The 134754-nt window shown below is 65.3% G+C and overlaps 4 protein-coding genes, 3 long non-coding RNA genes and 1 pseudogene across 24 annotated transcripts in view; 4 read left to right on the forward strand and 4 right to left on the reverse strand.

Moving 5' to 3' along the window:
- Positions 1-17802: 17802 nt before the first annotated feature.
- Positions 17803-20371, forward strand: LOC311619598 (large ribosomal subunit protein eL42-like; annotated as a pseudogene). Its single transcript has one exon. The product of its transcript is annotated as a large ribosomal subunit protein eL42-like (transcript).
- An 8486-nt stretch (positions 20372-28857) lies between these two features.
- LOC311619612 lies at positions 28858-31468 on the reverse strand. Its single transcript, XR_014794548.1, has 2 exons — positions 29534-31468; positions 28858-29502 (listed from the first exon to the last, which is right to left on the reverse strand). It is a non-coding gene; the product is annotated as an uncharacterized lncRNA (long non-coding RNA).
- Positions 31469-37142: 5674 nt separating this feature from the next.
- LOC311619604 lies at positions 37143-48683 on the forward strand. Its single transcript, XR_014794540.1, has 3 exons — positions 37143-37400; positions 47867-47947; positions 48412-48683. It is a non-coding gene; the product is annotated as an uncharacterized lncRNA (long non-coding RNA).
- Positions 48684-71457: 22774 nt separating this feature from the next.
- Positions 71458-109825, forward strand: PPARA (peroxisome proliferator activated receptor alpha). Of its 6 annotated transcripts, none has more exons than XM_084878132.1 (8): positions 71484-71513; positions 72031-72147; positions 95703-95957; positions 96070-96230; positions 98556-98694; positions 100388-100590; positions 101396-101843; positions 108784-109825. In XM_084878132.1, exons 3-8 carry the CDS (start codon positions 95750-95752, stop codon positions 108810-108812), a joined length of 1188 nt encoding a protein of 395 aa, XP_084734258.1. In that variant the 5' UTR covers positions 71484-71513; positions 72031-72147; positions 95703-95749; the 3' UTR covers positions 108813-109825. The 6 variants fall into 6 exon arrangements, with proteins under 6 accessions (XP_084734254.1, XP_084734258.1, XP_084734259.1 ...); XM_084878133.1 differs by lacking the exon at positions 108784-109825 and adding an exon at positions 104504-104892; XM_084878128.1 differs by lacking the exon at positions 108784-109825 and adding an exon at positions 104504-104892 and having other exon boundaries at positions 71458-72147.
- A 229-nt stretch (positions 109826-110054) lies between these two features.
- On the reverse strand, positions 110055-114816 carry CDPF1 (cysteine rich DPF motif domain containing 1). 10 transcript variants are annotated; one of them, XR_014794537.1, is made up of 5 exons: positions 114774-114816; positions 112276-112388; positions 111880-111976; positions 110225-110929; positions 110055-110094 (listed from the first exon to the last, which is right to left on the reverse strand). XR_014794537.1 is itself a non-coding variant. In XM_084878197.1 (4 exons), exons 2-4 carry the CDS (start codon positions 112386-112388, stop codon positions 110768-110770), a joined length of 387 nt encoding a protein of 128 aa, XP_084734323.1. In that variant the 5' UTR covers positions 114774-114816; the 3' UTR covers positions 110061-110767. The 10 variants fall into 10 exon arrangements, 7 of the variants coding, with proteins under 7 accessions (XP_084734323.1, XP_084734319.1, XP_084734320.1 ...); XR_014794538.1 differs by having other exon boundaries at positions 111865-111976; XR_014794539.1 differs by lacking the exon at positions 114774-114816 and having other exon boundaries at positions 111861-111976; positions 112276-113516.
- Positions 114817-116065: 1249 nt separating this feature from the next.
- On the reverse strand, positions 116066-124405 carry PKDREJ (polycystin family receptor for egg jelly). The gene has a single exon (XM_084879283.1). The coding sequence runs from the start codon at positions 124184-124186 to the stop codon at positions 117815-117817; it is 6372 nt and encodes a 2123-aa protein (XP_084735409.1). The 5' UTR covers positions 124187-124405; the 3' UTR covers positions 116066-117814.
- Positions 124406-127145: 2740 nt separating this feature from the next.
- Positions 127146-134754, forward strand: part of TTC38 (tetratricopeptide repeat domain 38) — an 18603-nt gene continuing 10994 nt past the window's right edge. For 2 of the 3 annotated variants that reach the window (XM_084878157.1, XM_084878158.1), the window contains exons 1-6: positions 127146-127252; positions 127944-128021; positions 129461-129542; positions 130511-130682; positions 132303-132476; positions 133800-133875. In XM_084878157.1, the coding sequence (XP_084734283.1) occupies positions 127220-127252; positions 127944-128021; positions 129461-129542; positions 130511-130682; positions 132303-132476; positions 133800-133875 (615 nt within the window). In that variant the 5' untranslated portion in view covers positions 127146-127219. The remainder of the gene's footprint in view (positions 127253-127943; positions 128022-129460; positions 129543-130510; positions 130683-132302; positions 132477-133799; positions 133876-134754) is intronic. The other variant, XM_084878159.1, reaches the window with a different exon arrangement.
- The window catches only part of LOC311619611, a 114007-nt gene continuing 107360 nt past the window's right edge, over positions 128108-134754 (reverse strand). The window contains exon 2 of the long non-coding RNA XR_014794547.1: positions 128108-129094. This is a non-coding gene — a long non-coding RNA (uncharacterized lncRNA). The remainder of the gene's footprint in view (positions 129095-134754) is intronic.

Below are 134754 nucleotides of genomic sequence, written 5' to 3' on the forward strand. Positions count from 1 at the left end.
CGGGGACAGTGGGCCCTGCTGTGCCAGGCCTCCTGCCGGTGGAGCCAGACTCCTCCGTGTAAAGGCCACACGTGTCACACGCCCGTGCTGCGGGGCTGAGTGATGGAGCCCTCTGGGAGGCCGGCTGGTCATGGCGGCCAGCGCCGTCAGAAAGCAAGCGCTCGGCCTCGCAGCCCCTCCCAGGCGCCCAGGGATGACTAGATGGCGGGTGCTCACAGCCGCGCGTTGGCGCCCTGGAAGCCAGGAGAAGTGCGGGGAGCGGCGTCACAAAGGGAGTAGCTGGGCCAGGGTTCTGCCATTATCCAGGCAGCCTGGCCGCTGGGCTCACAGCGCCTCAGCCTGTGTCTCGGGTTTGATTCCGGTCAAGGGCACACGCCTCAGTTGCAGGTTCCCTGGCCCTGGTCAGGGTGTGTGCAAGGGGTAACCCTTGGATGTATCTCTCCCACATTGATGTTTCTCTCCGTCTCTCCCTCTCTCTTCTCCTCTCACCAAAAATTAACAGAAAAATATCCTCAGGTAAGGATATTCAGAAACATATTCAGAGGCAGGGTGAGCTGTTGGTTGCATGTTGGTGAGAATGCAGTGACGGCAGGCGGAGGCCACAGGTTTAAGGAAGTGTTACACAGAAGGAAGGCGGGACCAATCTGTCCCGCATGGCAACGAAGAGCTGGATCCTCTGTGTGTCCTCCTGGGTGCCTTTCTGTGTCTGCACCATTATTAACAGTGAGCGTGTGTTGTGTTTGCAATTAAGAAGAAGAGAGTCAAGTGTTGGTGTGTGCGTGCGCGTGTGTGTATGTGTGTGTACGTGTGTGTGTGCTCGTGTGTGTGTGCGTGCGCGTGTGTGTACGTGTGTGTACGTGTGTGTGCTCGTACGTGTGTATGTGTGTGTGTGCGTGCACGCGCCTGTGTGTGTGTATGTGTGTGTGTGTGTGCTCGTGTGTGTGTGTGTGTGTGTGTGTGTGCACGCGCCTGAGTGTGTGTGTGTGTGTGCGCGCCTGTGTGTGTCTATGGCCCAGGAAGAAAAGACCGAGTTCAGATAAAAGACCCATAGAGACTCCCTGCTTCCTCCAAGCGGAATTATTACGGAAAATAAGATCTAGCCCAGCCCCCGCTTTCCAAGCAGACTCCGCTGGGAAGGGGCCTTGACCGCCGGGGCAGGGTCAACACCCTCCCCTCTCCCCTTCCAGCTGGCTACACGTGCAGGCCTTGTCCCACCCAGGCATTTTGGGAAAAGGCATCTCAGAGATCTTCCCCCCACAGAAATGTCTTTTTGTGAGAGTGGCAAAATGTACATAACATGAAATTCACCATTTCAGCAGCACTGAATACATTTAAATACATTCTCATATTTATCACCAATATCCCCCCAACGTTCCCATCATCTCAGACGGAGCTCTGTACCCATTCAACACTAGCTCCCATCCCCCGCCCTCCCGCCCCTGACAACCACATCCACTTTCCGTCTCTATGAATGTGAATTAAACTGATCTGGGTCCTTCATGTAAGTGGGATCATGTGACATCCATCCTTTTGTGTCTGGCTCATTTCACTGAGCATAATGTTCCCAGGATTCATCCGTGTTGTAGCATGTACCAGAATTTCATTCCTATTATTCAAAAGACTGAATAATACCCCATTTTATGTATAAACCACGTTTTGTTGATCTCCTCACCTGTTGATGGACATTTGAGCTGTTCCCACCGTTTGTCTATTGTGAATAATTCTGCTACGAACATAGATGCATAACCTAGCTGTTAAAGTTCCTGCCTTAACTGGGTTGGCTCAGTGGATAGAGCGTCGGCTTGGGGACTGAAGGGTCCCGGGTTCAATTCCAGTCAAGGGCACATGCCTGGCGTGCAGGCTCCATCCCCAGTGTGTGTGTGGGGGGGGCATGCAGGAGGCAGCCGATCCATGATTCTCTCTCATCATGGATGTTTCTCTCTCTCCCTCTCCCTTCCTCTCTGAAATCAACAACAATGTATTTAAGAGAAAAGGTTCCTGCTTCCATTGCTTTTGGATACACAGCATGGAGTGAAATTGTTGAGTCATGCGATAATTCTATGTTTAATTTTCAGGGAACTGCCATGATGTCTCTCTCCACAGCAGCTGCACCCTTTCCCATGCCCATGAGCAATGCATGAGGGTTCCGATTCCTTTACATGCTCACCACTGCATCTTATTTTGTTTATTAAGTCTTCTTAATAGGTGTGTGATAGATCCTCCCTTCCTCCAGTTGATGGACAGACGTAAACCCCACCTGCGACCAGACATACCTGAGCACCGAACCACCAATCAGCACCTGCCAAATACCCTAAGCCCCCCCCCCCCCCATTCCTAAGTCCCTAGGTCCCTAATCACCCATCATCGTGTGCTGAGTGCCCTGAGCCCCGTCCCCTATCCTCCCCTTAAAGGTGCTTCTACCCTGCACCTCTCTCCCTTCAGCCCCTCTCCCTGGAAGCAGCCTGCAGGGGTACCCTTCCCTCCCCCTCCAATAAAGCCTGTGTCCTGCCATCCCGGTCTCGGGCTACCCTCCTTATTTCATCTTTAGTGTGAAGTGGTATTGCATGTTGGTTTTGATTTGCATTTCCGTAGTGATTAATGTTGCTGAGCATTTTTTCAGGTGCTTTTTGGCTAGTTGTATACCCTCTTTGGAGCAATGTCTATTGCCCACTTTTTAACTGGGTTTGTTACGTTGTAGGAATCCTTTATATATTTTGCATATGAGAGATACTTTAAAAAAAACATGTATAGTATTCTTGGGTCATATCACTTGTTAAGACATTTGTTACTTTTTAAATTTGGAAAACATAAAAAAGGGGACAAGAAGCATCCGTGATTATAGTCTTTGACCCAGCAATTCCACGCCTACAGATGCATAAGGAGTGTTCACGAACACGGACAGGGATTTAGCTACCAGAATATTCGTCATAAAAGAAGGATGGACGAGGTGGAAGCGGTGAACCTCAATGAACAATCACAGCCAATATGTGGAATAAAACATGGACCAACCAGCGCAGGGCTGTGTGACAGCAAATGGCGTTGGGTGGGCACCGGTGACGTGGGAGCACGTAGAGCACAGCCGTGCACGAAAGGAGGATGCTGTGTAACAGCATGCACACACCAGGCCGTTTCTGTTCCAAAGATCTGTAGAACCGTGTGAAAAAGGGGAAAAACAAACTACAGAGTTACCAAGAAAAAAGACTCCAGGCCAGAGCCATGCTGAGCTGCCGGCCTGCACTTGCTGTGAGATCCTGAAAGATTTCTCATTTCTATTCGTCCCTTCCTAGGTTCTCCAAATGGCCTCCTGTCTGGCTAGCTGGTTGGGAAGGAGGAAGAAATAAAACGATCAAACCTTAAAGCACGACCGTTTAGTGAACATTTGCACCAGATTACATTTAGCTCAAATACCTCCGGTTCGCAAGCAAAGGGCGGGAGGCCGGGAGGGCGGGAGCGGGAGCCCCGAGGCCCCGCCCCGACACCCCGCGGGACCCGCTCCCGGCGCCGCCGCCGTGGCGCCTTCCAGAGGCTTCGGAGCCACCTGCGCGCGGAGGCCCCGCCCCCTGCACTGCGCCACTACGTCCGCACGGCCCGCCGCCCTGGCGATTGGACACGGCCGCCATAGGTCCCGCCCCCAGCGCGCGGAGACCACGCCCCTAAATGCGCCGCCTTGTTCTACTCGCCCACCCATAGGCTTCCGGAGCGGGCATCCCAGAGGCCCCGCCCCTGGGCACGTAAGGCCCCGCAGGCTCCGCCCCCCGTCGCCACGCAGCGTCCGCGCGGCCCGGCTTCCGGAGCGGGACGGAAGGGCGGGCGGCCTGCAAGGTCAAGGCTGCCGAGTGCTGCCGCGGAAGGGCGCGGCCACCGCGGGGTCCTGCGCGCACTTCCCCGGGTCCCCTGGTTTCCGTCCCGCCCGCCCCCAGGTGCGCGGGCCGCGAGGCCGCAGTGGAGACCTCACCGTCGGGGCAGAGATCAAAGGGGGCCCCCCCCCCGCCCCCGGCCCGCCAGCCCCGGGGGCGGATCAAAGCGCGCCTGCGGGACGGCCTCCCCCGCGGCTGCCCGGACGCGGCGCCCTTGGGCAGGACGCGAGGCTCGGCTTTGAGCCTCCTGTCTGTCTGCTGTCACCCACTCGGCAGGGAGGAGGCTGGGCCCGGGGGGCTCCTCTGCCCCAGGCTCCGCGCCCATTGCTGCTGGCTGGGCCTGGGGCCTGGAGTCAGCCCCGTTTCACAGAAGCTTGAACTCCCAGAAATCATAACGGCAGCTGCCGTTTATTGAAAACCAGTGCCAGGCAGGCCTGGGACGCATGCCCTGTGCCATCTCATTACTCAGAGCAGCTCTGTCCCCTCCTTTCACAGGGGAGGGGCTGAGATCACAACCAGCTCGTCCAACGCCATCTAGGAGAAGGGGCGCAGCCTGCACTTGGACCCACACCCCCGGGTCTGTGTCTCGGCTTGCACGCTCAGCGCTAGCCTGGCTGCGTGGTAATGGTTTCCTCTCAGTGGGCACAGCTGGCCGCCAGCCTGTGCCCTTCCCTCATGCTTCCTCCTCCGCAGGGCTGAACCCCTCTTCCCACTGAGGGTGCCAGCGCCAGGAGCTCTACCCCCAGAGCCTGGAGATCTGTGCCCGGTTAGCACCCGCCTGCGTGTGCACAGGGTCCCTTGGCCGCAGCGATGGAAAGGTGCCCTCTGCGTCCCCGACAGGAGGGAGTGTGGTCATTCCCGGAGGGCCAGGGGGCGAGCTGACCACGTCGGCCAGGCCAGGGACGCCAGCCAGGAAGTGAGCCCCCAGGATACACACAGGCTCAGTGTTGAGGAACCCAAGGCTCCCCGCCTGCCAACCACACCCACTCCCTCCCTAGGAGGCACCGAGGGGGCATGGCTGCCGTCCACGTGGCTCGAGGTTGGGGTAGGGAGGCCGGGGATACTGGGTGTGGGCGGCAGGCAGGGCTGGGCCCCGGCCAGCTCGAGGCCCTGTGCGGTGTGCCCACCACAGCCCACATTTTCCAGCCTCCACAGGGCCCGGGGAGGAAGCTGTTCGCGGGCTTTTTTCTTGGCTCCATATAAAAGAACAAAGCGCGGGCTGGGAGGCCCTCCGCAAACAGAAAACACATGTTCCTGCGAGAGGGGCTCTTCCTCCCGCTCCTTCTCCCGCGGACAAAGGCCGCCTGGCTTCGAGAGGGAGGCCTCCGACCGGGGCTGGGCGTGATTCTTCCAGCTCAGACCCGGAGGGGGGGGGGGGGGTACCGCCTTCTCAAATGGAGGAACGAGGGACTGCTAGGCCCGCTCAGCAGTGGGTGGGCCTGGGGACGGTCCCAGGAAGGAGGCCCTCAGGGACCTGGCAGGGTTTGGGCGGGAGGGAGGTCGGGACTGCTTTTGTCTTCCAAGCACTTGAGTTCTCGCTGAGCTAGCCTCCTCGGGGCCTGCTGGCCACCCAGGGGGCAGAGACCTCTAACTGGGAGGAGAGGCTGGGCCGGACCCTGCAAAGAGCAGGCACGCTGAGACTGAGCGAGTGCCCGCTGCTGTGTGACCTCAGGAAGTTTCCTAACCTCTCTGAGCCTTCGGTGTCTCGCCTGTGAAAACGGGAACCCCGATGGTTGCTGGTGGAGGATTAATAAGGTGACGGGCGTGGGCCTGTCGGGCACACAGGAGCCGGTTACTTGGCTCGGTTTCCCTGCTGAGCTGTGTCTGCAGCCCGGGGGGGCTTCTTGGATTCAGGCCCCCAGAATCCAAGCAGCACCCCGGCTCCCAGGTCAGCCACCCCGAGGGTCAGCCACCCCTTTGAGAGCAGCTGTCTCGGGACAGGCCATCTTGTGTGTCACCCAGCAGCCTGGTCTTTGTCCTTGAGGGGAGACTGGGTTTGGGGAGATAAGACGTCCTTCGGGCCAAACCTGCAGAGTCAGTGTGTGAAAGCCAAGCCGCCCTCCCGTGCCCCCCTCACCCCCCAACTCCAGCCACACCTAGGCTCCCTGCCTCTCCTCTCCACCAAACTGTGGTAGGCGTGCGAGGTCCCCCACCCCACCCCTGGCTCCTGGCTCAGCGCCGAGGGGCGTTTGGAGGGCAGCCGTGGCCGGACGGTCAGGACTGGCCTTGGCCTGCGGCGGTGGTGTGCGAGCCAGGGCGCTGTGCGTGTGCGGAGCCAGGCGGTGGGCGAACAGAGGCAGCCAGGCTCAGGAGCACGAGGCTGCCTTCCTGCTGGCGGCCACAGCGGATTCCTTAACGGAGGCCTTTGTGGGGGAAGCCCAGCGGCTCTGACAGGCGGGCTGGGGAGAGGCGGGAAGCGGGCCTGGGAGAGGGACGGAGAGGGGGCGGCTCCTCAGGGCCTGAGCCTCGGTGCCCCGTCTGAACGGGGTGGCAGTGCCGCTCCCTAGCAGGGAGGGGTGTGAGTTCCCGAACAGCCTCCCCCGAGGGGAAGCGCCTTAGGGACACGGACGCCTCCGCTCTGGGCCCCTCAGGAAGCGCCCGGCCACGCAGAGCAGCGCAGGCAGCCCGAGCGGTGGCCTCTGTCACAGCGGAACCTGGAGACGGCGTGGCCCACCGGCGTGGCCCGTTTCACCAGGCCCCCAGGAGCCTGCTCACAGCTCCCGGCTGCTCCCAGGAAACACACAGGCCGTGCCCATGGCTGGCTGCCCCCACCTTGGCCAGTGACATCGCTGGTTAAATATATATTTTTAAATTAGCTTCCACAAACCTCTGCGCACAAGGGCCAACACCAGAAACCATCCAGTCGTCTGCCAACAGACGAGCAAGCAGACCGGGATGGGCACGCCAGGTCCTCCCACGGAGCCACTCGAAGGGACCCGTGGGTGACGCGGCCACGGGGACCAGTGCCACCGCCCCGGCAGGCGTTCGTGTCCGGACCCCGTGTGGAGGGCCTGAACCCGAGGCGGAGCGGGAGGGGGAGGCCCCGCTGCTGAGCCGCCCGGCCTGGGCGGGCGCTGCCTGCAGCCCCGGGGGCTGTGGGGAGCCGGATGTTCTTTCCTGAGTGGAGTGGTTCATCCGTCAGAACTCACCGAACGGCAGTGCAAGGAGGGATCTCACTGCGTGGAAATGATTCCTCAATAAAGCTGATTATAAAAATTCATTAGTATTTAAATTCTATTTTTCAAACCCTACGGAGAGTAATATTTAATGACATAAAATTCTCCCAGCATATTAAACAGAAAGATTCTGAAATAACCTAGAGAACGATCACACACACACACACACACACATGCACACGCACATGCAGTACCTACACCCACGAGGTGTGGAAATTATACCAGAAGGACTTTCAACAAAATGGATCCAGTAATTATCTCCCGGGCGGCTGTTTCTCGGGCAGCTCTCCTGCGCTCCCAATGTTTGTAACAAACGCTTCTCCTTCATAAACAAGGACAAGCATCGCTCTTCCCTCCTCCGGCCGGCCAGCGGCGGCGGCTGCGCTCCCGGACACCGGCCCCACGAGAGCCGGCCGCCCCGGAGGGCCGTGGGTGCGCGGGGTGGGCTCCCGCCCTCCCGCCCTGGCCCCTGGGCCTGTGCTTTCTGTGCAGAGTGAGTCTCAAGGGCCACTGTGCCCACTGGGCCCAGGAGCCACCCCGGGGCCAGCTCAGGTGGCCCCTTGTGGAGTGCTGGGACCTGGTGTGCCAGTCTCCGTGCCGCCCCGGACCAGGGCCGGGTGGGGATCCCTCCCTACCGGAGGAGGCCTCTTCCTCGGCGGGGAGACCAGCAGGCCCTGGCCGGGCGGACAGACCTGGGCCACGGCTGAGCTGTCCTGCATCCCCCACCCGCCGTGGTCCCGGGAGGGGCACCACTGTTGCCACCGCCACGCTGTCCACATGCGGGGGGGGGGGGGGGCTGAGAGGAGTGCCTTGCTCAGCCACGCGGCTGGGAGCCGGGGCAGCAGACTCCACTCCAGGCCTGGATCCTCCTCTGAGCTTCGGTCCCTGGCTTCGGGGCCCACACAGCGCATTGGTACAGCGGGAGGACGGGGGTCCTGGTGCGATGTTCCCACTGGCCGCGGGCTCCGCGGGGAGAGTGCGGGGCCTCTGAGAGCAGGGCCTGGCCTGTGCTCGGAGCTGCGGCCCCACCAGCGGCCCTCCCGCCGGGGCTGGCCTGGACAGGGGCCCGCAGGAGACCTGAGGGGCTTGCTTTCCCCTCCCGGCTGAGCAGATTCTGCCTCAGAATCCGGGCATTAAGACAGGAGCTCCAAACGGTTAGAATCTATTTCGTAAATCGAGACACAAACGGGAAGACGGGCGGCGGCAGTGATGGAGAGCTGGCGTCACGGGCGCTTCGTGGTGATCACAGCCGTCACCTTACGGTCCTGTGAACTGGCCGTGACGGCGCCGCACGTGACTGCCTGCCACGGCGGTCCTGGGAGTCAGCCCCACCCGGGGCCCAGCCCTCAGAGGCTCCGGCGGGCCTCCCCGGGTTTCCATTTCCAAACACGCCGACGAGCCCAGCCAGTGCGGCTCCGGGCTGAGCATCTGCCCAGGAACCCGGAGGTCACGGTTCCATTCCCAGTCAGGGCACAGGCCCTGGTTGTGGGCTCCATCCCCAGGGTGGGGCGCGCAGGAGGCAGCCGATCGACGATTTTTCTCTCATCATTGATGATTCTCTCACTCTCTCCCTCTCCTTTCCTCTCTGAAGTCAATAAAAATATCAAAAAATAGGGTTAAAATAAGCCAATGATGTAAAAGAAAAGTTTTAAAACGTGTTTGCAGGCCCATTTCTCTGGCTGTAGAAACACTGGCGCCGGCCTCGGAGGGCAGGGAGAGGGAAACGCTTGCTCCCTCCTCCCTCGCGATGCGCGAACGGGCGTGGCGGTGTGTATGGCTTCCACCACGAGAAGAACCACGGCCACTGACACTGAGAGCGGTCCCCTGCTCCGAGCCTCCCCCTCCACCATCACCGTGGCAGTCACGGCGCTTCCTACTGAGCCCCTGGGTGAGCCAGACCTGCCAACTGCCCACCAGCCGCTCCTCCGAGGACCCCAGGCGGGAGCTGCGCCTGCCCTGGGGGCCCAGGCCCTAAGCCGGCCCGTGGCGTCCACGTGGCAGAGCTGGGGACGGAGCCTGGGGGTTCCGACTCAGAACTGTGCTATTTCCATAACAACGTCCCACCTCTTCAAGGGGAACACTTCCTAGAAGTGGCCATCTTTGATTAAAAGGCGTTTATCTTATTTACATGGAACCTGGGTTGTGACCTCGTTAACCAATGGCCAAAGTCAGGTTCAGGTTCAGGACTTAATAACTCCCTGGCTCGGTAAGGGAAGGTAGATGTTTTAAGCCAAGACCAGGAGGGCCCCCCGGCTGGGGGTGGTGGGGGGGCGGGCAGCTGCCCAGGCCGGACAGGGTCTTGTGATTTTAAAAATATATATATTTTATTGATTTTTTAGAGAGAGGAAGAGAGAGGGATAGAGAGTTAGAAACATCGATGAGAGAGGATTATCGACCAGCTGCCTCCTGCACACCCCCTACCGGGATGTGCCCGCCACCAAGGTACATGCCCTTGACCGGAATCCAACCTGGAACCTTTCAGTCCACAGGCCGACGCTCTATCCACTGAGCCACACCGGTTTTGGCTCTTGTGATTTTTGATCGAGTGAGGGTGACACCCACTCTGGGACCAACTGAGCACCGGTGATCAGGGACCAGAAAGCACCCGGGTTCGAGCTGTGGGAGGAGGTGCAGTGTACTTTCCAGCCCTGGCAGCGGTGGCGGCTCAGGAGGGGAGCCAGGGAGAATGCGCTGGGGAGCCGACAGCCTCCTTCCGGGAAAGGCCAGGCCCAGGGGACGAGCTCCCGGGACCTGAGGGACACAGCCCAGGCCCCGGGGGAAGGAGCTACACCAGGCCTTCTCCTGCGGAAGCTCCCGCAGCCACAGCCACGCCCCGGGACCGCATGGGGCCGCGGCCGCAGCTGGGCCCCGCCAGGTGTGTCCACTGGCCCCGGGCGCTGCCGGCCGTGCACGTGGTAAGCTGACCGGTATCTGAGGCCCACAAACCAGCTCCACAGGCCGCGCCAGCCAGCCCGTCTCCACGCCCTCAGCCCCAGGCCACGTTCCAGAAGTTTCCAGGCTGATGAGCGGGCCTGGCCCCGGAAGGGGTCCCATTCGGGAAGCCATTTGCAGAGAACATTCGTTTCCCTTCAGCCACTCTTTTGGGACAAGAAGCGACATGTCCCCACCCAGCCCCCACCCGGCCTCCCAGCCCAGCTGCTCATTTTTCTCCTCCCGTCTGAAACAGCCCGAGGCAGGCCTGGCTCCCGTGTTCTCTACGTGAACGTATGGTGCCGGGAAGGACGGACAGACAGAGGGACACACAGGCCCAAGGCCACGGGGCGCCCTGTGCCCTCAGCTCGGGGTCTGGAGCCCCCAGGGTCCTCAGAGTCAGTCCTGAGCTGGGCTGTCCCCCGAGACGTGTCCCCGGGAATGTGCCCCGGGGGCTTGGGACCGGGGCAGACACGGAGGACAGCAGCCGGGGAGCGTCCAGGCCCGGCCAGGCTGCGAGCCCTCCTGCCTCGGCCATGGCCATCCCCGGGCCCGCAGGGGGCAGCAGGGTCCCGGGCGCACCGCCCATGCGGCTGGGACAGGTGGGCCTGGCCGAGGACCCAGGAGGGACCCAGGGGTCCCACTGCCCCTCCCTGCCCTCGGACAGGAACACTGGGCAGCCAGTCCTTCCTCTAAATGCGACCGAGCCCTTGTGTGCAGCGGGGACGGAGGGGGCGGCCTGGGCCCGCTGCCACCCTGCATGCCAGCCACCTCTATGGGCGCATCCTGTGCCCCCCCCCCAGTACTGCCCCAGGCATGCGTGGGCCGGGCGGCCCGGCGGGCAGAGCGGGTGGCTGTTCCTCCCTAAACGCCAGCCGCCCGGCTCGGGTGGAATTTCCAGTTGGGGGCCACCGGGCGCCCGGCCGGCTGTCTCCCCCACTCCTGCTCCTCTTTGTTGCCAAAAGCTCAGCCGGCGCCGCCGACACGCGCCCCGCGCCCCGGCCGCCCCACGGGGCCGAAGCCGAAGCCGGGCCGCGGCCGGACGGCCGTGACCTTGACCCTCGGGAGGACCGGTAAGGCTCTCCACCTCGCCGGGCCGCGGGCGGGCGGGCTCCGCCGGGAGGGGGCGCCCGGGCCGCGGCCGCGTGGAGGCGCTGAGCCCGCCCCGCCGCGAACAAAGACCGGGAAGTCGGAGGAGTCGCCCGCGCTTTCCCGCCGGCGGCTGGGCGGCGGCACCGGCTCTTAAAGGGGCCGGAGCCTCTCTTCCTGCCTCTGCCTGGCGCCCCCTGGGCTGGAGGGAGGAGGGGCGCCCGTGCCAACGGGCTTTCCGGGCGTGGGCCTGGGGCGCTGGCGGGAGAGGGGACCCCCTGACCCCCACACACAGGGTCCTGGGCCTCCTGCTCCTGATCTGCCCACCTGCCCACCAGGCCTCCCGAGGCCGCCCTGGGTGACCCCATCACTGCCCGGGGCACAGCATGGCTGTGGTCAGGGCCTGGGCGGAGGGCCTTGTCCGGGGGAGCAGTCCGGGGGACGTGGGTGCTGCTCTGTCCCCTGGGAGTGTCTCTGCCTCACCCCCCTCTGCCCGAGACAAGGCCTCTGCCCCGTGTGTGGCCTGACCCCAGGGGACACCCCACCAGCTGGGGGCAGAGCCCGGAGCTCTAAGAGGAGGCCGCCCTGGGCCGGGGCCGGGGCATCTGGGTGTAACTGGGTGTAACCGCCCCAGCCTCGCCATGGCCACGCCTAACCCTCGTGCCCAGAGGCCTCCGCGGCCCGGGCTGGGGGCAGGGTGCAGGCCCCCGCGGAGGGGGAAGCCTGGGCCAGGGGCTGGGCAGGGCACCACCTCTGTCCCTGCCACTCCGGCAGGGCCTTGCGGGCAGCCTTGGGCCGCGTGGAGAGGGCGGCCTGCGGGACAGAGCGCCAGGCCCTGATGGCGGCTGCCCTCCAGCTGTGCCAGCCGCTGCCAGCAGGTGAGGGCCTGGGTCCCAGAGCTCGGCTCCAGAGGAAAGTCCGGGTGTGTGTCCGATGTCCCAAAACCCGCAGCCACTGGGGAGACACATCCCGGGGTGGACCCAGCCCGTGGCCGCCGGTTACACCCAGTACACGGGTCAGTGTGGGGAGAGAGGTTTCGGGGTGACCCTGCTCCAGCTCTGAGAAGGAAGCCCGGTGGATGGGGGGGGGGGTCACAGGGAGCAGGCAGAGCTCACCCTCTGCCCCCACATTGGGGGGGGGGGTGTGGTGGGAGCCAGCCAGCCTCTCAGATCGGACCCATTAATTAAGCTGATTGGGAGCTAGAGCTCCCTGAGTGAGGGGTCTGATGCTCCGTCTCAAACTCCCGGGAGCCCACATGCGGGGAGTGGGCTGAACCCGGGCTCCCTCCCCTCCAGGAAGCAGAGTGCCTGGTCATGAACTGTGTCTGAAGGCCACTCTGCAGGGAGCCAGCCCCGTGCCCACGCCCACGCCCTCCTGCCGCGGGGCCCTGGGTGAGTCCTCCTCTGCCGCACTCACCGAACAGCTGAGGGACAGCTCTGCCTCAGGCCATGATGTGGGACCTGTGTGAGCCCTCGTGTGGCACTGGCACCCAGTAGGCGCTCAGTGTGGCACTGGCACCCAGAAGGCGCTCAGTCAGTGTGGCACTGGCACCCAGTGGGCGCTCAGTCAGTGTGGCACTGGCACCCAGTAGGCGCTCAGTCAGTGTGGCACTGGCACCCAGTGGGCGCTCAGTCAGTGTGGCACTGGCACCCAGTAGGCGCTCAGTCAGTGTGGCACTGGCACCCAGTGGGCGCTCAGTCAGTGTGGCACTGGCACCCAGTGGGCGCTCAGTCAGTGTGGTACTGGCACCCAGTGGGCGCTCAGTCAGTGTGGCACTGGCACCCAGTGGGCGCTCAGTCAGTGTGGCACTGGCACCCAGTAGGCACTCAGTCAGTGTGGCACTGGCACCCAGTGGGCGCTCAGTGCGGAAGCCGAAGAGGACGCCCCCGGGTGTGCCCCGGTCTCACGGGTGGGCCCAGAGGTGGGACACACGGGTCCACACTGGGTCTGAAGCACCTGGTTCTCCCCAGGCACCGCACACCTGGTCAGAGGGTCCAGGAACCGGGCGAGGCCGGTGTCAGAGGGCCAAAGGACTGGGCAAGGGCCAGTGTCAGAGGGCCCAAGGACTGGGCAGGGGCCGGTGTCAGAGGGCCCAAGGACCGGGCAGAGGCCAGTGTCAGAGGGCCCAAGGACCGGGCAAGGCCAGTGTCAAAGGGCCCAAGGACCGGGCAGAGGCCGGTGTCAGAGGGCCCAGGAACCGGGCGAGGCCGGTGTCAGAGGGCCCAAGGACCGGGCGAGGCCAGTGTCAGAGGGTCCAAAGACTGGGCAGGGGCCGGTGTCAGAGGGCCCAAGGACCGGGCAGAGGCCGGTGTCAGAGGGCCCAGGAACCGGGCGAGGCCGGTGTCAGAGGGCCCAAGGACTGGGCAGGGGCCGGTGTCAGAGGGCCCAAGGACCGGGCAGAGGCCAGTGTCAGAGGGCCCAAGGACCGGGCAAGGCCAGTGTCAAAGGGTCCAAGGTCTGGGCAGAGGCCAGTGTCAGAGGGCCCAAGGACTGGGCAGGGGCCGGTGTCAGAGGGCTCAAGGACGGGGCAGGGGCCGGTGTCAGAGGGTCCAAGGACTGGGCAGGGGCCGGTGTCAGAGGGCCCAAGGACTGGGCAGGGGCCGGTGTCAGAGGGCCCAAGGACTGGGCAGGGGCCGGTGTCAGAGGGTCCAGGAACCAGGCGAGGCCGGTGTCAGAGGGTCCAGGAACCGGGTGAGGCCGGTGTCCGAGGGCCCAAGGTCTGGGCAGAGGCCAGTGTCAGAGGGCCCAAGGACGGGGCAGGGGCCGGTGTCTGAGGGCCCAAGGACCGGGCAGGGGCCGGTGTCAGAGGGCCCAAGGACTGGGCAGGGGCCGGTGTCAGAGGGCCCAGGAACCAGGCGAGGCCGGTGTCAGAGGGCCCAAGGACCGGGCAGAGGCCGGTGTCAGAGGGCCCAGGAACCGGGCGAGGCCGGTGTCAGAGGGCCCAGGAACCGGGCGAGGCCGGTGTCAGAGGGCCCAAGGACCGGGCGAGGCCAGTGTCAGAGGGTCCAAAGACTGGACAGGGGCCGGTGTCAGAGGGCCCAAGGACCGGGCAGAGGCCAGTGTCAGAGGGCCCAAGGACCGGGCAGGGGCCGGTGTCAGAGGGCCCAAGGACTGGGCAGGGGCCGGTGTCAGAGGGCCCAGGAACCGGGCGAGGCCGGTGTCAGAGGGCCCAAGGACGGGGCAGGGGCCGGTGTCTGAGGGCCCAAGGACGGGGCGAGGGCCGGTGGCCGGAGCGTGTTCCCACAGAGCAGCCCACGCAGCCCGGGGAAGCGCAGGGGTCAGAATGGAGGTGAAGCACTCCAACGGCTGGCGGTGCCCGCAGGGAGCTGGGAGGCAAGGCCATGGCGCACAGAGCCCAGCTCTGGCTGGACCAGCTACGTAAGCTCTTCGGTTCTTGGCCGGAAATGATCAGGAATTTCAGACGGTCACAGCGAAGTGGGCGCCCGGTCGGGTGCCGGGAGGCAGGGCCGTCTGGTGCGGACGGTGGCTGGCGGGTACGGAGCCGTCGGCGGCCCTGCCCCCGCACACGTTCCTGCCCGTGCGGCCGGGCACCCCCCCCCCCCACATCACTGATGTCACATGCTCATTCTAGAACATTCCCGATCCTCATAACAGAGGGGAAAGTTTCCCATCACCGGGGTGGCCTCGGCGATCGCTGCTGCCAGCCTTTCCCTCGGCTTCCAGGAAGAGCAGAGTTTGAAACCAGATGAGCATCTTAGCGTCTTCTTATACGCACCCTTCTGTCTCCTGCTGGTCCCACTAGGTGCCTTCCTACCACCCACTCCCGGAGGCGGAGACTGTCCGGGGCGTCCATTTGTAATGACTCTTCAGTGTCCCATCGCACGGACGTCCCTAACTCTCCCCTGCTGTGGGGCCGGGGCACCCCCAGCCGGTTCTCCCGTCACAAACCGTGCTGGGAAGAACACGTGCACACCTTTCTGCTTCTTCCTCGGGGAGGGAAGGCCGTCAGGGGGACCTGTGGGTTCCAGAAGCTTCCTGGTTGGTTCTGAATTCCACCTGGGCCAGCAGCTCAGCCCAGCCCCCTGCAGCCGCGGTGCTGAGCGAATCCCGCGCCTGGCCTCCTCTGCTTTAGAGGAAACCACCCTCCCCGATGGCCGAGCCGGGGAGTAGCCAGTCCTCACCACGTGCGCGCCCCCCGCCGCCGCCCACCGCCATGGGGGTCTCCCCCTCACACACCAGGAGACCCGCCCCGGGCCCCGCCCGCCTGCTCTGGGAAGGACACACTCGTGCCAGACGGCGGCCCTGCGGCCCCCAAACGGGGGGCAGGGTTTGGGGCCCGGCCGCCTCGCCCAGCCAGGCTGGGGACGGGATGAGATCGTGGGGACCGCAGTGGTGGCGGCGAACAGGAGGGGGAGGAAAAGGGATAGCCGGGGGAGGTTAGGACCGGCCCCCATGGGAGAGGAGGGTGTGGCAGGGCGTCTGGCCACCTGGTCGCAGGCTCCCGGCTGGCAGGGACCAGGGCTGCTGCCCCCAGCTCAGTGCCACCCACGGCGGATGCACAAGCAGGGTGTGTGGGGCCAAGCGGTGGCAGGCCGAGTCCCACTGTCACCCTCAGAGACCTCCAGCACACTGGGGCAAGGGCTGGGGCTGGGCTGGGGCTGGGGCTGGGCTGGGACAGGGCTGGGGCTGAGCTGGGGCTGGGGCTGGGCTGGGGCTGGGGCTGGGGCTGGGACAGGGCTGGGGCTGGGGCTGGGGTCTTGGGCTGGGGAGGTGGAGTGCTGGTCTGCAGCTGCTGCCATAACAAAGCCGCTGATTTAGAGCCTCAAAGGTGCGAGTTTCCGAGCGTGCGTTCGGAGGTTGTGCACCTGAAGCGTCTGTGGCTGAAACGAGGTGTTGGCCGATTCCCTCTGGAGGCTCCGGGGCAGGATCCGCTTCCGGCCTTTTCCGTGGCCAGAGGCGCCCACATTCCTTGGCTCGCGGCCCCCTCCTCCATCCTCGGAGGGTTCTGTGTCTCCGCCTCCGACCACAGCTGGGAGAGGTCTCCTCTTTAAAGATTCAAGTGATGCGATCGGGCCCACCTGCAAACCCGGTGCTCGCACAGCTCCAGGCCCGCAGCTCCATCTGCCTGCAAAGGGAGGAGGCTGTTCTGAGGAACCTCCTGCCCCCCTCCTCTTAAGGCCCGAGGCGAACCTTAGGCAGGCCCTCTGCTCACCCCGGAGCCGCTCTCCTCACCTCAGCCCCAGGGGGTAGGCACGGCAGGCGCCGTTATCCCCATTCCACAGGTGGGCAAACTGAGGCCCAGAAGGCCGGGTCCTTTGCTGAAGGCCACCCAGCTGGCAAGGGGCAGGGCTGAGCCTTGGCGATGGCTGGACCCCAAACCCAGGGCTCCCCGCGCCCCGGGGCAGGGCCTGCCTGCAGCCTGCACACGGGGTGTGTGGAAGGACGGCTGCGAGCCCCAGTCTGTGCCCGCCGGGGCGGCAGCGGCTCTCCCCGGCCCGGCCTGGCACCCTCGGGCCTGTGAGTAAGAAACAAGGCTGCCAGAGTGCTTGGGGCAGCGTGTGAAGCTGGGGTGGCCCTCGATACACGAAAGCGGGTGAGGGTGTGCACCCCGAGGCTGGGGCAGGGCGAGGGCTCACCCCGAGCTGCCCACGCAGCCGCTCCCGCCGGCCGGCAGGGGAAGAGTTAAGCTGGCGGGCACCTTGGCACAGGCGCCGCCCGGCACATCCGCTCCCGCCCCCACCGCCTTCCTTTCCGCCGCTTCCCTCCTTAATTAATCACCGCGCGGCCGTGGAAACGTGGATGTGCGCGGCCGGGACACGCCGTCCCCGCCGGGGGCCGCGGGCGCGGGGCGGGGGCGCCCTGGCACCGGCCGTGCTCCGTGTGTGAAACCCTGTGCACAAAGGCGGCCGCTCACGAGTGTGCGAACCGAATAAACACAGGGCTTTGTTGGGGCTGGGCACCGCACAGGGCCGTTCTCACACACCGCCCGCCGTGCTGTCTGTCTCCCGGGGCTCGGAGACGGGGGAGGCCCCGTGGGCCGGCCGGGCATCGGGGCCTCTCCCTCCCCTGGCACCGCCGCACCCCTCCCTCCTGCCCGGGCTGGGCTCCCAGGCGGCTGGCAGGGTGCCAGGCTCGCCGCGCGGGCAGCAGGGTGGGGCAAGCGGCGGCAGCGAAGGACGTGGCCGGGCGCCCTGGGCTTGAGCAGCACCCCAGCCGGGAGGCCGGGGCCCAGAAGGTGAGGGCACCCGGTGGGCACCCGGGTGGGCACAGGGTGGGCGCCGGGCCGGCGGCAGGCGGCGAGGCGGGCTGGGCAGGCCTGCCAGGGGAGAGCGCCGGGAGAGCCGGGCACAAAGCAGGTCAGTGCCAGGCCCGGCTGCTGCCTCCCGGCCGGCCTCCCTCCCGCCCCCCCTGGGCCCCCCGGGTCCGAGGGGAGGCCGGCGGGCGTGCATGGGGCCCAGGCAGGAGGCCCGGAGCTGTGGCCGTGGGCAGAGGAAGGCCTGGCGAGGCGGGGCCCCGGGCTGTCAAGGAGAAAAACATCCCAAGGCCTGCAAATTGCTGCTCTCAGCTTTTTTTTTTTTTTTTTTTTTTTTTAAACTCCTCCTGCTTGGGAGGGAAAAAAAACAGCGCTTCCTCTGGAGGCGGATGCAAAAAGGATGCCGAATGTTAACCATCTCCTGCACGGGGCTTCCCCTGCGCGGGCCTGGGCCTGGCCTGTGGCACACAGTGGGCCCGGCCGAGGCCTTTCTCCGGGGCTGAGGCCTTGCTCTGGGGCCCGAGGCCTGCAGAGCCGAGCTCACCGCTGCCCTGTCCAGAGGCAGGCCGGCTGCAGGGGGTGAGGGCCGGGTCGGGAGCCCAGGCCCGCACAGAGCTGGCATGTGGTGGGCCCGGCGTGTCACCTTCAGGCGTGCCTGACAGTTGGGTCTCTCGGTGTTGACGGTGGTGCGGGGCGTCCGGTGGGCACCCAGCGCTGTGCCTGGGGGGTCCCAGTGCGCTGACTGGGGCCTCGGCCATGCTGGGACCCTGGGCCTTTCCCGTGACGCGCTTGGTGTCTCAGCAATCGTGTGGGCGGTGGTGCGGGGCCGGCAGAGGCTCCGTGCTATGTCCTCGGGGCAGGGCTCTCAGGGTGAGCTCCAGGCAGAGGGAGGCCACCGGGTCACCGGAGGGAAGATGGACGAACCCCAAATACAGGGGGGCCGGGCCTCCCTGGGTCAGGGTGCAGGCAGGCGGGGGTGCGGGCCGGCAGGACGGTCCAGGGAGGCACAGCGCCCGGGGCTCACAAATACGCTTCCATTTCAATGTCTCTTCACGTCAGAAGGAGACACGGACTGTAACCATAACGAGCACACAATGGTGAATTCTGCCGGGATCACCCCCGCCTGTGTGGCAGCGTGGCCGTGGATGTTAATACAGCGGAGGGAGGGCCCGGACGGGCAAATGCTGAGTCTGCGAAAGTCCCGATGGGGCCCCGGGCGGGTCCGGTCGGTCCCGGGACCAGGGGTCAGATCTGGGGCCCCAGCATGTGGCCTCTCCGAAGGCCGGCCAGGCCAGGTGGACACAGGGCCCTCTCCTGTGCGTGTTTCTGTGCACACGTGTGTTTTCCAAAGCTCCCCCGACACATGTGTGCGAGACCCGTTTCCCGAGAGGAGGCTGTGGGCTGCCCGGCTGGCTGCTTTGGCCCAGGACGCCTGGTGCAGGGTGAGGGCCGGCACCGAGTGGGGAGACAGGGTGACAGCTTCCAGCCCGGTCCCCCGGGGGACAGCAGGCGGCGGGCCGTCCCCACCCCCGCACCCTCCCCTCTAATGGCCGCAACGTGAGCCGCGAGCACAGCCGCCCAACTCCATGTGCCAGATGCTGCCTTTTAAAAAAGTGAAAATAGGTGAAACGCACGGTCCTAATGCCATTTATTTAGCCTCATGCACGTCCCAAATAGCGTGTTTCAGTGTGTAATTAATACCAAATTGTCGGTGAGGCGGTTGACTTTTTTTTTCATGTCACGGCTTTGAAAGCCGGGGTGCATTTACACCCACACCCGGGTCCAGCCGCCTCTCACCGCATTTCTGAGCGGCCGCCTGGGCCGCGGAGGGGGCTGGCCCCGGGCTGAGCGGGTGCAGCCGGTCCCCACGGCCCCCGAGCTGGGGGCTCTTGTACTTGTTTTTATTTTATTTATTTTTGCTGGCGGCCTTCGGGGCCAGGTAAAGGCTGCCTCCCGGGCTGTGCGCCGGCCCCCGCAGTGAACGGGTGGGTGTCGGCTGCCGCAGAGGGCTCTGTGCGGGGCTCCCAGCGCCAGGACGGGCACAAAGGGCCGGCTCCAGGGCACAATAGCGGGCGGTTAGTCACAGTGCGGCCGCGGCCGGCAGACAGAGCTCCCTGTGTCTGCACCCGGCCAGCTGGGCCTGCGCGCTTCCCCAGCAGCGCTTCTCCTCCTGGCCGGCCTTTTGTCTGCACCCTCCCCGCTGGCCGTTAACCCCCTGCTGCCCACCGCCTACCTGGCCCTCCCTGGGGCTGGGGCACCCTCCGGGGCGGCCGCCCTGGGCAGGCAGGCCGGCCGGGAGAGGCAGGCTCCTGGGCCTGCGGGGGCCGGCACCCCGGGGAGGCCGGCTCTGGGGCAGGTCGCCCCGCGATGTCGGGGCGGCTCCGGGAAGGGATTTCGGGGGAGCGGGGGCTCCGCACCCTCTCCGGCGCCTGCACCCGCGTTCGCCATGCGCGGGCCCAGCGCTCTGCAAACAATGAGAAGCCGAACCCAGCGGCAGGAGGGGCGAGGGTGCCGCCGGCACTGTGAAGCGAACAGACAGACATAAACATCTGACCCCCGTGCCGGTGCACGGGGGAGAGAAGACGGATTAGTGCCGTCCCCGGCCGGCCCTGCCCGGACGGGGGAGCAGGGTTTGCCGAGATTGCTAGTTAGCTGCTGCAATTAAAATCTCCTCCGGCCTGCCGCCTTCCTTTCCCTGCTGACAGCGCTCGCAAACATGGGGAACGTTCCTGAAACCCGCCGAACTTTCTGTGAGAAGTGTGGCAAGCACCAACCCCACACAGTAACACAGCACAAGAAAGGCAGGACCCTCTGAGTGCCAGGGAGAGCGGCGTTAGGACGGGAAGCAGAGTGGCTGTGGTGGGCAGACTGAGCCTGTTTTCCGAAAAAAGGCTAAAACTACAAAGAAGATTGTGCTGAGGCTTGAATCCGCGTTGAGCCTAACTGCAGATCTAAGAGAATGCTGGCTATTAAGAGATGCAAGCATTTTGAACTGGGAGGAGATAAGAGAAAGGGTCAAGTGATCCAGTTCTAGAGCGTCATATTTTGTTTTATTATATGACAATAAAATCGTGATATATTAACTTCAAAAAAAATAAATAAAATAAGTAAAGAATAAATCCTCCGGCCCAGGTCTCGGGACGGAATCAGCTGTTGGTTGTGATGTGACAGTTAAATTATTAACACGTGGGGAAGTCAACTGCCCCCGAAAGGTATAAAACACGGCGTGCAGCCTGCCCCCTTAATTTAAAGATTGTCTGTGCCGGGACTCTGCGCCCGGCCTGCCTCTGCGGAGCGGTGACATGTGTTTTTATTTTAGCGCAGGGGCGGCTGGCGGTGCCCTGTGAGGAGGGCAGGGAGAACAGAAGTGGTTCTTCTTTCTGTCTCTCTTTCTCTTTAATGTGACCATCTCCTTAACGACTCAGAAACTCCAGGTGCCAGGCGTTTTCCTGGGAGGAAATTCACGTCTCCTCTTTCCCCGTCTTACCTGCTGATTACACTTTATCATCCCCCGTTTATAATCTAATCCCGGATTAAAGCCGGGATGTCTCTGGAATCTGAAAAGCGCGGTCTGTGTGCTCCGGGGACCTCGGTGCCTCCCCGCCCCGGATCCGGCCTGCGCCGTCCGGCCGTCCCCTCCCGCCCGCGCGGCGTGGGTCTGTCTGCAGACGCGCGTGACGGGAGGCATCTGCTGAGCGCACTGCTTTGCTCTGGTTTGTTTGCGCCAGCGGAGACGGTTTCAGCACAGAGAGGGGTGCCCCTGGCTGGCGTTCTGTGAGCCCCGGTGTTCTCGAAAGGGGGGGGGGGATTCTTTTTTTCTCTTCTTCCTGAAACCCAGATTTAGAAATTGCCTTTTAGAGTAGAAGGCCGCCTGGTAACTCACTTTAGAAGAAAGAGGCCTGGGATCGAATGCACGTGATTTGTAGATCTCTCCCCATCTGCTGTTCTCCGGGGCGGTAAACAGCCGCTTAAAAAAGAAAAATAAGATAAGGCAAACATGTTCGCTCGGGGCCACGCGGTCCTGCTGGGGACGTGCGCCCGAGCCCGCATGGTGAGTCACGGCCCCTGCATGCCTGGCATTCGGCTCTCCTGTGGGCTGGAAAACAGACAGGCCCTGCCCGGGGCAGAGGTACCCGCACCCTCACCGGCCGCCGCCCAGGCCGCCGAACCAACTCGGGGGATTCTTCCCCGTGTGTGACGGGCGGCACAGAGAGCACTGGTTTAAAGCAAACCCCACAAAACCCCCGCTAATTGCAATTCCACCCCGGCTGCAGGCACCACCTCCAGCGCTGGGGAAAGAAAACAAGCCTGGAATGCAGGAAGCACACTCGCCCCCGGGGAGGGTGTCTGCCCTGCAGGAAGGTGCCTGGACGGCCGTCTGGGGCTGCCACGGGGACACAAAGCCTCCGTGAGGTCTGGGGCTCGGAACCAAACTCCCCGATTCCGGGGAGGAGAGCGGCGGTCGGCGCCGCAGGAATAGCAGGCAGAGCGGCCGGGTTCCCTTTTCCGTCTGAAAAGTGTGTCTCTGAAGAGGGGGACGCGCTGGAGACATGCGGACCCCCGTAATCATCTTTACAACTTCCCTGGCAGCCCGGGGTTGTAATTATTTATGTAAACTCATTAACAGCAATCCGCTTTATTCTCTGAATGGGCTGCATCTCTCTGACGTGTAAGAAACACAGTTGTATCAGCGGTACAATTGTTTCCTAATTACAAAGGCAGCGCGGCTCCTGGGAGGACATTCGGACAGGCAGGAAGGGCCCGGGAGGGGAGACTTCTCTTCTCGGAGCGTTCTGGTGCGGCCCCCCTCTGCCCCAGAGCCCCGGCCTCTGGTTTCCGATGCCTCTGCGGTGCTTTCTGCGCGGTGCCCCCTGCCCGCCTGTGCTCCGTGCTCCCCTGCCAGCGGCTCCTCTCGGCCCTCCGCCGCCCCAGGCCCCGGTGTGCGGGGCACCCAGACCGGCCGCAGCGTGGCCCCGAGGCGGACGGCCCGCGCGCTGAGCGGGGCGTGTGGACGGACGGGCGCTGCACACGCCAGGCGCCGGGGCTCGGCGTGGAGGTGGGGGAGGCACGGCGGGCGTCTCCCCGCAGGACAGGGCGGGGGGGAGGACAGAGGGGGAGCCCGGCCTGAGATTTTCCGTGTCAGCAAAGAAAGAGGCCTGGACTGAATCAAGAGTACCGCTTTGCAGGCGAGCAAATCTCACCCGCACCACGGAGAGAACTTCTGTTTCCGAGGCGCTGGGCCCCAGGCCCCGACCCAAACCCACCCAGCCGGGCCGGTGCCAAGCGGCTGGGAGGCCGAGGACGGCCGGCACCGATTCCCAGATGTGCACAGCCATCAGGTCCCACAAATCTGTCAGGAGAAAGTTCCCGGCCTCCGGGGGGGTCCGGGGGGGAAGAGAGCTGATTTCCATACGGCTTCCTGGACCGAGTGCGATCCGAAGGGAATTCTAGAATTTCCAAGTTCGTCCGTGGTCGGATCAGTGGGGCCTACGGGGATCTGCCGTATCCCCTCAGAATAATGCAGCGGCTCCGATCCTAGCAACAGAGCGCCTCGGCCAGGGTTTACGGGCCAAACCGTGGTGGTCACGTTAGAAGCAGCGGTGGGGGAATATTTCCGAGAAATGGAGCCTGGAAGAATAGGGGAGCCTGTGCATTTCATGTAACAAAAGAATGGAATATTGTGTCGCTGTTAAAATGCTATTGACAAAGCATTTGTAGCAACATGGGGACACAACACGGCCAGGCTGTAAACGCAGGTGTGAATTAGGTAATTGAATGCCCAGATCAACTGCGGGGAAGGAGTTACAAAGGAATATTATTTCTGGATAACGGCCTGTGGGTGCATTTTTCTTTTTCCGTGTATTTTACGCTGGAATTATTTATATTTTACACTCACTGCTTAAACAGTCTCTGTCTTAAATATCCATCTTTATATTTTACTCCTAAATTACTTCTACTTGAGACTTAGCTATGCCTCCTCTAACACAGGGTGTTTTTATAAGGGGGGGGGGGCCTGCTTTGAAGGCCGGTGAGTAGAAACAGAGACAAATGGCATATTTTCCGTCAGAAGCTGCGGCTGGACGGGACTGAGCAGAGATATTTCTCGGGCCCACAATAGGTTATAGGAAGTAACTTCCCTACGTTCCCTGAAAAAGATCTGCATATAGCTGCTTGTTAATCCACACGGCAAGAATTCCCTAACCAAACACATGTGTGCACAGCCACAGCGTAAAAAACAGTCTCAAAACAATAGCATCGAGAAAGGGGGGAAAAGGAAGGAAGGAAGGAAGGAAAGAAGGAAGGAAGGAAGGAAGGAAGGAAGGAAGGAAGGAAGGAAACGGCTCTCTGCTCCTTAGTTTCTTGGTAGGACTTTGCTTGAATGTGAGTTTGCATCTTCCGTGCGGCTGCTCGGTTTTTAGGGGCGATTTAAACGTTCCCCGTCGGAGAAGTAGCTAGAACGTGACTTCATAACGCCAGATGATAAACTGGAGTCCGCGGGTGGAAATCCTAGTGGTTTACTTACATGGTCATCATTTGCTTTCTTAAAAAGAAGGAAGGAAGGAAGGAAGGAAGGAAGGAAGGAAGGAAGGAAGGAAGGAAGGAAGGAAAAGAAAGGAAAAACGGCTCTCTGCTCCTTGACTTCTTGGTGAGACTTTGCTTGAATGTGAGTTTGCATTTTCCATGCGGCTGCTCGGTTTTTAGGGGCGATTTAAAAGTCCCAGTCGGAGAAGAGCTAGGTGAGTTCGTAACGCCAGATGATAAACTGGAGTCCGCGGGTGGAAATTGTAGTGGTTTATTTATATGGTCATCATTTGCTTTCTTAAAAAAAAAAGGAAGGATGGATGGAAAGAAAGAGAGAAAGAGAAAGAGAAAGAGAAAGAGAGAAAGAGAACAAAAACAATTTTCCCCAGCGGCACTCCCTTCCCAGGACCTTTCTATCACAAAACACCATCCCGCACCTTACGTCGCTCGCTGACGCACAGCACAGGGCGCCTGGCGGTGCCAAGACGGAGGTGAGCATTTTTTAACCGTGACGCTAAGGGTTTTGTGATGGGAAAAATCTGTTTCCGTGTGCAATGTCAGCCTGCGAGCAAATGGCCTTGCTTCGCTGTCAGAGAAAGCCGGGGACCGGCACTCTTTTTAAAGAGTGGGATCTTTAAAAAACGGGGAGTCAGGAACTGCCATCGCGCCCTGCGGCTCCCGGGCCCGGCGCGGGGACGCTCCGAGCTGCGCGGCCGGTGAGCGGCGCCCGGCCGGGCCCCCAGCTCCCCCGCGGCCCGGGGTTCGGGGTCCCGGGTCTGCACCGCAGGGCAGGCGGCCGCCCGGGAGGCGCCGGGCTGGGAGGTCCCCGGGCCTCCAGGGCGCGACCCTCTAATCCGCTTTAGTCACCACGTTGTGCGCCTCGTTCGGCAAAGCAAACAACGCGGGACAAAGCGCGGGCGCGGCCCCGACTCCCTGACCCCGGGGCGCCCTTTGTCCGCCCTCAATGCGGCCGCCCGCCCGCGGCTAATGGGGCGCGTGCTGCTCCGGCCGGGCCGCCGGCGGGTCCCGGCTCCGACCCCGGCTCCGACCCCGGCTCCGACCCCCGCTCCGACCCCGGCTCCGACCCCCGGCTCCGACCCCCGGCTCCGACCCCCGGCACCGACCCCGGCTCCGACTCCGGCCCGAAGGCGGACCGCGGCGCTGCCCGGACGCGGATGCGGACACGGACTCGGACACGGACTCGGACACGGACACGGGCGCGGACGCTGACGCGGTCCCCAACCACGGCCGGCGGCTCAGTGCGGCCGCGGACTCGGAGGCGAACGCGGGCTCGCGGACTCGGACTCGGACGCGGACTCGGACGCGGACTCGGACGTGGACCCCAATCGCGGACGCGGGCTCGGACCCCGGCTCAGCCGGTGGCTCAGTGCGCCACGTGCGGACTCGGAGGCGAACGCGGAACGGACGGACAGCGGCTCCGCGGGCTCCGGGAAGCGGCCCGCCGCCCGGGTTCGGACGCGGACAGTCGGCCACGGACCCGAGCTCGGACCCCAAGCGCGGCCGGCGGCTAATGCGGCGCCGACACGGCCCGACCGCGGCTCCGCAGGAGAGGGACGCGGACCGGACCCCGACCCCAGGCTCGGACGCGGCCTTACCTCCAAACTCGCACGTGGGCCCAACCCTGGAATCGGATGCGGACCCCAACTGCGGGCTCGGACCCGGACCCAAGCCCGGGCTCGGCGGGGACTCCGCGCCCGGAACGCGGCTGATCGTAGCGCGAGCCCCGCCGCGGACGCGGCCTCGGACCCCGGCGGCGGCCCGCCCGCTGCTCCGCCGGACGCAGCGCGGAGTCCGACCGGCCCCCGCCCCGGCCCCGCGCTCAGACCCGGAAGCTCGGGGTGCGACCAATCGCAGCGCCGCCGCTGCGGACGCGGACGCGGACTCAGACTGAAGCTCCGCCCGGACACGGGCCCGGACACGGGCCCGGACCCGCAGAACCGAACCTGGACTCGGACGCGGACCGAACCGCAGACGCGGCCCCCAGCGCCGCCTGCGGGGACCGTGGTGCGCAGGCGCGCGCCCCGCCCCGCGGACCTGGACTCGGAGACGGAGACAGACAGCCGCTCCGCCCAGGCGCTGCCGGGACCGGACGTGGACCGGATACAAACCCAACCCGGCCTCGCACGGACCCGGACCACGGACCCGCCCGCGGGCAGGGACTCGGACTCGAACTGCGGGCGATCGCAGCGCGCGCCCCCGCCGCTGCCCCCGCCGCCGCCCCCGCCGCCGCCGCCCGGGGTCCGGGTCCGGGCAGCGGCTCTGACCGCGGCTCCGCGGGGGCCTGGAACGTGGACGTGGACACAGACCCCAGTCCGGCCGCGGCCGCGGACACGCGCCTGGCGGAGCGGGACCCGGGCCGGCCGCGCTCCCGGGCTCGGCGCAGACGGACGGACGGACGCGCTCGCGGCGGCACGTCCGCGGCGCCGGTACAATCGGCGGCCCGGACCGCCCCGCCGCCCGGACCGCGGCCGCGGACGTGGACGCCGAGTCGGCGTGGATCCCAGGCCCCGGGCCGCCCCGGACACGGATATGGAATCGAACGGGGACTGACCCGGGCCGCCACCCGGACCGCGATCCCAGCTTTGGCTCCGGGACAGCTCCGACCCCGAGACCCGGCTCCGACCGCGGCTCCTCGGAGCGCGTGCCGCGGCCCCACCGCCGCCGCGGACCCGGACCCCGCCGCCTCGGGCGGACCGCGAGCCGGGACCGGCCGATCGGGGGCGCGCCGCCGCCGTCCTGGTTCGGGACCCGGCTCTCCCCTGGCGGACCTGTGGCCGCGTCAGGCCGTGGCTGATGGGCGCGTGCCGCGGCCGCCACCGCCTGGGAGGACGCGGACTCCCGCACGGCCCGCGCTCGGACCTGGCTCTGCGCTCGGAACACGGACTGGGATGCCCCTCCAGACGCGGACTCGCCCGGACCCTGGCCCCGGGCTCGGCTCGGGATTCGAACTCGGGTCCTGGAGGGGAACTCCGATCTCTGCCCGGCCTCCGACCCTCTGCCTCTGCGTGCCCGGCCCTCCCGGCTGCGCACCCCGACTCCCGGGCAGCCTGGGCCCGGCCGCCCCCTGCCGCGGGGCCCGGCTCTGCCCGGGCTCGGACCCGGACCCGGACCCGGACCCCCAGCCCGGACCCCGGCTCTACCTCGGATTCGGACAGCGATGCGGCCGGGGCCGCGGACCGGGCCGCGGAGCTGCGCCTCCGCCTCCTCCCCGCGGAGAGCCTGGCGCGGCGCGGACCCGCCGGACCGCCGCGGGCTCGCCTGGGATCGCTTTGGACTCGGCCCGGCGCGGCGGACACGGACACAGACACCGCGCCGGCGCGGTTCCACGTGGTCCGGCCACGCGCTCGCGCCCAGGCCACGCCCCCAGCCCCGCCCCGGCCGCCGCCCCGGCCGCCCCGCTCCGCCTCCGCGCCCGCGGGCTCGCCCGCCGCCCCGCGAGCCCGGCTGCCCGGAGGCCGCCGCAGAGCCCGAGCGAACCCGGCGCCCGCGGCCGGCGGCGGCGCAGGGACCGGGCTGCAGGGCCGCGCGGCTCTGTCTCGGGAAATAAAGTTCTTTATTTAAACGCGGGAACCTGCAGACGGCAAAGGGAGCGGACCCAGCTCCGGGACTCCACAGGCCCCGTTAGGACACCGGGGCCCCCAGGCTCTGCAGGGCTCTCGCCCCACACCCCGCTCTTGACCGAACCACATCTTCCCAGAATCCCCGGCGCCCTGGCGCCCAGGTGTGCGGGGTGGGGGTGGGGGGCAGGGAGCCCCAAATTCCGGCCGGGCCACTCCAGGCCTGTGCTCTGCGCCTTAGCCTCAGACGCCGGACAAAGTTATGCTTTTTATCCCAAGAAGCTTTTGAGACTTAGCTTGTGTAACTTTTAATTTACTTGAAAGGTTTTGTCTGTTTTTTAGAAAGCTTTTGAGACTTAGCTTTTGTAACTTTTTTTTTAATTCTTAAAGGTTTTTGTCTTTTTTAGAAAGCTTTTGAGACTTAGCTTTTGTAACTTTTTTTTTTAATTTTAAAGGTTTTTGTCTGTTGTGTTTTTTTCTTCTTTCCCTTCCTTTCCCGAAAGCACTTTCCCATATAATTAGGCTCAAAGCGGAGCCAGAGAAAAGCGCCTGGGAGGCCGGCGTTGGCCGGGAACACAGCGGCCCCTCGTCCTTGGCCGCCGGCGGCCCCGCTCCGCGCCTCGCTTTTTTTCATAGTTTTGTTCCCCTCGCTTTTCCAGGGAGACTTTTCAGAATGTTAAGTTTGTTTCGGAGCCGTCCTTTGTGGCCTGGGATGTTCTGGCCGGGGAAGCGGGGCCAGGCGGGCGGTAATGAGGATGGGGCCGCGGGGGGGCCGGAGCGGGCGGAGGGGGCTGCGGTGGGGGCAGGGCTCGGCGGGGTGCAGGCCCGCTGCAGGGGAAGCTGGAGCCGGCTCTGCTGTGACCCCCTGCACAGAACAGTTCCCAAAGCACCGCGCGCCCTCTCCCCTCACGTCCTTCCTCTCATCCTTCCTCCCCTGGCAGCGGGCACCCGCCTCCCTCCCCTTTCCTGAGGATCAGTGACTCCATGTGATGGGCACACGGTTGCCCTGCAGAATGCTGGTGCCCAGGCTACCCTCCAGGCTGTGGTTTCCCAGGCCGTTTGGTGACCCTGGCCTTGGAGCTGAGAGCACGGGCAGGGGCCCCGGGGGTCCCCGAGCCCCCCGCCTGCTGGCCGGGCAGCCTGTACGGGTGCTGGCGGGAAGGGCGGCGGACGGGCAGTGACCCTCCGCTCAGGTGAGCGGCTTTGTGGGGAGGCCCGGCCCCCGGGGAGCTGTGTCTGCGGTTTCACACCGGAGGTCCGTTCTTCCCGGCGGGAGGGCGGTCAGGATGCACCTGGCAGGGAGGGTGGACGCCTCGGATGACCGAAGCCGGCTGTGGGGGAGGGAGGTCACGGGAGCCGGCGGCGCTGGCGGTGCTGGGGCCCAGATTTCAATGAGGCTCTGTTTTTCTTGGGAACGGCACTCACCTATAAAATACGCCTATGTGTGAGGGAGTGCGGCCAGGGGGATGGTGATGTTTTTCTTTAAAAAAAAAAAAAAAAGCAAATATAAAAAATAGCAGTGCTGTGTGCGCCCGTGGCGGCTGGAGGCCCCAGGTCTGGACAGCCTCGGCCAAGTCCCGCTCCCTCCATCGGCCTCCCCGGTCCTGAAGGAAGGCCCTTACTGGGGACCGGGCTGCCCCTCTTCCTCGCAGGCCATGGGGATCCAGGGGAGACGGGGGCTGGGGGAGAAGCCCTCTGCACACACAAGGTGCTCTCCTGATACCTAGCCCCCCCTCACCCCGGGCGGCTGTTTTCTGACTCAAACTCAGCAGTTCCCGGGGTACCTGGCACCTCCTGGCGTGCAGGGTGTTTCTGCTGAGCTGCACTATGTCACACTCCCCCACACCCCCTGAGCAGCTGTGAGGAGGGCGTGGGCCCTGCCTGGTGAGAAACTGAAGGTTCAGAGGCTCGGCCTTTGAGCGGGACCACAAGGTGGACTCCGTTTGGGGGACTGGGTTTGTGGGGTGCAGACCCTCGCCCTCCTCAGTTATGCTGCCCAGGTCGGAGGCCAGACTCCGTGCACAGCGGCCCCCCTGGCTTGGGGCAGGGTCTGTGGGGCCCAAACCCAAGCCCCCATCTCCCCAGGAGAGCCGGCGCTGTGGGCAGAGGGCTCAGCCCCTGGCCTCACCCCCGGCCTCACCCCCTGGCCTCACCCCCTGGCCTCACCCCTGGCCTCACCCCCTGGCCTCACCCCCTGGCCTCAGCCCCAGGCCAGCTTTTGTCCTGATGGTGGGGAAGGAGGCCAGCACGCTGGCCACGCAGCAAACACCATCTTTTTTGTCTTGCGGGAAAAGCTTTGCTCTATCTGAGATCGCATCTTGTTATCTCCAGCAGGTTACGTGTTTCTGGCTCTGGGTGTGCATGTGTGGGATGAAAAAGGGGGTGACCCGAGAGCACAGGTAAGGCCTGCCCTGCACCCAGCTTGGGGCTCCCCAGCACCTCACGTTGGCCCCACACCCAGAAGGGCGGCAAAAACTTTTATTTCTGCACACACAGGCACACATGTGTGCACACACAGCACATAACGTGCATGCACACACATGTGCGCACACACACACCCCGGGATGTTTCGGTGCCGCTAACGTTTACTGCTCTAACACTGAAGTTGGAGGCGCCAAGGGGCCGTCCTGAAAGGCCCATTCAGCCTGTCTCCCTCGGAGCCGTTTTATTTGTCTTCTTGTCACGCACGTCAAAGGGCCCTGTGTTCCTCGCAGACTGTCGGGTGGCGGGGTGTTTTGCTTTTTGGCTACAGCTGGTTAATTTTTCCGAGCCTGTGGATCCAGGTGTGCTCGGCGGCGTTTTTCCCAGCGCAGGGAGCTCCCCGTGAGGCTCAGCGGCCTCCCAGGAGTTGCCGGCGTCCTGCGTCCTGCGTGCGGGAGACGCTGGTCTCAGAGGAGCTATGAGTGTGCGGGACACAGGCCCCGGCTCTGGTCCAGGGCCTCCCCCGGGACGAGGGGGCTGGGCAGCGGCGGGAAGCCGGATATTTAGAAGGCAGAGTTGAAAAACTGGTTACCAGATAAGATATCAGCAAAAGCACCAGTTTAAAAAATTCCTGCCTGAGAGCTTCCTCCCAGCAAGCCCGGAGGGAAAGAGCTCAGGGTTTTGGGGAAAAAAAAAAAACATTTTAAAAAGACACGTTCTTCCCGAGTTTTTATTTTCTGCTCATTGGATGGTTTCTTACTTTCAAAATTAACGGCCCCCTTTGCCAGATTGTTTATATTATCCCCGTCTTTTGGTTAAAGAAAGAAAACAAAGCACAGAACTTGAAGTTTTTTGAAAACGAGGCGCTCCACCCAGAGCTGCCCCGTGCACAGCCAGGAACGAGGCAGAACAAAGCACTGCTTGCTTTTTTAGCATTTTTTTTTTTTGCAGCCATTAAACAGGATCCTGTCTCGCAGCCATAAATTCAGTTAAGACATTCTTCACTTTTTGTGGAAAGGGAATGTATGAAAACTCTGACCTTAACCTTGCCTTTTTGTTCGGGACCTAAAAGCCGGGCTGTTAGACCGCGTCTGGAAAATGAAACTCATTATGTAGAAAGCAAAGTGCTTACCTGTGCTGTCTGGAAATTGTATTAGATTAGAAAAAATAAAATGGGGGTATTTAAATAAATAAGACCCGTGTGGTCAAATTTCAAACAACTTATCCCCCGCGCCCCCATCCCTCATCCCGCCGGTCCCTTCTGCGCCGGAGGTTTGCTGCAATCATTCCCAAGAAGTGACCTGTGAAGCCCGGGTGTTTTTTTAAAAAAAGTTCTTGCTGTCCCTTGCAATTTAACAATGCGCCGTTTGAGCTCAGCGTCTGGGTTTATTTTCTTTCCTCGTCCCCCCCCTTTCCTTCCTCCTCAAGGGCTCAGACTTTACCTACATCGCCGCCGAAGAGCCGAGCAGCTAAGAAAGGACCCTGAAATTCTCATCCCATTTGTGGGGAAGAAGAAAAAAGAAAATGTAACTGCCGCTCACCAGCCTTTCAGCATTGTTTAAAAATTTTTTTAAATAAACATTCGACAGTTTTTAAAGTTTAAAATTGCTTTACGTTTTTAATGCGAAATTCTCCTTAGATGTGATTTAAAAAGCATATGTGGTCATTAAAATAACGACTCTTTCAGACCCCTATAAAGGATTAATAAGATCTAAAAATACTTCAAATAAATCAAGGCTTTCCACTGCGGGAGAGAGAAAGGCATTCCTGAGACACTGGGGGGGTGGAATTCCTCCCGCTCTCTGATGTCCTTTCACTTTTGTGGAAATCCGTACCTTCTCCCCACCACCAGCCCCGCACGCTAACTTATCTTTAATTGCTCATAAACACTGGCTCTAAGTGGCACAATGCATTCTTCAGAAGAATGTTAATTTCCCAATTTGCGATCGCTCCGTTTTAGAAATTGCAGGAGGGGAGAGACTAAAATAAATCCGGCGCCCACTTCTCTCTGAAAGGTAACTTTGAGTTTTCAAACGTACTTTCTGCTCTTTGTATTTGTGTTTCCCAGACAAGCCCGAGGCCCGGCTCGGCCCTCGGCGTGTTCTCACGAGGACATGGCCCGGCACCCTCGGTGCCTGCTTTCTGATCTGTGCGGTTACTGCTCTGGAATGCAAATATTAATTGCAATTCCTCATCCGAGCGGGAGGATTTTCGCACGAGCATCTGTGTTTCATCGGCGGCCTGTTCCCACATCCGTACATGTGTGTGATTGAACACACATTTATGGAGACTGCTCGTTGTTTTATGTTCTTTTATTTGAAAAATAATAATTAACTTCTCAGGAATGCTCCCAGGGCCGGTAGGCTTTTTTTAAATTTTTTTATACACACACGGAGGCAGCACATCGTGGAAGGCGAGCGTGGCCCTCCAAGGTGTGTGAGCTGCGGTAGAGCAGCTGCCTGCCCGAGGTTTCCAAACACAGGGGTGCGGGTGCGCGGCAGGCGCTGTCCGTCGTCGGTCAGTCGGGAGAGTACAGGACATGCCGCTGATCACTGTCAGCTTCGGGCCCGCAAAGTCTGTTATTTATATTTTTTTTAAAAAATGAAAGGACGTCCAGGAACGGCCTGCCTGTCTGGGTTTTATTGGGGCGTAGGAGGGAGAGTCCCCGCGGTGCTGTGCTCCCCACACAGGCTGGCTCCCCGGCCAGGGCCTCCGTTCTGTTGCTAGTTGTCACACCAAGTTTGACAAAAAACTGAGTGAGCGAAAGCAAAAGATTCTGAAAATTGCTTCATTATGCTCCGAAGGAGAGTCCCTTCCTACATCCCCTTCCTCGGCGGAGACCCCGCACCGGGCTGCGCCGCTCAGGTTTTGCTTCTAGCTAAACTAGCAGGCGCCCGTCCCGCCACCTCCCCGCCGGCGCCCCACGCACGGAACGCTGGCCCGGCTTGCGTGTAAATCACTGGGAGTCAAACTGAAGCGTCCACAGAGCGGGACGAGTTATTACAAAGCCGGCCGGTGGAGAGGAAGCCCAGGCCTGCAGACTCAGACACGGAAGGACAGAATTCCCCGGCCGGGCTTGCCTCTGCACCGCACCCCGGGCTCCGGAGCCGCCAGAGGACGCGGGGGTCACGGAGGAAGCGGCTCTGAGCCAGAGGCCAGCCTGGCGTGGATCGGGGCCGGCTGGAAAATCCGCATTTTCCCGGGGTGTGTGGGTTGCACGTCCAAAACCCAAGTGAAAAATGTAAGTTTCCACTCACGCCGCCTGGCTTAGATTAAATGCATCTGTCCGCCCGCTCCGGGAGAAGATGCCGGACACACAGCACCGGACGGAGGGAGCGGGTGGGCTCCCTGCGCCCTGGGAAAAGGGGACTGACTGAAGCGCCCGCACCTTCGGGGCTGCGGGGCTGAGCTGCCGGGGCTGCGCGGGGCGGCAGGAAGTGCCGCCACATTCCCCACAGACAGGTCGGGGAGAAATCGGGAAAAGTGACTGCGTGCGGCCAGTTCTGTAAACATCCCGGTCTGGTGGGAGCCGGTCACCGGCGTTCACATATCTGACCTCCGGGCTGCGCGGCCCGGGACGGCCGGCTCCCCTTAACGCAGAACACGCGTCGGCAAAGCTGCTCTGCGCCTTCTCCCGGCCGCCCAGCCCACGCTCCCAGCATTTACCCCAAATCCTGGGAACGATCGGGAGTTAGGAAAAGACTTTAAAAACCAGCCCAGATCGCCCCCGACAGAATCACCGAGTGCTGGCGTTTGAGACAGAATGGCCCGCGTGCTGGTGTTTGATTTCCGAATCTGCCACCGAGTTCTCCCTCAGTCCGTGCCAAGCTAGAGGGTTTTTTTGTTGTTGTTGTTTTTGTTTTAAAAAGGAGCCTGTGTTCCTGACCACGGCTCAGACTCACCCCGTTTGCTGTTTTATCAGACAATAATCGGGAGCAGAGAAATAGCATTAACTTAACGTACGGCTGTGTGAGTGTGAGGGGAAAAATGAGCTAATAAGAAGGTTAGCCAGGGCCCCATTATGCAGTGATTTCAGGTGGAAATTACCGCGCTGGTGCCCCGCACCTCGGCGCGGCCTTCGGTAATGACACAGCCGTCAAGTGTGTGTGCGTGTGTGCGCATGTGTGTGCCCACGGAGCCAAAGTTGCAAGTGGCATAATGGAGGATAATCTCTTTTTTTCTGTGTGGCTTTTTTAATTCAATGTTTTAATCCACCCATTTAATCACAAAACATATATCACATTAGTTATAATATTCCGGGCGCTTGGCAGAGTGATTACAAATAGATTGCAGTGCGGCGGTTGGATGCGGAGTGCGTGTGTGCGAGTGCTTTTCCAGGCTCTGCGTGTGGGGACGGCTTCGCGGGAGGACGGGAACCGTATATTTATCTGTAAAAGCCCCGTTCTCGGCTGTTAGCCGGCTGCCTCATTATTTCAGGAAAACAAGATTCGGTGTTAAAAGGCCTGGTATCTACGTTTCCACCTCTGTATCCAGTCCGCTCTTTAAAGCATTTTTTTTTTGTGGCTCTGCAGCCCCCAAAGTTGCTAAGCTACAAAATGTCTTTAATCTGTGTGTTTTGTTTTGTTTTTTAAGTAGTTGAACCATCCAGGAGAGAGAGGGCCGGTCGCACTGGCGGGCGGGTTGGGTTCTGCCTGGGTGTGGCCGGAGCCGGAGGGGACACGGGCCCGTGGCTTCGGAGCTGCCCGCAGCCTTTTCTCACGGGGCCGTGTTCCTTACTCCTCGCACCCTGTCCAGCGGGGTGAGGGAGGGAAGGCCATGATAAAGCACTGGGCCAGACACGGGAGCCGTGTGTCCCCGTGCTGCTAGAGCCTCTGAGTCTGGGCGGGAAAGCCGCCTTCCGGGGTTCTGGGAGGAAGGGGTGCAGAGCGCCTGCACTCCCAGCCCCGGCCCTGGCCCTCACGGGGCGTCAGGCCCTGCACCTGGTTGTCAGCGGCCTGGCAGCCGTCGAAAGTGAAAGTCGGACAGGACCTCCATGGAAAGACGGATAGAAAAACACTTCTGTCCTGTTCTCCTCAAGCTGCCTGTTCTCTCCGGAAAGAGAGAAAGCTCATCCCCAGAAAGAAGAGGCCTCGGCTGAGCCTCGCCCGGAAAGCCCTCTCCGAAGAGTCCTGGACGTGGCCTGGCGGCTCCCCTCTGCCCTTCCTCCCCGCAGCGTGTGAGCGGCACAGAGCGGGCAGCACAACTCAAGGCCAAGGCCATGGGGCTAGGGAGCCTCCGAGGTGGGCAGTGGGCAGCAGAGGTCCTTGGGGAGCCCCTTGGCCAGGGCGGCCTGTCCCCCTTTCCGGGGCAGTCTAGCCCGACCTGGACGGGGTTTCCTGGGAGGGGGGGCCCGCGAGGAACGTTTGAATTCACCAATAGCATAAAAAGTATATGTATTTATGACAGCAGGCAGGTTTCCATTGGTTCACAGAAATGGCGAGATGTGACGTAGGGGCCACTGGTGAGAATGCCAAGGCCGTGGGGCGGTGGGGGGGGGGGGGGCAGGGCCATTGGGATGGGGCCGGAGGCCTTCTCTCTGTGGGGCAGGCTTGGGTGCTCGAGGACAGCCAGGCCCATCTGGCTCTGAGGGGGGCTGCCCCGGCAGGAAGATGGGGTTACAAGCACAGTGACCCCGTGTCTGGACTCCTAGTGCCATAAGCTCAAGCTGACCCCTGGGGGGACACACTCAGGCGCCCCCGCAGAGCCGGCAACAAAAGCTGCTGTGGCCTCGCAGGCGGCCTGCCCTGCCTGGACCCTCTGCCCGGAGCCGGCCTGCAGGGCGCGGGAAGGAGCCCGCAGCCTGTCTCCTCCAGCTGGGAGCGCAGCTGCGGCCTGTACCTTCCCGCAGCCTGTGCGCCCGGGCGGAGCAGGAAGTGTTTCTGGGGGGAAGGAAGAGGGTGAGCTCGGGGCGGGCAGCGCCTCCCGGGCACTGCCGGGCACGGGGAGGATCCTCTCACTCTGCAGGGCGCACCGGACGCGGCTCCCTCCGCCGCCGGGCCCGCGGGCCCGCGAAGACCCCACGGAGCCCCCCTGGCACGCGCCCTGCCCCGGAGGACACCGTGTGCCGCCGGGGACCCTGGACTCCGTGCTGGAGCCTCGTCCGGAGCTCCGCGAGGACCCGCCCGGCCACCCTGCCGGCTGCCCGGGGCGCGCACAGGCCCGGCCGGACCGGAGACCGCGGGGCCGCGGGGTCCCCAAGCCGGGCCGAGCGCGCGCCCCGCCCGCAGTCATGGCAGCCGCCTCGCCGCGCCGCCGCGCGCGCCCCGGAGCCGCCTCCGTGCCAGGCGGCTCCCTCCCCTCCCCCCGGCGCGGCTCCGTCCCGCACGCGGTGCCCTGCCGGGCGCAGGCGGGGGCCCGGGCGGCGGGCCCGCGGGCCGGGGGCGCGCACGCGGGGCTGCGGGGAGGCGCGGGGCCGGGCGAATCCGCTGCTCGCGCCGCCGCCCGCCCGCGCGCCCGGCCCGGGAGGGGGTGCCTGGCGGAGGGGAGGCGGCTGGAGGGGCGCGCCCTGCCCGCGCCCGCGGTGGGCACGGCGGGGGCCCCGGGGCCTCGTTGGCATTCTGGGCACAGCCGGGCGCCGCGCTTGCGGGCACGGCCGCCGCCCCCGGGCAGCCTCTCGGGGCCGCGGGGCCCGGGCGCCTCGCTTTGCCCGTCCCCTCCCCCTCCTCCCCTCCCCCTACCCCTCCTCCCCTCCCCCTTCTCCCGGTCCCCCTCCCCCTCCCCCTTCTCCCGGTCCCCCTCTTCCCGGGCCCCCTCCCCCTCCTCCTCCGGGTCCCCTCCTCCCCCTCCTCCCGGTCCCCTCCCCCTCCTCCGGGGCCCCCTCCTCCTCCCGGGCCCCCTCCTCCCGGCCCCCTCCCCGCCCGGCGGTGAAGGGGTGGGCAGGGAACGCGCTCCGGGACAGGTGCCAACTCGGAGACAAAAGACATAAAACAGGCGCGGGCAGCGCGGCCGGCGCGCTCGGGCGGGGACGGAGGGCCCGGGCTCGGCCCCGGTGCCGGCGGCGAAGTTCGGGGAGCGGCGGCGGCGGCGGCGGCGGCGGGGAGCGGGCCTGGGCCGCGGGGCCGCTGAATAATTCATGGCGCGGCCATTAGCATGCCCGGCTCTGCCCGCGCCCACGCCGCCGCGCTCCGGCCGCCGCGCAGCCCGCCGTCCCCGCCCGCCCGCCGCCCATTGTGCCCGCGCCCGCCCGCCGCCCGCGCCGCCAGTTCGGGCCTCGGCGCCGCCCGGACGCCCGTGAACTTGGGGAAAGTCGCGGCGCGGCCGGAGCTCGCGGGGCGTGGGCACCCCCGGCCCGTGCGCTCGCTCCCGGCGGACAAAGGTCCCGGCGCGGGGCGCGGGCGCGGAGCCCTCGGCGGGGCGGGCTCCGGGGCGGGCGCGGGCGGAGGGAGCGCGGCCGCGGGCCGGAGTGCGGCCTGGCCGGTCCCCCGCGCCCTCGGCGCCCGCGGGGCCCTGGGGAGGCGCCGCCCGCTCCGGCGGGGGCAGGAGGGGGAGCGGGAGCCCGGGCTCCGCGGCGGCCCGGCCCCGGCAGCGCGGAGGGAGCGCGCGGGGCGCCCGGCGGGCCGGGCCGGGGCGAGGCTGAGCTGCGCCGCGGGCGCGGGCCGGGACGCCGAGGACGGTAAGTGCCTTCTCACGCGGGCCGGTGGCGGTGATTAAATATTAACGATTAAATATTCATGCGATCGCGGGAGAGCCGCTCCGGCCGGCCTGCCGCAGAGGCCGCGGGCGAGGTCCGCGCGCACCGGCGCCGCCGCGGAGGCTCTGCGCCCGGAACCCGAGGCTTCGCCCCGAGGAAGGTCCCGGAGGCGCCCAACGGCCCGGGGCGGCGGGAAGAGGAAGCTCCTGGCGGTTACTGTGCGGGAGGGGGAGCGGGAGCCGCCGCCCTTTCCCAAAACGGGCCCCGATGGGGAGCGGATCTGGGCCCTGGTCCGGCCCGGCCGCGGGAAAGGCCCTCGCGGGGACTGTTGTTTATGGCGCTTAAAAGGAAAAACACTCCTAACTTTGTGTGATGAACCCCCCTTTGTAGCGCGCACACTCAGCCTGCCCGCTCCGGCCAGTTTGGGGGGCAGAAAAGGGGTGAAGGAATGCAGGTCTGCGTGACCGGGGTTTAAGGTGGCGGAGGAATGCATTTCTGTAAAGTTAGATTTCCCAGGCGCAGGCCGCGCTGCCCTGGCTCCACTCCAGGGTCGCTGCCCTCGCCGCCTGGGGACTTAAAAATGCATGTCTGAAAAAACCCGCAGTGGGGACTTAAAAATGCATGTCTGAAAAAAACCAAAAACCGCAGTCCGAGGCAGTGAAAGCCGCACCTGCAGGGAGGACGCCACTCTGTGACGCTCACATCACAGGTGCCACCTCCTGCCCGGCCCAGCGCGAGGGCGCGGGTGACCTTCCTGGGGCGCGGACAGCAGCCTTCGGGGAGGGGCGCCTGCACCAGACGTGTGAGCTGGCACCGGAGGCCCCAGGAGCCGCCGGCCTCGTGCCTCCCTCTCGGGGGCTGCCTGGCTCCCCCGCCCCAGGAGGGACCCGGCGGCGAAGGAGAGCGAGGCCGGCCGCCGCGAGGTCTGCCCACCGGCCTCGGAGGCTGCGAGTTTGGCGGGAGCCGCAGGGAGACCTCTCCCCGCCCCTCCCCCACCGCTCGTTTTGGATTTTTATTTATGACCGGGTCCGAGGCAGCTAGCAGACACGAAGCCTGGGGTGGAACGTTGGGGAGTGGTCCCAGCGTGGGGTGCCGCTGCCGAAAGCTGTGCCCGGCTCAGAGCTGTGCCCGGCGGGCAATGCGGTGACGAGGTTGGTGATTACAGGAGGCTCAAGTTCGGGAGGGGGGGGGGGGCTCCCCTGAAAAACGGGGGCGGCTTTTCTCTGGTCACAGAGGACCTGTGACAGGGCGGGGGGGGGCATTGTGCAGAGCCAAACCCACACACAGGGCGCCCTCTGCTCCTCCGTGGGCAACACGAGGCACAGGGTCAGGTCTCCGCACCCCGGACGCACCCCCGGGCCGCTTTGGGGGGCTGCTCTCTGGGAAAGCCCCTGAGGCCGTCGGGCCCGGAGGGGTGGGACAGAGCGAGTCTGGGGAGACCGAGGGCTGCCTGCAGGCCCTGCCTTTGTCCTGCTCCCTCGGGCAGCTCCACACGGTGGCTGGTCCCCTGGGGCCGCCCTCGGTTTTATTTCTGATGACACGCACACAAAGGCAAGGTCCCGGAAACGAAACTATGCCGTCTTTTTTTTCCCCCTAATCACCTCTGGATTCAATAGCCGGTGCTGAGCCAGGGAGAGGTTCTCACGCTGGCGGCTGGCGGCTGCGGGGAAGACGGCCCGCAGTCTTGGTGTGTGTTTAAAAAAAACCCAGGGCGGCTCCGAGCCTGCACTGCGGCCCCGCCGTGCCCAGCCTCTGCCTCTCGCGGCCCCAGATGCCGGGTGAGGGGCCTCCCGGGTGCTCACAGGGGCAGGGGTGGGTGATGGGACTGGCCATGCTCGGCTGGAGCACGCCACGTGGACAGGCACACACGGCATTTGCTCTGCAGTAAGGTCACTGGGTCCGCGTGGTCCACCCCCGCCTCACGTGCTTCATCCTCAGACGGCCTGGCAGGCTCCCTGCCTCTGGGGAAACCTCTTGTAAGGTAGCAGCGTGAGCCCCCACCGAGGGCCAGAGTCCTGGGAGCTCAGAGGCCCCTCCTGGCCGGGCGGGAAGACATCTGGGAGCCGCCACGTTGGCCATTGTTGGGCTGGGGTGGGCTCACACCCTCAGGGAAAAGGGAGCACATTCTCTTGCAGAAGTCCCGGAGCCGGAGGGGGGCTGGGAGGGGGACTAGCTCACACCGGGGCAGCTCCAGCCTGACCCCTGGCTCAGCGTGTGACCCAAGACAAGTCCCATGGCCTCCCGGGCCGGGCCCTGAGCTGGAGTGCGGGACCAGGAATGCCGACCCCCGAGGGTCGTGCCGAGGGCTGGCAGCTCCCGCCGCACAAAGCGCAGGTCCTGGCACGTGGCAGGGCGCCGTAAACGGCTGCTGTGGTAATTGTCATCGCGGGGCGCGGTGATCGGCGCTTTTATGGCCAGTTATTATATTTCTGAGCTCCTGAGGCACGGGGAGCCCAGTGCTGGCTCCGCCAGAGGCATCTGGAGTGACCCCGTCCTCCCCAGCCCGCCCCACAGGTGGCAGGACGGGGAGCCTCAGCCGTGCTTTCAGGGGGGCCGCCCGCAGCTTCAGAGTCTGGGCTCCTCGTCCTGGGGAGCTGGCGGGGGACCCCAGGTGTGGCCACGTCCCCCGGGGGTCCCCGAGGTGCGGAGGGAGGGCTTCGGCCGCACGGACGCCGGCCAGGCGCCCCGCAGAGACGGCCCCTCCGCGGTCCTGCGGGAACGAGGACCGGCCCTAAGGCCCCGGCCGTGCTTTCTCATGTTCTGGGGCCAGAGAGGAGGAAAAAGCAACAATTGTCTCCGCGGAAGACAATGGACCTTTCATGGGAAATATTTATTTTCAGGGCCCAGGAGCGCAGTCAGGGACGAGATTTATAGAAAAGGGGGAGAGGAGTCCCTGGGCCAGGGTCGGGGGAGTTTCGGTGGGAACCCCTGGCTTCCTTTGTTTGGCCGAGTTTGAACTTTCACAAGTTTATTTTGCTTTCTTCTGCGGCTTCTCCCCTGAAAGGCCGCGGGGGCACGAGGCACCGGCAAGGTAGCCGGGGTGGGGGCCGCGGCCTGGAGGGGCCTTTGTCTGCTGGGGGTGGGGGTGCGGGGGGGGGGGTCGCCAGTGGACGTGAGGAAAACGGGGAGTGAGGAGAGAGGGTCAGTCCCTGGGTGGGGGAGAGCAGAGAGCGCGCGTGGGGCCGCATTTGTGGCTCTGGCACTCTCTCCTCCTCCCCCGAACCCTTCTCTGATGACCTTGGGAGCAGCCTGCAGGCTCCCGGAGAGTCTGGCCTGACCCTGCGAAGCCACACGCAGCCCCTCCGACCCGCGGCCCTGCCGCCGGAGTCAGCGCCGGCCGGCAGTTTGCCGCAGTCCCAGAGCGGGCAGGATCCCCTCCGCTCGGCCCCTGGGGAGGTGCCGAGGCACCGCCGGGTCCCTGCTAAGCCCAGAGCCTCCGCGCAGCCGGCGGGAAAGGCGCCCGGGGCAGGGGGGCTCAGGTTAGGGCTTCTGGCAGGAATTCATCCAGAGGGGGCTGGTAACGAGAGCAAGGTGTGAGCGGGGGAGGCCACAGTGGACAACGGGGCCAGACGATCCAGCTCAGAGTGCCCGATGGGACGGGGTCGGAGTCACCTCTCTGTAAGATTCTTTCTCCCCCCAAAATATTTTGTTGGCAAATGCTAGTATTTGTCTTCAAAACGAGGTTTTATTTAAAACAAACAAACAAACAAAAAAAAAACACCTCTGGTTGCATCGTTTAAAAAAAATCCTGGAGCCTCTAAGCTGCGTGTGTTCCACCTTCTGCACCCGCCCCCCCCCCAGCCCTCAGATGCTATGAAGTGAGTGTCTTTGTGGGGGACTGAGGAGCCCTAAAACATAAGCTTTTTATCCCCCCTTTTTTTGAGGGGGGGGGAGGTAGTTCAAAAGTAAAACTCAGAGTTTGGAGTGGAGACCTCTGTGAGCCGGGGCCAGGAGCCCGCCGAGAGGGCGGCTCAGAAACCGCGTGGACGGCCGGCGGCAGTTAATCCGCGGCCGGAGAGGCCGGGAGCCGGCCGGGCCCTCCTGTGCTCAGCGAGGCTGGCCGCTGTGGCGGGAACACGTGCGGAGCCGCTGAGGAAAGGGGCCGTTTCCCCCAGGAAGAGCAGAGTCCCCTTTAAGGTTAATCAGGAATGCGGCCCTGTGCGGGGCTGGGGGCTGGGATTTCAGAGGCGGGAGGGCGTCCGGGACCTTCCCCTGCGGCTCCGGGCTCTCTGTCTCCGGCCCCCCTTCGGAGCAGCCGGTGGTAATTAGTTTCCAGTGATAACAAACGGGCGCCCGGCTGCAGCCTGCACCGGACGGTAAGAGGAGCGGCCACTCGGAGCCGGGGCCGCACGTCCGTCCGTCACCCAGACCGCCTGGCTCCGAGCCCCCCGGCCATGCAGTGTGGGCCTGCGGGGACACGTGTGTCCTGTGTATGTTCGGGTCTGTGCACGGGACCGCCCTGCCCTGGCCTGCCAGGGGGAGCCGGGCGGGTGGAGGGGGACTCTGTCCCAGCACCGAGAGGCACACGTCTCACCGAGGGAGAGGGACCCGCGGCTGTGCCTGTCCTGAGCCCACGCCGGCTCTGCCTCTCCCGCCAGGGCCGGCCCGATGGCCGCCTGGTGTGCAGGGCCCGGCGGGAGCGGCGTTCCTGGCGGGGCGCGAGGCACGGGAGCCCTCCTGCTTTGTCTGCCATCAGCTGGCGAGCGGGTCACGTGGCTGCGCGTGAGGGCAGAGTCCTCCCTCACCCTCTCCCCGCCGCTGGCACTCCGGGCACGACCGGGCATAAGGCGCATTCACACCTTCCCCAGCGGCCTGGCCTGGCCTGGGCTGTCCTCTGTTTGTCACGGACAGGAAGGCCGTGGTCTGGGGAGGCAGCCACGGTCCCTCCACGCCACCCCTCTGCCCCGCACACTGCCCCCAGCGGCCCCGCCTCGGCTCCTGGCCACGGAAAGGCCAGAGGATGGGCCCTGAGGATGCCGTTCTGGTGCCCACGGCCGGTAAATCTCCAGCAGGAGTGCCCACACTGAAACCCCAGGTCACGGCCCACCGCGGTGGCCGGTGCTGGTCTGGGTGACACAGCGGTGGGTGTCTGAGAGGCTGTGGTGACCAGCCTGGGCCCCTCTGGGCGTGGGACCAGCTGGGGAGCCCCTGAAGGGACCCGCTGCCCCTCGGCACTCTGTGTGCATTGTTTGTGCTGCTATCACAGCGGCCAGGGCCGGAGCCCCCTCCCGGCCCTCACACAGCGGGGAAACTGAGGCGAGGAGAGGCGGGTGGCTCGCCCCGTTAGGTGGCCGATGGGACAGAAGCCAGAACCAAACTCGTGGTTGGTGGGCTCCCGTGGAGGCCGGGGGCTGTGGGGGCTGGGTGCACCCAGCGGCGGCCCCCGCTGCTCTGCAGGGCGCGTGGAACAATGCGGCCTCTGTGCCGGCCGCCGGCCGCCGGGGCTCCCGGGCAGCGGCCCCGAGGCCGCCCTAACATGGCGCGAGCCTGGCCATGGGGAGGGCCGGGCGGGCGGGCTCCCGGTGTCCTCCTCGGTGGCCGCTGAGTGGCCAGACGCTGCAGCTTTCTCCTCCTGCCCCCCCCGCCAGCCCCCCTTTCCCGCCTCGTTTGGGGGTCCGGCCCCCCCGCCTCTGCCACGTCTGCCTGTAACACCCATGAGCATCTTTCAAAATTCCCGGTGGGCGGGGCCGAGCGCAGCCTGGCGCCCTCCCCGCGGCAGCCGTGCCAGACGAGCCAGGAGCGAGGAGACAAAAGTAGCATTTTCTCCTCCGCTGCCAGCCGGCTCCCAGCGCCACGGCTCCTGGCAGTGCTGCCTCCGGCGGCGAGGCCCAGCCACGCCAGCCAGGACCGGGGCGGACAGAGCCGGTGGCCGGAGACCAGGACCCCGAGGGCCGTCTGGCCGGGGCTGGCACCGGGGCACGGCCTGGCCAGCGGGACCCGTGCTCGGCTGCCGCCGCCGTGGCGACGGGCACGGGTACGGGCACGGGCACGGCGGCTCGCCTCCTCACGCTGCAGAGAGCTCGTCCCCGCGCCTGGGTAAGTCCCTCTTCCTTCTCTTTCTGGAGCCGAGCCGAGCCTCTGCCATCTTGTGTTCGTGCCGTTAGGTTCTCTCCCTCTAATTGGTCCTCAGAATTCAAATTCTCCCCCAGGCCCCCCCACCCCCCGCTCCGGTGAAGTCAGAGACGCAGGGAAACGCAGAGGCCGAGCCGGCTCTCCAAGCCCCAAAGCCACGGCTCCGAGCTGACAATGAGGGGGGGCCGCCCGCCGCCGTGCTCAGTCATCTGAGCGGCTGTGCAGGAGGCATTCCAGGCACGGCCGCCTCCGCGCCCTCCCGAGTCCGCCTGGCCGCCAGCATTCTAATCTCCGCCGAGCGGCGGGGACAGACCCCGGCCCAGCCCCTCCCGCGGCCCCGCGGCCGGCACTCGGAGGTGGACGCGCTCGGAAACAGAGGCCCTTTATGTGCCCGGCATCCTCAGTGCGGCCGCAGCCGCAGTGCAGGGTCCCGTGCTCTCTCCCTTTTTTTGTTTTATTTTTTTTGGGGGAAAAAAAAAAAGAGAAAGAAAAGAAGGCTGTTCAGGGCTCTCTGCTCAGCGTGGGGAAATCTGTTAGGTTTGGGGGCTTTTCTCTCTGAAGCCCTCACTCCAGCACCGGCAGAGCGGGGCCGGCTCTCAGCCGCCTGCCCTCCGCCTGCATGTGGGGTTCACATGGGCTTTGCCACTGCACGGACCCTGGGGGGGCCCTTTGCAGTCCCGGTCTGTCCTGGTTCGGACCGCAGAGCCGTGGCGGGAATCCCTTAGGACCTGCCTGCCCCCTGGGGCCCCCGGGGCTCCTGGAGAGCTGGGGCCGGCTGCCTGAGCCTTTGTTGGTCCCTTTCCCTGAGAAGGTGGGCTCTGCAGTGCAGCCTCCGCTCCCTCCGCCCTCGGGCAGGCGTCCGGACTGGACTGCAGACTCAGCCGCTTCCCCGCGGCTCGGGGCAGCCAGGGTCTTGGCTTACGGGAAACAGAAAGCTAGGACCAGAAAGTTCCAGACTGCAGCTCACAGGCAAACCCTCCTGTGTGTGCGTCTTTGTTTTTTTTTTTTTTTCTGATTTGGAGCCGAGGGGGAGCAGCCGCCGAATATGAGAACGGAGCAGCAGCCCGCACGCACAAGGAGCAGGGCGGCTGCTTTGTTCTGAGGCCAGACGGCCGCCGGTGCAGGAGAAATTAAAACATCGCCGGGCGGTGACAGCCTGGCCGCTCAGGGCCGCAGCGGCAGGCGCGTGCCACCCAAATATTTAGCCAGCACCCCGTGCGGCACGGAGAGGATAAAGCCGCAGGAAGACACAGGGCAGTGCGTCTCAGAGGCAAGTGAGCGGGAACAGAGGGAGGCGTCTGGGGGGGGGGGGGGTGCTCACCGTGTTTAAAAGCACGTAGACCTTTCCTGGCTGCCCGCCACTCTGCTTTTTTAAAATTTTCCTCCGTGTAATTAACGCAGGTGAGAGATTTGTAACCCTGAGTCCGGCAGGGAACGGCAGTCCCATTTCCCGAGTGCTCGCCCGCCTTCCTTTCGGACCAGGTGGGGCACTAGCAGCACAAAATCAGTCAATTCTCGGGCAGGAGCGCTTTGGGGCTCGTCAGGATTTCCCTCGGAGGCTGGGCTCTCCTCCTGGTGTGAAGCCGCACGGAAGCCCCCCACCCGTGTCCGCCGCCATCGCAGCCTTTAACCTGGGTGAGATCAGCAAACTGCACCTCATCCCCCAAGCAGTAAAATCCCCAGACTTTTTTTTTTAATGTATCTTATTTTTGTAAATCAGGCAAAAATCTCACCCTTCCCCGTGGCACCCAGTGCTGCTCAGCAGGGTTTTTTGCTTTTGTGTGTGGGGTTTTGTGTGTGTGTGTTTTTTTTAAGAAAGCGGCATGCAGAGCAGCTTTCACGTCTCGCTTCTGTGTAAGCTCCGCTGGAGACGGAAGCTGCCCGTTCTCCCGTTGCAGAGGCCCGGCCACGCCGGTCTCCGCAGGCCGAGCGCCGGTTCTGCAGGACGGAGGTCAGAATAAACAAGTGGCCCGCGCGGAGCGGCAGCCTGACCCGGCGACCTCTCCCTCCCGAAAAATTCCGCAGGGGAACCCGATCCCCTTCCTTAAATTTTAATTTAAATTTCGGTCTTTATCCCGGCCTTCTGAGACAGCACATGACCCCGGTCAAAGGACCGTCCACGTTTTAATGAGTTACCAGCTTCTGTCTTGTTCTGCAGGGCGGGCAGCCCTCGCCCCAGATCCACACGCAGCGTCAGATTGTGCTGCGTGTGGGGTGGACGGTGGATGTCGGGGTGTCTCACCTACAGCCTCCCGTGAGGTTATTTTGAGACTCTTATGAAAAACCCAGCTGGTTAAATATTTGGCACGGTCTAAAGGTACTTTAACACCCAAACTAAAAAAAAAAAAATAAAATAACAAAAATTCAACAGGTAAACTACAAAGAGCAGCCATAAACTTAAAAAATTTTTATCTTGCCAAGATAAAGAGCGGCTTTAATGTCCCCGCTGCCAGCCGGGAGGGCAGAGCAGCGCGCTTTTACAGCCATCCTCATTTGCAAACGCCAGGGACTGTTTATTCTGTGAATTTGCTCACATTACGGTGCTGTAATCAGCGCCCAGGGTGCTTCCCCCCATCTCTAAGGGTTTGCTTCTGCATCTCTCAGTCCTGGATCCCTCCTGTCCCGTCCCCAGCCCCCCGCCCCCACCCCCCGGCCCCTTCGGAGGGGGAGGTGGCGGCGGGCAGCTGTCCGTGCCTCCAGCGGGCGGGAGGGCGCCTCCCGGCTGGGCCCTGCAGAGGAGCGGGCTGCCTGCAGAGGAGTGGGCTGCGGCTGCTTTGCGGCCGCTTTAAGAACTGTACCTGCTGGTGGGAAGTTGGGGAGTGAAAGGAAAAGCTGATGGCGTTTGCCAGCCCCGGCGGGGAGACAGCTTCCCGGGTTTTTTAAATCCCTTTGTCCTTTCCGACGGGGCCCTTCAGCTTGTGGCTGCCCCTGTCTCTGCATCTGAGTCGTATTTCTGATCGATGCCGGGACTCTCAGAGATTCAGGTCAGTCTCAGAGCCACAGGGGCCTCTCCCCCGGTCAGGGGCAAGCCTCGCCGAGCCTCTGCTTCCTCGTCCGTGCAATGGGACGGCACGTGTCCCTGCCTCACAGGGACACGTGGTCAGCACTTAGCACATGCGTGGTTCGCACAGGGCCCCTCGGGAACGCCTGGGCGCCAGGGCTGTCCTCGCCATGCTCCCGGGAGGCACCTCGCTCAGGCGAGGGCTGGCACGGGGTTGGAGCTCAGGCCTGCGTCCTCCAGAGCCCGTGTCCATTCTGTGTTCACTGAGCGTGCACACGGGTGTCCACGTGGCGCAGGATGTGGTGACATGCTCCCTCTGCACCGTGGCCCGTGTGTGGAGCGCGTGTGCGTGGACACAGGTGTCCGTCCTCGGGGCACGTGGGGGAACTTGGGTGCGAGAGAAACGGGGTGGGTTTGAGCCGTCATGGCTTCCAGAGGTGGACGGGCGCTCGGAGGCCACATGTCTGCCTGGGGCTGGCCGTGGGCCGCCCAGCAGCCCGTGGGTGGACAGCCGAGCTGCTGAGGGGGGAGGAAGGGCCCTCGCCCGCCCCCTGCGCTCTGGGCGCGGGCAGGCAGGGCCCCATCCCCTCGGGGCCAGGCGGTGCCGGGCCGGCCATTTGCAGACTTGAGCGAGGCTGGGGCCCGGGAGAGGAAATGGCGGCCGGGCGGGCGGTGGGAGCGGCCAGCGCCTGGGTGGGCAGGCCTTGTGCGTGTGTGCACGTGCGCCTACGTGCCGGGCCCCTGAGGAGGGGAGGGGGCGGGGGAGTGGGACGTGGTGGTGGGGGGAGGGCGATGAGCCCGCCGATTGCCCAGCGGCCTTGGACAGCAGGCTGATAAGAGCCACCCGCGTCACGTAGGCGCACGTCTGCATGACACGGGGGCGCCGCGGGGCCTTGGGAAGGGCCCCATGACCGGGAGCCTGCAGGGGCCTCTCTGCCTGCCCTCCCTGTGGCCTCTGTTGGGGAGAGGCCTGGCTGACCGTTGACCTGCCTGCCCATCCCCACCTGGGCCCCCCATCCAGGAGGGAGGCAGAGCTCGCAGCCACGGGTCCCAGGAATTCCATGTGGCCCCGATGGGCCGTGTGGGTGGGCTGGGAGAGGGACCTCGACCTCTGGCCTCTGGAATTCTGGCCTCTGTGAGCTGGGGGAGGGGTTGGAGGGGGTGGAGGGGTGGGGGAAGGGGATCTGGATGGGAGGTGGAGGCAGGGCTTGCAAACCCCCAGGGGGGTTGGGGGAGGGGCCACCTCTGGCCCAGTTTCCTGGGAGCCCAGCCCAGCCCCCAGATTCCTGCGATGGGTGTGCCCGGCTTCCGGTGGGGGCGTGGACGGGGAGGGCTCCAGGACTCAAAAGGCTCTTCCCGCCCTGCCCGCCGCCAGAGCCTGCTGCTGCGCCCCACGGTGAACTTCAACTCTCCACTCTCGGACCGACGGACTCCCTCCCGCCATGTGCGAGGCCAGGTGAGCGGCCGGGCCGGAGGCCGGGGTGGGGGGCGGCAGGGAGAGGTGTGCTCGGCTCCAGCCTTTTTTGTGCACAGATGCGAGTGGCCCGACGCCACCCCCTGCCCAGGCTCCCGCCTGGACGGACGGCCCCCACCTGGACGGACGGCCCCCGGCCGGGCCTGAGTCCCCGGGGCTCCAGCTCCGAGGCGAGCTCTGCCCCGGAGGGAGTCGCCCTCGGCTCCCGGCCCCGGGCCTCCGGGACCCACGGGGGGTGGCGGGTGGAAGCACACCCCGGGAAGGAGTGGCGTCCAGCGGCGGGGAGGGGAGCGGGCGGCGGGGGCCGGCCGAGGGCTGCCGTCCTTGTGGCTCTGAGTGCGGCGGCGGCGGCAGCAGAGGCGCGGCGGCGGGACCATGGACAGCGCACAGTGTGGCCGCAGGGCGGGAAGCAGGGAGGGGCTCACTGCTCTCTGTTCCCCTTGCAGGGCCCAGGCGGGAAGCTGGAGGCGGTGCCCAGCTGCTCTCGGACGCTCTGCAGAGGAACCCCAGAGGTGAGGACGGGACCCGGGACCCTCGGAGCCTGCAGTGGAAGGGCGGGGGGGGGGGGTTAGAAAGGAGACTTCAGATTCCTCCTGTGGTTTCTCCCGGGGCTCCTTGCAGAGGTCCGCCCTCCGCCCCTGGAGACGCTGACCTGGGGGAGGGCAGGGGTCTCAGAGTGAGGGGCTCCTTCAGAGGGGGCGAAGGAGGTGCTGGCGGCCACGGCTCCTGTCCTCGCTGAGACTCACAGGCTCAGTCCCGATCCCCAGTGCCCTGTGCCTGAGGCGCTCGGTCCCCCAGGTTCTCCGGGCCCCTCGGCCGGCCTGGCAGGAGCGGGAGGAGATCGCAGGGCGGGGCCGAGCAGGCCTGTGGGGCCAGGGCCGGGGCTGCAGCGCCCGAGGCGGGACGGCGGTCTGTCCACACTCAGGGCGGAGGGGCCCCCTCGGCAAACACGGGTCCTCAAGGAGGCCCGGGCCAAGATGGCGCCGGCCGGGCTGGGCCAGCACGTGGGGAGCAGACATGTAGCCCGGAGCAGTCCGGACCCGGGCGCTTCCTGGGGGGGGCCCTCCTGCATCCAGCCCCAGGCCTGCCACGTCCCAGCGAGGGCGGCCCCGCCCCTCCCCCACCCCACCCCACCCCACCCCCACGCCCGCCCCGCACAGGCCACATCTGCTGGCCTCGCCAGAGCTCTGCCTCTGGCCGTCCCCATGGAAACCAGGGGGCCCCCTGCTGCCGCGGCCGCGGACTGGCTTCCCTCGGAGCCAGCGGCTTTCCCTGAGCCCTGCCCCCGAGTTCGAGGCTCCCCCAGGGTCTGCAGCCTGAGCTCGCCCTCCCGGGCGGCCCTCCCCGCTCCGGGCTCCAGCTCAGAGGGCCTTTCCCGCCCGCCAGCAGCTGGACAGAGGCAAGCCGCTCCCTCCCTCCTGCCGGGCCCTGCGCTCAGGACCGGCCCAAGGCTCCGCGCTCCGCCTCAGTCTACCGACTGTAAGGCGAGAGGGGGAGAGGGGGGAGCCGGGGATGAGGAGCTCGGTCCTCAGTTCGGGGTCTTTGTGTGTTTGGGGTTTTGGTGAGGGAAGGAGTCCTAGAATTTGGCCAGAGAGGGTGGCTGGTGAGCTGAGTCGGTCAGAGTGTGCAGACCCACAGCTCGGCTGTGGGCAGCGGTGCCCACCAGGCTCTGCTGGGCGTCTGTCGGTGCCCAGTGACCCACGGGGCCCCGAAACTCCGGAGAACAGGACACCCCGCTGTAGGCCCCCCTCCCCCCACCGCCCGGGGCCTGGGTGGCCGCTGTCCATGCGGGCAGCAGCCCACCCCCCAGCCTGGCCCCACCCCTCGGCGAGGGCCTGGCCTTGGGGACTTAAGTCCCACCCGCCCAGGGGCCCTCGGCTCCTCCCCCTGCAAACTCAGCTCCCGCTGGCTGATTGCGAAACGGCCCAGATGCCACGGCGCCGCCCGCCCTGCTCCCGCTCAGACCGCCTCATGGCGCCGGGCGCGGCCCCACGTGGCCGGGCAGGCGGCTCTCCTCTGGGCCTCGGTCTCCTCATCGGAGAAGTGGGGTCGTCACCGGGTGTGTGGGGACTGGAGGGGCAGCCGTCCCCCCTCGGCCCCGCAGCCCCGCGGAGAGGTGAGGGCGCCTGCAGTTCCCTGTCCGGTCCGGGGGGGGGGGGCGGTGAGCCTTCACCTCCCGCGCCCACCACCCTGCACCCAGCCCCCCAGCTGGCAGGGAGCCGGGAGGAGTGGGCACGCGGCTGATGGAGACGTCGGGGAGCGGATAATGCAGGAAATGAAGGGATCTCCCAGGGGCAGGGAGAGGAGCTCCTGCCCGGATAATTACACCGGCGGTGATTTATGGCCGGCTCCTCCGCTCCGCCGCCCTGGCTCAGCCCCCAGCCCTGCCGCCCCGGCGGCCCTGCGGCTCCGAGGACGGTCCGGTCCGTGAGTGAAGGGAACGGCCCTCTGAGCTGAGTGAGGCTGCTTAGCAATGACAGGACCTTCTCTCCACAGAGCGCAGACCCGCCGCCAGACCAGCCGCCTGCGCCCCGAACCAGCCGTCCAGCCGGACCCAGGTGGGTGTGCAGACACGGGGCGGGGGGCGGGGGGCGGCCTGCTTTTAGGGGGCGAATCGGTAATGAGCCTGTGCTCCTCCTCTCTCTGGGTGTGAGTGGCTCCTTTTAAGAGACCAGACGGCCACGTGGCCTCGAAGGTTCTGGCAGCTCTGCTCGCGCCTGTCGCTGGGGACTTAGCTCGCCCTGACCACACGGCCCCCAGTCCCTGCTGGAGCCATTCGGGCCCAGACCACACGGCCTGGCTGTGGGTGTGGCCCCCCCAGCTCACCAGCCGGCGCCTGCCCTGGGCGCCTGAGGCCTCGGGGCCCGCATGGGGGCAGGGAGCCCGCATGGGCCAGCCGGCCCCGCCCCTGGCATTCCTCAGCGGTCAGCAGGCCCCTCTGCGGGCTGCGGGGCTGCGGGCGGTGGCGGGAAGGGTGTATCTCGACGCCATGTGACCTCGGAGGGGGCCACGTGGCATTCCAAGGACAAGTGCGGGCAGGTCGGGGCTTGGCGTTCCTGCCCGGCTCCGCCCCGAGGCGGCCGCCCTGGCCCCCGGCTGGCGGCAGGGAGGCTGGGCGGGGCCCCCATTCCCTGGCGAGAAGACTGAGGCCACGGGAGGGGGACTGTCCAGGGCCCTGGGGGCGGAGCTGAGGAGGGCGCGGGGGAGTGGGAGGGGCAGCCCCTCCCACCCGGGCTCCGGGGCCGCACGGGGAGGGGGCTGGGTCTGTCCCGGAGCCACGGCCGGACTCTGCCCTGTCCCCAGGGTGTGGTCTTGGGGCGACAGGCCCCTGGGGCCCTGCACCCCCAGCGCTGGAGCCTGAGGAGGAGGAGCCGCGACCACGGCCACGCTGCCTCTGAGGCTGAATTGCAGTTAATTTTTTTTTTTTCATGAGGATGCTGCTCTTTATTTATCTTTATTTTTTTGGAGTTAATTTTTAAATCCCTCCTTCGTGTTGGTACTGACTTGGCTCCGTAATGGAGTGCCTGGCTGGCCTGCCCCGAGGCCGTCCGTGTCTTTCCCCGACTCCATTGTCGGCCTGTCGGGCGGGAACACTGGCTCTTTATGGGCAGAAACCTAATCGGTGACAGCGGTGGGGCCCAGCTCCCGGTGGCCCCGAGCCAAGCCCGAGGTGCCTGTGGGTGACACCGTCTGTCTGCCTCCTCCCTCCAGACATCCGCCCGCCTCGGAGCACCACCTGCCCACCGAGCCCCGCACACCTGTCCCCGACCCGGGGGCTCCAGCCGGTGGAGCGGGCAGGTGGAGGCTCACACCATTTATTGATTTTCAGAGAGCGGAAGGGAGAAGGAGGAGCTTCCTGCACGCCCTGCCGGACGGAGCCAAAACCTGGCCACGACCCAGCACGGAGCCAGCACCTGCTGCACGCGCTGCCCACCCAGCCACCCGCACGCCTTCGCTCTGTCGGCCTCCCTGTGCTCAGGCCTGGGGCGCTGTGGCCGCTCGTCCTGATGGGGTGACCACGAGTCTCGAGTCTCCCGACCACCACCCTGCACTCTCCTCTCAGCCCACCCCTCCCCTCCTCTCCTCTCCTTTCCTCCCCCTCCCCCCCCTCTCTCTCTCTCTCCCCCCTTCCACCTCTCTCCTCCTCTTCTCCCTCCCCTCCTCCCTCTCCCCCTCCCCTTCTCCTCTCTCCTCCCCCCTCTCCTCCTCCCCCTCTCTCCCCTCCCCTCTCCCCTCCTCCCTCTCCCCTTCCCCTTCTCCTCTCTCCTCCCCCCTCCCCACTCCCCTCCCCCCTCCCCCCAGGAAGAAGCTCGCCTTGCTGAGACAGCGCCCTTTGGGGTGAGGTAGTAGGTTGTATAGTTTGGGGCTCGGCCCTGCTCTGGGATAACTATACAATCTACTGTCTTTCCCCAAGCGGTGGTGATGTCGCCGATGGACAGCGCCGGGAGGGGCCCTCGGGGGCGGGATGGGGGAGGCGGGCAGGAGAGAGGGGTCCTCCCCCACCTCGAGCGGGCTGCCCCGGGATGGGCCAGTGAGGCCCCACACCATTCTCCTGCCCCACACCGCCAGCCTTCTGCTCGGCCACGGCCACGGCCACGGCCGGCGGGGCTGGCGGGGGGCAGCGGCGGGCGGGCCGCAGCACGGGGAGCCGCGCGGTGAGGTAGTAGGTTGTGTGGTTTCAGGGCAGAGATGATGCCACTGTGAAGATAACTATACAACCTACTGCCTTCCCTGCGGAGCCCAGAGGCGGCGAGGGCCCGCCCCCACACACACCCTGGACTCAGCCGAGGGGCGGAGGGGGGATGGGAGGACTGCGCGGGGAGGACGGTGAGGGAGGCTGCCTGCGTGTACTCTTCTCAATAAAGACCGTCTGCTGAGAGTCTGGACTTGGCCCTTCCATTCTGAGCCCAGGCCGGGTGGTGGGGGCATGGGAGCGAGCTCGGGTGTCTTTGTGGGGGGTGTGCATGGCCGGAGCAGAAGCCGTGCCCAGCTGTGGGGTCACTGGGCTCGCCCATCAGTGCCCTGAGCCCCAGCCCGTTTGCCCCACTTGTGCCACCCCAGCGCAGTGGCCGAGCCCCAGCCCCCACCACCGGAGCCCGCCATGCCTGGCCAGGGCCGGAGAGCGCCCCAGGCACACACAGTCCCAGCGCCCGTGGCGCCTGGCACAGGCCCCGTAAGACACCCCCATGAGCCAGGAGGTCACGGTTCCATTCCTGGTCAGGACACATGCCCAAGTTGGGGGCTCCATCCCCAGGGTAGGGGGCGTGCCGGAGGCAGCGGATCCATGATTCTCGCCATTGATGTTTCCTTCTTTGAAAACAATAAAAATACATTTAAAAAAAAACACACACACACAGAACAAAACCCGTCCCCAGCAGGGCCAGCCCCCAGGTTGCCCCACCCCCTCCACGGAAGACACTGGACAGTCGGGCTGCTGCTTGCTGACCTTGTGGGTACAGAGCCGGACACACCACCTCCCAGGCTCCGCCCCACAGGAAGACAGACAGTCCTCAGATGTGGGAGGGACGTGGGGAGGGACCCAGGCAGAGGGACCCCCCGAGAGGCACCCCTGAGGTCGTGGCCCCTCCTCCCAGCTCCCCGGCCTCTCCCACCGCCACGGGGACGCCCCTGGGCCACCATCTTGGAGCGGCTGCGGGAAGGGGGGCTGCCCAGTCCCTGGGCCACCATCTTGGAGCGGCTGCGGGAAGGGGGGCTGCCCAGTCCCTGGGCCACCATCTTGGAGCGGCTGCGGGAAGGGGGGCTGCCCAGTCCCTGGGCCACCATCTTGGAGCGGCTGCGGGAAGGGGGGCTGCCCAGTCCCTGGGCCACCATCTTGGAGCGGCTGCGGGAAGGGGGGCTGCCCAGTCCCTGGGCCACCATCTTGGAGCGGCTGCGGGAAGGGGGGCTGCCCAGTCCCTGGGCCACCATCTTGGAGCGGCTGCGGGAAGGGGGGCTGCCCAGTCCCTGGGCCACCATCTTGGAGTGGCTGCGGGAACGGGGGCTGCCATCGGGCATCGAGCTGGGTCCTGGCGGTTGTGGAGGAGTTGGCAGCGGAGACAGGAGAGGCCTTCCCAGCGGGCCCCTCGTCCCCTCACCGCCCTCTGGGCTCGGGCGGGGGGGTGCGGACTGGGGCACTGTCCACCCCCCTTCGATCCCTCCGCATCGGGCAGTCCGGCCCCTTCACCCCTGAACCCCATCTGTCCCTCCCCTCTCCACCCTGGCCACCACCAGGCTCCGATCCTCTCCGAGCGGCCCCTCTGCCCTTCCTCTGGGCATCCCCAGCCCCCAGGCAGCCCTGCCCCCGGTGCCCCCCCTCATCCGGGCCTCATGCACAGGCCCTCCTCTTCCTGCTGTGGCTTGGCGCTGTCTCAGACCAGCATAGCTCCCCTCTGCCTGAGCCAGGCCAATGTCAGCCATGTCCGTGTCTGAGCTGTGCCCGTGTCTGAGCCGGGCCTGTGTCTGAGCTGTGCCCGTGTCTGAGCCAGGGCTGTGTCTGAGCCGTGCCCGTGTCTGAGCCGGGCCCGTGTCTGAGCCGTGCCCATGTCAGCTGTGCCCGTGTCTGAGATGGGCTTGTGTCTGAGCCGTGCCCATGTCTGAGCCATGCCCATGTCTAAGCCATGCCCATGTCTGAGCCGTGCCCATGTCTGAACCATGCCCGTGTCTGAGCCGCGCCCATGTCAGCGTGCCCTGTCAGCCATGTTCATGTCTGAGCCGGGCCTGTGCCTGCCCGTGAATTCCCCGAGGAGCCAGGCCAGCTTTCCCTCCTGGCACCTCTGTGGTGCCCGCCCCTCGGAGCTCATGGCCTGGCGGGACAGCAGGGACACAGCAGCCATGTGGTCTGAGCGTGGCGGGGACAGGCAGGGACTCGGTGCCTGGGCCGGCCCTGCAGTCAGGGGGGGCTTCCTGGAGGGGGTGACACCTGGCTCTCTGGTCCCTACTGTCCACCGCCCAGTCCCAGCCTCTCCACAGCCAACGCTGGTGCCTGGAGCTGGGGATGGGGGAGGGCTCCCCAGAGGTGGGCGGGCGGGCATGGGGGGCGGGGGCTCCCTGCCATCTGGCCGTCAGCAGTCTGGATGGAGCCCGCAGTGTGGCCAAGCAGCCGTTTTCGCCCCTCCCCTGCCCCGGGAGCCCGCAGGGAGCACCTGGCTTCTGGGCCAGAGGCCACGGGCAGCCGCTCCACCCCCGAGCCTCAGTTTCCCCACCTCCTCCGTGGTGCTGCGGGGATGCCAGGAGAGGCCGGTCAGAGCTTCTCGACTGGGGGGAGGGAGCAGGAAGAGGCAGAACCCAGGGCGGGCCGAGCCCTCTCCACCGCTGGAGGCCTGGCGCCACCTGCTGCCGGTTCGGGGAGTGGCTCCTGGGCTCAGAGGCTGTGGCCCTGCTCCTCCTGGGAGACCAGCAAGACTTCCGGGGTGTCCAGAGTGGGCTCCTGGGGTGTCCCGTGGGCCCTACGGTCGACAGGAGCCACCTCTGACCTCTGACCCCTCAGGAGCTGGCCAACGCCAGGCCTGCTGCCCCAGCTGAGCCAGGGCCACGCAGCACCACCAGCCCGGCTGTCCCCCGGCCGGGGCCAGGACGGGGGCCACGGCCAGCATCGCCGTGCCCTCCCTCTCGGGACCCACGGGGACCAGCCTGTCCGTCAGCACGTGGGCACGGAGCCAAGGCCACTCCGCGTCTGGGCCACGGCGCGTTTCCATCTAAATTCCTTTTAGAACCACGGGGAGCCCCAGCCAGGGCGGCCCACTGGCTGAGCGTCACCCGCCCGGACAGGGCCCGGTTCGAGGCCCGGTCGGCACAGGCCCCGTGCAGGGTCCACCCCGCCGATGCCTGCAGGAGGCGCCCGGCCGCTGTCTCTCACATCGCTGCTCCTCCCTCTGCCCGCCTCGCTCTCTGCAGTCACACACATGTAAACCCCTAACACACACGTAAACCCCAAAGGCGAAGGCTCGGCGTGACAGCGGACACACGTCGCCACGGCTCCACGGGAACAGACCGTAGGCAGTGAGTCCACGCATAACCGAGAGGGACCCCTGTGTCTTAGTAAGATTGGCTCCCTCTGGACTGTCCTCGCCTTTGTCCCGCCCGATCCCCAAATCCGTGTGGGGTGTTTTATGGAAGGAGGCCCGGCTGCCCCGCCCCCGGCCCCCAACCTGGTGGGTGCACGGCCAGCCCCGTCTCCCCCGGGCCCCCACTCTCCACCGGCGGGAGGGGGGCCGGGCCAGCCCCCGGCTTTCCGCCATTGGACGGCGCTTCCCCACAGCGACACCCGGTGGCGGCAGGCGGCGGCGGGCTGAGTGGCGAGCTGCCCAGGCCCGCAGAGCTGACGTGCGCTGGCCTGTCCCAGGGCCTTTGGCTGCCGCCTCCCCCGGCTGCCGGGGCGGGTGGAAGGGGGCGTGGGGCTGCAGAGGAGGAGGGCCAGGTGGAGTCTGGGGTCCCTTTCCTGTGGCCCACGGCCTCCTGGGTGCCCGAGCCGCCTGCTCTGCTCCGAGGGCCACCTCAGCCAGAGAGACACAGCCGCCCGCACACCACACGCCAGCCCTCCCCAGAAGGGACTGGCCTGGCTGGACTCAGAGGTGGGTCTGTCCCCGTGGCCTGGACCCCAAACCGCAGCCTCCTCCTGGGCATCAGAGCCGTGGGGTGGCACAGGGTGGTGGTGGGGGGGAAGGGTCAGGCCCAGGAGTGAGGAAACCCACACCCACAGAGGTCCCCGTGGGCCCACCCTCGTCCTGCAGGGGGCGCTGTGGCTCCGTGGGCTCGGGATGGAGGCCCCTGGCCTGGGTGGCACCTCAGGCTCCCAGGGGGGGTGTCCTCCCCAGTGGCTCCCTGGGGGGCAGCCGGAGCACAGGGTCCGAGGCGCCTGGTGGGGCGGCTCAGTAGATGGAGCGTCCGTCTGCGGATGGAAGGGTCCCGGGTTCGATTCTGGAAGAGCAAAGGCCCGGGCTGCAGGCTCGATCCCCAGTGTGGGGCGTGCAGGAGGCAGCGGTCAATGTTTCTCTCTCATCAGTGATGTTTCTCTCTCTCCTCTCCTTTCCTCTCTGAGATCAATAAAAACATATTAAAAAGGAGGAAGAAGGGAGACAGCCCCACGGAGGCGGAGAGCCGGAGGCAATGACCACGGAGTGGGCTGAAGTGGGTGGCCTGGTCACGGGGGAGCCAGGAGGGCAGTGCAGTGGCCGGGGAGAATATTGGGAGGTGACACTGGAGGGCCTGGGACTGGCCGGAGCAGGGGGCGTGGTGAGGGAGCCCAGGCCTCGCGGGGTGACTGGTGGACAGCCACTGAAGCAGGGGAGCCGGGGGCTGAATTTGGGGGTTCCCATGGCTTGGAGTCCAGGCCCTTGTCCCCAGAGGAACCACTGGGGCCTGCGGGGTCGGGAGCCAGCCCCAGCACCGTGTCCCCCTGCCTGCAGCCCTGCCTGTGGGACGTCCCGGCCACCCGGGCGGCCTGCCCCTCGGCCTGGTCCTCAGGGCCAGGAGTGCCGTGTGGCCCCGGGCCTGGCGCGGGAGCACTCGGCCCCTCGGTGCGAGGCCGGCTTCTGCGCGAGCCGGGCCTCGGGCAAGCGCGGCTCTGGTGGAACCTGGTCCCAGGGGCTCGGGTCAGGGAGCGGGCCATCCCCGCGGGGTCTCTGCGGCTCCGGGGCGGGTTTGGGGACAGCGCGCTGGGCTGGGTCCCCACGCGCCCTAAGCGGCCCGAGGATGGAGCGACGAGGGGGTCCCAATGGAGGGTGCCCCAGCTCTGTGCCGCCTCTGCGGCGAGGCTGGCCGTGGCCACCAGATGGCGCCTGGCGCTCGCTGAAAGGGAGCAGCAGGCTGGGCTGCAGCCCCTCCATCCCGCACAGCACCCCCGGGCGGGGACCGTGCTTTGGTGGCCCTGGGGGGGGGGCGGTGCCGGAGGACAGCCCGCCTTCCAGACACCCAGGAAGCCTGCCAGCCCTCGTCCCTCCCGCTGCCTGTCCGGTCATGTCTGTCCACGCCCTCACTGCGGCGTTTGGCCGTACTGCCCCTCCCTCCCTGAGCCTCTGTTCCTCCATCTGTACGTCAGGAGGTGCCCAGGGCCGGTGCCACCCTGACAGCTGACGAGAGCCGGTTGCCACAGGCGTGGGAGCCACAGACCTCCCAGTGAGGGACAGGCATCCGGCGGGTGAGAGTGCCCCACTGCGGCGGCTGCCAGCGGCTCCGAGGGGAGCAGTGGGTGCGTCTGCTCCAGGGCCCGGCGGGGCAGGGTGTCTGGGAGGCCTGGGCCTGCAGGGTCCCTGGGCCTGAGTGAGGCCACTGTCCTGCCAGCCCGGGCCCGGCCCAGTCTAGGTGCACTGCCCAGAGCACCCGGGCCAGCCCCCCTGGTCCCTCCCCCTGTTCACAGCCTGGACTTCCCCTCCCCAGCTCCGGGCTCCCCTGCAGCGAGGCTCACCCTCCTCCCCTCCAGCCACCGGAGGTCACCCCCCCCCCCCAGCACGTGGCACCCGCCTCTGCTGGGCCTCCTGCTGCCCCCCTCCCCGCCCCTCCCCCCAGGCCTGTCCCTGGCAGCACCCGCTCCTCTGAACCACTGTGTGGGCAGGTCATGCCCATGACCCTCCTGTGGGGTCACTTCATTGTCCCCAAATTAACGAGAAGAAACCCGCCCGGGCCCTCAGCCTGGAAGGAGCCGGCCGGGCGCCCGGGGCCAGGCACTTGGACAAACACGGCGCCCGGCCTCACCTCCTTCCGGCGTGGTCCTTCCTCTCACCCCTCACTGTCCTCCGCCTCCCCGAGTCCTGGCCTCGGGCACTTATGGCGTTGGCTGGTGTGGAGGGGGCAGCACACAGTCCTGAGCAGCCTCCCCTCCAGACCGGCCAGGACAGGACGGCCAGCATTGCGGGGTCAGACTCTTCCTCCCTCCACACGTCCCAGCGGGAGGCCGGGCCCGATGGGCAGTGACTGTGCCATCGGAGTGGGGCCGGCCGCCTGGGCTGGAGGCAGGGGTCAGGAGAGGGGCCCCGCCCACAGCAGGGTGGCCTGGGAGGAGTTCACGGAGAGCTTCAGAGGACAAGCCCGGAGTTGGGTTTTGTAGGATGAGTAGGAGTTTGCCAGCTACGGAGTGAGAAGAGGAACGAGGCGTGCCCACACCCCCACTCCGTGATGTCTGTGTGTGTTCGGGGGTGCTGGGGGGTTCTACATGGGGTGGGCGGGCAAGAGGCCTGTGCGGCCGCCAGGGACCGCTCCCGCCCACAAGGGCAGGCCGACCCCAGAGTCAGCCTCAGGGCAGACGGGGAAGCTGTGCAGGTGACAGACACCTCAGCCGCACCGCAAGGCCGGAGGAGTTCGCCGGCTTATGTAACAAAAACAAAAATTCCAGCACTGGGACCGTGCCAGGCCTGGCTGGATCAAAGGCGCCCTCTGGACTCTGCCCCATTTCTGCTGACTGCTCTCCTCCTGGCCCCCCGCCCTGCCCCCCTCAGGCTGGCTCCCCAGGGCCTCAGAGAGGACACATTCCCTCTCCGCCCCCACTGGTCCCCACGCTGAGCCTGGCTGGGGTGCAGGGACCAGCCCAGTGCGGGGGCTGGGACTGGCCAGCAGGACTGAGCTGCCCGGTGTGGCCTGGGCCCCCTCCTCAGCCCCTTCCGGGAAGGGGACACCTCCCCGCGCCCATCCCAGGGCCAAAGGGCGGCAGGATACCAGCTCCTCACGCCGTCCGTGTCGGGAACCAGGCGCCCCACCTCCCCCACCAGGCCGAGTGCCAGGCGGAGGCGGCCGGCCCAAACCGGGGGCCGGGGGCCGAGCACCCTGACTCTCACCCAGGCCAGGCGGGTCCCTGGCCTCAGCCTGCCCACCTCCCAGCGGGGTGCTCGCTGCTGCCCACTCCCCCCGCACAGCTCTGACCCCCGTCTGCAGGGGCTGAGTCAGGTGTGGGGCCCTGCCTCGCCCCACAGGCCAGAGGAAGTGCGGGCTCTGGGGTTCAGACACCCTGGCCACGCCCAGGAGAAAGGTCAGGCGGTGCCCAGCGCCGCCTCGGGCTCCCCGCCCTGCCCAGGCGCCCCGCCCGCCCCGCCCGCCCCGCCCCCACCCACACCTGCAGCCACAGCGTCCCAGCGCGGCCAGGAGGGCCGGGCAGCCCCGTGGCAGCTGCTGGGACCCGCCGGCAGGAGGAGGCCCACGGGGGCTCAGGAGGGCCCTGTGCTGTGCCCTGTGTCCAGCGCAGAGCTGGTGCTTGAGCCTCTGTCAGCCGGACAGTGAGGCCACCTTTGAGCTGGGCTTTGAAGGATGGATAGGAGTTCGTCCAGGGGAAGCAGAGAGGCACAATCCAAGTGGAGGACACGGCCTCCTGCAGATGCCTCAGTCAGGGGGACCGGTGGGCCCTGGCCAGTGTCCACCGCCCCCTGCCCCCCGCCTTGCAGGTACCCCGAGTCTTCCTCAGCCTCCAAACCTGCCCCCGTGTCCCCTCCTCTCCCAGCACGAGCCTCCCCTGGCCACCCCGCCCCCACCTGCCAGTCCATGTGACCCCACCGCAGCCAGACAGCACCCACTGGGCAGATGGGGACACTGCGGCCAGGGAGGGGGCCAGGGTGACCCAGAGTGACCTTGCACTGGGGTGGGTCCAGTCGGGGGTCCCCTGCCCCAAACCTGAGACCAATCCTGAGAACAAGACCCGAGGGGTTCAGGCGGGCGCTGCCCAGGGTCCCGGCTGGCGCCTGCCCCGTCCCCGGAGGAGCGGCCTCTGCTCCACACACTGTGCCGCCGGCTCCCTGCAGACATGCCTGGCCCAGCTCCCAGCAGCCCAGGCCCAGAGCCCACCGCCCGCCGGCCTGCCGGGCCGCGGAGGAGGGTCAGCTCAGGAAGCCGTGACCTTCTCCAGGGCGGCCAGCCAGGCGAGGCCGGAGGCACGTCCACTGTCCCCCGAGGGGCCCGCCCCTCGTCCCTGGGGCTGCACCTCGGACCAGCCTCCCGTCAGGGTGCCAGGCCCCTTGGGCGCTCGGGTGCCTGGGCCCCACCGGTAGGCAGAGGGTCATGGGCAGTGCCACCCCCTGGAGCCACCAGGCCAGAGGGCCACCCTCGGTGGCTGTGACGTGGCCCCGGAGTCTGAAAGCCAGGCCAAGGTCACACCGCGGTCGGGCCCGCCGGAGCCAGGCCCCTGCTCCGGGCCGAGCGCCTGCCCGCGGCAGCCACGCTGTCCCAGACGGTGGAGCGGCCGCCGGCCGCCACCAGCCTGGACGTGTGGATGGCTGGCTCCACCCAGCTCCCTGGTGGGCAGGTCGGGGGGGGGGGGTGACCAGACTGCGGGCCTGGGGGGCTCGGTGGGAGGCCGGGGTGTCTGAGCCTCCGGCCCCGGTGCGACTTCAGGCCGCCTCCAAGGCCTCCCGCCCCACAGCCCACGCGGCGGCCCCTCAGGCTGGCGTCCAGGCCATGGGTCTCCTGGGCCCCGAGGGCTGGTGCCCGCCCAGCCCAGGCCTGCTGCTGCGGGGCCCGGGGAGCTCACAGTGCGGCTCCTGCTCCCGCTCAGTTCCTCCTCCCCCCCCTCCCTTCTCCCCTCCCCCCCGCAGCCATGTCCTCCTCCAACCCCGCCCTGCACCCTGACCGGGTGGGCTGGTCCCCCATCCCACCCCGGCACCTCCCTCCCAAGGTAGGGCGGCAGGGCCCGGTCGCCTGGCCCCCAGACCAGAGCCCCAGGCTCCATCCCGCTCCACCGCCCGTGCTGCGGCCTCTGCCCAGGGTCCTCGCCATGGAGTGGCCGCTGGCAGCGGCGGCCAGCAGGGCGAGGAGCCGCTGCTTCTGAGCCAGCTCCCGGCTCCTCCGGCCGCCTGGGCCTTCGCTGGCGAGACTGCCTCTGCCTCCCGAGGCTTTGCGTGATACTGCCCCGCCCTACCCTGCCCCCCACGCCACGCCACGCCACGCCACGCCACGCCAGGCCCAGCTCCCCACGCTGTCCCACCGCCCACAGGCCCCAGCGTCTGCTCCTCTTGTCCCCACGCGCTCCCCCCTTCCACAGCGGGCCCTCCCTGGCCCCCAGCACCACCCCTGGCCTGGCTGTCCTCGGGGTCAGGGCCCAGGTCCGCCACCTCCCTCCTCCCAGACCAGAGACCTCCTCCTGCAGTGCGTGGGGGTCAGGGAGGCGGGGCGGGGTCGAGGAGGGAAGGTCAGAGGCGCCTTCAGAGGCGGGTGAGGGGCAGGGCCCAGCCACTTGGGAGCAGGTGGTGGCTCTGCTGTCCTCACAGCAGGAGGAGGCCTGGAGCCTGGGCTCCCGGAGGTGCTGGGTGTGGAGTGCGGCGGGGAGGGCATCAAGGTCACCCCTGTGCCCAGCGTGGACGGAGTGGCCGCAGGTGGCGCCGCTGCCAGGATGGCAGCTGAGGGTCTCGGGGCAGTGAGGGGTCCCGTGAGGCGGCGGCGGCACACGGACCGAGGCATCTCCTCCTGTGGGGGTCGTGGAGCCGGATGGGGGAGGGGACGCAGGAGCGGAGCACCCAGCAGAGCCGGGAGCACAGGGGGCAGTGCTGAAGGCCGGACAGAGGCCCCCACCCCCAGCGAGGAGGCCGAGGCCGAGGGCGGGCGAGGGCGGGCAAGGGTGTGTTCTGGTGAAGAGGAGAGGCCGCGGGCACAGTGAGGCACTGAGGGACAGGACAGACCCCCAGGCACCTCGGGGACAGCAGGAGCCATGCTGGCAGTGCTGACCGGCCCGCCCCCGGCTCCCCGGCCCAGCTCCCCGAGGCCACTTCCGCCCCGGCAGCCGGGCTGTGAGGGGCTGGGGGGGGACAGTTCTCGGTGCCATGCAGGCGGTGCCCGTTCTCACGAGCGGGTACAATCCTGCCTTTGTTCCCCGCGAAGCAAGTGACCCCGGAGCCCACGCCGCTCCCGCCGCAGCCGGGAGGGAGGGGTCTGGGCGGCAGCAGGACGGGGCCGTGTTGGCCTGGGCAGACCACACGGTCACCCTCGGGTGGGGATGCATCCGTGTGAGAGGAGCTCCCGCTGCCGGCGCTGCCGAGGGCTCTCAGGTCAGAGGTCAGGCTCCGCATCACCCGGTTGGAAACCAGCAGGGAAAGGGTTCGAGGCGCTGGCAGGCATCCAGGAAGCCCAGCCTGCTGACCTGGACCTCAAGGCGTGCAGGTCCCAGGGCCTGCGGCGTCGGAGCAGGCCTGGTGGGAGGAGACAGGTCCGGGTCCCAGTGCTCCCACTCTCCTGCTGCCTCATCCCCGTGGCCTCCGGGCTGCCGAGGACTCAACAAACCCACACGTGTGTGTGCACAGAAATGAGCACAGAGACAAACACACACGTACACACAGAGACGTGGGTCCACGCTCACACAGGCACACAGACATGTACGCACACACAAACACATGTACGCGTTCACATGCATTTATGAGCATGCATGTTTTTGTGCAGCTGTGCACACACGTGGGCATGCCTGCACACAATCACATGCATGCACACAGACATACCTGCTCGTGCACACGCATGCACAGCACACACACACACACCTGCCCTCCTCTCCTGTGCGATGGGCTGTTGGTGCTCGGGCCGCCTCCTGCCTCTGGGGAGGAAGCAGAGCAGGGGGGGGACCCAGCTGCTCTCGTGCGCTAAGGCCGGACTGCGGCGGGGGACCGGCTCTGGGGCGGTGCCTGGGGAGGGACGCAGGCTGAGCCCTGGCAGGGCTGCCCCCCACCCTGGCACTGGCTGTGCCACCCTCACCGTGGGCGGGACTCGCTCAAGGTCATGGCCTCTGAGACCAGCGTTCTCGCTGTTGTGAGAGGAATGCCACTCACAGTGTCCGTGGGCAGCGCGACGGAGAAGCGATTCTGTCTCTGCCGGCCATCGGTGACCGCTGTCCCACACGCGGCCCTCAGGCCCGCCACGCCCGGCCACGTGGGGGGCTCGGCGCGGAGGGAAAGCCTTTCTGTGAACGATGACACCAGAGAAGGCCTGTGTGGCCGGGGGCCCCGGTGTGCCGGGCATCCTCTGGGTGTGCGGGCACTCAGCGAGGGCGCCAGGCAGACGGCTGGGATCCAGCCACTGATCTCAGGGTCATCCCTCCCCAGCTCAGCCGGCCATGGCCAGGGGAGGTTCCAGAAGCATCGCCACTGCTCACAGCCCTCGGCCGTGGCCGGAAGGGGCTCCGGAGACCGCGGTGAGCCAGGAGGCGGGAGGGGAGCCGCTGGGCCCCGGGCTGGGGACTCCCCCCGGGGGGCTGTGTGCGTGCCGTCCCAGGAGGCTCCCGGACCTCGGGAAGCCCCCGCAGATCGGGGTGGGAGATGGTGGCTGGGCAGAGGGGGGGTGCACCACTCGGAGCAGCCGGGCTGGTAGCAGGAGGCCTCCATGACGAGAGACGGGCTGAAGGGGGCTGAGGGCCCTCTAAGGTGACTGTTAGCTCAGGGAGCACCGGCAGGAAAACATGTGCTCAAGGAGAAAGGGAGCAGCCAGCTGCTGAATTCAGGGGCCGTGACCCCAAACCTCTCTTTTTAAAAATATATAAATTTTATTGATTTTTTACAGAGAGGAAGGGAGAAGGATAGAGAGTTAGAAACATCCATGAGAGAGAAACATGCATCAGCTGCCTCCTGCACACCCCCTACTGGGGATGTGTCGGCAACCAAGGTACATGCCTTTGACCGGAATCGAATCCCTGACCCTTCAGTCCGCAGGCTGATGCTCTATCCACTGAGCCACACCGGCTAGGGCTGAAACCACTCTTGAACCTCCTCTCCCCCGACTCCGCTGGGAGGCTCCGTGGTCTCCATGGACACGGAGGAAAAGGATCCGCTCCAAACCTCCCAGGAAACCTGGCCTCGAGAGGTCACACACATGTTCCTCTGCACGCTACACGTACGCTCATACGTGTGACCTATGCCCACAGCTGTGGGCTGATGGGGCTGTTTCTGTGTGACAGGCTGTGAACGAACAAGTACTGACCCCGGCCACATGCACCGGAGCTTGGGGGCGGGGCGGGGCTGGGCGGGGCGCTCACGCTCCGATGCCGGCTCCGGGGTCCCCGTCGCAGGGCCTGTGCCTGCCCCGGGCTCAGAGCGGATCCCCGGGGCCTGCCATACAGGACCCGGGCCCAGAAAGTGCCAGTGGGACCTCAGGTCCTGCCGGGCTCAGCAGCGCCTAGGCCAGGAGGCCCCGTTCCGACGGGGAACGGGGGGCCCTCTCGGTGCGGGGGCAGCCGGCCCGGGCTCCGTGAATCCGTCTCCTCCGATGGCGGATCTGTCACCTCTGCCGGCTTCCAGGGAGGAGCCGGGTATTTTTAGACCAGAGCCGGGGGTGGGAAGGGCCGCTGGCGGAGCCGGCGGGAGCGTGGGAAGGCCGCTCGTCTCCTCCCCAGATGCCGAGCCATCTGCCGGCCGCGCGCTCGGAGCCCGAGGGTGACCTTCAGCTGACCCGGAGCGAGCGGTGCCCCGAGGCCTGAGCGGAGGCGATGCCAGCCCGCCGCCCTCGGCCCAGGAGCACCGGACGCCGAGCGCACCCCGGGAGCTCAGCCGGAGTCACGTGGCTGCGGGCCTGGCAGCGGCTCTGGGCTGTGTCACAGTCACACCCGCACAGCTCGGAGTGCGAGCTGGCAGGGGGCCGTCTGGGGCCGGCCAGCCGCTCTCGGCTTACAGTCAGAAAGGACACGGGCGGTCAGCGTGGCCCAAGGTCGCGGAGCCCGGGGGCGGGGGGCACCGGGAGGAAGGGTGGACGCCGGAGCCAGGCCGTCGGGCACCGGGCCCGGGCCTGTGGCTCCCGGTGTGTGGCCCGGCGCCACGGCCCAGCCTCCAGCCTCAGTTTCCACAGCCGGGAGCAGGGAGCGGTGCGGCTGCCCGCAGGCTACCCGGGGCTGGACAGTGCCCACACCGTGCCCGGGCACATGGACACGCCCCGCTGCCCTCAGGCACCACGCCCGCGGGGGCTCCGGGCACCAGCCCTCTGCCCGGAAGCAGGCAGGACTTCTTTCCTCTCCTTTTGCGGGGGGGGGTGCTCCAGAGTCCCTGGGCCGGGCTAGGGGGCCCTCCGAGTAGGAGCCGCTGAGCCGCTGAGCCGCTTCGCCTCTGCACCTGGGCGTCAGTCAGGGCGCAGAGAATGGCGGGACCCGAGCACGGAGGGCAGGCCCGGGGCTCCGCCCGGCAGTGCGGCTGGTCCTCGGACCGGCCGCTCCAAACAAGGGCGCTTTGGGGTTTGAAACCATCGTCACGATCATGTGCAGAGCCCCCGAGCCGCCATGTCGCGGGGACCTGTGGGCCCGGCTCCCAGGGAGGTGGCAGGAGCCTGTGTCTGCCCGGAGGCTCTCTGCCTTATCCAGGCCTTGGCCCTGGGGGTGGGGGGAGGGGAAGGCTTGGGAGGACAGAAGCCGAGGTCTGAGGTGTTTGCGGGGGGCTCTGCTGGAGGTGGGAACCAGGGGTGCAGAGGCCAGCACCTGCCTTGCCGTCCTGGGCGAGTCAGCGCTGGGCAGCCGGCTGGGCGGTGCACTGGGGGTCGAGCCTGGAAAACACCAGCTCAGTCAGTCCGTGGTATCGACGTAGCCATCACTTGATTGGAGGTGTTGTTTTTTTTTTGGGGGGGGTGCTTTAAAGTTAAACTCAGGCCTGGCCAGTGTGGCTCAGTGGTTGAGCATTAACCTTGAACCAGGAAGTCAGGGTTTAATTCTTGGTCAGGGCACATGCCTGGGCTGCGGGCTCAATCCCCAGTGAGGGGGGCAGGGGGCGGGGCATGCAGGAGGCGGCCAGTCAGTGATTCCCTCCCACCATTGATGTCTCTATCTCTCTCTCCCTTTTCCTTCCTCTCTGAAGTCAATAAAAATAAAAATTAAATTAAATTAACCTCGGCACTAACATGTACCTGATGCCCCACCCGGGGAAGGGAAGGGACAGCTCTCGGGCCCCTGTCCGTCTCCCCCACCTGCCCCCCGCCCCCACCTTCCCTGGAGCAGCGGGTGCTCCTGCCCAGGGCACCTCCTGAGGGCTCCCTCCCCTGCCCGCCCCGGGTCCGGGCCCAGGGGACCTCCTCGCCGGGCCAGGCTGTGAGGGCCCAGGGGCCCGGGAGCCAGGACCCCTGTGGGTGTGGCCCTGTGGCCCCGGCGGCGCCCACACTGGCTCCTGCGTTGGCAGGGAGGACGACCAGGCCCTGGCTGGCAGGGTCTGAGCTCTGAGCTGCAGGTCCCAGCACGCGGGAGCCGCCGGGAGGTAAACAGCGGGAGCAGGACGGGGAGGCGAGCGGGCCCACAGCTGGGGGCCGCCAGGGGCCCTCCGCAGCCCGGCTCCGCAGCCGGTGCCGCACTGTGGCTTCAGCACTGACAGGGTTCCCCAAGTCAAAGCCCACCGACACCACAGCTGTCACCAGCACTCCTGCTGCGGCATTTGTATTCAGAAAAGGCACTTCCATCCCTCAGAGAGGAGACAGCGGAGGGCAGGGGAAGGGGCGAGACCAACCAAAGGACTTGTGTGCATGCTTATAAGCCGAACCAGTGGTCACAGACAACAGGGGGTGGGGGCATACGTGGAGAGGGGTTTGGGATGGGAATGGGGGGGCGGGGGGTGAGGACAATTATGGGATACCTTAATCAATAAAAGAAAAAAAAGAAAAAGAAAAGGCCCTTTCAGCAACAAAAGACGCAGCGGGAAAAAGGCTGTTTCTTGAAATCGCCTCCATGGAGCGTCACCACAGACTCCCCCAGGATTCTCTCGGCCGCCGGCGGCTCCGGGGCTGAGCATCGACCCTGAGGTCAGGGTCCAATTCCCGGTCAGGGACAGGCCCGGGTTGTGGGCTCGGTCCCCAGTGGGGGGCGGGCAGGAGGCAGCGATCCATGATTCTCTCTCATCACTGATGTTTCCGCCTCTCTCTCCCTCTCCCTTCCTCTCTGACATCAATGACAATGTTTTAAACGGGGGGTGGGGGGGTGGGGGGGGTGGGGGGGGGAGTGTGTATGACGGTAGCAGGTGCTGGGCCTGCAGAAGGTTCCAGACCCCGCAGACCGGAGTGAGCAAGTAGCTCTCCCCACAACCACCCGCTTCAGCCGTGACTAGTTAGCGCGCGACACTGAGGCTTTGCTGGGTCTCTGCAGCCATCTGACAGAGCCACGCCACCCTCCCCCCGCGCCACCCTCCCCACCAGGCCACCATTGCTGCCTGGCCGGGCCGGCCTGCCCAGCCCTCTCTCTGCCATGGAGCCGGGCCCCTCCCTCAGGCCACAGGCCTCTGCACCTGCTGCCCCCTCCCCGCAGAGGCATGGCCAAGACTGACCTCAGCACAGCTCCCGGTCTGCCAGAGGCTGGGCCTCAGGGCTCGGCCGGGGCAGGCGGAGCCTCTGGACCAGACGGCGACCTCGGGGGGTACCCTGTGGCCAGCAGAAATGGGGGTGGGGTGCTGGATCCGGAGCCCAGTCCTGATCCCGCTGACACACCTCAGCCCACGCCAGTACCTGGATTCTTGGCGGTGAAATGGGACAAACCCAGCTGCCTCGTGGGACTGCTGAGCTCATGGGGAGAGGCAGCCCTGGTGCCTGGGCCGGGGGTGCTGCCCTCAGGACCAGGATGGCACCACACACGTGCCAGGCTCTGCCCCGCCGAGGCCCGGCGTGGCCCGGAGCAGCTCCGGACCTGCCCGCAGTGCCCCAGCCCTTTCAGCCGCGTCCCCACTGCTGCGGCCTTCCACCCTGACCCCAGGGCACGCTCCCAGGGAGAGGGGCCGCTGCCCGCCGGCGACCCCCGGGGCACACCCTCCACTTCATCAGGCGGCTCTGCAGCTCGGCGGAGGGCTCCACGTGGCCGGGGGAGGCCATGGGAACCCCGGAACGCTGACCAGCGCCGGGCACCCAGACGGCTTCGAGCTCTTCCACCCCGGGAGACACCTCCCCGGAGGCTGGGGGTCAGCAGCTGCCACCACCTCCTGCCCCCCGGGGTCTCACCCGCTGCCCAACTGGACCCTCCCCCTCCCGGGCACGTCCCCTCCCTGAGGGTCCAGCTTCCTGTTCTCCCTGGGGGCGGGGCAGGGGGTGCCAGAGGGAGCCCGGCTGCTCTGGGGGGACTGGGCAGTGGGTCCGTCCGGGGTGGCTCACAGGGCAGGGGCGCCCAGACCTGCCCGCTCCCCTGGCAGCGGGGCCTCAGCCTCAGCCGCCCCTGGGAATGCAGGCATGTGACTGAGGGTCTGTCCGCACAGCCTCAGGGTCAGAAAACCTGGAACGGGCCATGCTGGCGTGGCTCCGTGGTGGAGCGTCCACCTACGAGCCAGGAGGTCACAGTTCGACTCCCGGTCAGGGCACAGGCCCTGCTGCGGCCTCGACCCCACCGAGGCGGACTTGCAGGAGGCAGCCGATCCACAACTCTGTCATCACTGATGTTTCCGTCTCTCTCCCTCCGGCTCTGAATCAATGAGAATTCATTAAAAGAGAAAGAAGGAGATGGGAGAGGGGCCTGGAACCGCGCGGACGGGGGGCCGGACGCCATGGACGGAGGCCCGTGGGCCCAGCCGCAGCCGGGCTCAGAGGCCGGGGAGGAACAGGTGCTGGCACAGGCCGCCAAGGGCGCCGGTTTGTCCCGGAAGTCACAGGGACACCGCCGGCCTGCACAGGAGGGCGTCGCTGCCCTGCGAGCTGCCGCGCCCCATCGCCTCTGGGGAGGTCGGCGGGCGGGCTGCGGGCCGGGGGCAGGGCGGGCGCCCTTTGTGCCACTTCCTGGGGCAGACCGTGTGCCAGGGCTCGGTGGCCAGCAGGACCGCGGCCCCGGGGGCAGGGAGGTTTCTGGCCAGGACTCTCCCAGGGGAAACCCTCGCCCTTCCCTCCACTTCCCACCTGGGGGCGGCGGGGGCAGGCTGAGCTTTCTCCAAAAGTGACAAAGTTCATCGCGCGCAGGGCCACACATGCTCACTCCCGACACCCGGAGCACCGGGCACGCAGGAGCATCGGCCCCTGGTCCGCAGGGGGCCCCGCCCTGCCGGGCCCCCCGCCCTGCCGGGCCCCCCCGCCCTGCCGGGCCCCCCCCGCCCTGCCGGGCCCCCCCGCCCTGCCGGGCCCCCCCGCCCTGCCGGGCCCCACGCCCTGCCGGGCCCCACGCCCTGCCGGGCCCGGCCAGCTGGTCCGTCCTCCATCAGCACAGCGTCCACCAGGTCAGTCCGCTGTCGGCTGAGCGGGTGGACGGCCGCGGGGTGCCTCTGGGAAAAGACACCCACCCCCTGCTTTGGGCTTCGGGCCCCACAGCCCGAGAGTCTGGAGTCTGTCAGCGACCCTGGGCCTGGGTGTCACAGGCAGCTCCTTCCCGGCTCTGTGCACCCACCCCGCACCCCGTGGCCCTCCACCCAGCACCCCGTGGCCCCCCCGCCCAGCACCCCGTGGCCCTCCACCCAGCGCCCAGTGGCCCCCCCGCCCAGCACCCGTGGCCCCCCACCTGCCCAGGCCCCGCATGTCATGTCCACGCTCCCTTTGTGAACTCGGAGACTCAGTATAAACATTGGCGAGCACAATAAACCTGGGCTTGTCCGGGGGCGTGGGCCGGCTCTGGGTGTCTGCGGGGGGAGGGGGGCAAAGTCCAGAGGAGGCTGCTGTCCGCAGGAGGAGCCTCAGACCCGGGGAGGGCAGTGTAGGCGGGGGGCTGCTGGCCGGGACCGGCTGACGCAGGGCTCTCAGAGGGGCCTTTCCTGGAGTCCCGCTTCCCGGAGCGGCCGCCACAACAGAACCGCGAGGGGGCGGGCAGGCTGGCACGCTCCCTCTGCTCCGGTGCGGACGGCCCTGCGCCCCCCTCTGCCCCCCCCCCCGCCCCGGGGCGCCGGCCGGCCTCCCCCTGCGGGGCACGGGCTGCCCCTCCCCGGCCACCGGCTCCCGGGCCACCGGCTCCCCGGCCACCGGCTCCCCGGCCACCGGCTCCCCGGCCACCGGCTCCCGGGCCAGGCGGGCGGTCAGAGCTGACAGCGCCCCCGCACCTCGGTCCCCCCACCATTCCCTCCTCCTCCTCCTCCTCCTCCTCCTCCTCCTCCTCCGCCGCCCGCTGCCGGGGTCCCAGCTGGGGTTCCCTTTCCTACGTGTCCATCCTGGGGTCCCACCGTCCCGCGCCCCGCGAACCCCGAACCCCGAACCCCCAGGGCAGCCCGGCCCCGGGGCGGGGGACGCGGGGGGACGCCGGGGACGCTCCGGGCTGCACACCGTCCCTCCGGGGCGCCCGCCCTCCGGTGACCCCCGCCCGGCCTCAGTTTCCCCGGCGCCGCCGCGGGCCACGAGGGGGAGCGGCCCGCCCCGCCCGCCGCGCGGGCCAATGGGGCGCCGCCGCGCGGGGGTGTGTCCGCGGGGCGGGCGGGGCTCGGGCCGCCCAGGGGCCGCGGGGCGGGCGGAGGCGGGGCGGCGCGTGCCGGGGGCGCGGGGCGCGGGGCGGGCGGGGCCTCCGGGCCGCAGACGGCGGCGGCCCAGGTGCGGGGCGCGGGGAGCGGCCGGGCCCGGACCCGGGACCGAGCGGCGGGAGGGCGGCGGCGCATGCGCGGCCCGGGGCGGGCGGGGAGGCCGGGCCGGCCGTCCTGGCCGCTCCGGGGCGGCGGGCGGCGGGGCGGGGCGGACGGGGCGGCGCCGGGAGGGGGCGTTTCCCGGCCCCGGAGCCCGGAGCGCCGAGCCCGAGGCCGGACAGCCAGCGGCGGCGCGGCGGGTGCGTGGCCCGGGCCCCTCCGGGCCGTCCCCCTGGGCGGGCGCGGCGGGCGCGGCGGGCACAGCGGGCGGCGGGGCCGGCGGCGGACACCCCCGGAGCCCAGGGCTCCCGCCCGGCTGGCGGCTCCGGGCGCAGGTGGTCTGGCCGGAGGGGAGGGTCCGGCTGCCCCGCGCCCACCCCGAACCACAGGGACAGCTCACGCCCGCTCTCCTCGCCTCTCGGAACTTCAGGGAGGGATGGGCCCCCATGCCAGGGCCCCAGTGCCAGGGCCCCAGTGCCAGGGCCCCAGTGCCAATGCCACGGCTCCCGCAAAGGGAATCCGTGGCTGGACAGAGTCGTGGGTTCACGGGTGCCCCGGACTCCACTCCGGGCTTCTCGGCGCGCACCCAGTCCGGCCCCCTCCGCACACCCGGCCCTCCATTCCGGGCCGCTGGGAGGGTGGGGAAGGCGGGCAGGTCCCGGCGACCCCGCCGCCCGCTGCCTTTGAAGACGGTCAGGGTGACATTCCTCCCCCAAGGTGGTGAGCCAGGAGACTCCAGAGGACACATCGGAGCCACTTCCTCCTTCGCCCCCGCCAGGCCCGGCCTCCGGAGAAGGGACCTGCCCGGACCGGACACCGCCCTCCAGGTGACAGGTTCGCTTCCCTCCCGGGTCCAGCCTGGGTGTGGGGTGTGGGCTTCCGTGGCCCGCGCCCGCCAGGCGGGGGTTAATGGCTGCAGCCTGGCCACACTGTCCCGGCTGTGACAGGAGGGTAGGTGCGGGCAGAGGCCCTGCCAGGCCAGGACAACGGCTGGCACTCCGCTCCTGTGCCGCGGGCAGTCCCGGCTCTCACCGCCCGGAGGGTCAGGGAGACGCGTGCTCAGGGCGGCGGCGGGCGGGCGGGCAGAGCTGACAGGTGAAGAGCCGTTTTCATTGCCGTTTGAATCCCACGCGGACGGCTGGCCGGGACGGGGACAGGAGGCCCGCTGAGCGCTGTGGGCGCTCGGGCAGCGGAGCCAGGGCCTGCAGGCCACTGTCGTGGGGCCCAGCCACGAGCCTGGCAATGCTCAGGCGGCTTTGAAGCAAAAGCCCGTTAGCGGGTGGTTGGAAAGCAGTGTTCCTCTTTGCTCACATCATAGACGTATAGCAAGTTACTCCGTAATCGTAAAGAGTTCTTTTTACTAACCGTCCTTTGGCAAGCTTGTAAACAAATTAAAAAATGAATAAATAATATATATATATATATATATATATATATATATATTATTGATTTCAAAGAGGAAGGGAGAGGGAGAGAGAGGCAGAAACATCAACATTGAGAGAGAATCATGCATCGGCTGCCTCCTGCAAGCCCCCTACTGGGGATCAAGCCCGCAACCTGGCATGTGTGCCCTTGGCCAGAATCGAACCTGGGACCCTTCAGTCCAGAGGCTGATGCCCTACCCACTGAGCCACACCAGCCAGGGCTGTAAACGGACCTTTAAACATTGTATGTGTGCAGGAGAGAGGACAGGAGGAAAAAACACATGTTTCTTCTACGTAAACTTCCTTGCAATCTGTGCGAACGATGAAGTTACGAAAAACATTTCCCCCTGAATACGCGTGGCTGCTTCATCATTTAAAATGCCTACATGATACTCCATTGTGTTTGGATTAAGTATTTAGCCAATCCATATATATGAATATTAAAAAAAAATGTATGTTTTTAAGTTCATTTATTCTATGAATATAGGGTGTCCCCAACAAGTATGCGCGTGCTTTGAGTAATTGTAAAGGCAGTGCTCATTAAAACACACGTAATTTTCACAGTGGAGCTATGGGCTGTGCAAGTGTGTGTACGTTTTTTGGGGGACGCCCCCCCGGATTTACTGAGTGGCTGCCATGGAGCCAGGCGGCTGTGGGTCCGCCCCTGAAGCCAGTTTTTACCCCAGAATATAGAAAAGAGAGCGGCCGGCTGCGCGGCTCAGCAGTTGAGCGTCGACCTATGAACCAGGAGGTCAAGGTTCCATTCCCGCTTGGGGTACATGTCCAGGTTCCGGGCTCCATCCCCGGTGGTGGGTGTGCAGGAGGCAGCCAATCAGCGATTCTCTCTCATCATTGATGTTTCTTTCTCTCTCTCCCCGTCTCCTCTGTGAAATCCATAAAAATATTTAAAGTGAATAAGAAATTAAGAAGAGAGTTAAAGTTCGTCTTTGTCATCTTAAAAGGTGCGGCTGGGTGTGAGGGGAGCTGGTGGCAGGCGCCTGGCTGCCGAGTGCTGTTTCCGGCCTGCTGTGGAGGAGCCTGTGTTTATAACATTGCTCACGTAATCTGCGTTTACAAAGGCCTAAGCAGCCCTTCAGGCCGTATGACCAGAGCAACGGGAACTACTGGTCGACCAGTTGCTATGATGTGCACTGACCACCAGAGGGCAGATGTTCCATGCAGGAGCTGCCCCCTAGTGGTCAGTGCACTCCCATAGCCAACCTCCCATGGCCAGCCAATCTCCATCCCATCCCCTGTCCCTCCCTCTGGCCAGCAAACCTCCTGAGGTCCCTCCCCCTGCCCAGCAGGCCCGGGTGGCAGCCGGCAGCTCCTGGCTGGCAGCCCCTACAGGCCTGATCGGGACTGGGTGCACAGCCCCTACAGGCCCTGATTGCCAGCCCGGCCTAAGGACCCACCTGTGCACGGATTCCGTGCACCGGGCCTCTGGTCTTTCTAACAATTGTAATTACCTGGTCTCTTGGCTTAGTGTGAACTCCACCCCCAGTGCTCCGCCCTTTGGCTCCTGTCTCAGCCTCCGTACCGAGGGCCTGTCCCTCACAGCAGAGGGGTCGGAGGGCTTCGCTCCAGAGGCTGTTGGTGGAGGCTTGTGCGGTCGGTGGCTCTGCAGGGCGAGGATCAGCTGTGCGGCGTCGGCTCCTGCGGGAGGTCACGGCCTCTGTTTTTATTTTCGTTTCTCGGTGGTGAGGTCTGGAGTCCATTTTAAATGTTTCATAGGTTTTTCCATTTTAAAGGCACGGCTTCTGCCTGGAGGGTGGGCACTTGCCATCGCCTCCTGTTCCTGCCCTATTGATTATACCACCTTATTGATTGCACCTCCTTATTGATTATACCACCTTATTGATTGCACCTCCCTATTGATTATACCACCTTATTGATTCCACCTCCCTATTGATTATACCTCCTTATTGATTACACCGGCCTTATCGATGACAAGAGCAGGCTGGCCCGCCTCTAGGCCGCGCTGCTGGGGAAGATGAGGCAGAGAATGTCCGTTTCCAGCGTGGCGGCTCGCTGGAAGGTAAGAAGCAGCGGGCGGAGCGGCGGCCCCGGGCTGTCTGAACGCACCGTCTCCTCCCCGGGCTTCCTGTCGCTGGCGGGCGGCGCGGTTCTCAGGAAGGACAGGTGTGTGCGGCTGCCCGCCCGCACTGGGCCACACAGCCGCCGCGCTCGCCCCTGGCGTGTGCCGAGGATGTGCCGCGGGCGTGCGGGTGGCCGGGCCTGTGGCGGGGGCTCTGTGACCGGAGTCTGCGCCGGGAGAGGAAGTCCCTCGGCCGCCAGGCTGGGCCGCTCTCCGGGGGCGGGCTGCGCTGCTGTGAGGTCGGCCTCCAGCACCAGCCAGAGGGGTGCGGGCCCCGGTGTGCGCCAGGGGAGCAGCTGCGAACGGCGAGGCCGGCCACTCCCCAGAGACCGGGTCCCGCCCTCCGCCGCCGGCGGGCCTGGCTCCGGGCTGCCGCTCTGAGCTGCCGTCTCCACATCAGAAAAAGGAGTTCCCTCCGTCCCCCCGCGGAAGGGTCTGGAGGCTCAGGAGCTGGTCCCACAGGGAGATTCTTGTAAAAAGGGACAGCCCTCGGCTGACAGCCCCGCCCCGCCCCGCCGCCTCCCCCGTGGCCGCACTGACGCCGCCCTGCGGTGCGCTGACCCCTCTGCGGGCTCAGGCTCCGGAGAGAAGCAGCCTCCGTGGACACACAGGACACGTCCACTGTCCAACAGCCAGGCAAACGGGAGCCCTGCCCCAGTCAGAACCAAACCGCCACGCATGGTTGGTGGTGTTGCTGAGCGTGGCCAGGCCCGTGGGTTCTGGTGGCCAGACACCCGGCGTGGCCCTTCCTCGGCATCCCTGGTCCTGCAGACCACGCAGGGGACGTCCCGTCCTGGGAGGGCCTGGGCCGCGGGCTCGGTGCGTCTCCCGGGCGGGGGCCGGTCCCAGGGAGCCCGGGTCCCTGACTTCCCTGCGGACTGGAGCTCGACGGGGCGTGCCCCCTCTGACTGGCCGGAGTGTCCGTGGAACAGGCCAGGGAGGACAGAGTGTAGCTCACTGAGTGTTGGTGGGGCCTCTGTTGGGACAGACAGCGGCCTGCCTGCGGCCGGAGCAGGTGCCCGTAACCTCAGAGCGCGAGGGGGCGCCTTCTCCCGTCAGGACGGGGAGCCGGGCAGCAGGCCCGGCGTCCACATGTGGCCCCGCGTGTCCGTGTCACCCTGGCGGAGGGAAATGATTCTGTGCGTGATGGCCGCCAGGCCGGGGTCCGTGTGCGTTCTGTGGGTTCCGTGAGGTGGCCTGAGGACTGAAGGGAGTGAACGCTCTCCCTGTGAGGCCGAGGCTTCCAGTGTCAGCGGCCGACTTCGCGGGGACGGGGTGTGTCCTAAGCTTCGGGAGCTGGGAGCGCTGTGGCCGCGGTGGGGGTCCTGCCGACGCCTGAGCCCCCGCCCCCAGAACCCCCGGCAGAGATGAGCCGCGCGGAGAAGTCGGACACGGCGGCGTCTCCGTGTCCGGCTCTCCGGCCACCTCGTTCCGCCCCGTCTCCCGTCTGCCGATCTGGGGTGCTGCTCTCCTTCCTGGCCGCTTGCTTTGCACTGTGACCCCGGAGACCCCGCGTCAGCCTCCCAGCCAGCACCCCCTGGGCCCGCAGGGTCGGGCACACAGCCGCAGACGGCCGCCCTGCCTCCGGGCCCGAAGCCGCTCTGAGCGGCTTCCGAGGGGCTGGGCGGAGTCGGTGCATGTCTAGCCCCAGCCCCGTTCTCCAGCGGGAGTGCGGCCCGGCGTTCCTGCAGCCGCCGGTAACGGAAGACGCCGGGGCGATGCCGGGACCATACCCGGCGACACGGCCATGCTCCAGCGAGGGGCCCGGCGGCTTCGAGGGGGCGTGCGGACAGGCCCTCCCCTGCGTGGGCCCCGCGGGGCTGCGGCTGGTCAGGCCGGGCTGGGCCGGGCGGCTCCGAGGGGCATGTCCTGGGACCCATGCGTTGGGTGGGATGTTTCCCATCCTCCAGGCCGCTGTCCTCTCGGACGAGTCGATGTCTGCTCGCTGCCGGCTCGCGGCCGGTGCTCCCCTCCGGCCCGGATGTGAGCGAGTTCGATAAATTCTCTACGTCCGCCTGGGGTTCGCTCACGCGGCGGCAGCCCGCCCCGGTGTCTCCCTCGCTGTCCTCCCTCCCTGGCTTCCCCCAGGGCCCGGGCTGGGGTCCGGGGTGACGTTCTCAGGGATTCTCCAGGGGAACGCGCCCCAGGGCCGGCTCGGTGTGCGGAGCGCTTTGCCGCAGAGACACGTGGCGGGAGGCCGTGCTCGAGGCCCCTGGACGTCAGGGCCGGAGGGGAGGGCTGTGCTGCAGTCTGAGGACGGCCTTTCTTCCCGGTGTGAAACGTGTCGGTGTGTCACCAGCTCTGCCCCCGGGGAGGGGGGGGGGCTCCGCAGGCAGCAGCACTTGCCCGCGGGAGGCGCCCTGGCCGCGGCCCCCGGACTGTGACGGTGCTCTGATCCGGTCCGATCCGCGGCCCCCGGACCGTGACCGCGCTCTGATCCGGTCCGATCCGCGGCAGAGCTCGGCCAGGCTCCGGGGCAGCAGTGGTTGCGAAGGGCAGTTGTGCAAGGCCGGCACGGGACCGTCCCGGGGCCAGCGCGGAGCGGCGGAGGCGGAGGCGGAGGCGGGCAGGGAGGCGAGGGCAGGCTCCCTGGGCGCCCGCAGCGGGAGGCCCGCACGGACAGGTCGGGAGAACCTGTGTGACCAGAGAGAGCAGGCGCGGGGGGCGGACAGCGGCGCCCAGGGAGCTGGCCCCCTCGGAGAAGAGGTCTGGGAGCGGGAGGAGGAGGGCAGGGGTGCGGCAGCTGGGGTGCAGGGGCGTCTGTGAGGGGGGCGGGGGGAGGGGCTCCCCGCCCTCCGCCCAGCACCCGACGCCAGAGGTGGTCACTGTGGCCAGGAGACAGGAAGGACAGACCGGCCGGGGTGCAGAGCGGGTGGAGGGAGGGAGACGTGGACAGCCGCCCGTGGCCTGTACGTCTGTCCGCCCCCCAGCCTGTGCGTGAGACGGAGCAGCAGGCCGCGTGCGGCCTTTTTCTGTCCCTCATCCCCAAGCGCACTGCCCGCAGGTGCCCCGGGACCGGCTTTGTGAGCCTGCCCTCCATCTGAGATGGTTGTTTCTCACCCTCCACCTGAGATTCCTTCGAGGCTTCATCAACCTCCTGCCCGGCCGGTGTGCTCAATGGTTAGAGCGCCGCCCGTGCACCGAAGGGTCGCACGTTCACTTCCCAGCCGAGGGCACGTGCCTGGATGGCAGGTCCGGTCCACGGCCCAGGTCAGGGCGTATGTGGGAGGCGACCAGTCGATGTGTATTTCTCACATCCGTGTTTCACTCTCTCTCCCCCCGCCTTCCCTCCCTTCCATTCTCTCTGAAAACCGATGGGGACAATGCCCTCCGATGAGGATTTATAAAAACACACAGAAACCCCACCTCCTTCTGGAAGCCTCCGTGACCCTGTCCTGACCCGGAGGTGGACTTTCATCTGGTTCTCCCGCCTTCGCTGCGGCCGCTCTCCCTGAGCGCTGGTCACTTGTCCCCGAGGCCTGCGTGTCCTGCAGAGCTTACCGAGCACCTGCTGTGTGTGCCGGCGGGGCTCAGTGCTGGTCACTTGTCCCCGAGGCCTGCGTGTCCTGAGAGCTCACCGAGCCCCTGCTGTGTGTGCCTGAGGGCGGGGCTGAGGGCAAGGGAAGCCGCGGGAAGCCGCGGGCGCCGTGACCTGGACACGCGCTCGGTTAGGGTTTGCCAGCGTTTCCCATGGAAGGAGCCAGCCAGGAGAGCGGACAAAAGTTACCCAAGACGTTCCGCGGCCTGTGTTCCCGCTGCGCTCACCTCCGGCGCTCAGTGCGGGGCGGCCTCTGACCCACTTGGGGCCGCGGAACCGGGTCGGAGGTGGCAGTGCGCTCACACATGCAGTGACCTGTTCCAGGACGCCCGGTGCCAGGGCCGCGCCGCCTCCTCTGCCGGGACGTCCGGCTCAGTCAGTGCTGGGAGGAAGCATCGGGAGCCTAAGGGCTGAAGCACCTCCGAGGGGCCCGGAGCCAGGCTCGGGGAGGGAACGCCTTCAGAAGGGGGGGCCCCGGGAAACACCCAGACTTGGGATTGGAACCTCAAAACGCCGCCCCGAGGACGGCAGGCGACCTGGGACCTGATCAGCTGCTCAGGGACCAGAGCCCAGACATCTCGGTCCTCGTGGTTGGACGAAGGTGACCCAGAGGGCTGAGGCCGCAGTGCCAGGCAGAGCCCCCGCATCGGGGACAGCACCCACCGGCCTCTGTGTCTGAACAAACTCACACACAGGCAGCCCTCACGCCGCTCAGCTCTGTGACGCACAAAGTTTATTTGCCACGAAATGTTAGACTGTGTGAACCACGTCCTGAGCGGTCCAGGGTCCAGGATCTGGAGAAGAACACCGCACAGATGACAGAGACGTGACAAGAAATGACAATTTGGAAATATCGGGGGCCAGGCGAAAGTCCGACTCGAGGAGAAGGACGTCACGGGTGCCCAGGCCTTGTCAACCTTTTATTCGATGTTGGAGACACGTATAGCCCTTAGGCAGGCAGGCAGTTCCGGTCACAGACAACCTTAAAGGCCAGTAAATATCAGCAAAGATTTACTCGGAGGCTGTTTGGTCAGGAGGCTGCTTGAGCCACCTTTGTCTCCCCTGAACGATCGGTGCACAGCTCTGGCCCTGCCGGGGCTCACGGTCCACCAGCGCTCCGGCTCCTCTCCGACAGAGAAGACACGGTGGCTTCCAACAGCAAACAGCAGCCCCCACCACACGCTGCGTCCGTGGCCATGAGAGCGGTGTCACCGCAGGCACCAGGAGCGCGTGCGTAGCGGCCGGTGACCAATCCCGTCGCTGCTCTCAGCGTCAGGCGTGACTGGTCCCGGGGCATCCGCCATTCAGGTCACAGCAACGCGGGTCGTCATGGCCTCCCGGTCTCCCCGTAAAAAACCCACCGACGTTTTCCAGAAATGGGTGCGCGCAGGAGGAACGGGCCAGCAAGGATGAAAACGCGGAAAATAAAGTGAGACGTGGTGATGCTGGAAGTAAAATTCTAGCCAAAATGAAGCGGAAAAAACAGCTGCCCCGGGAACGTGGCCGCTCCTGCCTGCAGGAGGCGCTGCACCCACCGCGGAGGAACTTGGTAAAACGAGGGATGCGGAAGAGAGAAGGGGTCCTGGAGGAAGGGACCACGTTGGGGATCCAGCCCTGACCGGGCATGAGCCCTGACCGGGGTCCCGCCCACCACTCGGTGCCTAGGCCAATGCCCAGCCACCGAGCCACAGCGGCCAGGGCCACGGGACCCCTTTCCTGGCCTGGCCTGGCACTGCCATTCACATCCAGACTGTGCAGTAGGACTCACCACACAGCCAGCAAAGCATGTGAGGCAAGAAGACCTCAAGAACCAGCAGAGCTGAAACTAGTTTGGCTCAGTGGATAGAGCGTCAGTCTGCAGACTGAAAGGTCCCAGGTTCGATTCCGGTCAAGGGCATGTACATTGGTTGCGGGCACATCCCTGGTAGGGGGTGTGCAGGAGGCAGCTGACCGATGTTTCTCTCTCACCGATGTTTGTAGCTCTCTATCCCTCTCCCTTCCTCTCTGTAAAGAATCAATAAAATACATTAAAAAAAAAAGAACCAGCAGAAATATCAGACAATAGAAACAGACCCTCACGACTCTCAACAGAAGATTCACAAAATGCAAACTTTAAAAGAAACGTGCTTACTGTGCTCGAGGAGAGGAACGATAAGGTTGGGAATTTGGTGGAGTGCGAGAAATGGTATTTTTGACGGAGGACATGGATTTGAAAAAGCAAGTAGGAGTTATAAAGCTGAAAAAACACAGCTGGAATCACGCACTCTGTAGAGAGAGATAACAGCAGGGCAGACACCACAGTGAGAGGACTGGTCGCCATGGCGGGTCGGAAGGAACGATATAAAGTGATGCCCAGAGGCGAAGGCAGGACGGCGCCAGGGCACGAGAGAGCGAGCACGCGGCAGGAGCCGTGTTTGGAGAGAGAGTGGCTGAAGGTTTTCCAATATTGGTGACATCAGATCACAAATTCAAGAACCCTAAAGAACTCCCAGCAGAATTAAAAACAGGAAATTCATGCCTAGACACATCACTGTAAAGCTGCTGGGGGCCGGGGTGGGGAGGGGGGTGAAGCAAAGGCAGAAGAATCTTATAAGGAGCTCCAGGCAGAAAACAGAACAAACCCCCTTGCCTTCCCCAGGAGCGTCCGTCCGGAGCAGCAGGAGCCAGGGGGAGGCGAGGCCGCCTCCGTGTGCTGGAGGCTGGGCTTCTCCCAGGAAGACAGGTCCGCTCAGTGGGTGAGAGTCACGGAGCAGCCATGTCCATGACGTGCTTTGGGACAGAAACGCACGCGGCCTGCACGGTGACGCCTCGGAACGTTGCTGAGAGAAAAGTGAAAAGACCCAGATCAAAGGCGGCCGTACCACGCTCGGGAGTCCTGGCGGTTCCTCCCAAGACGGTTCACGGGTTGCATGTGATCAGGACCATCCTCAGGCTGCCTGCCTGCAGTGTTCTGCCAGCTAATTAATTCCAAGTCCCATGGACACGGAAGGCTCTCGTGTGGCTAGAACGGCCTTGGAAAAGAGCCCCGATGGAGGGCTTAGACTTCCTGGTTTCAGGAAGAACTGCAGAGCGCCGGCGTGGCTGCGGTGGAGCGTTGACCTGTGAACCAGGAGGTCAGAGTTTGATTCCCGGTCAGGGCACAGGCCCGGCTTGCAGGCTCCCGTCCCCAGTGTGCGGCGTGCAGGAGGCAGCAGATCGATAATTCTCTCTCATCGTGGATGCTTCTATCTCTCTCTCCCTCTCCCTTTCTCTCTGACATCAATGAAAATATATATCTATTTTAAAAATATTGTAGAGCAGCAGTAACCAAGACCGCGTGGTATAGGTGTGAAAGTAGTCAAGCAGACGAATGGAACAGAATAGCAAGTCCAGAAGTGGGCCTGGCATGTACGGTCAGTTGATTTTCTACAAAGTGACGAGCCATAGAAGTGGTAAAAGGTAATCTTCTCAACACATTGGATGGCAGTATGCCACATGGACCTCAGCCCTCGTCGCACACCATCTTGAGAAAGAAGGAGGAGGAGGAGGAGGAGGAGGAGGAGGAGGAGGAGGAGGAGAAGAAGAAGAATTAGAAGAATTAGAAGAAGAAGAATTAGAAGAATTAGAAGAAGAATTAGAAGAATTAGAAGAAGGAGGAGGAGGAGGAGGAGGAGGAGGAGGAGGAGGAGAATGATTAGAACAGGGGTCCTCAAACTTTTTAAAGTGGGGGCCAGATCACGGTCCCTCAGAGAGCTAGAGGGCCGGACTATAGGAACTACTAATTCCTACTGTAACACCTTGGCTGCGCTCACTGCCCAAAAAACCTGGCGGGCAGGATCAGACTCCCCTGGGGGCTGCATGTGGCCCGCGGGCCGTAGTTTGAAGACCCCTGGATTAGAAGAATCAGAAGAAAAAGAACTTGCAGGGGTCACGCCCCGCGTTGTGAGTTGAAGCTGTCCCGGAAACCGTCGTGATGTGGGTTCGGCAAAGGTCACTTCTAGACGACGCAAAAAGCGTGAACAACACAAGACAGCGGGGCTTCATCAGAACTATAAACCTGCTCATCCAAAGGCACATGAGAAAGTACAAAGGAAGCCACGGACTTAGAGGACACCTTGGCAAACCATGTCTGACCAAGAGCTTGTCGCTGGGACGCATAGCGATCCCTTGGAATTCGATAGAAGGAGATGACCCCATTGAGAAGGAAAGCGGGGCTGGGGGGAATGGGATGAACTATCAGCGAAGGGCGTTGGCTGCCAGGAGGCCCGTGCAGAGAGGCCCCAGGCCTGGGCACTGGAAAACGCACACGAGTGGCACGGACGTCACAGCTGGCAGAGAGCCCGCGGCACCTGACCAGAACGGCCGACATGGGGGCGACCGACCGAGCGGGCTGAGGGGGCGGAGCAGGAATGCTCACGCACCGTGGCGGGAACGGGAAAAGCACAGCCACTTGGGGAGACATTTTGGCGAATGGAACCGCTGATGCCGTTATGAGAAGTGTCATCTCCCCGAAAGGAGCCACTGGGAAAGGCTGCGCCGAATGAGTCCGCTCGGAGATTCTGGAAAAGGCAGAGCGATGGAGACGCAGAGACACCTGTGGCGGCCGGGGTCAGTGGAGGGAGGAGCGGGGAGCCCAGGGGTGTCAGGGCCGGGAAGCGACTGGGCGCGACAGCGCGTGACCCTAATCCAGACTCTGGACTCCGGTTAATGACAATATTGACATTGGCTCATCAATAGGAGCCAAAGCCCCAGACTCTAACCGAGTGGTTGCTGATAGGAAAGCTTCGGAGCTGATGGAGGAGGGAGGGCCGCAGAGCGGATGGAGGAGGGAGGGCCACAGAGCGGATGGAGGAGGGAGGGCCGCAGAGCGGATGGAGGAGGGAGGGCCACAGAGCGGATGGAGGGGGGAGGGCCGCAGAGCGGATGGAGGGGGGAGGGCCGCAGAGCGGATGGAGGGGGGAGGGCCGCAGAGCGGATGGAGGAGGGAGGGCCGCAGAGCGGATGGAGGAGGGAGGGCCGCAGAGCGGATGGAGAGGGAGGGCCGCAGCAACTTTTTGTTCTTTCTACTCCACTTTTCTGGAAATCTACAAGTTCTCTAAATAACAGCCTCCTCGTGAAAAGTTAAGTTCAGGTGTATGTATGATATGCCTCAGAATAAGTCCAAAGATCTCTACTCAGAAGACCGATGGCATTGTTCAGAGGCGTGAAAGAGCCCAGATGGAGGGATGGGTGTATCATGTTCCTGGAAGAGACAGGTTGGCGTTGGAGAGGGGCCTCAGGTGCCACGCGGGGTGCTGGCCCTGACCGGGCGCGTGTCTGAGGGAGAGGTGTGGCTCTCGGGCGATGACAGGGGGTCGGTGGCCCTCAGCCCCTAAAGCACGCCCTTCCCGGGCCTCCGGGGGGACCCGCTGACCCTCACAGCAGACGTGCCGTGGCTCGTAGATGGTTCCTGCTCCCTCGGCATCCCTGTCGCTGTCCGTGGCGCTCGTTCTTGCTTCTTTAGGAGGCCTGCCTTCGTCCAGCCCTCGCCCTTCACACCCTGGGGCCTCCTCCCATGGGCCCCTGGCTTAGGTTCGCTCATGAATTAATTTATTTTTAATTTTTTGGTTAATCCGCACCCGAGGATATTGTCCCACTGACTTTTAGAGAGAGTGGAAGAGAGGGGGAGAGGCAGAGAGAGTGGAGAGAGAGGGAGAGACAGAGAGAGTGGAGAGAGAGGGAGAGACAGAGAGAGTGGAGAGAGAGGGAGAGGCAGAGAGAATCACTGATGTGAGAGAAACCCATCGATGGGCTGCCTCTTGCCCGTGCCCCAACCAGGGTCCTGACCGTGGAGCAGCCTGCAGCCCAGGTACGTGCCCTTGACCGGAATCGAACCCGGGACCCATTGGTGTGCAGGCCAGTGCTGTATCCACTGAGGCATACCGGCCAGGGCCCAGGTCCGTTCGTTTAAATAAATGAGGGTTCTGTGTGAGAAAGGGACGCTGCTCGGCATGCACCACGGCATTGGGCTCACACGGTCGATGCTTACTGCGCCCACCCACGGGAGAGGAGGCTGAGCCGAAATTCCTGTTCGGAGTGAGAGGTGGGGGCAGAGAGGCCGGTGACCCGGCCTGAGCTGTGGGGACACAGGGGACAGGGTCCGGGCAGGTGACCCAGGGCCTGAGCTGTGGGGACGCAGGGGACAGGGTCCGCCTGGGGGGTCCGGGCAGGTGACCCAGGGCCTGGGCTGTGGGGACGCAGGGGACAGGGTCCGTCCGGGGGGTCCGGGCAGGTGACCCGGTCCTGAGCTGTGGGGACGCAGGGGACAGGGTCCGTCTGGGGGGTCCGGGCGGGCCTCGGGGAGGCAGTGGTAGCTGAGCTTCCTGGAAGGAGCAGGAATCGGAACGGGATCCAGGGCGGAGGCGGGAGGTGCCGCGCGGGGGCGAATGCCCGTCTGCTCCTCCGGCCGATGCGGGGTTGGGGGGGAGGGAGAGGTGGGAGGGGGTGGGGAGCTGGTGAGGGGGCCCCGAGGGGGAGGTGCACCGGAGGGGGCTGGTGAGGGGGCCCCGAGGGGCAGCTCCGGGCGCCTCCCGGGAGGTGGCGGCGGAGGGGCGGGAGGGGCCGTGCCTCCGGCTGGAGCGGGTCCCGGCAGAGGCGGGCAGCCGGCCGGCACGCGGCGGAGGAATGTCCCAGAGGGACAGGAGGTCCCGGGGCGGTGCCTGTCCTCTGAGCGCCCGTGGGCGTGACAGCATGTGACAGCTGGATTTAGCTGGACGCCTCTGGCCGCCGTCGGGCCGGACGAGCGGAGGGCGTCCAGGTTGACGGCAGGTGGGGACGGAGGACCCCTGCTCCGGGCAGGGCGCCGGCCGGTCCAGCTGGCCTTCGCGGAGCCACGTGACCCGATGGTGACACCCTCGGTCTGTCTCCTTACCTGCGGGCCAGGTACTGGCACTGAGGAGCTCAGCCCCTAAGGAGCGGGAATGGCTGTCCTTCAGGCCGCCCCGGAGAGCTGGCCGGAGAGCAGGGGGTGGGGCAGGGCCAGGTGGGAGGGGCGGGGGTCCAGGTGGGAGGGGCAGGGGCCCAGGTGGGTGGGGCAGGGCCAGGTGGGAGGGGCGGGGGTCCAGGTGGGAGGGGGCGGGGGTCCAGGTGGGAGGGGCAGGGGTCAGGTGGGAGGGGCGGGGGCCCAGGTGGGAGGGGGCGGGGGTCCAGGTGGGAGGGGGAGGGGGTCCAGGTGGGAGGGGTGGGGGTCCAGGTGGGAGGGGCAGGGGCCCAGGTGGGAGGGGCAGGGGCCCAGGTGGGAGGGGTGGGGGCCCAGGTGGGAGGGGTGGGGGCCCAGGTGGGAGGGGGAGGGGGTCAGGTGGGAGGGGCGGGGGCCCAGGTGGGAGGGGTGGGGGTCCAGGTGGGAGGGGCAGGGGCCCAGGTGGGAGGGGCAGGGGCCCAGGTGGGAGGGGTGGGGGCCCAGGTGGGAGGGGGCAGGGCCCAGGTGGGAGGGGTGGGGGTCCAGGTGGGAGGGGCGGGGGCCCAGGTGGGAGGGGCGGGGGCCCAGGTGGGAGGGGGCAGGGGTCCAGGTGGGAGGGGTGGGGGCCCAGGTGGGAGGGGGCAGGGGTCCAGGTGGGAGGGGGAGGGGGTCCAGGTGGGAGGGGCAGGGGCCCAGGTGGGAGGGGGCGGGGGTCCAGGTGGGAGGGGGCGGGGGCCCAGGTGGGAGGGGCGGGGGCCCAGGTGGGAGGGGTGGGGGCCCAGGTGGGAGGGGGCAGGGCCCAGGTGGGAGGGGTGGGGGTCCAGGTGGGAGGGGGCAGGGCCCAGGTGGGAGGGGTGGGGGCCCAGGTGGGAGGGGGCAGGGCCCAGGTGGGAGGGGCGGGGGTCCAGGTGGGAGGGGCAGGGGCCCAGGTGGGAGGGGCGGGGGCCCAGGTGGGAGGGGTGGGGGCCCAGGTGGGAGGGGGCGGGGCCCAGGTGGGAGGGGCGGGGGCCCAGGTGGGAGGGGCAGGGGTCCAGGTGGGAGGGGCGGGGGTCCAGGTGGGAGGGGCAGGGGCCCAGGTGGGAGGGGCAGGGGCCCAGGTGGGAGGGGCAGGGGCCCAGGTGGGAGGGGTGGGGGCCCAGGTGGGAGGGGTGGGGGCCCAGGTGGGAGGGGGAGGGGGTCAGGTGGGAGGGGCGGGGGCCCAGGTGGGAGGGGTGGGGGCCCAGGTGGGAGGGGCAGGGGCCCAGGTGGGAGGGGCAGGGGCCCAGGTGGGAGGGGTGGGGGCCCAGGTGGGAGGGGGCAGGGCCCAGGTGGGAGGGGTGGGGGTCCAGGTGGGAGGGGCGGGGGCCCAGGTGGGAGGGGCAGGGGCCCAGGTGGGAGGGGGCAGGGGTCCAGGTGGGAGGGGTGGGGGCCCAGGTGGGAGGGGGCAGGGGTCCAGGTGGGAGGGGGAGGGGGTCCAGGTGGGAGGGGCAGGGGCCCAGGTGGGAGGGGGCGGGGGTCCAGGTGGGAGGGGGCGGGGGCCCAGGTGGGAGGGGCGGGGGCCCAGGTGGGAGGGGGCAGGGCCCAGGTGGGAGGGGTGGGGGTCCAGGTGGGAGGGGGCAGGGCCCAGGTGGGAGGGGTGGGGGCCCAGGTGGGAGGGGGCAGGGCCCAGGTGGGAGGGGTGGGGGTCCAGGTGGGAGGGGCAGGGGCCCAGGTGGGAGGGGCGGGGGCCCAGGTGGGAGGGGTGGGGGCCCAGGTGGGAGGGGGCGGGGCCCAGGTGGGAGGGGCGGGGGCCCAGGTGGGAGGGGCAGGGGTCCAGGTGGGAGGGGCGGGGGCCCAGGTGGGAGGGGCAGGGGCCCAGGTGGGAGGGGGAGGGGGTCAGGTGGGAGGGGGCGGGGGCCCAGGTGGGAGGGGGCGGGGGCCCAGGTGGGAGGGGGCGGGGTCCAGGTGGGAGGGGCGGGGGCCCAGGTGGGAGAGGGCAGGGGTCCCGGTGGGAGGGGGCAGGGGTTCAGATGGGAGGGGACAGGTCCCCAGAGGAGGCGGTGATGCAGTGACTTAGGAGGGAAGCAGATTCACTCAGAGCAAACGGACCGCCCGCAGGACCGACCCTGTCCCCCCGCAGCCGAGAGGCCAGGTCACCCCAGGGCGGGCTGGGGCGAGGCGAGTGGGCAGCTGTTGGTCTGTTTTTGCGGCCGAGGGCGCCCATGGCGGGCCGTCCCGTCCCCGGCCTCCCGCCTCCCGGGCTCGGCCGTCTCCAGGGCATGGCCTCCGTGAATGGCGCCGCACATCTTTGCGATGGTGATTCCGAGTGTCCGTGTTACCCCGGACAGGGCTGTGGGTCCTGGGGTCCCCTGAGGCCTGGCCCAGGCGGGCCACCCTCTGCCGTGTCTCCCTCTGGCCTGTCTCCGCCTCCCACGCCCCTGCCTGGGCCGTGGTGTGTGCCCTGGTGGGTGTGTGCAGTGGTGGGCACGCCGGGCTGTGGTGTGAGCCCGGCAGGTGTGTGCGGTGGTGGGCACGGCTGGGCTGTGGTGTGAGCCCGGCGGGTGTGTGCGGTGGTGGGCACGGCCGGGCCGTGGTGTGTGCGGTGGTGGGCACGGCCGGGCCGTGGTGTGTGCGGTGGTGGGCACGGCCGGGCCGTGGTGTGAGCCCGGCAGGTGTGTGCGGTGGTGGGCACGGCCGGGCCGTGGTGTGAGCCCCGGCAGGTGTGTGCGGTGGTGGGCACGGCCGGGCTGTGGTGTGAGCCCGGCAGGTGTGTGCGGTGGTGGGCACGGCCGGGCCGTGGTGTGAGCCCGGCAGGTGTGTGCGGTGGTGGGCACGGCCGGGCTGTGGTGTGAGCCCGGCGGGTGTGTGCGGTGGTGGGCACGGCCGGGCCGTGGTGTGTGCGGTGGTGGGCACGGCCGGGCCGTGGTGTGTGCGGTGGTGGGCACGGCCGGGCTGTGGTGGGTGCGGAGGTGGGCACGGCTGGGCTGTGGTGTGAGCCCGGCGGGTGTGTGCGGTGGTGGGCACAGCCGGGCCGTGGTATGAGCCCGGCAGGTGTGTGTGGTGGTGGGCACGCCGGGCTGTGGTGTGAGCCCGGTGGGTGTGTGCGGTGGTGGGCGCGCCGGGGCTCAGGCCCCCCGGCTGTGCCCGGCTGTGCCCGGGGCGGCGGGCACGCTGCGTTTGCGGCGAGCGAGGACCGCGCCTTCCCCGGGGACTGGCGTGCGCTGCGGGGCGGGGCGGGGGCTCTCGCTCCGACATCGGCCGTCCGGACGGTGACATCCTTTAGCCGGAAACGAAGGCCCCGCCCGTCCCTCGGTGACCTGTTCCCGCCAAAGCCCGCCGGGCCTTCCTGGTTCCGTCACCCGCCGGCACGGCCAGGCCTGGCCCCCGCTGCTCTGCCCCGTGCCCGGCAGACGCTCCGGCGACACCGCTCTGCGTGCGGTCCGCACGGCCAGGCCCGCGCTCAGCATGAGCCTCACGTCCCCACCGGCCCGGGACAGCTCGGGCCCTCGCGTTCATGGACGGACGGACGGACGGACGGCGGAGCGCTCGCGGGGGGTAGCGCGGACGCTCTCGGCGGGAGGACGGAGGAGGGACAGCGGGAGGGAGCACACCCAGGGCGGCCTGGGCGCGGCGGGTGTCCCGGGACTGGCTGGGACGAGCGTTTGCCATTTAGATGAAGGACAAAGGCTGCCGGGCCGCCCTGTGCCATCCCGGCGGCCGCCTGCCCCTGCCGGGTTCTCCGACGGCAGCATGGCAGCGCCTCGGCATTGCTGGAAGGTTCCGGAAAGCGTGGCCAGGCCCTCGTGCCGGCGGGTGCCGGGTCCACGAAGGTCAGGGAGGCGTGCGGGAGCAGGACGGTGTGAGCCGCTGCAGTTCGGGCCTGGCCCCCCCGCGCCCTCTGTTCTCGGGGTGCCCCCCTCCGCCTGGCCCCCCGGCCCCTGAGGAGGCGGTCAGGCCGGTTAACCATTGGGCGGGGTAATGATTAATCCGGTTCCGTGAATTCTGCTCCCGGCGGGGCACGCGCTGTCTGGCGTTTGTTGTTGATGCTGATGTTGAAATGTTACTTTAACCCGATCAGCACATGGAGCTAAAGGCTCCCACGTATGAGCCTGAAACACACCGGGCACGTCTGAGGCCCGGGACACAGCCTTGGGAGGGCCGGCAGGAAGGAGCTCAGGCAGAGTGGTCCCGCCGCCCCCCCCCCCGCACACGTGTCCCCCCGCACACGCGTCCCCCGCACACGTGTCCCCCCGCACACGCGTCCCCCACAGGCACCCACCTCGCCCCCGGCAGCCATGAGGTCCCCGGGGCCCACGTGGCAGAGAGGCAGTCGGTTCCTAGGCGACGGCACTGCCACCTGCGAGGTGACAATTTGACAGGGTTTACGGGACAGGAAGCCAGGGCTGGCGATGGAGACACAAGCAGAGGGAGAGCTCTCAACCGGGACCGTTACCCAAGCCCTGAGCGCAGCGCGGGTCTGAGAGAACCCGGCCCGTGACCCCGTCCTTCCCGGAGTCGGATCCCGTGGCCCCGTCCTTCCCAGAGTCGGATCCCGTGGCCCCGTCCTTCCCGGAGTCGGATCCCGTGGCCGCTGTCCTTCCCGGAGTCAGATCTCTGGCTCAGAGCTATGTTCGCCGCCTGGACAGCGCCGAGCTGCCACCTCACGTTTAACTTCAGAAAGGCCTCTGGGTCCCAGGACCGCCCGCGGGGAGGCAGCGGGCAGAGGCGGTGCCGCCCTCGGAGCCGGCCCGGGGGCTTCTCCGCCTTCTGTCCAGAGGTGGGCAGCCTTTCCTGCAAGGGCACGTGGGCATTTATGACATCATCCCGGCCGGGCCCCGTGCCCGCCTTACCCAGGAGCCTGCTCTGTGTGGGACAGCCCCAATGAGGCCCGTGCCGCCCCCCGGTCTGTTCAATAAGAGGGGAACCTGCCTGCCTTCCCCCAAAGACCTGCTCCCCTTACCACTGAGCCGCCCAGCTTCTCTCTGCCGCTCCCCGTGGAGAGCCCCGCCCGCCCGGCGTGCCCGTAGATGCCCGTGCGGGAGGCCCCGGGCCCCGGCCTGGCACAGCCTCCCTGGAGAGGAGAGAGGTGTCGGCGTCACCGCCGTCCCATCCCGGCCGGCTGAGGCGGGACCTTCCTCACGGCGAGGCGTGGCCCCTGCCCCCCTGCCCCCAACCCCAATGCTTTGTTTTAAATCCCCTCCTGAAGGGCCGCCCGCCAGGGGCCGAGCCTTCCCGAGGGGCCGTGGCTCCGCCCAGACACCGTGGCCTGCCACTGTGGGAGGGCTGGCCGAGCTGAGCCAGGCCAGTCCGGGGAGTCGCGGGCAGGCCTCCGCCCGGTCCGGTGGCGCCGCGGTGCCAGGCCGGCGCGGTGCCAGGAGCCCGGCGCTCGCTGCCGCGGGGATCGCCCTGGACGTGAGCTGACACAGCTCAGAACATTCCCGCCCCCGGCACAGGCGCGGCCCAGGGAGACGGACGTGGACACGGGCCAATCGGGGCTCCCGGGGAGGAGGTGCGTGGGAACCGGAGGCGGTGCCCCCAGCCCTGCTTGGCTGCGCCCCAGGCTACTCCGCCAAACACGGAGCCTCCGTGTGAAAGGTGACCCGTGCACGTGAACACGCCCTGCCTCCACCTCCCAGCAGGAGGGAGCGGGGGGGGGGGGGGCCGCAGTCTGTCCTCTCTCCGTCCTCCTCTCTCCGTCCTCCTCTCTCCGTCCTCCTCTCTCTGTCCTCCTCTCTCTGTGTCCTCTCTCTGTCCTCCTCTCTCTCTCTGTCCTCTCTCTCTGTCCTCTCTCTCTGTCCTTCTCTCTCTCTCTGTCCTCTCTCTCTGTCCTATCTCTCTCTGTCCTCTCTCTCTCTGTCCTCCTCTCTCTCTGTCCTCTCTCTGTCCTGCTCTCTCTCTGTCCTTTCTCTCCTCAGTCCTCTCTCTCCTCTGTCCTTCTCTCTCCACTGTCCTTCTCTCTCTCTGTCCTTCTCTCTCTTCCTTTCTTTTCTATTATTTCCCTTTTTTGCTTTGTTTGGTTAATCCTCACCCGAGGATGTTTCCATTGATATTTAGGGAGAGTGGACGAGAGGGGGAGAGACACAGAGTAACACTGATGAGAAAGAAACACATTGACGGGTTGCTTCCTGCAGGTGCCCCAACCAGGGCCTGGGCTGGGAGGAGCCTGCAACGGAGGTACATGCCCTTGACCGGACTCAAACACAGGACCCTTCCGTTCACAGGCTGGTGCTCTATCCACTGAGCCACCCCGGCCAGGGCTGTTGCCTTTTTTTTTTTTTTTTTTTTTTTTTTTTAATGTCCTGTAGGTTTTGGGTGCCCGGCGTGGTGGTTCTCCAGGGGATGTTTGGTTACTGAGACCTGCAACAGCACCTCTGAGGCTCACACTTGCGTTTCTGAGGCGAAGAGGCGGCTCTGACGTGGCCGGGCCGCTCAGCACAGCAGGGGGGACCGGGGCCTCGGTGACGGGAGGCGTGCCGGGAGAACGCCTTTGCCGGGACCAGGCCGGGCGGCTCTCCCGGGCCCTCTCGGCCTCAGCGGGAACGCTGCGCTGGGACAGGCCTGTGAGGCCCATGTGCGTCCCGGAGCCTCCCCGGCCACCGGGTCTTGGTCCCCGGCAGTCCGGGCTGCGGAGAAACGCCGCCCTTGTCACCGCTGTCCCTCCGGAGGCTGGGCGGGGGGGGGGTCAGGCTGGAGACAGGCCGTGCAGGCCCCAAGGAGCCGAGGTGGGCTGGGCCGGGGTGCCCACACGCACGGGACAGACCCCGCGCACAGACAGGGCCCCCGCGCACGGACAGACCCCACGCATGGACAGACCCCGCGCACGGACAGACCCCACACACGGACAGACCCCACGCACGGACAGACCCCGCGCACGGACAGACCCCACACACGGACAGACCCCACGGACGGACAGACCCCACGCACGGACAGACCCACGGACGGACAGACCCCACGCACGGACAGACCCCACGCACGGACAGACCCCACGGACGGACAGACCCCACGCACGGACAGACCCCACGCACGGACAGACCCCGCGCACGGACAGACCCCACGCACGGACAGACCCCACCCACGGACAGACCCCACGGACGGACAGGAACCCCACGCACGGACAGACCCACGCACGGACAGACCCCGCGCACGGACAGACCCCACGCACGGACAGACCCCACGCACGGACAGACCCCGCGCACGGACAGACCCCACACACGGACAGACCCCACGCACGGACAGACCCACCCACGGACAGACCCCACGGACGGACAGGAACCCCACGCACGGACAGACCCCACGCACGGACAGACCCCGCGCACGGACAGACCCCACGCACGGACAGACCCCACGGACGGACAGGAACCCCACGCAGGGGCAGGGCCGCTCTGGACGTCAGACGCAGACACCTTCGCGCCCTGAGGAGGAGCCAGAGCCGCCGAGCGCCTGGGGCCCGGACGTGCGGCCGAGGGAGGCGGCCGTGAGCCCAGCTCCGCTCTCCGCCTGGGCCTACCTGCTCCGCCAGAGCACCGGCCGGAGCAGAGGCTCAGTGACGGTGGAGCCCGCCGGGCGGCGTGGCACTCCACCGGGGTTCACCCGTCTGCCCTTCCTCCGCAGCGAGGCCCATGCGTCTCCAGCAGAACCTCAGTGTGCTTTCAAAACAGCGGAGCCCTGGCTGTGTGTCTCAGTGGATAGAGCATCGGCCTGCAGACAGCAGGGTCCCAGGTTTGATTCTGGTCAAGGCCACAGGCCCGGGGTTGCGGGCTCCATCCCCAGTTGGGGTGTGCAGGAGGCAGCTGATCAATGATGCTCTCTCATCATTGACATTTCTATCTCTTCTCTCCCTCTCAGAAATTAATAAAAATATACATACATACATATATATATGTATATATGTATATATATTTAAAAAGCAGCAGAAGGTAGCCCTGGCTGGTGTGGCTTAGGGATTAGAGCAACGACCCACACACTGCAGGGTCTCAGGTTCGGGTCCTGGCCAAGGGCATATTCCTGGGTGGCAGGTTTGACCCAGCCCAGCCGGGCGCACTCAGGAGGCAGCCACCGGATGTGCCTCTCACATCGATGTTTCTCTGTCTTCCCTCCCGCCCCGCCCGATCTCTGAGAGTCGGTGGGAAAAGCTTCCCCGGGGAGGACTAACAACAAAACAAACAGCCGATCCCGGCCGGCGTGGCTCGGGCCGAGCAGCCACCTGGGAACCCGGAGTTGCAGTTTGTTCCCGGTCGGGGCACCGGCCCAGGGTTTCAGGCTCGATCCCCCGTGTGGGGCGTGCGGGAGGCAGCGGTCCATGAGTCTCTCTCCTCAGTGACTTTCTATCTCCTCCTCCCTCTCCCTTCCTCTCTGACATCAATACAAACATATTTGTTTAAAAAGCACCGGGAAGCCAAGGCCGGTTTGGCTCAGTGGATAGAGCGTCGGCCTGCGGACTGAAAGGTCCCGGGTTCGATTCCGGTCAGGGGCATGTACGTTGGTTGCGGGCACATCCCCGGTAGTGGGTGTGCAGGAGGCAGCTGGTCAATGTTTCTCTCTCATCGACGTTTCTAGCTCTCTACCCCTCGCCCTTCCTCTCTGTAAACAATCAATAAAATATATTTTTAAAAAAATAAAAAGCACCAGGAAATGAAATGACGAGAACTCAGAACTCCGACCGCCCACGCTGCAGCGGCCGGAGCCCCATGTGGTTCGTGCGTCGGAGAGCAGCCCCTGGTCCTGTGCTCCCGCCGGACAGCTGCCCGCCCCGGACGCTGCGAGGGCACAGGGTGGGCGGGGCGGGAGGCTGGCCGCCCCCGGCGGGCGCTGCGGTGGCCAGGGCCCGGGCGGGGGCAGGCTGCAGACAGGTCAGGCCCGCGGTGCCGAGGTGAGGGCCATCGGTCTGGAGGGCACAGGGCGTGTTTGAGCAGCGGGCTGGCCACCAGCTCGGAGACAGGCCGTGTGACTTTGTACCCGGTCCCTGTGCTCCGCGCCGGCACAGAGGACGGCGGGCGGCGGCTCGGACGGCCGGCCGTTCCTCCTTCACGGCCCGGGGGCCGGAGGCTGAGACCAGGAGCCGCGGCTCGCAGGCGGGCCTCGCCGTCCTCACACGTCCGGTCTCTGGTCCGGGCCTCTCCTCCCGAGGAAGCGGCCTGCGGGTCGGGGTCCAGGCCGAGCACCGTTATCTCGCCGCCGCCTCCTCTCCGAGTCCGGCCACGTCTGGAGCTGGATCGGGGGCGCCCCCGGCCCTCGCGGGCCCCCGAGAACCTTCTCTTGCTGTGAGTTGAACCTGCCTGGCTCTGCCGGGACGCGCCTGCCAAGATTGTTTTAAGCTCTGCCGTGCCCGTGGCTGCACAGGCATTCTCGGCGTGCCCACGTGAGTGCCCGGGGTGCCGGCGGCCTGTCCTGTTTGCCAGCCGCCCGCCCCCACCCCCATCCCCGGCCCAGCCGAGCCGCACCGCCCGGCCTGTGCCCCCAGGCCCGGCCCGAACCGTGACCTCCCGGCCTCTGCACTTGCTGTCGACTTGCTGGGACGCTGCCCCCGCCCCCCTGCACACCCCCTCCTCCTCAGCTCTCACCGCCCATCGGGGCTCCCCAGCGCCGGCGTGGACCAGAGTCCACTTCCCGTCCGCTCTCCCGCGTCACGTGTCCCTCCGGCCTGCGTGCGTGTGCGTGTGTGTTCCCGGAGAGCGGGGCTGTGTCCGCCGGCCGGGCCGCTCCGGTCCGGAGCTGAGCTTGGCGCTGACCCCGGCCCGGCTGGCCAAGGCGCCGTAACGCCTCGTGTTTAAAGGTTTTCATTCTCTCAGGGAGCCTATCCAGACTCAAGCCCTGACCCACGCGAGACACAGCCACCCTCCCCCCTAACTCTGTAGGAAGGCTGGAGAGCGTCTCCAGAGGCCTTCCACGAAAGCCACTTCCCCGGCCGGCGTGGCTCCGTGGTGGAGCGCGGACCTGTGAGCCGGGAGGTCACGGTTCGATTCCCGGCCAGGGTTGAGGGCTCGGTCAGGTGTGGGCTGTGCAGAGGCAGCCGACTCACGAGTCTCTCTCATCGTGGATGTTTCTTTCTTTCTTTCTTTCTTTCTTTTAAAGTGCATTTTATTGAATTTTTACAGAGAGGAAGAGAGAGGGATAGAGATCAGCTGCCTCCTGCATGCCCCCCCCCCCCCCCACTGGGGATGTGCCCACAACCAAGGCACATGCCCCTGACCGGATTGAACCTGGGACCCTTCCGTCCGCAGGCCGACGCTCTATCCACTGAGCCACACCGGTTTTGGCTCATCATGGATGTTTCTCCCTCTCCCCTCCCCCCCTTTTCTCTCTAAAAGAAACCAATGGAAACATTAAAAAGGAAGACAGGCTCGGGCGGAGGCGGGGCCGTCCGTGCTGGGGTTCGGGCCGCGGCGTCCTCGGGGAGGGACGCTCCGGGAGGGGGGCCGCGCCCTCCGGCGGCCTCACCGCCGTCTCTCTCCGCAGCTCCGGGCGGCGGGCCGGGCGGGCCGGCGGCCGGCGCCGCGGGCAGGATGGTGGACACCGAGAGCCCGATCTGCGCCCTCTTCCCCCTGGAGGCCGAGGACCTGGAGAGCCCGCTGTCGGAGGAGTTCCTGCAGGAGATGGGGGGCCTCCCCGAGCTGCCGCCGCCCCTCGGCGAGGACAGCGCCGGCAGCTTCAGCTTCACCGACTACCAGTGCCTGGGGAGCGGCCCCGGGTCCGAGGGCTCCGCCGTCACCGGTGGGTGCGGGTCCGGGAGCCGTTCTCCCCAGGGAGGCGCCCTTCAGCGGGTGTGTGTGTGTGTGTGTGTGTGTGTGCTGTGCACACTCACCGCGTCCCCCTCTGTCCTCAGACACGCTGTCCCCGGCGTCCAGCCCCTCCTCCGTCTCCTGCCCCGCGGTCCCCGGCAGCGCCGACGAGGCCGCCAGCACGGCCCTCCACATCGAGTGCAGAATCTGCGGGGACAAGGCCTCCGGCTACCACTACGGGGTCCACGCGTGCGAAGGCTGCAAGGTACGGGCCTGCGCCAGGGGCCGCGTGCGGCTCGTTTTATGTCATTTATTTTGTTTATTCTTAATCCTCACCAGGGGTGTTTTCCCATTGGTTGTTGGAGAGAGTGGAAAAGAGGGAGACCGAGAGAAACGTCGATGTGAGAGAAACACATCAGTGGGCCGCCTCCTGCACAGGCACCCTGACCAGGGCCTGGGCCGGGGAGGAGCCTGCAACCGAGGTGCATGCCCTTGACCAGAATCGAACCCGGGACCCTTTAAACCCAGGACCCTCTGTCCACAGGCCGACACTGTCCACACCAGCCAGGGCCTTTCCTTTGTGCATGATGTTTGTCGTTGGAAAACAGATCTGCCGGCGGCAGCAGAGGGGGAACTGAGCGAGGCAGCCGGTGCCTCTCCCCGGAGTCTGCAGGCCCCGCGCCGGCTGGTGAGGCCGCGCTGGAGGCCGGGCGCCCGCGCAGGCCTTCCCTCAGAGGCGCGGCTGGAGCTCCGTCCCCGTCTCCCTTCCTCCCCCGCACGCCAGAGAGCAGGTCCCATGGCAGCCAGAGACGCCGTGTCTTCTCGCTCAGCGGCCACGGGCACGGGGCAGCTGGCCTGGTGCTGCCCCCCCCTCCCCGCCCCCGCTGCTCTGGACCACCCCCTCCCTGCCCCCCCCCCCCCCCGCTGCTCTGGACCACCCCCTCCCCGCCCCCGCTGCTCTGGACCACCCCCTCCCTGCCTCCCCCCCCCGCTGCTCTGGACCACCCCCTCCCCGCCCCCGCTGCTCTGGACCACCCCCTCCCCGCCCCCGCTGCTCTGGACCACCTTCTCCCCGCCCCCCCGCTGCTCTGGACCGCCCCCTCCACGCCCCCGCTGCTCTGGACCACCCCCTCCCCGCCCCCCCGCTGCTCTGGACCACCCCCTCCCCGCCCCCGCTGCTCTGGACCGCCCCCTCCCCGCCCCCGCTGCTCTGGACCGCCCCCTCCCCGCCCCCGCTGCTCTGGACCACCCCCTCCCCGCCCCCGCTGCTCTGGACCACCCCCTCCCCGCCCCCCCGCTGCTCTGGACCGCCCCCTCCCCGCCCCCGCTGCTCTGGACCACCCCCTCCCCGCCCCCGCTGCTCTGGACCACCCCCTTCTCCACCACGAGCACCCTCGGGCAGCTCCACGTTCTGGGGCTCGGCCAGACCCACACACGTGTGACAGGGCCCGCGGCTCAGCAGGTCCGGCCGTGTCCCCGGCGTTCTGCCCACTGGGCCACTGTCCCAGTGCGCCGTAGGAAGGACCACGCGGACACCGGCCGTCCCACGCGTGGTGTCCTCTCACAGCGACAGGCACATGTCAGGGGCCTCGTGCGTGACGCCCAGCAGAGCCAGTCATCTGACTGCCGGTGACAGGGGTCCCCTCCTTGTGCTCGCGGGCGTGTGACGAGCTTCTGGAGGCCACGGCCTCCAGTGGACGTGCACACTGCCTGCTCCCAGCACAGCACCGCCTCCAGCCAGCCGGTGCGCAGGACGGCCACGTGAGGCAGCCTGGTGTGCTGGGCAGCCACGTGAGGCAGCCTGGTGCACAGGACGGCCACGTGAGGCAGCCTGGTGTGCGGGGCGGCCACGTGAGACAGCCTGGTGTGCAGGAGGGATGGCCATGTGAGGCGGCCTGGTGTGCGGGTAGGATGGGCCACATGAGGCAGCCTGGTGTGCCGGAAGGGCAGCCACATGAGGCAGCCTGGTGTGCAGGAGGGGCAGCCACGTGAGGCAGCCTGGTGTGCGGGACGGCCACGTGAGGCAGCCTGGTGTGCGGAGCGGCCACGTGAGGCAGCCTGGTGCACAGGACGGCCACGTGAGGCAGCCTGGTGTGCGGGTAGGATGGGCCACGTGAGGCAGCCTGGTGTGTGGGGCGGCCATGTGAGGCGGCCTGGTGTGCGGGAGGGACGGCCACGTGAGGCGGCCTGGTGTGCGGGTAGCATGGCCATGTGAGGCAGCCTGGTGTGCGGGAGGCAGCTGATCCGTGATTCTCTCTCATCGTTGATGTTTCTCCCCCACTCCCATCCCTTCCTCTCTGAAATCAATAAGAACATATTTTTAAAGAAGAATACATTGAAAAAGTGTGTAAATCATAGCAGTACCGAGCAGCTCTGTGGGGGTTAGAATTGTGTCCCTCCAAGCCGGGTGAGGGCGCTGGGAGCTATTTTGAGTTTTGCCTTGCTTTCTTGTCCCTGCTTTTTCCTGGAGCGAAGTGTAAATTTTCGTCAGCGCGTCCCCATTGCACAGACCTCCGCGCTCAGTCCCTGACGGGCTCCCGCCGCAGGCCCAGGGCTGGCTGCGGCCCGGCCTCACCCCCGCCTCCCACAGGGCTTCTTCCGGCGCACCATCCGCCTGAAGCTGGCCTACGACAAGTGCGAGCGGAGCTGCAAGATCCAGAAGAAGAACCGCAACAAGTGCCAGTACTGCCGCTTCCACAAGTGCCTGGCGGTCGGGATGTCCCATAACGGTAGGTAAGGCTGCGTCGCCTCTGCCCGCCCCCTCCCGCCCCCAGCCCGTCCGCCGCCGTCCGAGGGGCTAGTGGAAAGCACGCACTGCGGCCGTCAGAGCCCAGGCCGTGCCATAGCCATCAGTGCCCGGGTCATGGGCGGCCGTCTGTGCCTGGTCACACCGCGGCCGTCAGAGCCCGGGTCATGGGCGGCCGTCAGGGCCCAGGTCACCTCGCAGCTGTCAGAGCCCGGGTCACACCGCGGCCGTCAGAGCCCGGGTCACACTGCGGCCGTCAGGGCCCGGGTCACACCGGCCCGTCCGTGCCCGGGTCATGGGCGGCCGTCCGTGCCTGGTCACACCGTGGCCGTCAGGGCCCGGGTCACACCGGCCCGTCCGTGCCCAGGCCATGCCATAGCCATCAGTGCCCGGGTCATGGGCGGCCGTCCGTGCCTGGTCACACTGCGGCCGTCAGGGCCCGGGTCACACCGGCCCGTCCGTGCCCGGGTCATGGGCGGCCGTCTGTGCCTGGTCACACCGTGGCCGTCAGGGACTGGGTCACACCGGCCCGTCCGTGCCCAGGCCATGCCATAGCCATCAGTGCCCGGGTCATGGGCGGCCGTCCGTGCCTGGTCACACCGCGGCCGTCAGGGCCCGGGTCATGGGCGGCCGTCAGTGCCCGGGTCACACCAGGCCATCAGTGCCCGGCAGGCAGCACCGCGGGGCACTGTTGGACCAGCCCCACCGGGAGTCCCTGTTAGACGTGCCAGACACTGAGTCGTCAGCGGCCGACGGCAGACGGGGCCGTGGGTTCAGGCCGCACGGGAAGCAGGAGCCGTTGTGAGTGTCCTCCCTGTGGGGAGTTAACTGCATAGAGCCTGGTCTCGTTGTAGAGCGCGCCAGTTATTGTGCGAAAGTGAATTTAAAACAACGAGGTCAGCCCTACCAGGTGCTCAGAGACAGAGCGTCGACCTACGAACCAGGAGGTCACGGTTCAATTCCCGGTCAGGACACAGGCCTGGGTTTTGGGCTCGATCCCCAGTGAGGGGCGTGCAGGAGGCAGCTGATCCGTGATTCTCATCAGTGATGTTTCTCTCCCTCTCCCCCTCTCCCTTCCTCTCTCTGAAATGAATAAAAACATTTAAAAAATAAAACAACGAGCTCACAGGAGTTGCGGCCTATCTTCTGGAGAAAGGCAGAGGTGCTCACCTTCACCTCCTCCGTCACAGACGACGGCGCCCGTGGCAGCAGCTGAATCCCATCCTGCCAAAGCAGCAGTTTATGCCGTTGCCTTTTATTTTAACCTTAAAAAGTTTTGTTTTTTTTTTTAAACAGATATCTTTATTAAGAGGAAGAGAGTTCAGGGAGAGAGAGAAACATCAGTGAAGAGAGAAAATCATTGATCAGCTGCCTCCTGCACACCCACAACCCAGGGCATGTGCCCCGACCGGGCATCTAACCGTGACTTCCGGGTTCACAGGTCGATGTTCAACCACTGAGCCACCCTGGCCCGCTGGCCCGGCTACTGTGACCCTTGACAAGGGGCAGGGTCAGCGGGGCCTGGGTTTCACTTTCATCTCCAAAGCAGAAGGGGGAGCGGGGCTGAGGCAGCGCTGACCGGACTGTCCATTCCGTCCCGCGTGCCGCAGCCAGCCCTCCGCTCGCCACGCTGCTCACCTGTGTGTGTGTGTGTGTGTGTGTGTGTGTGTCCCCAGCAATCCGCTTCGGGCGCATGCCACGCTCGGAGAAGGCGAAGCTGAAGGCAGAGATCCTCACGGGTGACCATGAGGAGGACGACTCGGAGACGGCGGACCTCCGGTCGCTGGCCAAGCAGATCTATGAGGCCTACCTGCGCAACTTCACCATGAACAAGGCCAAGGCCAGGGTTATCCTGGCCGGCAAGGCCAGCAACAACCCGGTGGGTGTCTGCGCGGCTGCCCGCGGGCTCGGCCGGTGTCAGCCCGATGGGAGGGGGGCTGAGACACGGCCTCCTGGTGGGAAAACATCACCCCGAGGCGGGCGGGGCACGACGCTTCTGTCACAGATGCTGATGTGTCGCTCCCCGCCGCCCTCCCGCGATCAGGCCACGCCGGCTGCAGGACAGGGCCAGCCGGGGGCAGGACGGGGCCTCCAGGGGCCAGACAGGGTTGGCGGGGGCAGGACGGGGCAGCCGGGGGCCGGACAGGGTCGGCGGGGGCAGGACGGGGTCGCCGGTGGGAGCAGGACGGGGCAGGACGGGGCTGGCGGGGGCAGGATGGGGCAGGACGGGGCTGGCGGGGGCAGGATGGGGCAGGCGGGGGCAGGATGGGGCTGGCGGGGGCAGGACGGGGCTGGCGGGGGCAGGACGGGGCAGGCGGGGGCAGGACGGGGCCGGTGGGAGCAGGACGGGGCAGGACGGGACAGGACGGGGCAGGACGGGGCAGGCGGGGGCAGGACGGGGCAGGCGGGGGCAGGACGGGGCAGGCGGGGGCAGGACGGGGCCGGTGGGAGCAGGACGGGGCAGGACGGGACAGGACGGGGCAGGACGGGGCAGGCGGGGGCAGGACGGGGCAGGCGGGGGCAGGACGGGGCAGGACGGGGCAGGCGGGGGCAGGACGGGGCAGGCGGGGGCAGGACGGGGCAGGACGGGACAGGACGGGGCAGGACGGGGCAGGCGGGGGCAGGACGGGGCTGGCGGGGGCAGGACGGGGTCGCCGGAGGCTGACCGCCCGCTCTCCTTGCAGCCCTTCGTCATACACGACATGGAGACGCTGTGCATGGCGGAGCGCACGCTGGTGGCCAAGCTGGTGGCCAACGGCATCCAGAACAAGGAGGCGGAGGTGCGCATCTTCCACTGCTGCCAGTGCACGTCCGTGGAGACGGTCACGGAGCTCACCGAGTTCGCCAAGGCCATCCCCGGCTTCGCCGGCCTCGACCTCAACGACCAGGTCACGCTGCTCAAGTACGGCGTGTACGAGGCCATCTTCGCCATGCTGGCCTCCGTCATGAACAAGGACGGCATGCTGGTCGCCTGTGGCAACGGCTTCATCACGCGCGAGTTCCTCAAGGGCCTGCGCAAGCCCTTCTGCGACATCATGGAGCCCAAGTTCGACTTCGCTATGAAGTTCAACGCCCTGGAGCTGGACGACAGCGACATCGCGCTCTTCGTGGCCGCCATCATCTGCTGCGGCGGTGAGTGGGCGGGCCACGGCCCTGGCAGCTGTCACTCAGGGCTCCTGTGCGAGGGGCGGGTGGCAGGGAGGGGGTCGGCCATGGTAGGGCTGATTGGGTGGTGCCATCGTGGAGCAGGCACTGGCAGGGGGGAGGGGACTCTGGACCCCATATTGCCACCAACCAGAAGCAGGTGAGTTACACCAACACAGCATCACATGCTACTATGTGTAAATACATGCTATCCGCTATGCATGCTCTGATAGTTATGTGTAGGAATCTCTTTCACATGGAAAGGGTTCCAATTCAGGGTTCGGGTTCTGGACAAGGGCCGCACACAAATGAAAAGAGACTTGAAGAAATTCAGTTTGGCGACATGGGGGGCCAGGCGGTAGTCCAACTCTAGTGGGAGAACTACTCCTGCTCTGGCCCTGCCATCCCTTTTATGGAGGCGCTGGGGAAGACATCTTAGGCAAAAAACAGACATTTACATGTGGCCCTTAGGCAGGAAATAACAGACACTTACAGGGACAAACAAGGTGGAGGCTGCTTCAGCTAACCGTGTCTCCACTAAAGGGTGGGTGGTTAGAGCAATTAAGGTTGTTGACCAGGCTTCCTGGCTTCCTGACCACATCTGTCTTTTAGTGAAACTGAACTGTTTCCGGCAGTTATGACATCACACAGGCCCACAGCCGTGTGTCAGGTCTGGTGACAGTCGTGATGTCACACGGTGTGCGGTGTGTCCATTATGACACAGGCATGCGCCGCCCGCACATGTCAGTCCACAAGGACCCGCAGGTGGTGGGCCCGCAGGTCACGTGGGCTGGAGGCCTCCTGTCTCGGGGAGGCCGGGGGCTCGGCGCCGGGCCCCTTGCGCGGTGGCCGTCGGGGGCCGCGCCTGCTGGCTGCCGCACGGCGCAGGGCGGAGGGCAGAGCGCGGGACCCCGTGCGGCTGGGCCCGGCTCCAGCACGCCTCATGGTGCTGGGAGTGAGCTCCCTCGGCTTTGAGACAGAATCTGCGGCCGGGCCCCGGGCAGCCTCACGCCTGTGTCTGTCTCTTCTCCTGCCATTTCCTCGCGTGTGATTGAGCCTCCGGCGGTTGTTTTGTTTCAGTAACCCTCACCTGAGGCTGCTTTCCCATTGGTTTTTAGGGAGAGTGGAAGAGAGGGGGAAAGACAGAAACATCAATGTGAGAGAAACACATCGGTTGGTTGTCTCTTGCAAGAGCCCCGACCAGGGCCTAGGCAGGGGAGGAGCCTACAACTGAAATAGAACCTGGGACCCTTCGGTCTGCAGGCCGACGCTCTATCCACTGAGCCACACCAGCTAGGGTGAACCTCCAGTTGTTTTGTACAGTAAGGTGCATGCAGGCTGGGAGCCCAGGGGCACCGGCCTGTGCCATACAGCGAGGTGTGCAGGCACCCAGGTGTGCAGGCACCCAGGACCGCGGGGCATGTGGCTTGTCCCTCTCCCGGGCCACAGCCTGGCTGGTCCCCATTCCTCTCTCCCCAGTGTTGAGCGTCGGAGCCATTACGGTGTGACAGCGTGAGGGCATGATGGCCATTTGCATGTTAGCTCTTTGTTATATAGGAGGTCCCCTCTGTGCACAGACAGTGTTCTGTGTGTGCCACGCACGGCTCAGACAGCTGCCGTCACGACTGGCATGTTTACGCCGTTTCACGCTGAAAAGAGCCAGCAGCTCCCAGCAGCCGCCAGTTCGCTCTGCGGGAGGAACGGTCCGGGAGGGACCTGGGCCTCTGCTCGGCGTCACGTTCTTTTAAATAGCCCGTCCCGGGTCTAAGGAGGTCAGCGCACTGCTGTGAGGCCCGCGATCCCGCCCAGCCTGCCCCACACTCTCCTGGGAGCGGCCCCCGAGATGGACTCACTCGCAGAATGAGGGGGGCGGGTGGGGGCAGGTGGGGCCAGCCCAGCCCCACGAGGCCGTCTCTGTACCACCCGCTGGGCAGTCGGAGGAGGGAGTCCTCCCGCTGGGCAACACAAGTGCAGTGGCCGCAGCCGTGCTGACCTGTCCCCCCCTCAGACGCTCAAGACGCGGGGACAGAGGGCCGGAGAAAGGAAACTCCGGTCACCATCAGCCCATGTAGGAAGATGGCCGATGGACTCACAGTGAGCCTGCAGGGCGGGGTTAACACACCGAGGGGTTCCCTTGTTCAGTAAGTTAGAACCGCGGGGACCCTGGACAGCGGGGCTGACTGCGGGGACACGCCGCTCGGTGGGTAAGCACACGCTGGCCTCCCGTGTCCCAGGCTCTGTATCCAGGGATTCAACCAACCACGGACCGAGAGCAGCAATTTATTTATTTACTTTTATTTTTTAAAATATATCTTATTGATTTTTTTACAGAAAGGAAGGGAGATGGATAGAGAGAAACATCAGTAAGCTGCCTCCTGCACGCCCCCCATTGGGGATGTGCCTGCAACCAAGGTACATGCCCTTGACCGGAATCGAACCTGGGACCCTTCAGTCCGCAGGCCGACGCTCTAGCCACTGAACCACCCCGGCCAGGGCCCACTCTGGTCCCTTGTGGTCAGGCCTACAGGATCTGAAGCTCATGGCTTCAGGGGAGAAAGGCCAGGCAGGATGGGGGCTCCGTGTCTTGGGCGTCGCCGTGGTGACCGTCGACTTAGCCGTGTGTGTGTGTGTCTCTCCTCTGGGGACAGATCGCCCGGGCCTCCTGCACGTGGGACAGATCGAGCAGATGCAGGAGGGCATCGTGCACGTGCTCAGGCTGCACCTGCAGGGCAACCACCCGGACGCCGCCTTCCTGTTCCCCAAGCTCCTGCAGAAGATGGCAGACCTGCGGCAGTTGGTCACAGAGCACGCGCAGCTGGTGCAGGTCATCAAGAGGACCGAGGCGGACGCCGCGCTGCACCCGCTGCTGCAGGAGATCTACCGCGACATGTACTGAGACCGGGAGGACTGCTCCGCGGGGCCAGGCCGCCGCCCGCCCCGGGCCGGGCCCCTCCCCTCCGCCCGCCGCCTCCCGGCCGCAGCCCGGGGCGGCTGGGAGAAGCCGCTGGGTGTGAACCCACCAGGTGGCCCGGACGAAAGCGCCTTCTCGGTCCCACCGAATCCCCCGGACCTCACGGCAGTGGCTGCCTTCCGGGCCCACGGGGCTGCTGGCTCCGTGTGACCTGGGAAGCTGATGGCACTTTTAACCTTCGGATCCTGTGCATCCAGATGTAGCCAAAGGGGAGGGTCTCACAGCAGCGGCACATTTATTCGGAGGCTTCGGTTCTGTTTCCTGAGTTCCAGGAGAGACGTGCTCGTGTGGGGTCGTAGGGCTTAGCGTGCGGGGAGTTACGGACAAGCTACTGCAGTCGACGCCTGTCGCGTTCCGTCCCTTGGTGATGCCTGTGTCCAGGTTTGGGAGGGTCCCGGGAGCCGCGTCTGGACCACGGGCCTGTGTGCAGCTGGCGTCCGTGGGCCGGCCGGACAGACTCAGAAGTGCCTCGGGGTCCCCGTCCCCTCGCCCGGGTCCCCTCACGGCTGCAGCACCCGGGTGGCCAGGCCGGTTACCTGCAGGTGCTCCTCTGGGCCGCGCCTCGGCCGCTCCGTGGTCGCTCCCCGCAGTGGATAAGACAGGCACCTGAGACTTCGGGGGGCGGTCACAGGAGCACAGCGGTGAGGGGCGGCGAGGTCTGTCAAACGGCTGCACCGGGAGCCAGGACACGCCCAGGGTGGTCTTTACGAAGGCTGGCAGCTGAGTGTCCTCCTCCACACCCTCCGCCAGGGGCTTTCCCGGCGTCTGAAAGGTCTGCCTTCCCAGCCCGGTCCCCGGAGAGCCATGCGGACTGGGTCCCCAGCACGTGGCCTGAAGCACCCTCTCTCCGTCACCTTGGCGGCCCAGTGTCCCCCGTTTCAGCAGCCCGCCTGCCGGGCGTCACAGGCAGGGGTCCCCAGACGCCTCGCCCTCCATCCTCACCCCCTCCCTCCACATACCCCCCACCCCCCCGCCGGCCTTGGAAAACGTGGCTCTTCAAGGTCATGACCGTGTACAGGGAGAGGAGGATTCGGGCCGTCCTGGCGAAGGTCCCACGGTCAGCACGGGAAAGCAGCAGTCACACAGGCCCCCGGAGGAGAGAGAGCCGCCGTCCGCCGTCCTGTTAGCACTGCCGTGCTCGGCGGCTTTTGAAGATCCCATCGGAGGGCCAGCGGGAAGCCAATGACAGCGTCGCCATGGTGAGCCACCCAGCAAGGGGTCCAGGCCGGGACTTCCGGCCTCGGGGAGTGAGCCTGGAGACCGGCTTTTGGAGAGCCGTGCATCCCACGCAGCAGCTGGTGTAGACCGGCTGGGAGCATGTAGTGACCGGCCCGGCTTCCCGCAGCGGCCAGCGGAGGGCGCTGGCCCTCCGGGGCCGCGACCCTGGGCGTGTTCCATCCGTGGTCTCGCCACGGCCACTCTGGCCTCACGGGTCCACGCACCGATTCCCCAGGAAGCACGGCGCTGACAGCTCGTGTCCTGCGGCATTTCACGCTCGTGGGGGCGGCAGGCGTGCTTCCTGTGTCCCAGGACTCATCGCCTGCGCAGAGGACAACCCACGCGGCCTAGAAGGTTCCAGAAGCTGCCAACCAGAGTGTGAAGCCGCCTCTTCTGGGGGATGCCCCCCAGGACTCTGCCAGCAAGTCTGTTCAACCTTCGCCTTCACGGTCTTGGCTTGCCACCGCAGATGCCAGCCCTCGGCGACGGGGCCATCTGCCACCTAAGTCCCCTGCCCAGGCCAGGAAGGACCACCCGGCCCCCGAGACCGGCCTCCCCTCTTCCCAACCGCGGCAGCTCCGGCTCGGCCGCCTGGTCCTCTCCGCCCATCCCGCGCCCCCTGGCATCTCTGGTTGGGGGTCCCACCCGCGGGTTCTGCACCTTGTGGGTGAGGCCCTGTGGGTGCCGCACCAGTGCCGCCTTCAGTGGGGCTGTGATGGTGACTGCCGAGCGGGTCCTTCCTCATGCCCGGAGCCCGAATGCACCCCCATTCGACGGGCCCTTGCCTTGCACTCAGGGCCCAGACGGCCCGGCTGGACCTGCCCCGCTGCTTCCGGGGTGTCAGAGCCTCAAAGACAAAGGCCGGGACCGAGTGGACGGCTGGGGCCTGGCAGAGCCCGAGGCGCAGGCCCTGCCGGCCCTGATAGAAGTAACCAGAGCCACCGCAACTCAGCTACCTCAACCGAGAGTCTGCAGGCGGCGCTCGGCCACGGTGCTCGAACCCCTGCGCGGACCTGCTGATGGGGCGCAGGCTGCAGCCCCCCCTCCCCGCCCGCCGCACCCAGAAACGAGGTTACTGTGGTGTGGTTTAAAGCGTTTGCTGTGGGACATCACAGACGCGTGCACAGAGCTGCTGTCCTAGTGAGGCGGAGCCGAGCGGCTGGGCTGAGAGGCAGGAAGCCAGGCCCTCGGAGGCGCCCGAGCGCCTGCTATAGCCACGCGGAGGCCTGGGCGCGGGCTCCTGCTCGGGCACCGGGCACTGGGCACCGCACAGACGCCTCCGCCCGGCCTCGCTCCGATGTCTGCCCTGGCTCACCGCCTCCTGCGGCGTTTTCGGCCTCTGCCGGGGCCCCTGCCCTGGAAGGTCCCAGGAACTCCTGTCTGAGTGCGGGGCCATTGCTTCCACCAGCGAGGCCAGCACGCCCGGCTGAGACGGACTTGACCTGCAGCCGGGCCTTCGGTCGGGGGGCCTCCAGGGACCAGGGGAGCCAGCCCCTTTCAATACCTCTCATCCCACGTGGCCTCTCACAGCGCCCCCCGCAGGAAGGCGGCAGCGCTGGAGCCCCCTGCATGGCTGACTCAGGCTCCCCGGGGTGGCCACGTGGCCTTCGGAGGGCCCTGTGGCTGGAGGCCTGAGGACGGTGCGGGGTGTGCCGGAGCAGGCGCAGTGCTGACAGCGCGGCACGGCTGCCCAGGCCTCTGAGGCTGGAGCCCCGTTCCTCTCTCCACGTGCAGGGCGTTTCCCGGGCGGGTCCTCCCGAGGGGACCCGCCCAGAAAGAGCAAAGCTCAGGCTCAGAGGTCGAGGTCTGTGTTTTTGCTGAGGTTTATCTATATATTTTTTAAGTGCCATTTTAATCGAATTCAAGAAAATGGTCACTGACAAAGGCAGTGCATTTGGTCTGAATCAGGCGCTGTATTTCCCTGGAGCGACAATCTGACAACTAAAATGTGACATTGGAAATTGATTTTTTTTAAAAAAAGGAAAGAACACTTCTTGGTCTAGTTTTAATAATTCCGCCATGCTTTCCATCCCGCTGTTTTGGCGGAATGCAGCCATTCCTTACACTTTGCTTCAGCGGAGTGGGCTGCAGGCACATTAAAAATTAAAACACAAGAGCCCGCTGGGAGCAGGAGTGAGGCGGCCCTCTCCCGTCCGGAGCGTGGCCCTGCCACCTGCTTCTCGCAGTTTCAGCACGGGGCACAGGAATATCGCCGGCTACGCCCTGGCACCCCAGGGAAGGGCTGGCACGCCACATGCGAGGCCCAGCTGAGATGCAGCTGCGTCCCGTGGGAATCTTTCAGCAACTGCAGCCCTGGTCCGGGCACCGGCGCCTGCAGCACCCGGTGACATCGGGACGTCGCTGGCCCCGTGTGAGATGCATCGCCCACAAAACACCGAGCAGCATCCATTCCTACGTCAGGGACAGCTGTTCAGACCGAGTCTGGTCCTTCCCTTCCTTCCTCCCTCCCGTCCATCCGTCCTTCCTTCCTTCCTTCCTTCCCTTCTCTCTCTCCCCTCCTCTCTCTCCCCCTCCCCCTCCCCGTCGCTCTTCATTTAAAATAGGTCCAGCCTCCCCTCTCACCTGCCTCCCCCACCACCACCCTGGTCCCCATGCACTAGTGTCCCGCCTCTAGGGACTGGAGGAGCCGAGGAGGGGCCTCGGCCCTGAGGACAAGGGACGGACCCACCTTTTCAAGGTAAAACCACTCACTTTGCAGAAATGTCTTCTTTTCAAAAGAGGCTGGCCGCTGCCTCCTTCAGGCCTAGAGAAGAATGCACCTAAGGACAGACCCTGCCACGCACAGTGTTGGTGACCATGCCTCCCTGCTCGCCCTACACCGTCCGGTGACAAGAGCCACGCCGATAGCTGTGTCCTCGATACTGTGATTTGAATTTTTTTTTTTAAATTCTAATATAAATGTTTTACTAACGTACAATCCGGTGTCTAACACAAACGTCTGGGTGTTTGGAATCAGTGTTAATGGACAGATCCCCTTCCCAGCCTGGCTCAGGGCTTCCTGGGAACAGGAGCCGAAGCGTCAGGGCCCAGACCGACCCGCACGCACACGCCCCGAGCCACGCACAGCCCCGAGCCACGCACAGCCCGTGTCTGCCCGGGTCTCCCTGCCGCTCGGCCCGCACAAGCAGGCACCGTGGCCGCCTCCCCCCGGGCAGGCCGCCGGGCCGGGACTCCGCGGGGAGCCCGGGCTGTGGTTATAACCAAAGAACTGTGCCCCTCCGTGTCCGGTGGGACCTGGGCGCCAGCTGGTGGCCTGGCAGCCTCCGGTGGCCCAGCCCGAAGCAGGAGCCACAGGCCAGCACCTCCCACCGTGTCCCCCATCTCCCGTGGGGGTCTTGGCAGAGTCCCCCTGGGCGCGCACCTGTCTGCCCGGGGCCCGGCAGGACATGGATTTCCGCAGACCCCGCAGCGGGCACCGAGTCCACCCACAGTGCCCGCTCTCTGGTCCGGGTGGGTCCGGGGCAGCGGGCAGCTGGGTGCCGGCACAGCCGAGGGCACGGGGCATCCTGCGGGCCGCGCCACCTGATCGTGGGGCCAGGCAACTAGGAAAAGGCTATAAATAACTAATTTTTCACAATCTTGGGTCTATTCATTTCCCGTTGGGAAATGGAACTGGTCGTATGTATCGATTTATAGCCTGAACTTGTGGTAACTTACATGTGTGGAATGTCCTACTGTAAGACTGATGAATGTAAAGAGTTAATTTCAGGGTACCATTTTGCCTTAATGGTTTTAAAAAATAAACTATTTTTAAACATTATTGGTTGCGTTTGTGTGACGCTGTGAGACGAGGTGTTGGGTCTGAAACCAGACCCCTGGCGGTGCGGCCTGCCCTCCGCCGGCCCGGCCCCTCACCGAGCGTCCCTCGGACCGAGTACCCGCCACGCCTGGGACAGCGTGGCCCGAACAGGGCATCCATTTGCATGAAATGACATGAAGCAGAAAAGCTTATAAAAGGGTGACTTTAGAATAAGACGTGGCGCCCAGATCGATGGAAGGGGCTCTTTATTCGGAGTTCTCACACACGGGCTGTGAGAGGAGGCAGGCCAGCCCCGCCCCAGGAGGCAGCAGGCAGGAGGCGAGCTCCACATGCAGCACCATAGCACCAGGCTGGGCTTGGCCTCCGCGGGCCCGAGGCTGTTCCTGGGGAGAGGCAGGCAGGCGGCAGCAGGGCTGGGGCGGGCCTGGGGGAAGGGAGCCGAGGGGCCCAGGGTGGAACCAGAGCCAGAGGGAGCCGAAGAGGCTGGGAGCACACACGCGACCCCGCTGGAGGCCTGCACACCGGGCAGCTCAGCGCAGCGGCACCCACCCCGCATGCAGCTGTGTTCGGGGCCAGCAGAGCAGCGTGGCCCGTGGACAAGCCCTGGAGCCGGTCCATCACGGAAAGGATGCAGGGCCCTCCAGCCCAGCCATGTGGCGGACACAGCCCGGAAGACTTGCAGTGGGTGGACTCCGCCCCTCAGGATCCTGGGCACCTCCTGGCTCCTGCCGTCCGGCACTGAGCAAGCTCTGGAGTCCAGGCGGGTCCCCAGGTGCCTCCTCTGCGCGGCTCTATCCCTGGAGCTCCAGCCGCTGCTTCAGAACAAGGCCCCACGGCGGCTCCCAGCTCAGCACCCGCCCAGGCCTCCACGCCGGCCCGGGCCTCCACGCTGTCAGGCCTCCACGCCGGCCCGGGCCTCCACGCTGTCAGGCCTCCACGCTGTCAGGCCTCCTCGCTGTCAGGCCTGCGCGCTGGGCTGGCCGCCGGCCTCTTCGATGGGACCTTCCTCTTCTCCAGGTCCTGCCGGATCTCCTGGGGGAAGGCCTGGATGTTCTTCTGGACACACGGGAGGCAGAACCTCTTGGAGTAGAACAGACTGCAGTCCTGGGGGAGGAGGGCAGACTGAGGGCCGGGGCGCAGGCGCAGGCGGGCAGGGGCTGGGCGGCCCAGGATGCACGGGCAGCTGAGGGGAGGTGGGAGGGTGCAGCTGGAGCCAGAACAGCAGGAGGGAGGCCCAAGGGGGTGGCCCAGGGGAAAAAGAAATGGGGGCGGGGGGCCAGGGGCAGCCTGCAGGCACGTGTGTCAGGTTGTCACACGTGGGAACCATGAGCCTCCGCGGAGGCCCATGGCAGTGGCCCTGTGCCTCTGAGGGGCTGGGGGCCGTTCAGTGCAGGTGGCCAGCCCCGGGCAGGACGCTCAGGCCCCTCGGGCAGGCTCACCCGGATCCCAGGGCCACACTCAGTCCCCCCACCACGCGCCTTGTTCTCAGACACCAGGCCGCAGCCTCGGGCCCCCGGCTCCCTCACCTGTAACGGGGCGCAGTCTGACTGGGGCTGGGGAGAGGGACTGAGAAGCCCCCTGGCTAAGGCAGCCCCCAAGCAGGGCCTGGCACACAGATGCCCAGGAGGGCCCCCGATGACCCCCAGAAAGAAGGTCCCCACCCCGGGGATGGGGAGGGCCTGCATGGGACCGCTGGGGAGCCTCCCAGAAGCTACCTGTACCCCTCGGGCCCCACAGAGACCCTGGCTGGCCCAGCGTGCCCTCTGCCCTGTGCTGGCTGCAGGACCCCCAAAGGGAGGCAGACCAGCGGGCCTCCGAGAGCTGCCTGGGCCCTGGTGACTGAGGACCGGGACACTGGGCAGAGGAAAGCTGGTGCGCTCTGCCCTCGGGAACGGCTCCCGGGCCACCTCTCCCGTCCTGCGTGTGGGGTCCCAGCCCGGGATCCGGGGGGAGACAGGGGACGGGGGACGTGGGGGCAGATAGGGGGCGGGGAGAGGGGCGTGAGGGGAGGAAGGGAGGCATGGCGCTGGCTTACCCACCGGGCCCACACACACCAGCCGGCCGCAGACACTGCACCGGGAGCCCAGGACCAGGAACCTGTCCTTGTCGGGGCTGAAGGGGTCCTTCATGACGTAGCTCTCCTCCAGGAGGCTGTGGGGCAGGGAGAGGGCCGGCTTGGGGTCTGATGGCGGCTCAGCGGGGAGGGGCTGGCCCCTGCTCTGGGCTCTGGAACCACTGCGGGGGGCCAGCACCCTTCTCAGCCGCCTGAGGGGCCCTGACCGCCTCACAGCTGGGGCCGGGGCCACGAGGCCTCCCTGCCCTCACTCCAGGGTCCCGCCCATCCCAAACTGCCTGCTTCCACGCAGGGACCACCACCTTCTCGGCCGATCGCAGGAAGCTGCTACTGGGGACTCCTCCCACAGGCCCTGCGCCCCGGACACGACACTCACATGACAGACTGGGTGTCGGGGGGCTTCTGCCCCACGTAGCTGTACGGAGCTGTCAGGGCGCAGAGCTGGCACTCAAACACACCCGAGGGACGCTGCTCTGCCTCGCAAGCCATCTGCAAGATCAAGGGGCAGGCCCGCCACCTCCAGAACCAACAGCTACCCACAGCTCAGAGCCTCGCAGCATGCTGCCCACGGAGAAGACGAAGGGTGCCCCTCAGACCGGGGCCTCAGGCCACCGTCCGAGACCTCCTCAAGGCCACACATTCCTTCCAAGTGCATGTGAGACGCTTACCAGGAGGGACTGTGCTGAGCCACGACATAAGCCCCAGACAACGAAAAACAACTGAAATTGCAGAGTGCGTTCTCCAAGCCCAATTAAAACCATAACAAAAAGATACCCTAACAACCTCCCAATACTTGGAAATGAAACAAAAACATTCTAACTAAATCATAGTTCAAAGAGGGAAATTAGAAAATGTTTTAACTAAAAAATGGCTTAACCTGCCGAAACCGGTGTGGTTCAGCGGTAGAGCGTTGGTCTGCGGACTGGAAGGTCCCAGGTTCGATTCCGGTCAAGGGCATGTATCTGGGTTGCGGGCACATCCCCAGTAGGGGGTGTGCAAGAGGCAGCTGGTTGGTGTTTCTCTGTCATTGACGTTTCTACCTCTCTATCTCTCTCCCTTCCTCTCTATGAAAAATCAATAAAATATATATATTTTTAAATAATAAATAAATAAAAATGGCTTAACCTCAAATTGTTAAACATTTAAAGGAGAAATAGTACCAACATATAGAAGGTATTTCAGAATGCAAAAAAAGAAACAGCTTCTCAGTGATTTTCTGAGGCCAGTATTACATGGACACCCAAACTGCCCGGGTTACCTTCACACCGCTAACCAGACAAAGCCATGGCGCAAAAACTACAGCCCAGTAGCCTTCATGAGCCCGATACAAAAATATTTGGCAAAATATCAGCAAACTGAAAAAAAAAAAAAATCAGCAAACTGTAACAGACAGGAAGCCTGATGCTCCGTGCCTAAGTGGGTTCAGTTCCACCAGACTCGAGGAATGCAAGGATGGTTTAACGTTCCGAATCCAACCAATGGAGCTTTGGACGGGAACAGGAAAGAAACCAGGACTCATCATTTCAACAGCATGACAAAACTCAACAGGGTTTTACAAAATTCAAGACTCAGCGTGGTGCGTCTGACCCCACAGGCTCCCCTCCTGACGACAAAATAAACTCACTTCCTTGACGGCAGAGACCCTCTGAGACGGGTATTCTCTCTCCCGTCACCGCCGCACCCGTCAGGCTCACTCACTCGCCTCCGCCTCTCCCTGTGGTTCTCACAGCCTCGCCTCCGCTCCTGCTATTCACTCCCCCTGGATGGCTCCCCCACATCTGCCCACGGAGTTTCCCTCCGGCTGCCTCGAAGATTTTTTGTCTTTGGCTTTCAGCAGTTTGAAAAAAAAATTAAAAAGTATATATATGTATTTGTATATATATATATATATATATATACACACACACATATATACACACACATACATATGTGTGTATATATATATGTGTATATATATGTGTGTGCTTCTCTAAGCAGTCTTTGGCCTGTGTTTTGAGAACTCCCATTATTTTTGGAAAAGTCTTAACCATGGAAGCCCCATTCTTTCTCCCTCTTCTTTCTCCCAAATATGTATACACGCACTTTGAAGCATTATAAGGGCGGAGTTTATTAAAATACATTTCCTGCCAAAACCTGTGTGGCTCAGTGGATAGAGCTTCGGCCTATGGACTGAAGGGTCCCGGGTTCGATTCCAGTCAAGGGCATGTACCTTAGTTGTGGGCACATCCCCAGTAGGGTGTGTGCAGAAGGCAGCTGATGGATGTTTCCCTCTCATCAATGTTTCTAATTCTCTATCCCTCTCCGTAAAAAAAATCAATAAAATGTTTTTTTAAAAAAAATACATTTCCTTTGCAAAATGGAGCAATCAGCTGTCGGTGTGTGTGCATTTGTCCCCGTACGTTAGGCTGCTCGCTATGCCCCCCGCGCTCGCCCCGCTCCTCTGGGCCTGACCGTTCACTCCTTCCCTGTTCCGCGTGGGGGTGTCTATGGGTCAGAACCAAGTTCACGTATTTTTCATTCCTTGGCCGTGACCTGGGCCACCACCTTCGGCGTGCGCTCTGCAGGCATTCTCCGTCTCTGCTGCGGTTTATTCCCAACCTTCACACCTGACTTTTTCCTAAAACGCCCCTCGCGGTCCGGAGGGCCCCGCACGTCCAGGGCCGGCCTCGGGGCTGAGCCCCCGGGCTCCGCACCCGCCGTCACCCGGCGGCCTTCCCCCAGTCCTCCGCCCCGTCCCTGGCGCCGCGGGGCAGCGACTCCGGCCACTGGCACTCGGAACCCCGCGGACCACCCCCGAGGCGCCGAGATCGGCCGGCGAGCCACACGCGCTAGTGGGACGCGCGCCCCGCCACGCCGCCAGGCCGCTCCACTCACCTCCGCCGCCACCCGCGGGCCCCGCCCTCCGCGCCTGCGTGGCCCCGCCCACAACTGCCCACAGCGCCTGCGCGGCCTCGCCCCGCCCCGCCCCGCCCCCGCTCTATGACCGCCCACAGCGCGTGCGCGGTTGCTCACCCCGGCGCATGCGCAGCGCGGGAGGGCGCTTTGGTCAGACTCCCGTCCCGCCATGGCCTCTGGGTCTCTTGCCTCTGGGGCTGCCTGGCCTCCCCCGGCCCGGGGCCGCCTCCTGGGCCTGCGGTCTGGCTGCTCGAAGGTGCTCGGCTTCTTCCTGAGTTTCCACCGGCTTCTGCGGAGCCGAGGCCGCTGGTGCGCGGCTGGCAAACAGCCCGCCTGCGCGGAGGTGCGACGCCGCCGCCCACGCGCCTGAGGCCGGAGCGGCCTGCTCTTGGCGCCCAGCTTCCCGCACCCCGCCCGCCCGGAGCCCCGGGCCGCAGGCAGGGCCGCGTGTGCCCCGAAAGGCAGCTGAGAAGATGGGCTCTGCCCGAGCCCTGTTGTTACCGGGACCTTTAGGAAGCCGTGTCTGCTTGCCCCTGTCACCGTGCTCCTCCGAAACCCCAAAGAGGCCTGCGGAGCCCCTGGGATCTGGGCCCCGCCATCCTTCAGCTTCCAAAGGTTCTCTTGGCGCCCAGGCTCGGCCTGCCCCCAGCCCCAGACAGGCTCCCCTGACCCTGCCGCCACCGGACCCCCGCCTCACTCCTGGCCTCTAGGCCTGCGAGGCGCCAAGCTAGCCGCTCCGGAGTCATTCTGGGTTGTCCGTAGCCCTTAATGATTTCACTTGGGAGGAGCTTCACTCTGCTGAGTAGCAACTTGAAGAGTCCATCATGTCCTTAAAGCTTTAGGTGCAGAATTGAACCATGAATATTGGACACGCACACGGCACTCACCCTGACTGGGGCAGCGGAGACGGGCCCGGTCACCTGCCACGACAGTTTAGGCTCAGGGCGGACACTGAAGAACCCACCCAGCCCGGGAACACGCACTCCACCCAGACCGGGCCCCCTGTCTCATCAATGTTACAACATGACGTTGGGCAGAACAATTTTATTTTAGGACCTACTGTGTGTGCTGCCAGTGGATAAAGGGCCGTTAGCGTTGTATAGTCTCTAAGTGTCTAAGAGTGTGACATACAGAAGCAGGCCTTAAAGCAAGTCTCCGTCAGTAAGACAAAGGGCAGCCCCCCCCCCCACCCCACCCCACCCCCAGCCACAGGGAGCTCCGCATGCAGACTTGTTCAGAGGGGGCTGGATTGGGAGCATTTGTCTTGTGCCAAACAGACTTGGGAAGGAGTTGGTTTAGAACCGTGGGCAGCTTGTTCTGGAATATACCTACCCTCTTCCTGGAAATAGGATGAGAAAAAGGAAGTTCCCAAAAGACTCTTAGGAATTGCTGCAAGTCCTGTGAAAGTGGCCTTCAAAGTTTTGACCTGTGTTCCTTGTCACTGTGTCTCCCTGATAATGCTGTAATTCCCCGTCTGTTTCTAAAGGACAAGAAGTACTGGCCCTGGCTCTACCGGGTCAGGGCCCCGCCTCTCTGCTCTGCCAGGGCGTGGCACAGGCCCCGCCACAGCTGAACTTGCCTGGAATCCTCACAGCACCTATGGCCGCCGTCCTGGACCTCACTCAGACCACATGCTGGGACCGGCCCCGTTCCAGGACTCCCCAGCAGGACTGTGGGCTTGGGCCTGTGTTTGTGACCCTGTAACTCCCTTTCCGGCACAGCTCCGAGTCCCAGGCACTGCTGACCTGTGCGGGAGGACCCTCCCACCCCTGGAGCTGTCTTCCTGGGAAGGGAGGCCTCCAGAGCGCCCGGAGAGAGGCCTCAGTCTTAGGGGCCTCTCAGAGGGGCTGGCCCCGCACGGCGCCCTCACCTGGGCCAAACCCTCATCCTGCAGTTCAGTGGGCAAGTGCATCCCAGCGCGAAGCTGGCCCCTCCCCCTTGGTTACTCTGTCTTTCAAAGGAAAGGTGGTGAAGAGAGGAGCTGATGCAAACAGCCAGCTGGTAGAAGCAGTGTGAAGCCCAGGACCTCCCCTAAGGGCACTTAGAGAATCCAGATCTGACCTGATCCTGACCGTGTGAGTGGCTGTGGTTGGTTTCTCACTTGGCAGAGGACTGCAGCCGCCCAGGCTCTCAGTGGCCCCAGCGGGAGCCCTGGGTGCTCCTAGGTGCCTGCCAGGGTTGCAGGGCCGCCTGGCGAGTGATGAACACTTAGGACCAAGCACCCACAGGCTGCTTTCCAGGGCAGGAGCCCCCCACGCCTCCCGGAAGTCACACCTCATTCTGATGCAGGACCTACACAAAGGAACGCGCTCCGGAGGGAAATACAGCCGCTGCCAGCCGGTTTGTCTGAAACCAACAACGTTGTCTTTATTCAGTAACCACCCGCCAGGCCCAGACCTTGGGGTACATACCGCCAGGTCCACACACAGCACAGGTGCCGCGGTCAGAGCGAGCCCACACACGCCCCTTGTCTAAAGCAAACTGCGTCTCCCGGCCAGAAAACAGCCCTGTTTCCCATCTTTAATCTGAAGGGGCCTTAGGGAGTAGGTGGGGAGCTTCAGACTTCCGACCACCCTCATCCCTGCACCCCAACTCGGCACATCCAGAACTCCCCACAGGCCCCTCCGGCCCTGGCCCAGCTGGAATGTGGGGGCTGCAGGGGACAAGGGGCAGGGAAGCTCTGATCTGTGAAAAGAACTCGCAGTGAGGTGTGTGTGTGTGTGTGTGTGTGTGTGTGTGTGTGGAGGGGGGGGGGATCTTTAGCTCCCTCCCCCAAACTGCTATGGGCCCCAAAGGCCCTCAGCGCCCCCAAAGGGAGCTCATCCCGGGTGTCTGGCAGCCCCCCACCGCTCTCCCCTGCCTGCTGCTATACTCCCTGCTGTCACGTTCCTAAAAATGGCGGCCAAGAGTGGGAACCTTAGCAGATGCAGGGGTGTGCGTCGTGCAGGACACGGGCCGACAGGGTGACGGAGCCTCTGAACTGAGCAGGGGGCGGGAGAGCTCTCCTGCAGCCGGCGGCATCACACCACCAGGTACACCATCTTCCTCTCGTTGATGGTCCTGGTCTTCAGCCCCCGGTAGTGCCTGTTGCGCTTCTCCGGCTTCCCGTACAGCATGTCCACCAGGGGCTGCCGCTCGCCTGGGTCCTGGGGCTGGGTGGACAGGAAGCCGAAGCCCGTCCGGAGCTTGTCGTACAGGTAGACTATGGCTTCCGCTTCCTGCGAAGGCTCCTCGTACACGGGCTGCCGCAGGGCCCTGTGGGCAGACAGGATCACAGCCGAGAACAGGTGCATCAGCACGCAGATCAGCAGCAGCACGAACGCCGCGAGGAACAGGATGCCGAGGGCCCTGCTGCTGGAAAATTCCTCGCCCCGCAAAGCTGCGGTGCAGTAGGAGAAGACCGTCTGCGTGGCGTGGACCACGCTGCTGTAGCCCCATTCGTGCTGGCCGAACACCAGGTGGCCAAGAGCCACGAACAGCAGGACGTAGGCGCACACCAGGAGCGCCGCACGGCAGATGCTGAGCAGGGCCGTCTGGAGGACCCCCTGGGCCAGGCGCACGTGGTAGAAGAACCTGAGGTACCGGAGGGTCTTCAGGATGGTCAGAAACAGCAGGAGGCCCAACGCGACCTCCACGTAGCGGTCCGCCTGCGCCACGGCGTGAAAGGGAATGAAGTCCGCGGGGTTCGATGCGTAGAACTGGATGACGGTGGTGGCCAGGAGGTACTTCCTCAGGGACAGCGCGATCCACACGGCAAAGATGCTCACGTGCGCCAAGTTGGACCAGTGGCTCGCGCTGGCCACGTAGAAGAGCCCCTTCTTCATGAGGACGTAGCCCTCGTATACGACGTAGACGATGAAAACCATGAGTATGGCCACGTACAGGTAGGCCTCCGCCGACCTGCCTATGTTGAGATCAGCCAGGGCGAAGGAGTGCACGGATATGCTCGCGTTCACCACGCCCAGCTGAGAGACCTCGAACAGGACGGCCGCGCTGCAGAGCAGCCCCGCATCCGGGTTCAGGGTGGTCAGCTCCAGGATCACAGCCCACGTGTTCTCGTCCAGCCAGCGGCTGCTCCGGAGGTCCCTGAGCCTCAGCGTGGAGTTAAAGCGCTGCTCGTCTGGGAAGAAATAGAAAACATACCCCCCCGAGCCATAGGTGTGCAGAAGCCCATAAGAGTGGTACACCCACCGCTTCTCCGGAGGCCTGTAGGTGAAGCCATTGGCGTTCTTGTCTGCCTGCCGCTTGTCAACTTTCTTCCAGAAGCCGGGGTGGTCGGCGGTGTCCTCCGGGTCGGCCCCGTGTTTGGGATGGCAGTGAATCTCTCCTTCGATGCTGCCGGGCGGAAAGCGCCGGGCCGGCCGACAGGCCCTGGGGCCAGGCGCCGCCCTCACCTGCCTCATCAGCGGGAGGCCGAGGATCTTGGAGGAGCTGTCGGGAAGGAAGGTTGGGCGGGGGTCGTTGTGGAGCAGAGGCAGCAGCACGCTGTCGAGCCACGGGTAGATGTCGTCCAGCGTGGTGACCGCAGCGAGCCCCGCAGAGAAGCGGCTGCGGATGAACTGGTTGTAGCGGAAGCTGTCCGTGTGGCGGAGGAAGGTGGCGAGGCCCAGCAGGAGGGCCAGCAGGAGGCAGTGAGCGAGGCAGCGGCCCAGGAAGAGCAGGGCTCTCCTCTTGATCTCCCTCTTCCTTCGGAAAATGCCCACTTCGTCTGGCGTGAGAGGCTGGTACATCCTGCTGCCCCGGAGGTAGGCGACGTACAGGTGCCGCTGGCCCATCTCCTCGGGGTGCAGCCAGAGGTCCTGCAGCTGGACCTCGGTGTAGCGGTAGCTGCTGATCCAGGGGAGGTTTTTGCAGTACTTGAGCCTGTTGGTTCGAATGCTTGTCAGGAGGATAATTTTCAGCGGCTGCACCAGGAAAATGGACTGGCAGAAGGAACAGAGCGATGCGAAGACCCACTCAATCGACTTGTGATAGCCGTAGGTGAGGCCGTAAAACACGATGAAGAACGAGGACACCCCCGAGGTGGCGAATACCAGGAACCACGCGATCCACTTGCAACACGGAGGCAGCACGGTCCTGGATTTCACTGGCGACAGCGACAGCGGCGGCGGCGGCGGTGGCGCTGGCGGTGCCTCGGGACTGCTGTCCACATTTTCGGTGTTGGCGTTGGTGTCTGTGCGCAGGGTGGGTTTGGGTCTGCCCTTGCTTTCTTTTTTCTTAGGCGGGAGCCCTGCTTTGGGGGTCCCCTGGGGAAGAGACTCCTGGCGCCCCTTAAGCCCCTGGGACTGCTGGGCTTTTTGGCCGGGGGTCTCCTGGGAGCGCGCCTCGGCGGCCGTCTCCTGGGCGTACCACTTCTCCAGCCGCTCCTCCCAGTGGCCAGCCGCCTTTTCCACCTCGGGGTGCTCTTGAGGTGCCACCTCGTCCAGGGTGGCCTGCGGTCTCCTCTGGGAGTAGAAGAACAGCCCCGAGATGATGAACTGCACCGGGAGGGTGATCATGACGCTCTGCAAGCCAATGACCATCGACCTGACGTATTGGCTCTCCGGGGACTTGGATTTGTCCCCCCTGTCCAGGTTGAAGAACATGATGTTGCACACGAGGGTGGACAGCAGCATGGCCAGGCAGCAGGACAGCCGCTGCAGCCGGTTGAAGCCGCGGGCAATGACGCCGGCAAACACGGAGAACCATATGTGATTCTTCTCCAGCTTGTACGTCCCATCGATGAGCAAGAAGTCCATTCTCTGCAGCGGCGCGTTGGGGTCGGTGACGGGAAACGTTCTGTCCAAAGAGGTCTCGATAGAAAGCCACTCGCGACACATGAACAGCCAGATGTGCCTGCTGAACAGGTTCTCCACTTTGATGCGACTTAAGTACCAGCCGGGGGCGCGGCCCTCGTTGTTGTGCCACACGCGGATGGACTGGATGTCCCCCAAGTTCCTGCTCGTCGTCAGGAGGAAAGTGTTGACGCTGCCCCGGTAGAGAGTTTTAAACTGGGGGTGACTTAAACAATGCACATCGCTGGTGCTCTGGGTCCCGGTAAGTTGGACGAAGACATTGGCCCTGGTCCCGGACCCACAGCGGCTCCCTGTGAAGACAGTGACGAGGTAGCATGTGTTGTCGTAAGGGTCGTTGTCGGGGAGGACGATGGCGTAGTCCCGAAGAAACTGGTCCGTTTCGTCTCTGTGCAAGGCCCAGAAAGCCAGGACGGAGTACAGGAGCAGAATGAAAAGGACGACCAAGAGGGTCACGGGGTTGTGGGTGACCTCCTTGATGACCTCTAACCCGAGGTCCACAGGGTTCGGCGGCACGACCACCTTGGCTGTCAGGTGGCGGAAGCGCAGGGGGACGGTGGCCAGCCGCCGGGCCCGCCGGGCCCTCCCGCAGACACAGTGCACTCGGTCCCAGGTGGTCTTCTCCCCGAGGACACAGACGTCTTCTCTCCAGTCGCTCTGGATCCCGTTCATGTCCAGGCAGTGGACCCCGAAGAGAGAAACCCTCACCAGCTTGTTACTGGGCTGCATGACAAAATGAGGTGCCTTCAAAGCCACGATGATGACACACTCCGGCGACTGGCCCCGCTGAGCTATGACCTGCAGCAGGGACAGCGGGAGGCAAACCAGGCGGGCCACGCTCACGGCACAGGCCGGGTCAAACAGGTCGCTGTGGTTGGCGATGGGAGGGATATCGTGGGGCACCAGGAAGGTGGCGACCAAGGCGGAGGGGGTGATCTCCCAGCCGGCGTACACCAGCACGGTGAACTGCACGGTGACCTCCGTCACGATGTGAACCAGCATCTCCCGCACCTCGCGGCTGTCCACTTGGAAGCGGAACGCCCCTGTCGTCTGCCTGGCGGACTCGTCCGGGTTCTCGGGCTCCTGGTCGGGGCCCACCGTGAGGTTGAAGGCCGCAGAGCTCAAGTTCCGCCTGCTGACGTACACGTCCACCACGTCGGGGGTGACCTCCGTTTCGTCCCCGTTGGCCATGGTTCCCGTCAATCTGAATCCAACCACGTCTAGGGAAAGGCTCTCCGGGTAATTCAGCCACGGGAAGGGGTCATCGGCAAACTCATAGAACACCATGGAGACCGGAGCGTTTGCCGGCACAAGGGGAGTGCTGCTCACGTTGAGTGTCGGCTGGAAACAATTTCGACAGTCTCTCTCGCTGCCTAGGACTTGGTTGGAAACAGCCCACTTTTCCACTTTGCTAACGTACACGATAAAGCTGGGGCTGCTCATCACGGTGGTTCTGTTGTCCGGCACTTTGCCGGCCAGGACCGTCTCTGCCAGAAACTGTATGACACGGAAAGGGTCGACAAAAATCACGTGACGGTCGGCCAATTTAAGGATATTCGACACGACCGTTAGTATCCCGGTGCTCATGGTTTCTATTTGTTCCGAGTGCAAGTCCTGACCTCTCTGCTGATGCTGCCGGAAGGCTTGGTTTGCCTGCCAAATCCTGTCTGTGGCAGGTTTCCGAGCAACTTGGGGAAATTCAGACGTCCTCTGGGTAACTTTGGCGAGAGCCGTGACCACCTGGTTGATGCCATTCAGAGTGTCCATGGCCAGGAGGAAGGACTGGTTGACCAGGTGTTCCCAGAGCATAGTCTTGTCCTCGTGCAGCGCTGGTTCGGGTTTCATGCTGCTCAGAACGGAGGCCACCATGTACATTAAGTAACCTGCGGGCAGAAACTCCTGCTTTCGGAGCAAAGTAGAGATCTCTGAATTTTGTCCCTTGCTGAAATTGACTAGCTGGTTCAGTATGGCCCGGGGGGAGGCCTGGACAGTAGGAGCCTGCACAGTGGCGAACAGAGTCACCTGAGAGAAGGCTCCCAGCGTGTCATACACCTGGACGAAGACCTTCGTGGCGAACTGACTGCTCTCCAGACCGACAGGGAGAAAGGAAGGGGGGCTCTGGAAGTGGTTGCCCACATACAGGATGGTCCCCAAGGTGTTGTCTGGTAAAGAACTGATTTCGCCAAAACCATCGTACAAATCGGACACTATCATCTTATATGTCAGAGGGGTGTTCTGGTCCTGAAAATTTTTACACTGGACAACAAACTTAGTGGAAAACGAAACCCCGCTAGCTGGAATAATTTGGCAATCTCCGATTTGAGGGGCAGAGTTCACAATAAAGGGATGCCTGAGGGTCAGGTTCACTCCACCCCAAGTTTCTATATTTAAAACAAGCCGAAACTGAGATTCAGAAAAATTACTAAAAGCAAAAGCTTTTATAGACAAAGAATCGCTGTCCCTCCCCGTCGAAGTCTGCCCCGGCCAATCAAATGGGATCTCTTCCCCCGAAGCCCGCTGGACGGACCACTTGTAGGCGTCCCGGCTGCCGACACAATCGGGGCACTTTAGAAACAAAGAGAACCGATCCGACACAACCAAATTCCTGCCACAGTTTTCAACACACGAAATGCTCGCCGTGGGTGCTGGCGCTGGGAGCACGTGGACGGTTTTTTCCGTGTAGGCAGTCCTGGGCGTCTTCGTTACCACCATTCGGAAAAAATACACTCTGCCTCCTCGGAGTGTCTCCGGGGAAACTGTCAGGACAGGGTCAGAGGCAGAGGCCCAGGTCAGCTTGAGGTCCACCTGCTGCGGGAGACACACTTCCTTGCTGATCACGTTGATGTGGTCTCCGTTGTAGTTGTTTGCTTTGGTGGTGCAGTACCAGGAGAACTGGAGTCCCTCCAGCGGGTCGTCTGAGTCTGGGTCCGCGGATGTGGATCCGTTCAGAACCAGCGGGTCTGAGAACTTCACTGTCTCCTGGGCGTCCCCGAGAAGATCCGCCTTCAGGAAGTCACCGAGGACAGAGATGTGGACGCTGTCCGAGTCTTTCACGGTGGCTAATGCTGGCGAGTGAGTGACCAGGGTCAGGGAGAAATTTAACACATACAACCCCAAAGCTAAGGACTTCGGGGGGATGTGCACGAATGTTGGGTCCTGTCCTAACTGGAGGCCCGGCACCGCCAAAGGTTTCTTCCAGTCCGGCTGGTGGAAGAGAGAGGCCACGGGGTAGACCTTCCAGATAAAATAAGTGCCCTGAGCGTTGGGGCAGTCGTAGTCTGCGGTGGCGTTGATGTCGATGCTCATCCGCCGGGTGTACACCACCATGGGATGGGCCGGCGTCCTGTTGATGTGCACCCTGCTGATAGAGCAGCCAGCCTGCCTCGAGGCCTGGCAGGACGCTGAGGACCCGCCCGCTTGCGAACTGCTGGAGTTGACATCTGTAGGACACTTGGTTTGGGCCACGAAGCCCACGAAGGGGTGAAGGCCACTGGAGCGGGGGGACACCCTGGAGTCTGCGGAGGCATCCGTGGGGCTGAGCAGCCCGGGGTGAAAGGTCCCTTCCAGAGGCCCGAGCCACTGCGGGGAGCGTGGGTCCATGGGGGCGGGCGCCGCGCGGCGGGCACGGAGCGCGCGGAGCAGGACGGGCACGTGGAGGCAGCGCCAGGGCCACCGCCGCGCGGGGCCGCGGCGGAAGCAGAGGCCGCGGTCACTACCACTCAGGCCGCCGCCGCCGCGGGGGGCCACGCGTGGCCGCAGGCTGAGGCCGCGCAGCAGACGGAGGCCCAGGGTGCGGGGCGCGGAGCGCAGCGGGGCCGCCTCTCCGGGAGCCGGGGGGCGGGGCCGGGCCGGGGACGCGTCGCGGGGGGCCGCGGCGGGCGCTCCCGGAGCCGGAGCCGGCGTGGGGGCGCCGCGGGGGCCGCGGGGGCCGCGGGGCGGAGGGAGGCAGCCGCAGCGCAGGCCCAGGCCCAGGCCCAGGAGCAGGAGGAGCGCCGGCGCAGGCCGCATGGTGCCGCCGACCGACGGGATCGGAGGCGCAGGCGAGGCGCAGGCGCGGCCAGGGGTGCGCCAACGGCCGGCTGAGCGCGGGCCGCGGGGGTCACGGGGCCGCGAGGTCACAGGTGGGGAGGGGATCGGGGCCTGCTGATTGGATTGATGTGGCCTCGTGTCTTGACCCCCTGAGAGGGCCCCTGGCAGCACTCCCACTGCCAGGGAAACGGGGCACACTTTGGACCAGGGACTGTGAGCGCCTGCGTGCCCAAGGAGGGCGGACTTTGGGTTTCTCACTTTGCTTTTCTTTCTCAACTTTTTATTTTTTATTGATTTCAGAGAGGAAGGGAGAGAGAAGAGAGAGAGAGAGAAACATCAGTGATGAGAGAGAATCATGGATCGGCTGCCTCCTGCACGCCCCACACTGGGGATCGAGCCCACAACCAGGGCCTGTGCCTTTGACCTAAATCGAACCTGGACCCTTCGGTCCGCAGGCGGATGCTCCATCCAGGGAGCCACACCAGCCGGGCTTTTTTCTACTTCTTCGTGTGAAACCCCGGTTTTAGATCTCTCCTCCTGCGAATAGAAGTGTTTGCTGCTCTGAGTTTCCTTCCAAACTCTGCTCCCGCGTCCGCAGCTGTTGGATTTCATCCTTCAGTGAACAGTGTCTTTAACTCCCCCGTTGGGGTCTGATCCGGGAGTTAGAAGTGCGCTGTTCAGTTCCCGCTCATTTGAGTTTCTGTGAGACGCGTTTGGCCGTTGGTCTGGGTTGTGGTCAGAGAGGCTGTTCTGTGTGACGTGTCACTCCTTGGTGTTGGCGGTGGCTTGCTTGCGAGCCTGTGGCGGGGTCCGTCCGGCTCCGTGGCCCGTGTGCACGGACAGTGTGTGTCCTGCTGCCGGGAGCGGGCGTTCCGGACACGCCAGGGCGAGCCCCACGCCGTGTGAGCACAGTCTTCCCGAACTCTGTCTGGCTCTGCCAGGTCTGAGGCGGTGCTGGCCCCTCCTCTTGGCACTGGGCACTGGTCTTGCCGGCGCCCCGGCTGTCCGTTTCGGCATCAGGCAATCGGAGCTGGGTCTGTTAGGGCGATGCTTCCTGATAAACCGCCCCTCTTATCGGTATGAAATGTCTCTGTTGCTGGTAATGATGCTGTTTGAAGTCCATTTTACCTGATATTAAAGTAGTCACATGACATGTCAATTATGCTTGAATAAAACAGGGTGGGTGTGGCGGCTGGAATAAAACAGCCACACGGGCTCTCTTACACATACTGTCTATATGACCCATCTTTTAAAATTAACTTCGTCTTCATATTTGAAGTGTTTTAGGTAGGCAGTATTTAAGAGGGTTGGTTTGGTTTTGTCCGCTCAGTCTATCTCTGCCTTTTAATTGAAATATTTAAACCATCAACATTTAATGTAATTATGGAAAGGTTTAGATTTCAGCCTACCCCTTTGTTGTTTTTTGTATTATGCCCTCTGACTTTTTTCTTTCCTTCCTCATTCACTAACACACATTTCTCGAGTGTCCTAGCCACACGTTCCCACCATCCCAGCATGAGGGTTTCAGTTTCTCCGTGTCCTTGCAAACACCTTATTACCTTTCTTTCTAGTCAACCTGCCAGTGTGAAGTGGCATTTCACTGTGGTTTTGATTTGCATTTCCCTGATGACTAATAAGGATGAGCATTTTTTAAATCTTCACCTGAGGATATGTTTCCATTAATTTTATAGAGAGAGGCAGGGAGAGGGAGAGGTAAGAAGAGGGAGGAGGAGGGGAGGGGGAGAGGAAGGGGGAGAAGAAGGGGAAGGGGAGGGGGAGATGAGTGCTTAGCATACATTGGGAGTTGGGGGGGGGGGGGGCGGTGGCTAGAGGTTTGGGGCTGAGGGCAGAGCTCAGGCTGTAAGTCCTGGAGAGGCAGCGGGAGGGGACGCCGGATCCTGGAGGGGTGTTGGCCGCGCCTGGCTTCCCAGTGGAGCTACCGCTGCCCCGGGCTCCTCTGCCCCCAGGGACTCAGCAGTCCCTCCGCAAGGGGGTCCCCCCTCGGTGTCCGGCGGGGAGGCGCCCTTCGGTGGTCGTGGGGAGCCGGAGTTGGGGGGGCAAGACGAGCGCACACCGAGGCTCATGCCGAGTGTGCCCCTGGAGCCAGGCGGGATCCTCCAGCGCCTTCTCCTCCAGCGCCTTCCGGGCGGACCTGGGGCGGCGCTGCGCCGGCCGCTGTCCCGGGCCTCCGACTGCCCGGTGAGGCGGGCGCTGTCCGGCCTCTGTCCCAGACGGCCGCGAGCCGGCCCCGCCCCTCCCTTCCAGGCCCCGCCCACTTCCCCTCCAGGCGCCGACCATCTCCCTCCAGGCCCCGCCCCCAGAGCCCCGCCCCTCCAGCCCCGCCCATCCTCCATCCAGGCCCCGCCCCCAGAGCCCCGCCCCTCCCCTCCAGGCGCCGACCATCTCCCTCCAGGCCCCGCCCCCAGCGCCCCGCCCCTCCAGCCCCGCCCATCCTCCATACAGGCCCCGCCCCCAGAGCCCCGCCCCTCCCCTCCAGGAGCCGACCATCTCCCTCCAGGCCCCGCCCCCAGCGCCCCGCCCCGCCCCTCCCGGAAGGCCACGCAGAGCCGACAGCACAGAGCGGACGGCGCCCCCGGACGCACCATGGCCGTGTGCCCGCCGCTGCGGGACTGCCAGGTACGGAGGACCCGGAGCACCGCCCCGCGGCTCCCCCGAGGGAGGCAGGCACCAGCCCGCGTGGCCCCGCAGGCCGGCGGCAGCCAGGGTCTCCGGGCACCTGCCGGGCGGGGCCGCCCCGGGCAGAGAAGGCGGGTTCGGAGGGCGCGGGAGGAGGTGTTCCCGGAGGGGCCGGCGGAGAGGACATGCCGCCCCGGGGAGTTGGGGGGGACCCTAAGGGTGGGGGACACCGGGGCCAGACACCGAGGGGGAGACACCGAGGGGGGACACCGGGAGGAGGGACACCAAGGGGGGACACCGGGGGGCCGACACCAGGAGGGGGGACACCGAGGGGGAAACACCGAGGGGGCGACACCGGGGGTTAGCGGGCGGCGCCCTCCCCTGCCCGGCAGAGCCCACCCCGCCCCGCCGCGCCCTCCAGCCGGACCGCTGCCCTCCGCCTGCTCCCCGGACGCTCCCGGGCACCCAGAGCCCGTTCACAGAGGGCCGGCCCGGGTCCGAGGGAGGACCTCCCGGAGGGCACAGTGCTTAGAGGCGGCGGGCCGCCTGGGGAGCTCCCCCTGCTCCGCCAGCTGTGAGGTCTGGGAGGCCCCCGGGGACCACCCTCCGTGCCAGGCTGGAGGCCTCCGTGCAGGCCAGGGGGTGTTCACGCGGGGAACAAGCCCTGACTGCACCCCCTCTTGCTGTGCAGGCGTGGAAGGATGCGGGCCTCCCGCTCTCAACCCCCAGCAACGAGGCCTGCAAGCTGTTCGATGCCACCCTGACCCAGGTGATGCCCCCTGAGCATGGCAGCCCCTTCCCTAAGGGTCCAGGGCCGGGTTCTGGAATCGGTGAATGCTTTAAAAAAAAAAAAAGAAAGAAAGAAAGAAAGAAATACGGTATGTTTGCATTAACTTCAGAGAGAAGGGAGAGGAGAGGGATAGAAACTTAAATGAGAGGGAATCATGGATCGGCTGCCCCCTGCACACCCCCACTGGGGACCAAGCCAGTAACCCAGGCTGTGCCCTTGACCGGAATCGAACCCTGACCTCCTGGTTCACGGGTCGACGCTCAGCCACGGAGCCACGCGGCCGGGCTGGGGACGCTTTTAATGAATTTCCCTGTTAAAATATCAGGTGCGTCTCACAGCTACGTCCGCTCCTCCTTCTCCGTGCCCAGGGTGCTGTGCGCCCTCTAACCCCTCGCTTCCACATGCACCCTGACGGGGCCGGGGCTCCAGGGGGCGGGGTGGCCCTGAGCACTTTTGGAGCCTCCCGCCTTCTGCGGCTCCTGGTTAACCGCAGTGAAGTCCACGGGCCCTTTCCCAGGGCTCCTGGGGAACCCGGGGAGAGCAGGGCTTGGTGGGGACCCAGGCATTCTTCGTAACGCTTCCTAAAAACTATTCTTGATTTTAGAGGGAGAGAGCGGGAGAGGGAGAGAGAGAGAGAGAGAGAGAGAAAGACGTCATTCAGTTGCCGCCCGTATGCACCCCAACCAGGGATCGAAACCTGGGCATGTGCCCTGACCAGGAATCAAACCGGTGACACTTCAATGAATGGGACGACACCCAATCATTGAGCCACACCGGCCAGGGCTTGGCCTGACTTTCCACAATGCTTGTTTACTACAGTTCTTTGTTTAAACTATTTTTTATTTGTTTATTTTTATTGTATAATCCTCACCTGAGGGTATTTTCCCGTTGATCTTTTAGAGAGAGTGGGAGAGAGGGGAAGACAGAGAGAAACATCGATGTGAGAAAAACACATCGACTGGTTGCCTCCTGCACGCGCCCCAACCAGGGCCTGGGCCAGGGAGGAGCCTGCAACCAAGGTGCATGCCCTTGACCAGAATTGAACCGGAACCCTTTGGTCCGCAGGCTGACGCTCTATCCACTGAGCCCCTCCAGCCAGGGCTCCGTTCTTAAAAGGCGTGAACAGGGCGGAGAGAACGCCCCTGGGTGCCCGTCTCGGCCCCCAAGGCTGAGGCTGTGGCGGGCAGGTGCGCAGGCAGACACCCTAGAGGCTGTGGGTTTGGACACGGCGGCCTCCCCGCCCCCCAGAACGTGCCTCGCGTGGCACGTGTTCGGTCTCCCCTGTGAGGTGCACCCAGCTCGCTTCCGCTGAGCCCAGAAAGCCCTGCGTGTCCGGGCGGAGCGGCCAGGCCCAGGCCGCGCCGTCACGGCGGGCGCCGGGCCCCTCCGGGCGGCGCGGTGAGACCCCGGTGTTTCAGTACGTCACCTGGACCAACGACAAGGCGCTCGGCGGCATCGAGGGCTGCCTGGCGAAGCTGAAGGCCGCAGACCCCACCTTCGGTGAGCGACGCCCCCGGCTGGGCCCCGGGTCACGCTGGCAGTGCCGGGCGGGCATCGGCCCGGAGGGGGGGAGGTGCCAGTGTTGTGTGTGGAACACCAGCTCTCCCATCGCGACGCCGGGTTCTGGAGGAGGCACCTTTCCCCCCTGATTGGGTGCCCGTTTTGCAAAAAAGATGCCATTTCTCGGGAGAACGAGGTCTGGAGAAAGAAAGGTTCAGCTGCCCTGGCTGGGAATCTCAGTGGTTAGAGCGTCGGCCTGGGGACCAAAGGCTTTCGGGTTCCATTCCCAGTCAAGGGCGCATACCTTGGTTGTGGATTCAGTCCCCAGCCCCAGTCAGGACACATGCAGGAGGCAACCAATCGATGTGTCTTCCTCACCTCGATGTTCTTCTCCCTCTCTCTCTCTCCCTCTCCCCTCACCCCCCCCTTCCTCTCTCCCTTCCACTCTGTCTGAAAATCTATGGGAAAAATATCCTCAGCTGAGGATTAACTTTTATTTTATTTTACTTTATTCTTTTTTAAAAATATATATTTTATTGACTTTTTACAGAGAGTGACAGAGAGCCAGAAACATTGATGAGAGAGAAGCATCAATCAGCTGCCTCCTGCACGCCCCCCACTGGGGATGTGCCCGCAACCCAGGTGCATGCCCTTGACCAGAATCGAACCTGGGACCCCTCAGTCTGCAGGCTGACGCTCTATCCACTGAGCCAAACTGATCAGGGCGAGGATTAAATTTTTAAAAAGGTTCAGCTGGTGATGAGGTGCTCCAGACACTGGCCCTGTGCAGGGCTTTTCGGGGTGTGGCCTGCAGGTGGGGCGAGGGCCCAGGCTGAGCTCTGCACTGGGGGGGGGGGTGCGGGGGGGCGGGCAGCCACAGCCACCTGCCGCCTGCGTGCCCCTCCTGGGCTGCTTATGTCACACGGGGGGCGGGACCTGGTGACTCACCAGCTGCCCCCTTTCCCCAGCCATGGGCCACGCCATCTCCAACGGCCTCGTGCTGATTGGCACCGGGAGCTCCGTGCGGCTGGACAGGGAGCTGGCGCTCGCGGTGAGGCACATGGCGGAGCTGGCCCGCACCCAGCCGCTGACGCCGCGGGAGCGGCTGCACGCGTCCGCGGTGGAGGCCTTCGCCAAGGGGTGAGGAGCGGAGACCGGGGCGGCACCCCAACGGCTGCCCAGTGCCCCTGGGGAGGGGGCCGGGCGGCTGCCCCCGCCGCCCAGCCGTCTGATCGGCACTCAGGGCTGCCCGCTGCCCCGTCCCACTGACCGGGGAGGAGGACGGAGTGGCCGGGGTCCCGGTAGGGCCTTCGGTAAATTGGCTATTGTTTTCTTACAAAAACCATAGGACCACGTCACAGAAACAAACACAAGAGGGGAGAGAAAACCCTCCCCTTCCCCCTGCCCTGCCCGCCCTTCGAGCCTCTGCCCGTAGCAGCGCTGTCCCCGCTGCCCTGCCATGGCCAGGCCGAGCCGGAGCCCGTGTCGGCGGCCTGGCAGCTCAGGCCGGGAGACGCCGCAGAGCGAGGCGGCGGAGCTGATGGGGAGGTTCTGGCAGCGACAGGAAGGCTGCCTGGGCCGCTTGTTGAGGCAGCGCTGCCGTTTGGTGTGGGTTCAGGCGCCCAGCTACCCACTGGGGTATCCGATCTCGGAGCACAGGGACACAGGCACGTCCGCGTGCAGCCAGGTCCGCACTGATGTGGGCGGACGTGCCCTGACTTTACACAAAGCGACCGTAACCAAGCCGGCGTCACCCCGGGCTTCCCGGCAGGCAGGGGCCACCTCCCAGCATCCCGTCAGCGCTGGGAAGGACACCAGCCCTGCCGCACGGCTCCGGGCTGAGCGCCGGCCTCGGAGCCGAGAGATCACAGTTCGATTCCCGGTCAGGGCACAGGCCCGGGTCATGGGCTCCATCCCCAGAGTGGGGCGTGCAGGAGCCAGTTGATCAGTGATTCTCATCATGGATGTTTCTCTCCCTCCCTCCTTCTGAAATAAACCCAAAAAAAATGTTTTTAAAGGACATCAAACAGAACAAAGTCATTGAAAAACCTGCCATCTGGGTGTGCACATATGTGTGTGCACACGTTGTGCATGTGACCCATGCAGGGTGGGTTGTGGGCGCTCACGTGCGTGTGTGTCGGCGGCCTGGCAGCTCCTGTGTGTGTGTGTGTGTGTGTAACCAGTGCAGGGCGAACCGTGGAGCTGAAAGGAAGCACACATTTGTCTATATCTGTGTGCATGTGCATGTGTATGACTAGTGCAGGGCGGACCGTGGGGCTGGCAGTAAGCACACGTGTGCGTGTGTGTATGTGTGTTGGTATGGGGTTTGTGTGTGTGTGTGTGTGTGTGACCAGTGCAGGGCGGACTGTGGGGCTGGCAGGAAGCACATGTGTGTGTGTGAGTGTGTATGTGCATGTGTACCAGTGCAGGGTGGACCGTGGGGCTGGCAGGAAGTGCATGCGTGTGTGTGTGTGTGTGTGTGTGTGTGTGTGTGTGTGACCAGTGCAGGGCGGACCGTGGGGCTGGCAGGAAGCGTGTGTGTGTGTGTGTGTGCGCGTGTGTGCCTGTGTGACCGCGTGTGCCTGTGTGACCGGTGCCGGCGGGTGTGGGGCTGGCAGGAAGCGTATGTGTGTGTGTGTGTGTGTGTGTGTGTGTGTGCGTGTGCCTGTGTGACCGGTGCCGGCGGGCCCGGGGCTGGCAGGAAGTTCCCTGCCCTCCAGCAGGTGGGCCGTGCCCCGCTGAGAGCCCGCTCTCCCGCAGGAACTTCCCCCAGGCCTGCGCGCTGTGGGAGCAGGTCCTCCGGGACCACCCCACCGACATGCTGGCCCTCAAGTTCTCCCACGACGCCTACTTCTACCTGGGCTACCAGGAGCAGATGCGGGACTCCGCGGCCCGCGTCGCCCCCTTCTGGACGCCGGGCGTGCCCCTGAGCAGGTGCGTGCCGCTGTCAGTGCTGAGCCTCCTCCTGCCCCCCCCCCCTGCCCCCCCAGCTGAGCTCTCTGGTTTCCTCATCCTCACGCCGGCTGGCCATCAGGAGCACGGGAGCTGGCTGCGGGAACGGCCTGTGCCGGCCTGGCCGCCAGGGGACGACAGCCAAGGTCACTGCTGGCCCGCCCGCCCAGCCCGGCCGCGCGGTGACCTGCGTGGCCTCCCGCCGGGGCCGAGGGTGGCGCCCTGCTCTCTGGTCACGCCAGCTGCCGGGAGGGCAGAGCTCTCCCGGGGGACTCTGAGGGACGCGCTCAGGGCATGGGGCCCACTGGGGCCCACACCCCACGGGGGCGATCTGATGCTTAAGGGGGCAGTTCGAGAATGACGTGTTTGAATTTCTCACAGTCTGGGGCCTCACGTACAGCACGTAAATATATTGTGACATTTATGCATTTCAGTCCTCTGTTATGCTTTGAAACGTTATTTGCTATTTTTTCACATCACTTCACATTATTATTATTTTAACAATTTCTTAGTGATTCTTGCTCAGGACTTCACTGTCCTTTCGTTCTTTCTCTCTTCCCTGGGGCCGTGCTCTCCGGAAGCCTGTTCGGACCGGGCGGATGCCTCAGGCTCCCTCCGGGCAGAGGCGTCACTCTGAATGACGGGACTCCATGTCACGGGGGGGGGGGGCATCAGGACTCAGAGATGCTCGGGGGGCACGGCCAAAAAAGGGAGGGGACCGCTGGCTCAGAGTCATTGGCCAGAGCCGGTTCAGAATGCTGGGCTCTGGGAGGCAGTGCAGACCTGTCGAGGCCCACAGGTCGAGAACCACTGCTGTGGAGCCTACGACCATGGGAAAACACGGGTATTTACGTGACGATTCATTAACAGGAGCAAAATCACAGCTATGAAGTAGCAATGACAATGATGTCATGGCTGGGGTCACCACCACAGGAGGAGCTGTGTTAAAGGGTCACAGCATCAGGAAGGCTGAGAGCCCCTGCCCTAGGGGAGGGTCCCAGGCCCCCCAGCTCCCGCGGGGCTTCCTCGCACCCCTGACTCACAGCTGCGCTCCCCGTCTCTGCCGCGGTCCTCACTCGCTGTCTGCCCGTGCGAGCCTGAGTCTGTGCCTAACCACGCTCTCCTCCTGCCATCGGGGCACCAGCCGTCGGGGTTGGGCCACCGGCTCTGGTGTGACCACATCCGCACCCCCGGCTCCCCCAGCGTTAGGACAGTGTCCACCTGGTCGTTGGCCCGGGCAGGGGCAGGCGTGCTGAGGGTGAAGGATCCGGCCCCCTTTCTAACAAAGCCTTTGCTCTGCTTCAGCTACGTGAAGGGCATCTACTCGTTCGGACTGATGGAAACCAACCTGTACGACCAGGCGGAGAAGCTGGCCAAAGAGGTGGGTGGCCCCACCGAGGTGGGCCTCGGGGCTGGCGTCCGTCCGTGGGGCAGGGGCACGAGGACCCCGCTTGGGGGTGACCCCGGCAGGTTCCCCACTCAAGGGTTCAGGGAGGAAGGGCTCATGGAAGCAGCAGCTGCCGCCTGTCACCCGCCCCTCCCGGGTCCGGTCCGCGGTGCCAAGATGCACACACCCCCTTCATGGAGGACGGCGAGCGAGGCCGGCCCCGGCCGCTCCTCCCGTTGTACCCGCTCTGCCTGCCGCCGGAGCCCGCAGGACCCTGTGGGAGCCAGAGCTTGGGAGGCAGGGAGCGTGTGAAATGCCGGTCCTCCCACCTCTGAGGTCACTGATGTCACTCCGCCTCGGGGAGTTGAGCCACAACTGCAGCAGAGGCTGCTCTAGTGGTCCTGGCTGGGGGCGGGGTCCCATGGCCAGCCCTTCCCTGGGCCACACCCCCTCAGTGAGGAGCTGCTGGGCTTTGCAAGTCCTTCTGCAGGCCCAGATCCTCCTTGCACGCCCCCCTCCCCAGGCAGGGCTGGGGCAGAGGCTGGGAGGAGGCAGGGCGAGAGCTGCTGGAGGGAGGCCAAAGCGGACAGGGCTAGCGAGCGGACAGGCTACCAGTATGGATAGAGAACGGACAAGAGTTCTGAGTAGGAGCGACGGGGAATTGAGAAAATGAAAGAGACAGACACAAAGACAGTAGGGAAAGCTGGACAGGGTGGGACAGCTGTCCTCTGATGGAGAGACAGGGACCCAGAGCCAGTACAGCGAGTTTATTTTATATAGTAAGATACCAGGAAGTTTTTTTTTTTTTTTTAAATATATTTTATTGATTTTATACAGAGAGGAAGGGAGAGAGATAGAGAGTTAGAGAAACAT

Source organism: Pipistrellus hanaki, assembly GCF_964339955.1.
Source record: "Pipistrellus hanaki genome assembly, chromosome: 3".
NCBI lineage: Eukaryota > Metazoa > Chordata > Mammalia > Chiroptera > Vespertilionidae > Pipistrellus > Pipistrellus hanaki.

Excerpts from the sequence above, each read along its gene's own strand:
- PPARA (XM_084878128.1), top strand. The coding sequence starts at position 71,760 with ATGCCAGGGCCCCAGTGCCAGGGCCCCAGTGCCAGGGCCCCAGTGCCA. Across the intron at positions 95,958-96,069 it reads CGAGGGCTCCGCCGTCACCG|ACACGCTGTCCCCGGCGTCC; the intron begins GTGGGTGCGGGT and ends CTCTGTCCTCAG. Across the intron at positions 96,231-98,555 it reads ACGCGTGCGAAGGCTGCAAG|GGCTTCTTCCGGCGCACCAT; the intron begins GTACGGGCCTGC and ends CGCCTCCCACAG.
- CDPF1 (XM_084878193.1), bottom strand. The coding sequence starts at position 112,388 with ATGGCTTGCGAGGCAGAGCAGCGTCCCTCGGGTGTGTTTGAGTGCCAG. Across the intron at positions 112,061-112,275 it reads CCCGACACCCAGTCTGTCAT|TGGTTCCAGAGCCCAGAGCA; the intron begins GTGAGTGTCGTG and ends GGCCCCCCGCAG. Across the intron at positions 110,930-111,864 it reads GGCTGGTGTGTGTGGGCCCG|GACTGCAGTCTGTTCTACTC; the intron begins GTGGGTAAGCCA and ends CTCCTCCCCCAG.
- PKDREJ (XM_084879283.1), bottom strand. The coding sequence starts at position 124,186 with ATGGACCCACGCTCCCCGCAGTGGCTCGGGCCTCTGGAAGGGACCTTT.